General features: G+C 40.1%; 3 protein-coding genes and 2 long non-coding RNA genes across 5 annotated transcripts; 2 read left to right on the top strand and 3 right to left on the bottom strand.

Annotated features, from left to right (window-relative positions):
• Positions 1 to 66,134: 66,134 nt before the first annotated feature.
• Positions 66,135 to 82,197, bottom strand: LOC134211459 (zinc finger protein 267-like). The gene is made up of 4 exons (XM_062688327.1): positions 81,884 to 82,197; positions 81,649 to 81,827; positions 79,740 to 80,684; positions 66,135 to 67,307 (listed from the first exon to the last, which is right to left on the bottom strand). Exons 1-4 carry the CDS (start codon positions 82,058 to 82,060, stop codon positions 66,260 to 66,262), a joined length of 2,349 nt encoding a protein of 782 aa, XP_062544311.1. The 5' UTR covers positions 82,061 to 82,197; the 3' UTR covers positions 66,135 to 66,259.
• A 6,103-nt stretch (positions 82,198 to 88,300) lies between these two features.
• Positions 88,301 to 91,816, bottom strand: LOC134211453 (zinc finger protein ZFP2-like). Its single transcript, XM_062688322.1, has 4 exons — positions 91,500 to 91,816; positions 91,263 to 91,441; positions 90,405 to 91,037; positions 88,301 to 89,469 (listed from the first exon to the last, which is right to left on the bottom strand). Exons 1-4 carry the CDS (start codon positions 91,674 to 91,676, stop codon positions 88,425 to 88,427), a joined length of 2,034 nt encoding a protein of 677 aa, XP_062544306.1. The 5' UTR covers positions 91,677 to 91,816; the 3' UTR covers positions 88,301 to 88,424.
• Positions 91,817 to 91,980: 164 nt separating this feature from the next.
• LOC134211454 (uncharacterized) lies at positions 91,981 to 104,610 on the top strand. Its single transcript, XR_009979024.1, has 6 exons — positions 91,981 to 92,134; positions 92,208 to 92,445; positions 92,503 to 92,700; positions 92,780 to 93,283; positions 93,370 to 93,664; positions 104,359 to 104,610. It is a non-coding gene; the product is annotated as an uncharacterized LOC134211454 (long non-coding RNA).
• A 3,460-nt stretch (positions 104,611 to 108,070) lies between these two features.
• Positions 108,071 to 119,932, bottom strand: LOC134215700 (uncharacterized). The gene is made up of 5 exons (XR_009980277.1): positions 119,489 to 119,932; positions 119,238 to 119,416; positions 109,849 to 110,038; positions 109,173 to 109,572; positions 108,071 to 108,757 (listed from the first exon to the last, which is right to left on the bottom strand). It is a non-coding gene; the product is annotated as an uncharacterized LOC134215700 (long non-coding RNA).
• Positions 119,933 to 121,229: 1,297 nt separating this feature from the next.
• LOC134211456 (zinc finger protein 626-like) lies at positions 121,230 to 137,410 on the top strand. The gene is made up of 4 exons (XM_062688325.1): positions 121,230 to 121,475; positions 128,963 to 129,696; positions 129,978 to 130,819; positions 137,253 to 137,410. The coding sequence occupies exons 1-4, from the start codon at positions 121,326 to 121,328 to the stop codon at positions 137,381 to 137,383; spliced, it is 1,857 nt and encodes a 618-aa protein (XP_062544309.1). The 5' UTR covers positions 121,230 to 121,325; the 3' UTR covers positions 137,384 to 137,410.
• Positions 137,411 to 144,179: the final 6,769 nt, after the last annotated feature.

Here is a 144,179-nt window from a genome sequence, read left to right as displayed (position 1 = left end):
GGGTGTGAGAGAGGGGTATTGTTTAGTTATCGGTCAATTCAGCATAACTTTTGAACCCATTTACCGATGTCCACCACATTTGCAACCCATATTCTCAGTTTAAGGAAGACTATGTCAGACTGGGTGGGAGTGTCATAGCAAAATGAGAGAGAGGGTATATTTAGTAAACGAACAGTTTAGTATACCTTTTTACTGAATGGGGCAATTCACACAAAATTTGTAAACACGTAATCTCTGCCCAAAACTATTATAGAGAGGCTGGGAGACACTTTTGGAATGCGGGAGGTTATTGGGGTTGGGTATTGTTTAGAAAACGACTAAATTTAAAATCCCTCTCCGGTGTTGAACTTAGTCTGTAGATTAAAAAAACACCTTAACAAAGATTAAAAAATAAAATAAAATAAAATCCCTCTTATTTAGTTCATTCGAGGGTTTTTGACATTGTACAATGCTCCGAAAACAAATTTCCTGAATTCCTCAAAAATAGCAAATCTTCGACAATAACATTTTCCCGGTAATAACATTTCCCGAAAATGACTTCAACGAAAATGATATTTCCCAAAATGATTCTTACCGATACACATATCCCAGAATATGACATTTCCCTGAAAATGACATATCCCTGAATGAAACAGGCCATTAACATAACACTATTTGGTCTAAGGTCATTCGACATGAAGGGCATTGGGATATTTATGAACAGCATCAGAAAAACCTTTCATAGAAAGCATTCTGGGTATAGAACAATGGTAAATGTTACCCTTCATCGGAATCATGGTTTGCCCAGTGAAAAGCAATGATTCATTTGTTTCCATCTGGATGGTGGATGTGATTGCTTCTTTAAAAGTTGGCATTTGCCCGGAATAAGGCAATGGTGAGTGTGATCCCTTCTTTAAAAATGGGGATTTGCGCGGAATAAAGCATCGGTGGATGTTTTTCCTTCTTTAGCAATTGACGTTTGCCCGGAATAAGGCTATTCAAACCAACGATCTCTTTTTCAAGATCAGTCAATGCTTCCAAAAGCCTTCTTTAAATCAAATGATGAAGTATCAATAAGTTAACACAATTACTCTGTTGACCAATTGGTTTTATCTTTTTTTGATTGTGAAAAAAAAACTGAAAACCAAACTGGCAATTCCGAGCAAGGCCGGGTACATAAAGCTAGTTTTTTCTATAAAAAGCACGTTTTGACAGCGCCTGTGGGGGGATAGATGCATCAAACATAAATGAATCATTTGTTTGAGAATCTATATATTATTTACAGAATACATGAAAAATTCACATAGGGCACTGCTCCTGGAATTCATCTCATGGCTCCGATGCACTTTGTAGATAATTTTCTCATTTGAAACTACGGATGAATTTTCGAAAATTGAGAAATACTAAAATTACGGCAACGGTCGAGATTATTATGCCTTTCGAAGTGATTAGTTAGGCGTACAAAGTTTTGGATGGCTACACAACAATAACATATGTATTTTTATTAAATCATCGCACCCGCTTTGTTAGGATAAGTTGAGCAGAAGTTTTCATGATTCTTAATACATACATGATGAATCCATTATCCACCCATAAAGCATGAGGCGAACAACGAACCGCTTCGAGCTGTAACTTTACTGGAAAACAGGAAGAACTCGTCCTAGGCGGCCACGCTGGGAGCATCAGAACCGCAGTGCATGTGCAATTGCAGCCAACCGCGACCTGCAAGTGCACTGCATTGATGTGAACATGAGCACACACTTCTGGGCGGCGGATGTGACGTGGCTACTGTCGTCCGCCCGTGTGCTTGCATATACAACACGCACTTGCTTGCTCGCTGCGGTTGCGGTGATCTTCAACTCAGAGCGGTTCCACGGATGGTTGCCGATGCACTTGGCCCCGGTGTGTTGCCACCATTGCATTGATGCTGCTCGTGGCAGAGGTTCTAATTTTAATTTTCTCCATTTATGAGTATTTTTCCCTGGTCGAAGGGATGCGCTACCGGCAAGGTTTTGTAAAGGGAATAAAACAACAGCATCCAAGCAAGAGACGGTGGCCATGCCGTATGTATGGATGGGCATATGCATTTTGCCCATCCGCCACCAGACGGGGGAGACTTAAATTTCAAAGGGAAACCTGGCTATGGTGTAAACATTTATAGGCTGAGGTTCGTTCGCTTCTTCAGATTATGAGAGCCAAGTTTATGTATGAAATCGACTAGAACTTTCTGTACGATTTGATGGTGAGTGGTAGCGGCGGCAACTTGATTTTCGGTTCTACCTTTGTATACTAGAAGCATAGTAGCAGGTCTTATTCTCAAGAAAATGACGGGAAGTCGAACCATATTTCAAATCGTAATTAAAACAAAGTTCTTTAAATAGAGTAAGAAGAGATTTAAAATCACTGTGAGCGGATGCGGATTATAGATCTATAAAAGATATTCAACAGGAAAAAGCGTGACTACACAATCTTTCTAACAAATTTATTGAACTTTTTTCCAGTTTTGCCGCACTGTCGTTCTGTGTTTACTTGAATTTCTTAAATCAAATTTAAAAAATTCAAATAAGGAATTCGCGGTTGATTTTTTTTTTTTTGCATCAAATGAGGTGAACAGATTATACATTTTTATCGATATCTTTACAACTTTACTTTTACTAATTTGAATGGCGATGGTTGAATACGAAAATGGTTAATGTTACATAGTTATATAGAAAAATATATGTTTAATTAAATATAGATAAAAAAAATTGAACCGCATCGTTATTTTGACTCTATTCGATGCCACACTATATTATAAATTATCTCGAGGTTAAATATGCGTTATGAATTACCTGTAATAACCAGTTTTTTTTCATTAAGGCTGTTTGCAATGAGAATAAATTAATTTCCTAATAAACACACATCATTCTTGCTTTACCATTACGCACTTTACCTTCACCAAAATAGTAGTTTTGTTAACATAGCTCCCATGCAAAGAACATACTTTCCATAGGAACAACGACCATCTCCAAACCAAGGCACTCTTGAAAAATGATCAACCAGTCTCATTAGAGTCGGTTAATTAAAATCCAACACATCACTTCTTAACACCGCATTAAAATCGTCATCTGGCTGGCACGCGACACATATCCCCATCTAGACTGAAATAAAAAAAATGCCGACTTTGGCCGAAAACAGACAACATAGACTGATCCAGAATTCAGCATGTCAATCTTTTAAAATGATGTATTTGTTATTCACAGCCTATTCAAGATATATACAATGAGAAGTTCCGACAAAGTTTGTTGGCCTAATTCAAGCGCAGTACGGAGCTTTTAAGTTCGAGAAAGAAAGACACTTTGTCTAGAAAGCAAAGGTGTTTCTCGAAAAGCAACATCAAGGAACTTTTCGTGATTTTAACTTCTCTTTTGAGTTTCCTTGATAAAATAGAGAAACTAAAGCTAAAAGAATGGAAAATCAAAATATTTGGTTTCGGAAATTCGAAAAATATCCTTGGGAACTATAGAAAAATATTCCAGAGGAATTTAGAAGATTTTACCTGAAGAAATTTAGAAGAGTTTTCCATGACACTCAGAAGAATTTCTCGGGAAAACTTAGAATAAATTCTTCACGAAAAAAAAATAAACATAAAAACTGCTGCAAAATTTAAAGAATTTTTCGTATCTGCGGGGAAATTTAAAATAAAATCAGAATAATTTTCTATATAAATTCTGAAGAGTTTTATTACAAAACCAAGAAGAATAATTATTGTTTGAGGTAATTTAGAAAAAGTTCTCTAGGAAATTCAAGAAACAGTTTTCTTGAGAATTCAGATTGGGCAAATTCAGAATTGTCTTCGGAAATCAGGAAATTTTCCTGAAGAAATCAAGAAAACATTCCAGGAAAATTAGGTAAGTACATTCAAAGTTAATTGCCTATATGCCGGGTATTAAGCCACCCGGAGTGGAAATTAATTACTATGTCTGAAACTTGATTATGCATATGTACAACATGTGATAGATTTAGTTCGGAAAAGGTATTGGAGTGTAACCGCCCCTTCGGTGGGGTTTGATCCCCACGACCCTCGTGGGATCAAACCCCACCGAAGAGGCGGTTATCCTCCAATACCTTTTCCGAACTAAATCTATCACATGTTGTACATATGCATAATCAAGTTTCAGACAAATTAGGTAAGGTTTTTCTGGAGAAACTGAGTACGGTGATACATTAGATTTTCCCGGAGATATCCAGTAAATGTCCTTAAAAAATCCAGGAAAAATTCCCGGACTAAATGATTTTCAGTTTTCGTTCAACCATGTATTGAGAATTGTGATGTCGATTATTTTTCGGGTTTCATCGTGATCGTCCTTCGGTGGATGCACCGCAAAAAACGTTGACTATCATACATATACAAAACAAAATCAGTCTAATGTACAACCTATTTCGGAAAGCATCCGCGTTTCCAACTAAAAAAATCGTCTCGGAAGTTTTTGTGAGTCTGCCGCGCCGAAAGTCTTACCATTCTTACGGATCTGGTAGCTATCAGCCGACAGACACATTTCTGCATGAATAACACCCATGTGAGATTTCCCTTTTTGCCTGCTAAGCAATGCGTCTATAAATTTCCTTCCCCCCATATGCAGAATGATTCGTATCAGTTCGGTGGTAAAATAGAAAGATGACCAAATCAGCATCCACGCCTGTTTTATTGTTCCGCACGATCGACAAAGCTGTTGGCGGTGCAGTTGCTCAAAAATGCGCCATCTGTCCTGAAATCTTAATTCGGGGGCCTCCTCTATCCAAGTGATCTCAGTTGAGGTGGAAATTAAGCGAAGACTACGGTGCACATGGACGGATCAGTATTTTAATGATTATTGTGGAGTATTTAAAACTAAAAAGAAGTATCAAATGTATAAACTGATGGAATTCCAGTTCGAGACAGCAACACGTACGGACGTGTTTTTTGCTCGCGCATTTTTTCAAAGTGTTTTTTTTTCTCGTTCTTTCGCTGTTTACGTTTTCGCTTGTCGCGTTGGCGTTATTTTCTCCCGGACCCGTCATGGGAGACTCGGTGGCCGATTCGGTCGCTGGAAAAGTGCCTAAGCGCACTGCTCTTGGAGGCGCGGGTAACCCCTCCAAGCAGCTTTTGCAGAGCAACGTGTACTCGCCGTTGCCGCTTGATGACGCCGGCAATCCGCCGAAAAAGAGGAAGAAGCAGCAATCGCAGCTGCCGCAGGTGCCACCGGAGCGGAAGGAGAAGTGCCCGCCCGTGTTTGTGAAGGGCGATCCGCCGGATTTACGCCCAAAAATTCGCCAGCTGATCGCTAAGGGGCTGAAATGTACTTTTCGGCTCTGCAGCGAGGGCGTGAAAGTGTCAAAAAAAGAACCACCATCAATCCGTCGTGGAATTTCTCGAAGTCCACAAGTATGAGTGCTACACTCATGACGACCCCGGCACGAAGCCGCTCAAGGCTTTGCTGCGAGGACTTCACGACATGAAGGAGGAAGAGCTCCAAGCAGAGCTTGAAAGTTGCGGACTGAAGCCAGTAGCCGTCCACAAGATCGCTCGTCACGACAAGGCGAGGAAATATCGCGACCAGCTTTACCTGATCCATCTGGAGCACGGCTCCACTACCTGGAAGGACCTGAAGCTGGTTGGCGTTATAAATTACACCGTCGTTGACTGGGAGCGATATCGGCCAGTGCACCGCGATGTCACGCAATGCACCAACTGCTTCAATTTCGGGCACGGCACCAGGAACTGCCGCATGAAGCCGCGCTGCAACAAGTGTGGCGAACCCCATCCGACTGACGAGTGCGACAAAATGGAGGTGGCCGATCCCAAGTGCGCCAACTGTGGCGACAAACACCGGGCCACCACAAAGGGCTGCCCAAAGCGAGCCGAGTTCCTGGAAATCCGGAAGAAGGCTTCCACCAGGACCATTCCGAAGAAGAACCGTGTTCCTGTAATCAACGAGGTGAACTTTCCAGCTATCCCGGCTCCCCGTCGTGTGATTCCAATACTCCCACCGCTACAGCCGCACAAGCGACTGGCAGCGGTAGCTGCATCGGTCCAAGCTCCAGCATCGTCGGCACCATCCACCAGCGAATGGCCCCCGCTTCCTCCTCCTGGGTTCCGTCGGCAGTCGGAGAACGAAGCCGTCCCACCGGAAGAATCTGCCCCGCTGTACACTCCGGAGCAACTGATGCCGATCTTCGCGCAGCTCGCCACTCGACTGCGCGGCTGCAAAACCCGATTCGACCAGGTCTTCACACTTGGCATGTTCATCATTGAAAATGGCTGCTAGGGTGGGCCTGGTCAACTGGAACGCTTGCTCGCTAAAGAGCAAAACAATCGAGCTGAAGGATTTCCTTGAGGAGAAGGAAATAGACGTGGCGTTCATCACCGAAACGCACCTAAAACCGGAGGTGAACATCAACATCCCGGACTTCCGCATCGTGCGACTCGACCGGCCGACCAGGGAGGTGGTGTGGCCATCGCTCTTCGCTACAACATCAACTGTCGTCTGCTTCCAAGCTTCCAGCTCCAGTGTCATCGAGGCCATCGGTGTCGGAATCACCACTTCGGTCGGCACAATCGCGCTCATCGCGGCGTACTGTCCAACGCAAGCCAAAGCCGGCGATGGATCATCGGCTGCCCTTCGGAGGGACATCGTCAAGCTGACGCGGAGGCAAGGCCAGTATATCATTGCCGGCGACTTGAATGCCAAACATCAAGCCTGGGGCAACAGTCGCGGCAATCGAAACGGCACCATCTGGAGCAACGACATGGAGGAAGGCCACTACACGATCCTGAGCCCGGATTCCCCACTCGGCTGAGTCGGTCCGGTGCCCACGCAACGCTCGACCTCTACGTAACAAACCTGAGTGACCACGTCTCGCAGCCGGTTGTATACCAGGAGCTCAGTTCGGATCACTATCCGGTGGTGGCGGAACTGGGCTCCTCGGTCAATCGGCACCAGCAGTTACGGCGGAACTACCACCGAGTGAACTGGCAGCGGTTCCAGCAGTGCGTCGATAACACCGTCGACTACGAGGTGCGTCCGGAGACGCCGGAAAGTATCGACCGCCAGCTGTGCGCTATCGAGGAGGCGATCACGGCGGCCCGAGAGCAACACGTACCGACGGCTCGGCAGGTGAGCAACTCCTTAAACATCGATACACTCACCAAAGATTTGATTCGATTGCGGAATGTCACTCGCAGGCAGTTTCAGCGTACTGGACTGCCTGAGCTTAAGGCACGCTGCAATCGAATCACAAAAATTATCAAGGTCAGAATGGTGGACCTCAAAAATAACGACTTCTCGAATAAGATCCGCACTCTCCCAGATTATGCTAAGCCGTTCTGGAAAATGACCAAAATTCTAAAATCCAAGCCTCGGCCCATTTCACCTTTGATCCCACTAGACAATAATGGCTCTAAGGATCGCTTGATAACTCCTGCAGAGAAGGTCGCTGAAATAGGTCGTCACTTCGTCAGCACACACAATCTTGGGCGGAACATCGTCAGTCCACACGAAGCAGCCGTCAACGAGCATGCTAACAACATCCTTTTGATTCCCAACGACTTCTCGGAGGAGTTGGACATCTCACTTGGCGAATGGACGGCCTATATCAAATCATCGAAGAACATGAAGGCCCCAGGCTTCGACAGCATCCTGAATCTCGAGCTCCATCACATGAGTACTCCGTTCTTCGAGCACCTCTCGCTGATCTTTAATCAGTGTTTCCGGCTCAGCTACTTCCCATCGTCCTGGAAGTCAGCGAAAGTCATCCCCATCCGAAAGCCTGGGAAGGATCCTTCCTCCCCCAAAAGTTATCGACCCATCAGCCTTCTCTCAGGGTTATCCAAGCTATTCGAAAAAGCTATTCATCATCGGTTACTTGAGTCTGCCGAAAATCTCAACATCTTGCTCGAGGAACAGTTTGGTTTCCGACGCGGTCGGTCAACTGTACACCAACTGACCCGAGTTACCAACGTCCCACAGTGGTTCCATTCCCCTAGAAGGGCGGTCATAAATATAAATTACGGAAGTTATAAGGTAAAATGGTGTACTTTTAGTATTTTTCGGTTCAAACAGCCTATTTTTGAATTATTTGGTAGGCTCAGTCATCATCAAACTTAACAGAGCCGAATACAGTATTATATGCAAAAATCCAACAAACAACGTTCAATTTACATTCTTGAGGAAGATGCTTGGGTGTGAAGATGCTTGTTATTGTGAAAGTAGTAAACGAAAATAAACTTGATTAATCCACCTAGCGGTGTTAATGCCTTTCTAGTGCATATGAAAAAATAGTATTTTTACCATAACTTTTAGACCCATTGTGCGATCTGGCCAATTATTATTAGAAAACAAAAGGATATGATTCCACGTGGAACGCAACTTGTTCCGAACAAATTGGTTAAGTCTAGATCAACATTTGAAAAGGGCGTAACAGCCAAAATTTATTCTTTCTGATTCTTTGTCCACATATATAAATATGTTTCCAAATGTTGGTCTGGACGTATACACACGCACAGACATATATCATCTGGTATCTAATACTATGGGTCTCCGGGCATCCTATAACAGTTCGATTTGGAACAAACGTATAGACTTTACGTATACTTAGTATATGAGAAAGGCAAAAAGGTTTAATATATCAATTTAAAGTTAAATATAATACTATTATACCACGATATACTATTTAATAATCTGCACACAGATAGCTCTTGAATGACAGCTAAAAATTTAAATATCTTCTTAGAGATGTCAGATGCTTTTCGGTCTCATAAAGTTGACCATGATAAAGAAAACAAAATACTCGTGTTCATCAATTTTGGTATTTTTTTACTATCGATTATATATTTCCAAGCTCAGTCGCAGACTGTGGTAACTGAAATGCCATTTAGGCAGCAGCCAGAAATATGAATACACTTGAAGGATATTCAAAAAGAAATTGAAGTGCACGATTAAATTGAGCAGAAAATATGATATCTGTTGAACAAACATAATTTTGTTATTTGTTTACCCTTAGGGTCTGTCTCATTTGGAGAATTAAACTTAAAAGTGACAGTTCGAAAATTAAGAAATCACCCCGTTATAAGAATGGCTGGTGCTACCCAGCAATTCCAACAGGACATCGATGGAAAATGATTCGATATCTGTCAAAAGTAATCATGCTCTGCGAGCAGGGTTATTTGGTAATTATTGAAATGTCACTTTTAAGTTTAATTTCAGTTTAATTATCCAATTGAGACAGACCCTTAGCTTCTTCGTGGACGGTTGGAGCTGAAATAGCCTTTAGATGAAAGATAGGAGTGTAAATATTAACTCAGAGGATGTTTCTGGAGGGGATTTGAAGGGGAAACATAATTTCTTAGTGGATGAAGAAGATAAAAAATTAAGTAGAAAATTGTGTTTTCGCCAAAAAAACATTATAAAGATATTTGTCTACCATTTGCTTGGTCGCAGATGGTCGCAGCTGAAATAGCCTTTAGACGACAGATTAGAATGTAAATATTTACTCACAGGATGTTTCTGGAGGGGATTTCAAGGGGAAACATACTTTCTTGGAGGATGAAGATAACAAAATTTAAAAGAAAATTGTGTTTCCGTCGAAGAAACATAGTCAAGTTATTTGTTTACCATTTGCTTGGTCGCAAACGGTCGCAGCTGAAATAGCCTTTAGATGACAGATTAAAGTGTTAATATTTACTTAGAGGATATTTCTGGAGGGGATTTGAAGGGGAAACATACTTTATTGGAGGATGAGGTTAACAAAATTTAGAAGTTGTTTTTCCGTCGAAGAAACATAGAAACGTTATTCGTTTACCATTTGCTTGGTCTCAAACGGTCGCAGCTGAAATAGCCTTTAGATGACAGATTAGAGTGTAAATATTTACTCACAGGATGTTTCTGGAGGGGATTTGAAGGGGAAACATACTTTCTTGGAGGATGAAGATAACAAAATTTAGAAGAAAATTGTTTTTCCGTCGAAGAAACATAGAAAAGTTATTTGTTTACCATTTGCTTGGTCGCAGATGGTCGCAGCTGAAATAGCCATTAGATTATAGAGAATAGTGTAAATATTTACTCAGGAAATGTTTCTGGAGGGGATCTGAAGGGGAAACATATTTTATTGGTGGATGATAATAATGAAATTATGAAGAAAAATGGGAATCCGTTCATCAAACACAGTAGAGTTTTTCGTTGACCATTTGCTTGGTTGCGGACGGTCCCAGCGGAAATAGCATGTAGATGACAGATTAGAGTGTAAATATTTACTCAGAGGATATTTCAAGAGGGAATTCAAAGGTAAAATATAAGTTTCATGAGGTATGCCAACATTTTCACGTATAGTTTATTTAACTGGATTATCTTAAATTCGAAGCCTTATACAGATCATATTAGCTCAAATTCTACAAAAATGACGATTGCATCTTATATAGTATACCATAAAGTAGCAGTTTAGGGATAACTTGATGAATTTCGATAAAGTCATGTTTTTGGATTTATGACCTATGGGGGAACCACTGTGTCCTCAGACGGAACAAGTTTGTCTCGAAAACATCCGCCATGGCCTTACTCGATGTCGAGAAGGCATTTGACAATGTATGGCATGATGGCCTGGTGTACAAACTACAACGCTACAATCTTCCCAGCTACCTGGTGAAAATCATCCGCAACTATCTGTCGGCAAGGACATTCCGGGTCTCAATCAGCGGAGCGAGTTCCAATGCGCACAACATCGTCGCAGGCGTTCCCCAGGGCAGTATCCTCGGGCCCCTGCTTTTCAATCTGTTCACCTCCGACATGCCAGAACCTCCAGAAGGCGGCATTCTGTCTCTGTTCGCAGATGACACATCCATCGTCTACAACGGTAGAGTGATCAGAGCGCTAGTGGCAAAACTCCAACGAGGCCTGGATGCCCTGACAGAGTACCTCACCAGCTGGAAGATCTGTATCAACGCGGCGAAGACCCAGGTCATCATTTTCCCCACTCCAAATCCCTAAACTTGTTCCGCCTGGGGACTGTAAAATCATCCTCAATGGCACGACTGTGGAATGGGCCAATGAGGCCGACTACCTTGGCTTGACCCTCGACAGCAAGCTTATTTTCAGGCAGCAGGTTGACAAAACGGTGACAAAGTGTAACGTCTTGTTGAAACTACTGTACCCTTTGATCAACCGCCGGTCGTCATTGTCCCTGAAAAATAAGCTTGCTGTCTACAAGCAAATCATCCTCCCTGTGATCGAATATGGCATGCCGGTCTGGGAGAGCTGCGCTAAAACCCACCACCTCAAACTTCAACGGGTCCAAAACAAATTTCTGAGGATGATCCTTAACACCCCTCCCAGGACAAGAACATCCGAGGTCCACCGTCTGGCCGGAATAAAACCTTACATGAACGCTTTGGTGAGTGTAAAGAAAAGTTTAGGGTCCGTTGCTTGCACTCGGACCAAGAAGCGCTTAGGGCGCTAGTTCCAATCTAGGTTATCAAATTTTTATTGTAAATATTAGTGTACATAGTAGTTAGGTTATCAAATTTTAAAAACACACTAGCGCCTCCTGAAGGCCGTCATGATACATTATATTTTAAAAATTAAGTAGAAACATAAAAATAATAATAATAATAATAATTAAAATTGAAGTTGGAGGGCCAAGCCGGCCGATCACTGTACATGTCAAAAATAATTGTAGAACAAAAAATGTGTAAATAAAGAAGAATTTTACTACTACTATAAACTGATGGGTTTTCTAGCCATAATAATAATATAATATTATCGTTATTTGCACAAGCAAAATTGTTTTTTTTTTCTATGAACAGGCTGTGCGCTATGTGTCCAATTAGGGGACAATGAATGTCCGATGTTCCTTAATTGGCCATGGGTTATGATATATAAACATTTCGGTGGATATCTTCCACGATTAAATTGTGGGATAAGTGTTTATCTTCCTGTTCAGTGCTTGTTAGCGATGTTCATTCATCATAAATTTATTTAAGAAAGTAGCAAGAGGTTTGGTCTGTTTTCTGTGTATAAGTGTGCTATAAACACGAACACGAGTGTATTATCAATGCTGATTTATATTGTAATATGTATAAACAAAATTAATCAAAATCTGCACGATCAGTAAATGTGACGGATTGACAGAGAATTTCTCTTTACCTAATATTCCATAACTCAATTGCAATAGACAGGCGATTCTAATGTCGAATTCTTTTTTAAACACGCAGAAGAATCTTGCAAGATTGAAACAAATATTTCGATTGTTGCACCAAACTACGTGCATATTGTTGTTTCAATCTTCAACATTGTTGTTTCAACGATGATTCATTGCTTCTTTCAATTGAACATTATTGTTGTTTTAATCCTGCATCGCATGATTGAAACAATACTAATATCGTTGTTCTGACAACTATTTCGTAATATGAAAAACCTGTAGAAACTGATCAACATTAATCATTCTATTTACAAGAAGTAAGTATGGAGCAGAGGTAAGGTGGATGACTCTTACTCCCCTTGTAACTAGTTCGATTCTGCTTCTGTCACATTTTCCTATTTTGTTGATGTCATCGTAGTGCCGATAAAGTAGTTACGTAGCATTTTCGAAAGTTAATACAACCATAAAAATAGTTGTTTTCTGATGTAACATTTGACAGTGACAGCTGAAAAGCATGGTTGAAACAAATATATCCGATAGTTGAATCAACTATCGCGTATAGTTGATTCAACCCTATTTGTGGTTGTATCAACCAAAAATATTGTTATTCATAAATCAATGCAAAAATATTGTTGATTTGAAGCAGAATCAGGTTGATTCTACTACATATTTTTCTCCGTGTATGGTAATTATTTTGACACATGCTGTGTACGGATTTTATGGTATTTTTCATCCTAGTAACCTTCGTAAAACTGTAGAACAACCTAAACGTCAAAAAGAGCTTTGTTTTGTCTTTATGTTGAAACACAATTGTAGCTCATTCTATCTGTTTTTTATTCTTTTAGATGGGTGTCCATTCGAATCCTAATTCGAAGCAAGATCAGCGAGAGCATGGGAAATTGATGAAGCTCAAGTTAGACTATTTTAAACGTGGATTTACTGTAAGGACAGGTGTGGTCATAGCACCTGCATTCAGAGAAAAAGGACAAATACGAAGTAAATGCTGGATGTTAGAAGTTCTGGATTGAGTGCCAAAACAGTTCGCAGGCAGATAATGATAACTATCTATTTGTGTACGTAAACCTGAATTCCTGTGTGTAAAAACACGTGGGGATAATTTTCTGCATATTTTGATGAGAATATATTTTGAATGGGGGACAAAATTCGAGAATCAAATTCTCGAGGTGGAAGGCTATCTTAACAACCATTCGACAGATACGGAATGCACGTTATTGGTTTGTGTAACTTTGTACGAATTGTCTTAGCCTTAATTTGATTCTGCACATCCGATAGTTCCTTTTTAACTGGATTTATGCATTCAATACGCGCATCTTTTGACTGATTTCCTCCCTCTGCGGATTTTCAATGATCTCTAATCTCTGATGCCTTATGGCATTCCGACTCCAGATAAAGTTATTGATATAGAGAGCTTATCGTTTTTCAGCTCCACGAAGGGCCAATTTCTTTACCTCTGCTTAATATTAAACCAGGTGTATGAGTAAGCCCCATAAAAAGTAAAGTAAAAGAAACTCAATTAACACGGAGCGTAGTATACTGCCTGTAATCGCATATTTGTCCCATCTTTGCTGGGTATTCTATTCATATGGGACAAATATGCGATTACAGGCAGTATAACATATATTAGGAGTATCCTCTTTTCTTAGACTAGAACGAAAACTATTGAATACTAGCAAAAAATACCCAGCTTCGCCCGGGTTTGGTAAATGTCACAATGAACTATTTGCATCACCGCACTCTACATCAATTTCCGTGCGTTTGTTTTGTTTTCCTCGACAGCTGAGCCAAAATAGTATTCTAATGATTGTTTTACATTTCCCCGTTAGATCCATCAACCTTTTGCATATACAAACCTTGCGGATCCCAAAACGAATCGATTAGGGAAAAAATCTTGCAAATCGGTCACCCCGTTCACGAGTTAAATCGTCAGGAAGGAAATCTCAACTCATTTTTATTATATAGATTAATAAACACCTGTTGAGAACATACTAATCTTAGAAATGTACGAACAAGGTTTATCCTCCATGTTCTGGCATTTGATATCGGATAGGCTCTAACAACCTCCGAAGCCATACATTTCCTTCCGCTCTGCTACCAACATCAATAAATCGCATGTAACCCCCGGAAGGCACTAAGGCAAAGTTTTTCCACGAAAATATCAGCGGATCACTAATGGCTAACTAAGCGTACTGTAAAACATATCCTCAGCTTGAGATGTGAGAGAAGTTAGTTTGAAATAACCGCGAAATTTCAATTTCTTGATCTTGCCAGTAATATGAGAAATCAGCGAGATTCCTGAAGTAGTCTATCTGAAATAATGAAAAAATGAGATGCATGCAAAAATTAATTTATTTAGAACGGTTCTTTAGGTTGGGATACGCTTCCAAATAAACAAGAAGAAAAATTTTCATCTCGTAAATAGTTCAGAATGAAACCTAGGCAACAACAATTGTGCTATAAGAATTGTACACAGCTAGTGTCAAAATTTAATTACCATAGTTGATTTATGGCTAGCGTAAAAACCTGGATTATCGAATAATAATGCCAACATTGTGTTATAATATACAGATCATCAAGATTTGAAATACTCATACAAATGTACGAAAAACCATTGCATCGAAGAGATTTGTTTTTGATTTTCAAGTTTTTCCAAATTCAATGTAAATTGAAGAAGAAAATGAATACCTATAAATTAGCAAAAATTGGGCTGTTTTATTCTTGACTGATGTTCGGTCGAATTTATGCCAACTATGTTTTATATATACAGATGGTCAAAATTTTAAAATTGTATGCAAATTGTACGAAAAATATATTTCATCTAAAAGATTCAGTTTTGATATTCAAAGCATTCCAATTTCATCATAACATTTTTCCTCGTAAAAAGAAGAAGACATATTTATCGAAAATTGAGCTGTCTATTCTTGAGTGATGCGCGGTTGTACAAATGCCAACTTTGTTTTATATATACAGATTTACAAAAAAAATGCATACTTAAGTTAATTAGAAAAAGTTTTTATAGGTAGGAGCAAATAAAACACATAAACAATTAAAATACAGAAAAAAATAGAAGAGAACGAACTCCACAACTTCGTAGTAGGAATGTTTTATAAATCTATTAAATCTATTTGACTCTAGGCAACTAACCAAACATTCGCCAAGACGCCTAGTAGTTCATCCAAGATTTTTCGTTAAACACACAGTTCAAAGCATGTGAATGTACCTAAATGACTGAAGCCACGACTACGAAGCTCTTTACTGTTGTCTGTAGAAATTACAAAATGTTCCCAGTGTTAATAGATTTAAAAAAAAACTGCGATCAAACGTGAAAAATAAATTCCTTTCATTTGGCGTAACTAAGGAAAAATTCTAGGGGGGGCTAATTTTTGACGTAAGATTACGTCTTTGGCGAAGATAGGGAGGTAATTCTGCATATTCAAATTTGAGAACTTCACGAAAAGTACTGATTTTCGACATTTTGGTATCAATCGATACCAGTGCAGTACCCGTGAATTTTAACGCAAGTTTCGGATTAACGTTTGATTGCTGTGAGTGATTCGAAAGACGCATTGTGGGTTGAAAATCGACTCTTTTCAGGACCAGCATTGTATGAAAGAAAAGGGTTGATAGCAAACAATGGCGTCGGTTGCATTTCCGCGGTACTGAAATTTCCGTCAGTATCAGAATCACAAACGCTCGTCGGAGAGCAACGCTGCCGAGTGATAGTGATATTTTCTTTCAAAATTCAGATTTCATTTCTGTTTGTAATAGGAATGGAAAAATATTGAAAACAAATCGGTTTTTCTCTGATACACTAGAGGAGGTAGACCCGGAGTTCGATCGAAGCAATCGACGCGTGAAGATGTGTCTCTGACATGTCACTGATAAAAGTTTTGTGAATTCCGGTTTTTTTCCCCAATTATACCTAAATAGAATCTATTTACATAGTTTGTAAAGTGTGTTTAAAAATGTTATAAAATAATATTGGCATTGAGAGAAAGTGATCTGGTGTCAAAATCTTGCGTCATCATTGGCGGAAAGAATAAATGGATGGATGGCCGCATTTGACCTAAACAAAAGCTCTGACGCCATTTTTTCTTTATTTATATTTTGCTTTTCAAAATACAATACTAGTGTTTTGCGGTGTTTTATGATGACCTTTATTTATGAAGCTGTTTCGATTCCAAGAAATTTCAGTTGTTGACAGTACTGCATACAATCAATTCCTTACTTCCCAAAGAATTAGCTAACATTTACTTATACAACTTCGCAATATTGGGAAACACACTTTCACACCACTTCATACTTTCTTTGTCATTACAGATCATGTTGCACGGAGAAACTCGTTTAGTCATGGTTTCTCTTTGCTGTCTTTTCCGCGTTGCTGCAAATTTCGCTCGTTTTGGGATCTTTTGAGTGGATATTCTCATTGGATCCAGATGGTCTACTTGTTTTCCCGGAATGGGTGGGTTCTTTTTGAAGTGGGGGATTCAGCGGAGGGGAAGTGTTCGTGGCTGGAAGAACGAGTTTCCCCGTGTGAAGTTTAAATAACAGTTGCATCTATTCTAATTATAAGTTTATGAATATGAACATAATATCCTAGGCTTAGAATTTATGTCCGGAACGGAGACATTTATTTTGGTGAGACAAATCTGATTTTGATATGAAATTTATCATATCGTCTTTGTTTGCATCACATTCCACAACTGGAATACTGCCGCCTTGTCAAATTACAGGTCACTACGAGTTATAGTTTTTGAGATATTAGTAATCAAAGTTGAGAATAGGTAAAAAACGCGGTTTTTTTTCTCTTCAAAATCTTGCTTCACTTCATACCAGCTTTTAAAGAGTTTTTTTTCTGATACGATACCGACGTTTATATATAGCATTGTAAAGATAATTAAAAGAGTTTTCATATCGTACTAACGAAAATCGTGATATCATGAAGGAAAAAAAATTAAAAATCAAAATACGAAAAAAAAAAATGAAAACTAGAGGTATTTTCAATTTGAAAAGTCAGCCACTTTTTTTACCCGCATTGAATTGCGGAGATATTTAGTTGAGGATCATATTTGGGATGTGTACTTTCAGACTCCCAAGGAAAATCTTGCGCGAATTTTGAGAAAACGCGATTTGAAAAAAAAACTCGTTTGCTCCAAAACTTGTCTTTTTTTTTCCTTAGTGTGCATCATAGCAACTCATATTTCAATATTTTACTATAATAAGCGTTCTTGCATATTTGTTCTTGGTATTTTGCGAATAAAAATTTGATGTCGTTTGGAAATTTATATATAGTTTTAATTAAAGAGCCAAAATATTAAGCCCTTTTCAAAAGTTAGTCGCGAAATGACTGGAATTGTTATTTAACAATATTTCATTGTTATGAAAACATAAAAAACATCTCATAAGCTCGAAAACAGGAAGAAAATATTTTTGTCCGCCAGTTTGCATGGGAAGTCCCCATAGTGCAGTGGTAGCTTGGCTTTAACTAGAGTCTTCGCATTTATTGATTGGTGGTTTGCTAAGGGGATATGGGATTGCGGGGCGGTAGTATCCCGATGGCTATGTGGTGTCAACGACGAAGGAAAATCAGATCACTTCATATTTAATATACAAAAATTGCACTCATTTTCACACTCATTTTCCGGGGTCTATTATCAGTTCAAATGAAGACCTAAATGCGAATGCAATAGGAACTGAAATCATTGAAATCAGCCATCAGATTCATGGAACAGTGAACGAAATGACTGAGCTAGAAAGATCCAGGAACGATGCACGTATTCTGGCCACACAAATTTTTACTGAAAGAAAGGTTGAATGGGCAATAGATTCCTTTGAACCTTTCAAATCACCGGGTAGTGATGGAATTTTTCCTGTACTACTGCAAAAGGTAAGGCAATTTTAATACCTATCCTCACAAAGCTGTTTCAAGCAAGTTTATCGTTGAGCTACATTCCATCAGTTTGGCGACAAGTACGGGTGACATTTATCCCCAAGGCAAATAAAAAGGATAAAACCTCACCAAAATCCTTTAGGCCTATAAGCTTGTCCTCCGTTCTACTGAAAACAATGGAAAAATAATAGATGAACATATCAAGTCATCATATTTAACCCAACTACCGTTAAGCAAACACCAATTCGCTTATCAGGAAGGTAAGTCATCAGTAACCGCATTACATGCAGTTGTTACAAAATTAGAAAAATCTTTTGAAGCAAAAGAAATTTCTCTTGCTGCTTTCTTAGATATAGAGGGAGCTTTTGACAACACTTCTCATAATTCCATAAAAAGGCAATGTCAAATCGTGGCTTCGATAAATGCATTGTAGATTGGATTAAAGAAATGTTAACAAAAGAGAAATATCAGCTAACCTTGGAAACTGTCACATTAGTGTTAGAGCAATCAAAGGGTGCCCACAAGGAGGCGTATAATCACCTTTACTATGGTCTTGAATATTAGATGATCTTTTCTAATATTTGATAACCCAGGGCTTCGAAGTAATTGGATTCGCTGACAATATTGTCATAATAGTACGAGGCAAATACAATGATATTATCGACAATAGAATGCAAAATGATTTAAATTATGTCTCCACATGGTGTGGCAGAGAAGGATTGAGTGTAAATTCTACCAAAACCACTACTGTCCCTTTTACGCGTAGGAGGAAATTCTCACTAAACAACATGACATTGAAAGGTACACGATTGGAACTTTCAAATACAGTCAAATTCCTTGGCGTAGTTCTTGATAGCAAACTTAACTGGAACATGCATTTAGAACACGCCATTAATAAAGCGACAAATGCTCTATGGATTAGTAAACGAACTTTTGGTAGGAAATGGGGACTTAAGCCGAAAATGATCCATTGGATATATTCAGCTATAGTAAAACCAAGAATTACCTATGGTTCGTTGGTCTGGTGGCCAAAGACGAAAGAGAAGAGTGCTCAGATGAAGCTCGAAAAACTTCAACGATTAGCGACTATCTCAATTACAGGTGCAATGAGCAGTACACCATCGAGTGCACTAAATGCTTTACTGTACATGCTTCCTCTGCATCAAATTGTACAATTAGAAACTTTGAGGATCAGAAGATCCGAAAACCTCTTAGGAGGTGACCTTAAGGGTCATCTTAGCATTCTAAAAAACTTCAGTATAAACTCCCTAGTAATAAACATGCTTCCTCTGCATCAAATTGTACAATTAGAAACTGAAAAGATTGCCTTGAGGATCAGAAGATCCGAAAACCTCTTAGGAGGTGACCTTAAGGGTCATCTTAGTATTCTAAAAACTTCAGTATAAACTCCTAGTAATAAACAATGAGGACTGGATGGAGAAAAATACAATTTCAATAGACTATTCAAAGTAATTGATCCTGGGCGCAATACATGGTTGAATGGAGGACCAACACTTCGTTCAGGATCAATTACGTTTTATACTGACGGTTCAAAATTGAACAACCATGTGGGAGCAGGAGTTACTGGCCCTGGGATAGACATATCGATTCCCATGGGAAGTTGGCCATCCGTATTCCAAGCGGAAGTTCACGCAATTCTAGAGTGTTCTGTAATATGTTTGCGTAGGAACTACAGACACTCAAATATATGCATAATGTCCGACAGCCAAGCAGCTTTGAATGCTCTGAAGTCGGCAACATGCACTTCAAAACAAGTTTGGGAACCAACATGCACTGGGTTCCAGGACACTGTGGAATAAATGGTAACGAAAAAGCCGATATGCTGGCGAGATTCGGATCATAAAGTCGGTTCACAAGACTGGAACCTTTTTGCAGCTCACCAGCTTCTTCTCTTCGTATGGAGCTGAAGGTATGGGAATTTATGAGAATAGAAACCAATTTTAGGAACGCAACTAATGTCACTCCAAATGTTTCCATGACTCGTAACATCTTAGAATTATCTAAAAGAGACGCGTCTTATTACAGGACATTGTCCGAGTCGATATCATTTGAAGCTTATGTGGAAACTTCAAAATGATCTATGTCGCTTCTGTGACATAGAAAAGAAGATTCGGAGCATCTGTTATGCCGTTGTCCGGCAATTTTTCAAACAAGACAAAGGTTCTTCACCAAGGGGCTTATAGAACCACTTGAGCTTGGTAGAACAAATCCCAATTCGGTGGTGCATTTTATTCGAAAAGCTGAGCCGTGCTGGGGAGAAGCTGTTAGTCAAACAAAGGCGATCACTCCCAATAGCGATACGCCATAATGACATAGCTAGAAAAAAATGAATATATTACAATAAATCAAAAAAATGGTCGCAATGATAAAAATACCAGATAAGGAAAAAAAATACAAAAATTGCATGGTTCGTCACAACATGTGTCGACGTACATTATCACGGAGAAAAACCAGCTTAGTTTGAAACAACCAAAATGTTGGTTGATTTTCAAACTATAAAAACAATTTGTTTTTAAACAAAAGTTGTTTGTATTTATAAAAGCATGAAGGTTGAATCTAACTGTTTTTATAAGTTGTTTCAAACCAAAATTTCAGTTTGTTTCAACATGTATTATTGTAGTTCCAAACCAATATTTTTGTTGTTGTTACCAAAAGATCAGACTGTTTCTACCAGATATTAGGTTGCTCGTTTATGTTTGTGATAACACACAGATCAGGATATTTTTTTTCATCTTGCTTTTCCGGGCATTTGCAGATGCCGTTTGTCTGAAAACATCTCATTTTCTACAATTGTGCGTATCTTATGTTGCCAAAAAAGCTTATTTCTTTATCGTAATCAACGAGGCAATCATTAATTATGCTAATCACAGGTAAGCATATATTATAAAATAGAAAAATATGCTATCTCCAATGTGTTTTTATTAAAATTAGGAAAAACGGCCATCGAAAAGAAGAATTGGATCCATCGAGATCTATAGCTGAGAACATGTGTGAAAAAATGCAAATGAAGGCGGCTAGTATGATGACCCCAAAGGCCAGAAGCGGAAAAATACTACGAAATATATAATGTTACGAATACGTGGAAATAATCCGACGGAAAATCTCTATGCATATTTGTCATACCAGATAGCTGGTATGACAAATATGCATAGAGAATTTCTCTCGGATTATCTCGGTATCTCTTAGCTCTGTTGCTCAAAAGCAATGTCAAATATACATTATAAAATAATACGAATAAGTTTTTCATTCTTCCCGATTATTTTTAGATTAAATGATTTTTTGGTGACCATACATTGTAATAACAACCATTTATAGATTGAATCAACCAATAATTTCGTTTGTTACAATCTACATTTTGTTTATTTTTAACTACTTTTCTTAGTTTAAAACAACCATAATTCTAGGTTGTTTCATAAACGTCAAACAAACAAACCAACAATATGGTTGATTCAAACATATGTTTAGTTGAATTCGTCTAAGAATTGGCGAAATGTATAACGCAATAATTTAGTTTGTTTCAACTTAACGACTAGGTTATTTCAAACTAAAGCATAGCTTGTGCCAAATTCAACCTAAGATTTTGGTTAAATTAACCTCAGTTTTGGTTGTTTCTACCATTTATTTTTCTCCGTGTAGGAACACATATTTCTATCAGATTCACATAAGAACTTTCAGTAAGAATAATAATATTTTGATATATACATATGTATTACATTTAACATTTACAATATTTTTGTACAGTTCGTCATCGAAGATGACGACATGTGTAAGTAATTTACTAAAATAGTTTAATTAATTTATTGGTTGTTCTAATTTTTACTAATAATGGTTGCATGGATCGCATCACTTACCAAGGTGAATCCTGATCCATGGAATAACGTACCCTGTCCCAACTAACCAAAATCCTTCCTGTGACAACTGTGGAGATGCAGAGGTGTTCTCGGTGTCTAGTAGCAACGGATGTCACACCAACATTCCTTCCCTTCCTAGATGACCGTAAGGACAGGGCCGGCGCCGTTATTGATCCTTTAATATCTTGAACGCTCAATCTATGCACATTGAGGTTGGACAGCTAATCCCAAGCCCCAACTATAGGTTACCTGTGCAATTTCGATTGTTCTGATCAATCACGGAGTAGCAACTACGAATTGTGCGGTCATCAAGCTCAAAGCTCAAAGATACACTAGAGGAGGTAGACCCGAGACGAACATACTTCAAAGTGCAAATCATAATCGCTTGGCGACGCTGCAGAAGTTTTATCTCCATGGATGGCAAATCATCTGACGTTGATGTCAGAGTAGACAAAAGAAATTTTCTTTCAAAATTCTGATTATGCCTGTGATTGGAAAGACGCATTGTCGGTTCGTCTGAGAACCATCATTTCACAGGAGGTTGAGTGTGAGTGACGAATTTTCTGTCGTCAGATTCCATAAAAACTTTATGCGATTAGAAAGACATATGAGCTTACCCAATAAGCATTGGAGGCTGATAAGGAGCTTATTTCGCCACAATTTGGCTTGTTCAGCTAAAAAAACTAGCTTATTAATCTTAAATTGTTTGTTGGGTAGTAGGGTAAGGGAGGTATTTTGGACCACTTTAGGACATGGCTGATCAATTTTTCGAATAAAAGATAGATTTTGAAATAATGCTTGATCAATTCCCTATGCAACTGAAAAGTGGTGAATGCTAAGTAGGTAAAAATGTTGTAAATCCCACCGGAACAACCAAACTATCATAAATTCTGAATATATGTTAGATTTAATTTTAGACCGCCTATTGAACATATTTTGCACCACTCGAATAATTTTGTAAGGTACACTGGGGGAAGTAGAAAAAGGGGGAAAGTGTAAAAATCTACTCGAAAAATTGGAATTGTACACACTTTACAGTTTTTAACACATCATAACATTATGCAAGAATATACTTTGATGCTCACACTAATACTATGTTGAAATTTGTATAATACATACACTAACACGATTAACGCTTGAACTATAATTTTAGGTTTCACGAAAAGTTGATTTTTGCATTCATAAAATCAATTCTTATTTGCACCAATTGTTCTTTTTTCTAGTGAATTTATATCACAGGTGACAATTATAAAACAATTAAACTAATCCCATTCAATTTGTAGTGGTTTGTATCAAGAAAGCAAATAATTCAAAGATTTTACACTTACCCCAGGTATCAAACACAGCGGGGGAAGTGGATAATGTTCTAATTACGCAATTTTTTTTCTTCCCTCCAGGGTTTATTTCGATTGCTGTGAATCCTAATATGTTCCTTCTTTGTTATCATTGAGATTCCAGTGGTGATTGGACTCATATAAATGAGAAAATGCCTGATTAATCCACTTATCTGTATTGATGCCTTTCACATGATTTACATATGAAAAAAATGTATAAGAAAGTTAAAAATAGCACTGATAGGTAAGTGTATTGTATAATTCACATTAGTTTTTATTCATAACAAGTTTCGCCATTGAATGCATTTTTTTGCGTACAAATTGGTTAAGAACAAGTGCTTAGAATAGCTGATAATTTTGTACGTGATTTGTGCACACATACACATACATACAAATACGCACATACAGACATCATCTCAATTCATCAAACTAAGTTGATTAGTTTATAACCCTGTAAGTCCCATTTTCCTTTAAAAAGTTCATCCTTGGGGCGAACATATAGACTTTACGTACACTTATTGTTCGAGAAGGCAAAACCAGCCCTCCCCTAGCTATTACGAGAATTCCTTGAAGATCTATTCCGTTAAGGTAATGAAATTATTCCTCAAAAGATGCTCAGAGCAATTGAACCGTTTGTTTGAGAAACTGCATATGTAACATTTTTGGCCAAAATGAGATTTTTATATATTCTGAATCCTCGTCCAAAAATACATATTCTGGCAAAAAATACGAAAAAAAAAAATTTTGTTCAGGAATGTATGAAAAAAATTTCGTTTGTTTGAGAAACTACATATGTCCACGTACTTTGAAGAGCAATTGTGGAGTACTGTTTACATTTTTTGCACTGAAAGTGCCCCAGGGTGTTGAGTTTTGCCAAAAACTATTGATCTGTATCGAAGAAATCGAAAGATTCGGTGCCAATTTGTTTAAAGACAGTTTTGACGTAGGACTTACGTCTCTCTTTACTATACCGGGTGTCATTTCAAAATATTCAAATCGACCGCGTTACGCTGTGTTGAAAGATTTTAAACGTTAATAGCGTTCGTCTCAGTGAACGAATTTCTGCGGTAAACCCCTCAATCGACAGATTTCAAGTATGCCTTCTATGTCCATGCTTGATAAGACCCGAAAAACTTGTTTCAATAGGCATGAAACTGTTTTCAATGAAAAACATTGAGATCAAGGGAACCTATAAATATGGGTACCGCATAATTCTTGCATCATTCCATTACCACGTTCTGATTGGTGCAGACACCAGCGAATGAGCAGCCGCTGGGTCTGCCGAGAAGCCATAAAATAGCGCAACGCGATTTTTTCCTTTCATTCTGACCGAGACAAGCGAAGCAACCACATCATCGATTGAACAGCTTTTAGCAGGGAATGAAATCTGCACCGACCGCTTTTTCGGCTCGACACCATCGAAGCGACCATCATCAGCCGAAACCTAGCCAGTACATCAGCAGTCCACCCTACAGACCCGACAAAGCAGCAATGCTGAGCAGATACCGGCAGCAGCAGCAGAGTCGAGCCGAGACCGGCCGGCATCGGTGCTGAGCCGAGACAGGCTGAAGAAAAGCCACATGATGCAGCATGTATGTCCAAAAAACAAACGGTTCTTCAGAGAGCCAATAATAGAGATCCAATATCAATGCTTTCAATACCCTTCGATAGAATTTTATGCGTGATGATCATAAATAGCATCAAAACTAACAGTGGATAATTTTTCTGATTAACCGCGAAGTAGACGAAGGACTTCGCTTGACCATGCCTTTAAAGATTCATAAGATGTCCAAATCTCTCACATAATCTTATTTGGATAAAAAAAACACAGATAACAGCTCGAAAATTAATAAACAATCAATCGATTTTTCATCAAATGTTGGATTTTTTGGCATTGATAAAAAAATATGTAGATAAACATTGTTTGATACTGACCGCACACAAAGCGAACGTGACTGAATGATCGTCCCATGTTACCAATTCTAAATCTTATCACCAGAAATCCCATGTCCGGGTGTTTCCTTCCTTCTACTACTAACAATGTTGTCTCAGAAAAGAACACCCTACTTCCCACCTGAACTGCAATTCTAAGCTCGCTTGCCCGGCTTATTGGCCTGTATCTAGCGAAAAGTCCCGTTAGGAAATAGACGCCAGCAGCGAGCAACAAGCGTAAAAAGAAGAAGCCTTCTCGAACGCGTTGATGACGATGACGCTTTGGCTGACAAAGAAGCGGGATACAAGACACTAGCTGATTGGCCCATCAATTGGGAAGCCGAGAAGATTCAAAATAAGGTATAAAGGATTCCCCAAACCTAAGCGATTTCATCGCCGCGACGGCGACAACTAGTCGCCGCGGTTTTATCGTTGGGTCGCTGCAAGCAATGTTCTATTAACGCTTCCATACCAACGGCGACAGAATCGCTGTCGCCTAGCTATAGAATCGCGTCACGACTGTCGCGTCGCGTGTGTTTGGGGGAACCTTAAAAGAAAAGTGCATTCGCTTGCAGAGCATTCAGTCTTTTTTATACCATCACTAGAAATTCGAGGTTATTTGAAAAGATCGTTTTCTTACTTTTTCACTCAGCCGAAGCAAACAGCCTTTTTCAAGGCTCTAAGAGTTAAAAATCAAGACAAAATTTTCAAAACGACTTATCTGCTTTTGTAAACAAAGAATCAAACGACGATTTGACGAATCTGATAGCTCTCCCACGCAAACCAACATCATCAACATGTATCGGAATTCTTCATCTACCTATTGATGGTGTTGATTTGCGTGGGAGAGCTATCAGATTCGTCAAATCGCCGTTTGAATCTTTGTTTACAAAAGCAGATAAGTCGTTTCGAAAATTTTATCTTGAAATAATGTTCTCCTTCAGTCGCTATCGCACGGATTAGAAGGCTCTTCAGTGGAAGGGCTGAGATACAGTCTACATCCCCTGCTGAGCCAACTTGTGGTTTATTTCAGGCAGTCCTTCAGTGGGAAGGTGCCACTGTCGAGGCTAATATTTCGTGACCGGATAGATGATACTTCCTGAATTTTTTTTGATGATTCTTGTTCCAGGTAGATTTGATTTATGTGTCGGTTTGATGAGAAGATTTTGCCAAGGAATGGTATGCAACGCCGATTATTTATCCAAAATAGTTGATGTGAGAAATTTGGACATATTATGTATCTTAAAGGCATGGTCAAGTCAAGTCCTACGTCCACTTAGCGGTTATGTCACAGACATTACCCACTGCTCGTTTTTTGTTGTTTTCTCGAAATAGTGTAAAATGGACTTATGCAGTTTCTCAAACAAATGATTCAATTATCGTATTGATTTTAGTTATATGTAACTACTCATCACTATTGAAGGTCAAGGTAACATGGGTTTTCCACTTACCCCATCCCACTAGGGTAAGTGGAAAAACAACTCCTCATTTTAAAATCTATTTCCATAAACTTCAAGCGACCAAAATGGTATGAATTACCGCACAGTTGATGCAAAATTGACTGTTTTTGATAGCCCATTTTGATTGAACGCATTTAAATCATTTAATCTGGTTTTACACTAATTCAAACATGCAATATCGATTTTTCCTTTTCCACTTCCCCCAGTGTACCTAATTGCTTGCAAAGTTATGTTACTATTAGATTAAATTAGTGAACTCCGCATTTTCGACGCTTACATCCTTAAAGTCCTTGTTAAGCAATATATTTGTATAAGCACTCAAAAGCTTAGAACAAAGTCTATTAGCTAAGAGTATTTAAACTAATATCAATTTTAGTACCAATCGGTACAGCACCATCGAAGCGAAACAAACGTGTGGGCCATGACCATGATGTATGCAACTGGTCACTCCTACCCTGCCATATTTTTTATGTAGTTTGCCAGATCTGATCCATTTGCATCATTGATAGTAATAGGTTGCCCGGTTCTTACTTAATCCTTGCACATTCTTTTTTACAAACGAAACATATTCGTAGAACGTGGAACTCTGTTGCATTGGCAAGCAGCACGGGCGGAGAGCTCTAGCAATGATTGGTTCTTGTCATGGAGCTTTCTTAACTATTTTCGTATGGAAATAATAAAAAAACCCAGATTAATCCACCTAGCGGCGATGATGCCTTTCTCGTGCATCGTAAAATGTACTGAAAAAATCACATAGGAAAGGTCAAAAAAGCACTTTAGGGGGATAGATCGCATATTTTCTATCATTTTGCATGTTTTTGCATTAATTACTATGCATTCCCACCATTCTTGAAAAAAATTTTTTTTCGATTTTGAAATTAGTTTTCCAAGGGGGGACCCTTGGGAAAAAACAATGATTTTTCAATAATTCCGAAATGTCAGATCGGGCCAGTTTTTGAAAGCAAACAATAGAACCGCATTCCCCTTCGAATGCAATTTGTTGCGAGTAAATCGGGTAATGTTAAGTTCCAAAAAGTGTGCCTACAAATTGTGTACACATACACATATACACACACACATCACACAGATATCACCTCAGTTCGTCGAGCTGAGTCGATTGGTATATAACACTATGGGTCTTCGAGCCTTCTATCAAAAATTTGGTTTTGAGTGAAATTATAGCCTTTACGTATACTTAGTATACGAGAAAGGCAAAAAGTTACATGTTGGTTTAATAGACATTTTTCTAGGGCTTACATCAATGAACGGTAATTTATAAATGCTGTATGAACAGTAATTTATGAATGGGTTGATACTAGAGAAACAAACGGTTGGTAAAACAAGGGTTATTATTATTTTTATTATAACCTTTATTTAAGAGGCTTTCAGCCCTTGGCTGGCTCACCTCTGGTAGCAAAAAGGCAAAAGTTTAAGAGATCTGGAACTTAAAAAAAGATACAGGGGTTAGACAAAAAGGTTAAGATAGGTAAAATTATGTCAAAATTCAAGTCAACATAACTTCGCGTAGAATAAGCCGATTTTGATAAAACCAAGACCATCAGAAGCAGACACTCTTCTAGTATACTGCCCCTTTACAAAACCTGAGACTGGTCCTTGGCCACCAGAGATGTTCCGGGTTTTCCGAGGGTATGTTCAAAACGCATTTTTTCCACTGCTTGTTATTTTATGTGTCGTTTACTTTTTTGCTCTCTCCAAAAACTAGAACTAATATGCCGACCAATGGTGGCTGTAGATCGAGAATCCATCAAAACTACGCGGAGATATGGCCATTTCCGTAAAAACGGTTCCGGGAACATGATGAAAAGATAAAAGATTGGAATAATGCAAATATGAGTATCTAACTTCATGGCTTCGCGAGACAATGATTACACACTAAGTTTTTGTTTTTCGAGCTCGGCAAAATCGGGCATCGCTGTAGCTCAGTACATTTAAAAACTGGTCAGCATATTAGTTCTAGTTTCTAGGGAAAGCATAAAACATGATGCGAGTAAACGTCACATAAAATGACAAGCAGAAGAAACCCTCGGAAAACCCGGAACATCTCCTGTGGCCAATGGCCAATCTGAAGTTTTGCATAAGGACAGTATACTAGAAGAGTTTCCGCGTCCGATGGTCCCGGTTTTATCAAAATCGGACTATTCTACGCAAAGTTATGCTGGTTTGAACTTCGACAAAATTTTGCCTATTTTAACCTTTTTGTATAACTCCTGTATGTCGAAAATATGTTCGGTTCAATGAAAAATGAACCTATTTGTGACATGCCTCAGAATACTGTTTTCAAAGTCACAATGTTTTGCTCGAGATATGAAACTGCTACAATTAGATTTTAATAAGTCAACAACATCATTCACATGTTTTAAATTTTTGTACAAATAATCTTACAGCTCTTGTAAGATGACTTCAACTTTACAACGTCGTCTTGGTTTTGGTCTAATCCAGCTGGAATGGGTAAATGCGTGAAAATATTCTCAATAATTGCTATATTTTAAAAGAAACAAATGTAGTAGCCTTATTGATATTATCTATTGATGATGATACTACCATCTATTGTAGCAAAGCACCTGCCGATAGCACTGGCCATATCTGACAAACGATTTGATCATGATTATATTATTGTTTGTATTTCATCAAACTCCTATATGAAGGGCCAAAAATGGGTGGGGTGGTTCCATAAGCAGAGACACTTATGCGAATCCACGGGATGAATAGAGATTCTCCTTCCAGAAGAAAGTTCGTACTTACAATAATATAATCTAGCCCTCGATTCCCAGATTGACCCAATAGATGGAAAGAAGAGCCCGCCCTTTATCCACGAGATGTTAACAATATGAATTTGACGATTCCACTCTTCCTATCCAAATCGCTTCAATCGGGTGTCCTGATGGTTTTTTTATGTTATATATGTAAACCTTATTGATAGTATCTATTTGCAATAAAATTCCAATTTTGCATGTTTTATTACTTTTTTGTGATATAAATGCAAAATTCAGCTAGATGGTCTCAAATATGAGCCCGGTCCAAAATACAACCGTTACCCTAAGACGCCTGTGGAGTCTTATCCATCCAAAAGAATTCCAGTTTCTTTCTCATTTAAGGACATAGTTGGAGGAGTACCACGATGGCAGTCAATATGGCACCGAACCTCCCACGGGTCAACCCCACACCTCCCGCACTCCTCTCCCACCAACATTCGAATGCATCGAACAGCATCGAACAAAAGTTTAATATTCAAATTACTAACCTGTTCACAGCATATTTTTTCACATCCCGTGATAATGAACATGTCTATCCAAAGAGTTTTATGTATTTCAGCTCGAATAATATCATAAATCAGCAGTTTCGTGCCGATTTATTAGCCGTTTGCGATTTGGTGGGTTCATCACTGCACTTCACTTCTTCTCAAAGGGCACTGAAAAAAACAATTTTTCACTCACTTCTCCGCACATGAGCTTTTCGAAATCAGTCACTTGTTTAAACCGAAAACTTAATATAAACTGCTATTTTTGCCCGAAAAAAACGATTAAAAACTGATCGCGGAGCGAATGTAAACAACGGCACCGGCAGCAGCAAACTAATAACTAGGGTGGTTTGCTCCGCCACGCTCAGTCGATTATGATTTTTAATTTGGGTGTCATCCAATGGTTTGGGCTGGTTTGAATAGAAGCTTACCGTGCACAGGTCGTTTCAGGTTTGTATGACAGTTGATATGGCGAGGTTGAATTTTACATTATTCTGATTGTGGCGCTCCGTCATTGGGCGCTGGCGAGGGGGGAGACCATATGAATGGATGAAATATTCAAGAGCTTTAACTCTGTAGACAATGCATATTGAATGGTCGTTCCAATAGTTAGAAGTCGATTTCAATCAAGGTTGCGTGTCTTTAGCATGATAATTAGGCTTCTCAGAAGGCATCAGTGTGGCATCATAAAAGTGTGCTTCAATAAAATAGCCAAAATTTGTCTGTGATATCTATTGCACCAGAGGCAGATACTTCATACAAAAAGTGTGACATGGGGGTGAGCGGGGTATAAAATGCTATTTTTTGCGTTACGTAATCAATGGACTGCAAAATGGTGGGTTATCATCAAGGAAGGAGCGCCCAACAGAGCTCTGGTCCCCACAAGTCCCTATCTCACGCTTCCACGGGTCGTCCGATGACAAAAGACCGCCAGCTAAGGGTTATGTACTTAGCTGGTAGTGCAGCCTGGGCACTGTTGTCCTTCTGACATCAGCTAGAGTGAGAAGGTACGCCTCGAGCGTCTGTTCACCAGGAAGTGCGGCTCAAACAGCGTCTGCCTGGTACCCAGCGACTGATTAACGAAATGCTGTATCGCGTCAGCTATACCTAAGATGGCAGCCCCATCATCGCGATGTAGGTAACGCGACCCCGGTAAGGTAGCTTACTGAAGCCTCTCAAATACCACGAAAAATGGAGATAGAAGAAAAAGAGAACGTTATTTTTGGCAACCGACCCGGCAACGAAATAAGGACTATGATTGGAAACTCGGTACCTGGAATGTCAGGACCCTAAATGAACCTGGACGAGTGAGGTTGGAGTGAACGTGGCTACTATTCAAGAAGTCCGATGGCCTAGATCCGGAGAACGTGAATTCCGAGCCGTGGACCCCACGACCAATACTGCATTCAAGTATAACATCTATCACAGCGGCGGTGAAAAAGCAGAGCATGGAGTTGGTTTCGTAGTGATGGGCAAGCAGATGAAGCGAGTGATGCGGTGGAAACCCATTAGCGAACGAATCTGTGTGTTGAGGATACGGGGCAAATTCTTCAATTACAGCCTAATCAACGTTTACGCACCGACAAACGATAAATCCGACGACGTGAAGGACACGTTTTATGAATGTCTTGATAAAGCCTATGGAGAGTGCCCAAAGCATGACGTGAAAATTGTTATCGGAGACGCTAACGCTCAGGTCGGTAGAGAGGACTTTTTCCGTCCCATAATCGGTAGGGAGAGCCTTCACTCCGCTACCAATGACAACGGCCTGCGGCTAGTAAATTTTGCTGCTGCCAGAGGGATGGCCATCAGTAGCACCTACTTTGCACGAAAGAACATCCGAAAGCACACCTGGAGACACCCAAATGGTGAAACTTGCAACCAGATAGACCATGTTCTGGTGGATGGGCGCCATTTCTCGGATGTTATCGATGTGCGGACATTCAGAGGTCCGAACATTGACTCAGATCACTACCTCGTTGTCAGTAAAATTCGATCACGGTTGTCAACTGTATCGAACGAAAGATCACAGCGAACGATGCGTTACAATATCCAGCGATTGTCGGCGGAAGGAGTATCGGCTGAGTACCGCCAGAAGCTCGACGAACGGATAAGTGCAATCAACGTTAGCGACAACATCAACGATCTATGGGAGTCGATCCATGGAGCGGTGAGCACAACAGCTCGAGAAGTGGTAGGTACTGCACAGAGGCGATCCAGGACGGGTTGGTTCGATGTGGAGTGTCAGAGAGTGACAAACGAGAAGAACGTTGCCAGAAGCCGGATGTTGGTGTCAGGTACCCGATCGAATAGAGATCGGTACAAGGAAGCAAGAGCAGCCGAAAACGAACCCACCGCACGAAGAAAAAGAGTACGAAGAACAAGTTATTAGTGAGGCGCAGGAAAAATGGAGCAGAACGATATGCGGAGGTTTTATGAGTCTGTCAATGGCGTGCGGAGAAAGACAGCGCCATCTCCCGTCATGTGCAACGACCAACAAGGGAATTTGCTGACAGATAAAACTGAAGTGGCTGCTAGGTGGAAGCAACACTTCGAGACTTTGTTGAATGGAGGAAGTGACGGTGCATCGGTGAACAGAATAAATATTAGCGACGATGGACAAGCTGTGAAGTCACCTACACTAGATGAGGTTAAAAAAGCTGTCAAAGAGCTGAAAAACAATAAGGCTGCGGGGAAGGACCAGCTCCCGGCTGAACTTCTCAAACATGGCAGTGAGCAGCTTTATGAAGTTCTGCACCATATTATGTCAAAAATATGGGAAGACGAGGAAATGCCTGCTAGCTGGTTGGACGGCCTCATTTGCCCTCTCTTTAAGAAAGGGCACAGACTGGAATGGGCCAATTACCGAGGAATAACCCTCCTTAATTCGGCGTACAAAATTATGTCCCGTATTCTGTTCAACAGATTGAGACCGCTTGAAGAGTCCTTCGTCGGCGAATACCAAGCAGGTTTTCGTGAGGGCCGATCAACGACGGATCAAATGTTTACCCTGAGACAAATCCTTGATAAATTCCGGGAGTACAACTTGCAGACACATCATCTGTTTATTGATTTCAAGGCGGCGTACGATTCAGTGAAACGGAATGAATTATGGCAAATTATGCTTGAACATGGTTTTCCGGCGAAACTGATACGGCTGATTCGTATAACGTTGGACGGATCGAAATCAAGTGTAAGGGTTGCGGATGAAATATCGACGTCATTTGTTACCTTAGATGGATTAAAGCAGGGTGATGCACTCTCGAATCTACTGTTCAATATTGCGCTCGAGGGAGCGATTAGGAGAGCTGGTGTGCAAAGAAGCGGTACCATTATCACAAAATCGCATATGCTCCTGGGATTTGCGGACGATATCGATATTATCGGAATTGATCGCCGTGCCGTGGAAGAGGCTTTTGCGCCTTTTAAGAGGGAGACAGCGAGGATTGGACTCACGATCAATACCAGCAAAACGAAGTACATGGTCGCTGGCAATCAACGTGGGTTCATTAGTGGTGGTGGTAGCGAAATAGTGCTGGATGGTGAAAAATTTGAAGTGGTAGAAGAATTTGTGTATCTTGGAACATTAGTTACGTGCGATAATGATGTTACCCGCGAGGTGAAAAGGCGTATTGCAGCTGCAAATAGGGCTTATTACGGACTTCGTAACCAGCTTAAGTCCCGTAGTCTGCAAACGAAAACAAAACTCGCGCTGTATACTACTCTGATTCTTCCGGTGGCTTTATACGGCCATGAAACATGGACGTTAAAGGAGGCTGATCGGAGAGCTCTCGGAGTGTTTGAGCGTAAGGTGCTGCGGACAATACTCGGCGGTAAACAGGAGAACGGTATCTGGCGGCGTCGCATGAATCACGAATTGTACCAGGTGTATAAAGGGCTGGATATTATACTTATACAACACGGCAGACTACGGTGGGCTGGTCACGTTGTTCGTATGCCGGAAGAACGTCAAGCGAAGATAATATTTAGTAGAGAACCCGGAAGAGGCCGCAGGCTTCGTGGAAGGCCGCGTACACGATGGCTTTTTGCAGTTGAAGAGGACCTGAGGGCGCTCAATGTCCAGGGCGACTGGAAGCGATTGGCCCAGGATCGAGTCCAGTGGAGAAGGATACTCCATTCGGCGTAGGTTCATCCAAGAGCTGTAGCCCATCAAGTATCAAGTATCAATCAATGGATCTTTCCTGCGGTGCGATTTTCAAAAGTCAGTGAAGTCTTTGGAATGTTGCTTTCAGCTATATGGGTTCTCTTTTCGAAAGCGTTTGGAGGGGAGGCGCTGTAGCCAGTGTAATGAAAGGTTTAGTTTCCCAAACTATTTTTCATACAAACTTGAAACGGCTTGTGCTCAACCAGTTTTTGATCAATTCGGTTTTTGGAGGACATTCGAAGCATGGGACGGACGGTCGTGTTTTGAACCACCCTACTAATATTTTATGTTTTTTATAAATACGATACCAATACTACTACAGTATATGACAGTTTTTATTGTACCAATACTTTCAAAGCTTTGTTTTGGTACTCAACCCACCTTCACCTTAAATTGTTGTTACCTCTTCTTGAAAACCCAAGATTTTGTCTTTCTGGAATCTCTTAATTGATTTTCTGGAAATAGCAGAAAAATCCCCCAAATTACCATTCAAAGCTACAAAAAGAAATGCTTTCAAAATATCTGGATCGATATAGGCATATGATACGTAGTATTTGGCTCTCACTTTTCCGGAAGGTTTCTTTTGGTAATTCTTTCAAAAAGGCCATGCATCTTTAAGAACTATGAACACGATAGATTTAATTTAATATACTCGCAAAACTCTGTAAAAACTTTAAAATATTAAATACTTCAGGATCAGGATTTTTTAGAAATATGCCGATAAGCTAAGCATCCTGTGTTTCTTAACCAGTTTGTCCAAAATTTTATGCTGTGGCAATATTAAGACCCTACAGACAGTTCTGTATGCCAATAGAACTTTCTTTATCCGATCAAAATTTTAGAAATTGTGTTTGTTTTCTAAGTCTGTTGCTTCTATTATTTATTCAATCAGCATTGAATCAGCATAGAACCACTGTTCCTACTTCAATTTCCTAAAGTAATGATATCTGGCGCTGGAGAATCAAGGGAGCGTACTATTTTTCGTGTTTAACATTCCTATCGTAAGATACAACAATTGTTCGGAGCTCGAAAATTTGTTAAAATAGATTCAATGTTTCGTAGAGAGAGATGTGAATGAAGAGAACTCATTCCTGGCAGTTACGCCTATATATGATCTGAAAGCTAGATAAGTACAATGTTCATGCAAAGTGGCGAAAATTCTAGGGGGGCTAATTTAGTTCTAGGTGGGGCTATAGCCCCCCCTAGCCCCCTGTAGTTACGCCAATGCTTTAAATCAATATGTGTAATTGTTGGAATCAATTGGAGGTCAACGTTTTTTTTCGATTTGTAATTTGGAAAAACTCACCAGTCTTCTTCACATAAGGTTGTCTTTGCATAGATTCAAGACTCAGAGTTTTTTATCTAACGCTTTTTTGAAATAGCAACAGCATGGTGAGGGTTTTTTTTTCGACAGCCACCACTGACTGCTTCGCTGGAAATGCTTCGACGCTTGGATTTATCTCCAAGTTGGCCTTCACAGCTTGGAAGGAGTCGGAAAATGCGACGTTTTTTTCTGGTTTGTTTTACCATTTAGAAGTCATCGCCGCGGCGACCATGGTGTGGTGCATTCCATCTCCGAATGCTGTAGGGGACTCCAAATTCAAGGTGATCTATTATTATAGGCCCAAATCACTTGCTTGTCGTTTTTCTCCTGAAGGGGAACTTGAAAATTCGGGGAATCAGGGGATTTGATCCGGCACGTTCTATTCTATCTAACCAGGCTCGACGAACAAAGTAAATCTAATTTTAGTCCGGTGACACTCCGTGGCGGAACACATAAATAACGCTTTAATTGCACTACCGGGCGCATGATTCAGTGAGCGCTTCCAGAAATCCAGATTTGGGAAGCGTGCGAGGTCCTTCTTTGTAATGCTTAGTTGGAGTTGCGTCGACAGACACCCAAAGCAATAACGGCCCAACGAGAGTGAATGATCCCAACCAAGGAGAAAGAGTTACAATGTGCGGCATGGATTTGATCAAGGCACAAGCACGACAGGCTAGGATTGACAACAACGACCTGGCGAAGAGTGCAGGGAAATGCAACCAGCCAGAGATTATGATTGATGACAACTGGCCTTTTTCCGCGTTATGACGGGATTGCTGACAAATTACTTCTTGCCTTCCGTTCAGTTGATGTAATTATTGAAGGCTTCTATCATCAGGAACATGAATGTAAGAAAACCACTACTGAGTGAATCAATTGGAAAGTAATTGGATTTCATGTCAATCACTTTCGATGGTAATGAATTCTACATTGTAGGCCATTCATCATTCATGAAACCGTTACCATTGGTACTGTTTTTACAATAATTAATTTTAAAAGAATTACTATTAAACACTTTTCTTATACTTTTATTTCTGACAATGTTTTAAAATAATTTGAAATGCGTTAGAAGACTAGGTTTATTTTAAAGCAAACATTTCTTCAATGTATTTATATGTACCGATATTTCGAATATTTCTGGAAGCTAAAAACCCCTTAAACCTGTCAGCGCGTTCTAGTTCCAACCAATCAGTTGTCAACGCAATTTGTTTACTCCATTAATGGCTCTAAATCGAATTTGTCCCATCTTTTTGTTGTAGTAAAGACTGCCATTTCATATCACTTTACACCAGTGTTGATTACTAATCGATCCTAAATGGGGTCCACTACATTACGAATTTAGGCGTGTTTATTTTGCTTGGCAGTCCCTACAAGCCAGCTACTGTTTGATGGAGGGCCTGGCTACATCTCTTAGCGCCATTAGGCCAGGTTTAAATCTATGGAGCAAGGAAAAACACTCCGGCTTGGAAGCTTTATTTTCGCTGGGTGCGGTGTTTGTTCACTTGTGCAACTCTGCTAGAAGCGAATGGGCTTCGCTCTTGGAAGAGAGGGGTTCTTGCGAAGTGTGGCATTCTTTCTCTTGCACTGCGTGATTTGTTTGCTTATTTTCGAAATCTGGATGCAATCGGCTCCCCGGACGTTGCATTTTCCAATAGCTACTACCAATTGGCTCACTCTTGGTATGGCTCCTACTTTGTGTGGCGAAGAGGCGAAGTGGTTCGGTCGTAAAATTACCCGCGGCACGCACGCACGCACGCTTGCAGTACTATTCTAGGTTCTTAGAGGAGTTTTGCAGCTAGCTCCAATTTCTACCGTTACTTGAAGGGACTTCTATCTATCGACGATGTTGTATAATAATTCTCTATATCTATTTAGATTACGGTACCTTGACCAGATACCTTGGAGCTATCAAAACCCCTACATCCGAAGATTTTTTAGTTAAAAAATAATTCATATAACCAAAATAGTGTAATTATATTTAAATATTTATTATTTAATATTTATTAATATTTAATATTTATATCAGGGTTGTTAATCGTTAATTTATCGTTATCGCCGATAAAGTTGATTGTGATCAACGTTATCGGTTGCTACGATAACGATGAATCAACTGAATTATTATCAGAGTTCGATAATTTAACGTAAGTTAACTCGATAATTTTGCGATAATGGGGTTACTAGATTACGCGAATAAGGTTGGTGTAAAATTTTGACAGAAGCCGAGAATGAAACAAATTGTTTGCAGCTGGTTGATGAGAGTTAATTTTGATTGAAGCGGGGCACTCTGAAATGATTGCTTATTGCCTGCTACTCTACGAAACAATGAGAAGTGAGGTGCTCTGTTGGTGGTTTAGTGCTCACTTTATCGTCAACGAAGCATTATCGTAAAAGCGTTATCGTTATCGAAGTTGGCGTTAAATTAACGATGATAATTTATCGATTAACAACCCTGATTTATATATATATAAATATTTGTAATTATATTATTACACGGAAAAATTACGACTACTCAACTGCACTAATTGAGTAAGACGTAATCATATTCATAGAGTTCCGCTATTGCTTCTTCATTGTAATACCCAAATGAGTACTATAATGAACATTATACAACTCCTTTTAGTGCTATAATGGTCATTAGAATACGTGGAAAAGTAGGGCGTTTTATAGAACCAGGTACATATTATTACCCGAAATATATAAATTTCGCTTTCTGGTATCTACAACTTGCACATAAGATGAATTTCTAATCTGTGATTACTTCAAACTTTGATTGAGATAATTTTAGCTTTCGAAAGCGATTGCATACTTGGTTACAACGTTTTATAAAGTCACACCAATTTATGGTATCTACATGGATACAGTGCATCGACTTTTGGAGTCTGCACTAAAAATAGTGCACGATATGGTGCGTATGCGTGAATTAGTTCTAGTATAGTGGAAGCAAATACCGTACGGGAATCACGGTGAATAGTGGTGCCGATGAACCGTGGTGATGGTGGAAAATGCTGTTGAACCCATCGGATGATGATGACGATTGGCCGTATCCGAGGGCTGGTATGCAGCGGTGAGCTTTACCCGCACCCGTAAGGTAAACGACCTCGACTAGGTTCTCTGGTTCAGTGGCAGTTGAACCGCGGACTCAGTGGAAATCTCTGTTTTGATGGAAATAGAAACAAATTATGTTGTGCCACCGTATGAATCATCATCAATGGCCGTCATGATGTCGAATCTGCCACGCTACAACTGTGGCGAAGGGAGAAAATCTTTGTGCAAAATTCTGCGGCACCTGTCTTTACTGCAGAAGATTACACACCATGAAAAGGGTATGGGCAAAATGTAAACTAAAATTGTTTATTGAAAATTAACACATTATTACCACGCAACTTGGAACCTCAGGGAAGTTAATTGCCTCTGGGTAGTGCTGCAGCTGCCTTCCAGTCAGCTGTGGCAGTTTTATTATTTGCATGCCAACTTGAATGCTGTTTCGCAAAAGAAATTTGTTATACAAGTCCTTGGATTATCGATCGCTGTTAAAGATGATTTCTAGACCAACTTTTGAAAAGGGCATAGCAACCAAAATTTATTCTATCCGGTTCCTTGTCTGTGTACATATATTACTGTATACATAAACGAAAAACTGGAAAGAACAAATTTTGGCTATTACGTCCTTAGCCTAGCGGTAAGATGCGCGGCTATAAAGCATAGGCTGACCATTTCTTTTTTTTTGTTGGGATTTTAACCACTGCGACCATTAAGTTGATCTATTGTGGTATACCCCTTGTTAGTATTGCATCTACTCAGATCAGCGAGTTACCATTTGGGGTTACCGCTATTGTCTCCTGATGCGAAGTACCCCAATCTGGTATTACCGTTTCAATAAACTTCACTACCATATTCGGGTTTGCTGTCCAGATATCGGTAGGACATGCCCTTCTCGAAGTACTTCTTTCTTCGCAGGAATAGTGCTGAACAATCGCACAGCAGATGTTGAGAGGTCTCATACGTACCGGCTGACCATCTTCTTCTTCTTATTGGCATTACATCCCCACACTGGGACAGAGCCGCCTCGCAGCTTAGTGTTCATTAAGCACTTCCACAGTTATTAACTGCGAGGTTTCTAAGCCAGGTTACCATTTTTGCATTCGTGTATCATGAGGCTAACACGATGATACTTTCATGCCCAGGGAAGTCGAGACAATTTCCAATCCGAAAATTACCTAGACCGGTACCGGGAATCGAACCCAGCCACCCTCAGTAATCTCAGTAATCAGTAAGCAGTAATCTAAAAAATCCTTAATTTGTCCCGTTTTTTCCATTGATTCTTCCAAAGAGCTCCAAAAATTATTATTCATACAAATTCATTATTTTTCACAGCAATCTAAAATCAAATACATAGAAAGTTAGAAAGTGATTCTTTGTTGTGTCATTATTATATAGAGAGATTTGCAGCCCTCGGTTGGCTCATCTCTCAACAAAAAAGTGAACGAAACCCATAACCCATGTTATGTTATTAGTGTTGCTTTTGCTTTACCACATATTTTTCAATTATTTGATTCTTTCGAAACATTAAAAATCATTCAAAATCTTTGTGAATAATTCTGAATATTTCGAAATCATCCACTGTAAAAACGGCATGAAAAAATAATATAAAAATCAACTGAACAAAATAGATTAAGGCAGTTTCAAGCCGAGGGAAAATTTGGTCGGATTAAAGGCTAGGTTTAAGGTCCTCATGTACTTTAAGGCTAGTTTACACATCGAGAGCTTGTCTACCAGTTTTGCTCCCATTTGTGTGGAATCCAAGGGCGTAGCCAGAGGGGGTCAGGGGGAGGGGGCGTCGCCCCCCCCTAAATTGTGGAAAGATTGATGGGGTACTGAATTGAATTCCCTCAAACATGTGGACTTTACGATCCAATCATATACAGAAATAGGGGGTTGAAATTCAAAAGATTCCCAAAACTTATTAGGGCATCCAGGATCCATAATATATGAAAGTGCAAAATAACTCGAAACATTTCGGGCTCAAAAATTCTCCTTGAAATCCTTCTAGAAGCTCACCTGGGAACTTCTGAATTCCTCCGGAAAGTTATCCACAAATTCCTCTGAAAACCGTTCGAAAATCCTTCTCATGTAATTGTTATTCCTCCTTATCTAGAAACCCCCCACTAAATTTTTTTTAGGAAATTCACGAGGAAATTCCTTGAAGATTTCTTTTCTTCTCTCCAAGATTTACTTCTAGATATTTCTTCAGCTATTCTCTCTTCAGGAAGAATCCGGCATTTCCTTCAGGAATGCATTCGAGAGTTCCGTCAAGAATACATACGGAATTTCTTCCCAAAATTCTACCAGAAGTTTCTTCAAAAATTTATGACGGAAATCCTCCGATTTAGCTTCATAATTTCACTTGTAAATCTATAGGAAATTCCTTCGGAAATTCTTCTAGAAACTTCTCCGGGCATTCCTCTCGGAACTCTTCCTTTAATTCCTCCGGGATTACTTCCAGGAAATTTTCCGGGAATACCTCCAAACATTCAATAGCGAAATCATCTAGCATTCCAATCTGGAATTCTTTTCGCAATTACATCAAAATATCCTTCAAGAAATCCTCTAGAAATATCTTCATGAATTTCTCCTGGAATTCGTCCAAGTATTTCCCCAGAAATTCTTAAAGCTATTTTTGCGGGAGTTTCTTCAGGTTCTTCAGGCAGGCTTCTCCAGGAATTCCTTCAGGAATTGCTCCGGGAGATTTTCCGCGGAATTGTACTAGAATTCCTTCCGGACTTCACTCGGAATTTACTCGGATATCTGCCAAGAGTTCTTCCAGAAATTTCTTCGGAACAATCCGCAGGGATTTTCTTCAACAATTCATATGGGAATACTTTCAGGATTTCATCTGGGAATTTCTGGATTAATTCCTCCTGGTATTTTTCTGGGAATTCCTTCAGATATTTTTTTCGAAAATTCCTTTAGGAACTTCTCTAAGAATTATTTCAGGACTTCCATGTAGGTGTTCTTTCCAAGAAATTCTCCGGTAATACCTCCAGGAACTTCACAGGGAATTCCTGAACGATATTTGGCAGGAATTTCACGGGAAATGGGATTACGGAAGTTCCTTCAGCAATATTGTTTTTCTTCCTCTAGGGTATTCCACTGGATGTACCTCTGAAGTTCCACTACTAGTTCCTTCGGGAATTCAATCAGGCTTTCTTCCAGGAATTCATTTAGCATTTCTTTAGGCATTTATCTACAAATTCCTTCAGAAGTTCCTCGGAGAATTTCTCTGGGAGTTGTTAAGGGAATTCCTCCGGGAGGTTCTTTTAATAATTCTTCCAGGAGTTCCTCCTGGAATTCTTACGGAAGTTCCTTTGGGAGTTCATCCTAGAATTCTTACGAGAGTTCCTCCAGGATTTCCTCCGAAAATTCTTCCTGTAGTTCTTCAATAAATTCCTCCAGAAGTTCCACCGGCAGTTCCTCCGAGAATTCCTCTGATAATTTCTCCGGAAATTCCTATAGTTGATCTCCCGGGAGTTCCTCCGGAAATTACTCTTGGAGTTCCTCCGGGAGTTCCTTTTCAGAAAAACACCCGGAGAAACTGCCGTTGAAACTCCCGGGGGGATTCTCGTAGAAACTGCTGGTGGATCTCCCGGAGGAATTCCCGAAGGAACTGCCGGAGGAGCTCCCGTAAGATCTCCCGTAAGAACTCCCGGAGGAACTTCACGAGGAACTGCTAAAAGAATTCCTAGTGTTCCTCCTGGATGACCTTCCAGAGAAACTATCGGAAGAACTTCGGGAGGAGTTTCCACAAGAGTTTCCAGCTTAATTTCTGAAGAAAGCCTAAATGATTTCCTGAAAAAAGCCTGAATAATTTCCTGGAATAGCTTCTGGTGGAACTCCCGGAGGAATTTCCGGAGAAACTCCCGGAGGAATTTTCTGGAAGAATTTCTGAAGAAACTCCCGGGAGAATTTTCAAAGGAACCCCGGGGAAACTACCAGAAGCATTCTCGGAAACAAGAGAATTCATCTTATAGACAAATCTCGTCTAGCTGAAACTTTTGTTGGGGTTTGTAGCTGGACCATCATCATCATCAGAGGACCTCCCGGAGAATTCCCTGACGTTCCCCATGGTGGAAAATCTATATAAATTCCTGATGAAGCCTAAATAAATTCCAATTCTGCTGAAATTCCCAGAAGAATTTTCAGAGGAACTGCCGATAGAACTACCGGAATAATTCTCCGAGGAAGTCCTAGAGAAATTCTTGAAGGAACTGCCGGAGGAACTACTGGAAGAATTCCCAGAGGAATTTTCGGAGAAACTCCTGGAGGATCTCCCAGTGGAAATCTTGAAGTTTCCACCGGAATTCTTTCAGGATTTCTTTGGGAATTAATCTAGGAATTCCTCCGAAAATTACATTGTTGATTTCATTTTCGGTATAATTTCTGTATAAATTTTCGGTGGAATTCCTGGAGAAATTCTTTGAAATTTTCACAAGAAATTATTCGAAACAATTCACGGAAAATTTTATGGAATTTACACAAGAAATTACGAAGATTTTTCGCGAAATTCTCAGGAATGTTTACTGGCAATTCTGCGGTATTTCTACGGAATATTCTTATTGTTAAAAATTATGAGAAACAATATGAAATTATTTGAATTATTGCAGGGAATTCTGCAGAACTTATAAAGAAGTTCGTGAATTTTCGGATCAATTCCCGGCAAAATTTATGGTGGAATTCCTGAAGACACTGCCGAATAAGTTGCTGGAGGCATTCTTAAAGAATCCCTGATAGAATTTCGGATAGAATGCCAGGAGCAATTGTCGAAGGAATTCCTGGAGAAAGCTTGCATATTGATTTTTCTGTCTATTTTATAATAAATATTATTTCAGAAAGGATTTGTTTAGATATTCAGATGTATGGTTCTAGTTTTCTTAAACTTATGGAAGAATGCAGGATTTTTATAATAATTGTTATAGCCGATTTTATATTCTTTCTGAATACTAAGTTCGTTATTATTTTTCTCACTTTATTTAAAAATATGTGATGAGCAATAAATCACGCATTTTTAAATCCATTATTGTTTTAATCATTATTGTTTCGATTTCGTTTGGATTTGGTTTCATGTGTTAATATTCATGTGTTTTTACAAAACTACTATAAAACTACGATTTAGAAGACCATAAAAGTTGACCCCCCACCCCTTCTCGAAATCCTGGTTACGCCCATGGTGGAATCCCGTCCACAATATTCCGTTGAGTGCGTGATTTCTCTTGTTTCGGACAGCAGAACGATCGCGGGATCGGCCGAAATATTGTGTTCTGCATTGCGCGGCCGGTAATAAAATTCAGTTCAGTGCGAGATTTCTCTTGTTTCGGACAGCAGAACGATCGCGCGATCGGCCGAAATATTGTGTTCTGCATTGCGCGGCCGGTAATAAAGTTAATCATGGTTAGGTAAAATCACTGTGTATAAAGAATGGCACGGTCGTATCGCTTATCAGAGTGAATCCAGATCCAACGATGCCTACCAACTAACTGACAATCCTTCCTGTGGTTTTTGTGGAGACGCAGAGGTAAACACGGTCTTCAAATAGCAAAAACCACCTACTAATATTCCTTCATTCTTCCTAACTGACTACAAGGACGTGGCCGGCGCCGTTATTGATCATTTGAATTTTAGAGTCACTGAAACTTGCACACTGAGAATGCTTGAACAATCCCAGTCAAACATTCAGTTGATTCTTTGTGCAATTTCACTGATTCTGGTCAATCACGGAGTAGCAACCATAGATATGTGTAGTCAGTCAAAGCTAAGCTAAGCTAAGCTAATCCCGTCCACAATATTCCGTTATCATAATATTCCGTTCAAGGCCGGATTTAGCCGGAAGGGGGCCCCGGGGCCGACAGCCTGTGGGGGCCGCAAAATGTACAAAAAAACGTTGGTTTTGGTACAAAATTTTTGGGGGTGGGCCGGGGCCACGCCCCCCTAAATCCGGCCCTGTCCGTTATGAAAAAATATAAATCCGGCCCGATTTAAAATACAATCCGGCGGAAATCTCTCAGAGTCCGAGCTGTAAAGCAGGCTTTAAATTGGTCAGGATTTTTTTTTACTTTTCACGACGAAATTGCATAAGTCTCGCTTTGTTGGGTTGGGAGCATTGGGATTCCCAAGATGTGATGCTACTTATAGCGTCATTTAAATCAATTTCAATAAAAAAAAACCCTGATTAATCCACCTAGCGGTGATGGTGCCTTTCTCGTGCATTATAAAAATAGTATCTTAAGGATAAGGATAAGTGCCTAAAAAATGAGTGACATTTTTTACTCATTTTTTCTTTTAAAAAAGTGGTATTTTGGCCATAACTTTTGAGCCCATAGTCCGATCTGACCAATTTTCAATAGGAAACAATGGTAGAGTATCCTGTGTCGAATGCAACTTGTTGCGAGTAAATCGGTTAAGGATACGTACCTGAAAAATGAGTAACATTTGCGGTAGGTGCGCACAGACACACACACATACACACAGACATCATCTCAATTCGTTGAACTGAGTCGATTGGTATATAACACTATGGGTCTCCGGGCCTCCTATAAAAAGTTAATTTTTGGAGCGAACATATAGCCTTTACGTATACTTTGTATACGAGTAAGGCAAAACTATGAATTGATTAGATTTGACATTAATAACCATATTCATGGAAATAATTAAAATAACATTTTATTAATGTTCTTTCGTTGAGGAGATAATTGTTATTCTTATCCGCAGGTTTTTCCCACTTATATTCATGAAAAAGAAATTTGCCCAAAACCAGCATTAGGCAGGGTACTTTGACTCAGTGCTGCAAAGTGTCACCGTCCAAGTCACGCAAAGCCTGACAATAACAAAATCCAGGTCATGTGTCAAGTACTCAATTGTGATGCTCAATGTGGATCTCACATGCTTGGTGTAACGATTACCATGAAAGTGACATTTTAGCAACTAGCGCTGGGTCACTCACCATGCCTTCACTTCTTCTGCCTGCGATCACCCGCATTAATGATGCTCCTCATGTTGTGGTTGTCATATCCGTGTCATCTTGACTATCGTGATGTCTTGGGCTGCCACCCAATCAAGCGTTGGCGCATCTTTCCCAGCACTATGAAGCCGGTTCCCAGCTCGTTGGTGGTGCCACAGCTTTGGTAGAAGGTAGCCGCTCGATGACCGCTTTTCCACACTTTCTGTCCTGTCCAGCAGATTTCCTGCAACGCTACGACGTCGAAGTTGCGGGGATGTAATTCATCGTAGATTATCCTGTCGCAACCTGCGAAGCCTAGCGACTTGCAGTTCCATGTTCCAAGCTTCCAATCGTGATCCTTTATTCGTCGCCTAGGTCGTTGCCGATTGTATCGAGTCGTATTATTTTCTATGTCGTTCGTAATGGTTGTTTTTAAAGGTGGCTTATAGGGCCTGCGCAAACCTCCTGTCTCGTCGGAGGGCCGTCGTGTCAGGGCTATTTAGCGTCCCACCTAACACCAGGACTTGGGCTTGTGCGCTTTGAGCGGCACACGGTCGCTTTGGTGGAGTCTACTTGCGGATACATGCAGCTTTTTATAGAGGTTTAACAGGGCCCACTGTCAAACCCCACCACATCCTAGGCAGGCGCCACAACTCGCAGATGGCCTGGGGAGGGATCGTCAAGCCCTTGGACATAGTCCCTGCTGCCCCCAGTCCAATCAAACGACCACAAAATCAATCAATAACGGTGCTCACCTGCTTTTGTGACAGCTGACCGACCTGATGCTCTTTACGGCTCGCAGCTTGTGGTTGTCAATCTGGGTGTCCCGCTTACCTATAGGTACTTATAAGGTACTCACGTGTCAGCTTCTACATGTCACAATGCGCTTGCAGTGATTGTCAGTAAAGAACATCGTTTATTGGCGTGTTGGTTTTTGTTTTCATATCTGATCATCTGGTGATGGTCACGACATTTTGCAAAACTGACTTTGACTATTGTTTGTTATTTTCAATTATTAAGAATTGGTTTTGTAAATTGTTTGTAAGTTTTTCATATTGGTCAATAATAAAATCACCCAATCAGTTTGCTTTCTTCAATAAGCACACTGGGTCGTATGAATAAAAAGTAGTAAGTTCAACTTTACTACATTTTCAGTAGTAAACGTCACTTGTGGAACATGTTCGTATGAATAAAAGAGACTTTACTACACTACACATTTCGAACATACTACAAACAACTGATTCGGTATGAATAAAACAAGAGTTTACTACTGATTTCTTGTAGTCTGCTCAAGACGTTGCTACTCATGCTCCAAATACATTTTATTCATCAGAATCGAAGCGAATCGGCTTTGTTCTTGAAAATAGAAGTCCAATTTAGGGAAAACAACAAAACAGACATGTCTTTTGTTGATTAGCCGCAAAAAAATGATGAAATCATCATCGTCATCATGGGGTCTATTTTGTTTTGACGTTTCTCCGTGTAGTAAATGGTAGTAAACTGTAGTAAAAGCTAAGTTCGAATGTAGCATTTGCCATAAGTTCAAAAATGTTTTTATTCATATCAAACATGTAGTTTTCTCTGTGGACTTTATTTTTGAGTAGATACTACAAGCGCTGAGTTTTGCTACTTTTTATTCATACGACCCACTGTTTGAAAATATTATTTTAAATAGAATCCCGACTAGTTAGTCATAACAAAATTTTATCACAATTATATTAATATGTGTTACAAATAACAAAACTTGCAATAATTTTGTTATAAATTCTCTGCCAAAGATGGAGGAAATAAAATTTTATGATCGTCATAACATGATTATAACATAATGTGTTATGTTTATTCCTACCGAAAAAAATTGCCTACATTTTTGGTAGATAGGAATTGGAAAAAAGTGAAGTACCAACTACAGTATAACTTGAATCTACATCCAAAGTTGAACCAGCTGGACAAACTCAATTGCCTACATTATGGTGGGCCGGATTTATGGGGGCCAGGGGGGCCCTGGGCCCCCACAAATATTACATACCAAAACTTTTTTGTACATTTTGGGGCCCCACATACCGTTGGCCCTGGGGCCCCTTCCGGCTAAATCCGGTCCTGTATGGATAATCATAATCTTTTCAGGAACATAATTTTCTATAGCACAAGCTATTTTTACCACTTTTTATGTAGCACAACGAGTTATATTTTTGTTCAATTAATAACATATTAAGTAATAATTTTGTTAAAACTAGAAGAGATTTTGTTACAATTTTGTTATTTTGTTTAAAATTGATGAATTTTAATTTTCCTTTGAACATTATTAAACTGATCCGAAATTATTTATCAGATCTGGGCCCATATTGTATAACATTTTTACTTCTGACTTAAAGCTATGTCCATTTAGAAAAACGGAATAATAAAACCTCTATATCTAGGTAACGGATTGACATACAAATAAATTTAATACATCAAAACAAAGGTAATTTACTGTACTTTAAGGAGAAAACATAAATGCAAATAATTTCTGGTTTTCTAGTTTCCTTCTTCTTTATTCCTACAACTGGATGACTTCCCTGCTGTAGTGGCAACTCGCCAAATCTGGCCAATACTTCACGGGACCAATACTTCATCGGCTTTCACGAAACTTAGTACACAGTTTTTGAGACATTCTTCCTTGTACACGTTAGAGTCCATCGTCTTATTCGTCACGAACACTTTGGTCTTTTATCGAAATTGATTGGCTTTTTTCGGTGACGATGAAATGAGCATGAACACTTTGGTCTTTGCTCTGCAGCTGCATATACCTCGCCAAATCATAATTTTTTTGGCAAATTAGTCCATAAAAGCAAACTTAATCTCGCAGGAACAACTCCTCGTGCCGTCGCCATGCAGAATTTTTGGCCAGGAAGCTGTCCTAAATCCATTTTATGGAGCAGGATTTTCAACGGGGGTGTGCAGAATTTTTCTCTGCTCTCGGCTTCCATCTGGAATAATTTTTGACTCCCGGTCACTTTCCGTGCCGCTGCAATACAATAAATGATTCCGGATTCTAACCGGACAGAGCTTTGCCTTATACATTGTATCCAAGGAGTCGAGAGTCTTTCCCACCCAAAAACATTCTTGACCGGGTCGAGAATCGTACTCGGTGGCTACATCTTACGCCTTTGCTCATAAAGCAAACTGATGATCCTTAGTGGCTGCACGTAGTAAGACAACATAATTCAAAGTTTACCTGAAATCACATGTTTCACATGGGACATTGTTTTAAGTCTATCATGATTTTTTTTATGTAAAAAATCTAACGAAATCTGGTTGGTTGCACGAAGTAAGCAAATGCGTACCGATTGTTTGACATAAATACAGCTTAAATGAAATAAGGTACTTCGTTGTACTGGCATCAAGTTGAGAGGTAGACATACCCTTCCTGTGGAAGACGTTCCTACGGTTAGGCGAAGTACAGGCCATTAGTCAACGTAAACCATGATCTCTGATCGTAGAACGACATGCAAACCTAACGCATGTCAACCCCGCGGAGTCGATTTGTCTGTTTGTAATTCTTGTGACAAGTACAAAGCTCATATTTCCCGTCCGTACTGGTTGTTATTCCATACTCACATTCACTGCAGATGCGCTATATTTAGTCATTTCCTGAATGAATTTACCAGTAAATGTAACTACTTAGCGAAATGATAACCATCCTGTCGTCTGTTTGGTTAACGATGACCTGCTGCGCTGAACGACAGCACGCACGGCTGCCGGTTCTTTCTGCGGAGTTATTTCAAGATTCCAAACGCTCTGTCGGGATACTGTTTTCCGTTGGCCATTTTTCTCCACAAGCACCATAATTGAATGGCCCACCATCCGAATGCAGTACAGAGCTAATGCCAGGTAATGAACTCATAAAATGTCCATTTCCCTTCATTTCCCTAACGATTGGTGACATTCATCTTGCATTTTAATCAGTGGTATCCAAATTGTTTTAACATTAAAAGCAATATAGTGCATATAGCCTATTCAATAATCTCGAACTTAATCCAAACTTAATTAAGTGAATGCATATATTACCAAATACTGCAATGGAGCATCAATGAACGACGTCGAACAGGAAAAGGTCAATTTATTTTATTCTGTCGGCCTATTTTGTCAACCATCGACGCCAGGAACACGACATCGACACCTGGACGCTATACATATCGTACTCATCAACACTTGGGCCGGAACGACCCTTATAGAGCACATTTTAATACATTTTCCAGAACATTATTGTGTAGCTGTGGAAAATTAGGAGGAAAAGTCTACGCTTTCGACATTCTTAAAAATGGTGGTCTCGGTTAAAAGAAAACAACAAAAGCATATCAATTTTATCATTCTGAATAGCAAAGTCTGATATAAGTTTGATAGATATAGTTGCTAAAATAACAAAAAAATTCTAGCAAATAACTCATAAAAAACTAATTTATAAAAACAAAACAATAGCAAAACATTTGAGAAAAAGAAAATATCAAAATCAGTTATATAATGCTGAAGTTTCAAATGATAAATGAATAACAAATTTTGTTATGATTGCAAAATTTGTTCGTTACACACTCAAATTCAATTTCGCTGTTCGGTAAAGAAATTGACGAAATAGTTCGGTAAACCTAAGAAATTACAGATTTTTCGGTAAACATGATTTATTTTACCGTAGTTCTGTAAAGTTTTTTGAACGATCTGTCATTTTTTACAATATTCGGTAGAATCAATACAAATCGTACGGTAAAAACAAATTATCACCGTATACGGTAAAAAGACTACCGAACAAACTGTGAAATTCATTTGAATGTACCGATCTTCGGTAAACTAAAATCTGTCATATTGGTAGCCATTTTCAAAATGAAAAATCATTTGTTCCCGGCTTGTGGTGAAAATGTGCGCGCTTTTAGTGACCGAAAAGTTGCAGGAACCTGAAGTTTGGCGACGGAACAGGTAAATTGCTGAAGAAATATTTTCAATCCCATAAGTTTTCGCAAGACAACATTTCTGCCTATAAGCAAAATAAAAATCAGCAATTTTAAGAAGGCATATATGGTAGGGGCTTGACGAAACCACACCAATGAATTTTTGATAGACGTTGTTTGCAAAATGGTAATTAATAGTTGATTGGTGCACACTTAAAATAAATCGCAGATTTCAGTGAAATTTCGCCGAAATCTCAACAACAGAACTGTTCGGTAAATAATTTTACTGATTTTCGGTGGTTTTGACAGCTGAACAAAAGAAAAATTACCAAAAAATCGGCGAAATAATTACCGAACAAATCTGCTGTTGAGATTTCGGTGAAATGAAGCAAAATTCACGGAAATCTGTGAAATGATTTAAGTGTGTGGTTGGTGTGATTTTGCAGAGCCCTGACTGAATAACAAATCCAAATATTTCATGTTTTGTTATTATATCTATCTGTAGGTACAAGACGACTTCACTGCGCCACGTCCGATGCTGCCTTTTGCGCTGTATTAAGCGTTGGGAATGAACATCGTAAACTCGTTACTTCCAAAATTGAATTTATTATTTTTTAGTGTTTGCAAAGTTGAATTTAAATAAAATGATTTGAAAAAAAAGTTTGTAATAGGATGATGAAAAACTTCGAAATTTTCCAAATCAATATGACCAAGCAAAACAAATTACCGAACAGGTTCGGTACCTACGCTACTCGAATTACCGAACAGTACGGTAATTCGTACGTCAGAGCAAAAATTCCATTACCGAACTGTACGGTAATTTTTGACAGGTAATCAAAAAACATCAAGTACCGAACGTTCGGTAGTTGTTTAAATTACCGTACAGATTACCGAACGTTCAGCTGTTGAAAGTTCGGTAAAAATTTACCGTATACTGTAAAAATTTCTAAGTGTGTACTCTTTACAACAACATATTAATAACAAATTTTCCTATCATATGAAAACGTGTTGCTGGGATGTTATTTTATGTTATTCGTAAATATCATAAAAATAGCAAAACTTGATATCATAGCAAAATTTGTTATTATGTTAGTTTCATCTCTAACTGCTGTCTCTATATCGAAGTAAATGCATATCTATCAGGCGCTTGCGTTGAACAAGTAGAGCGTCAAAAAATTGGTGTCGTTTTTGGACCAGCCCAATTTCTTTCGCAACAACAAAGATTGATCGAAGTGTGCCGCGCACAGATTTAGACGGATTTTTTTCGCGCTCGCCAAATTTTGATATTTTTTAATAATTCCTTAGGATTTATTTGAATTCTGATTTTGTGTCGCGAATGCTCGTGTTTTTAACTTGTGTTTGGTTGATATTAATTTTAGTGGCTGTTTGGTGTTCTCTCGGCTGGTTGTGGAATGAATATTACAGCAGCGTACTCATTCAATGGAGTACCAAATCAGCAACAGTCGGGTCATAGAGCGATTTTCAAAATTTATTGTGGCTTTGGACAAAAAGATTCCATCTAAAGTAGTGTCGAAATGTGAAAAACCGCGCTTATATCGGTTTGAAATTATATTTGAGGTTAATATATTCGCCGTGAAGACACAGTCCTCCGGATATACAGTAATTTAATGAGATTGTTTCCATTTGTTTGTAGTCTAGATTCATTTAAAAAGAAAACTAAATACATGCCGGATTGATAAATCCGGAAGATTGTTCATGGATCCATTATCCAATTGTAATTATTGTAAGCAAAAGTGACCTCGGACTGGTCATGAAATACCAGGCAGTCTGAAATAGGTCACTCGCGCTGCAGTAGAGCTAGCACCTTCTAACTCCCGGACTAAATCTCAGGCCTGGTAGCGGGTCACTTTTTTCGGGCAAGTCACTAAAAAGTCTCTTTTTTCGACCTCAAGTCACTAAAATCACTTTTTCTCGCAAAAAGTCACTATTTTCAACTATTTTGAAACTATTGACTATTTTTTAATGAAGCTCTATGTATAAGTTGGATGATGCTTTGTTCATGGCGGAAATGAAATTACGGATCTTGGAAATATGATCGCTCTGAAACTTCGCCAGCTATTCTACTCGCTGCTTTTATTGGTATTTCCCCACTGCTTTTATTGGTAGCTAATTGACCTTTCCCGTCAAAATTTTTGACTTGCTCAATCGATTCTTTATTTTATTTAATGTCAAGTTTCCCAAAGAACCCATATTTTTGACGCCTCTAAGTATTTTTTAAATTTAAAACAAAATATTTAAAAAGTGTTGTTTTTCAAGATTGGGCTAACAATGGATAAACAATAAAATGAGATGCAATTTTTGACGGGATAGAATATAGATATTATATAAAGGGGATAAAGTCTCTCCAATTTTGAATATTGCATGCGCTGAGATACATCGAAAATAAGAAAAGTGGATCAAGTCTGCCCAGTCTCCCCTACACTGGCGGAAAAAACATTTTGATTTCCATAAGTTTTGCCTTATGAAATCATATAAATTCATTAATTTTCATTTCATAAGGTACTGACGAAAACCATAAGTCTGCCTTATGAAATTCATTGACATTTCTTGTGAAAATCAATCATAAGGTAGTCTTATGAATGGGGGATGTTCATTTCAACGTTCATCCTGGTGAAAAAAGTAAAAACAGTTGTCAAACAAAAATGGATTGCTTTTGCCAACTTTTTTAGAAACTTTTAGCGAACTCTGCCAATTATTTGCCACCGCTAGATAATAAGTAAGTATAGGTTCAAGTATAGTCGTTGGAATATCTACGGAATATAATATAAATTTATTTGAAGATTTTATTGCAGAACAATTTGTATACATTGTTTGGGATCAATCGCCGGAAACATCTTAAGCGGAAAAGCATCCTGGTTAGATTCGTATATTTCTACAGACATGTACAAATATACATCCGTTTACAAGTGGGCTATTAAATCCGAGATTGGACCAGCATTCTCTATAAAAATGTCGTGGCGGCTCTCTTCAAGCCAAGCGAACCATACGTTGGAATTTGTAGTGACCACGGAAGTCCTACAGAGACATAACCTCAAAACTGCAAACAGCCACTGGCATCAGGCAACGGTATGTTGATCGATCAAATCCCTCCGTTCATTCATTCATTTATTTAGTCTACATCTAAACAGATAACACTGAATCAACAATTTGACGCCACAATACACGACTCAGTCGCTCTAGGTCGTACCCCGGCGGTCGTCGGTACCGAACATTGTTGATGACGGATAGTTTTGGGCGCAGTTTAACCATCACCAGATAGTGGTCAGAGCCGATGTTAGCGCCACGATATGTCCTGACGTCGATAATGTCGAAGAAGTGCCCTCCATCAATCAGAACGTGGTCGATTTGTGATTCTGTCTGCAGTGGTGATCTCCAGGTGTACCGATACGGGAGGCTGTGTTGGAAGTAGGTGCTGCGAATGCCCATATTCTTGGAGGCGGCGATGATCAGCCGCCCCTAACAAGGAGAACAAACGCTGTTGTGAGCCGATCCTGACATGGGGAAAAGACGCTCAGTAAGATTTGCACCTCCGGAGAGGGGCAAACCCCCCTTCCCTGTCAGCATACGACCAAAGTTCCCACCGGGGTTGGTTACCCGATCTTCCCTAAGGTTGCTCGTATCCCGGCCAGCACCGCGGGGAGGTAGGGATAGAAGTTGCTGGGTAAGAGGCTAAGGACCACGAGATGGGGTCTATTTTATTCCTTCAGGTACGCGAAGTACCAATGGTACGCTTTACCCAGCATTTGCCGTGCCTCCGTTATTATCATCGGATTGAGGCATTGGGACTGTTTACGTTGTTTACGTAAGTATTATGTAATAAAAATGATTATAAAGTGCTGCAATTAGAATTTGATATGCGCGCAATCCTCAAACTGAATCCACGTTTACAGACATTTTAATTTTGAAAATTTTTCTTTCTACAGATACTTTCGTTGTCTACGAATGGATTCCTGGCCACTAATTTCTACAGGACCCTCCTCGTCGTTTCGTGATGACCATCAATAGTTATTATCCGTTATTATCATAGATCGTAGTTCAACTGAATAGATCTGAATCTCAATTGAATTTTATGCTTTATATGCTACGATTATATGCTACGTACATCCGAAAATTATTCTTATTCCATGTGTTTAACAAAAATATTTTCTTGCTGTGATCATAAGAATTCCATTACACAGACTTATGAAATTTCATAAGGTGGCTCTATGAATTTCTATGGAGATCTTATGAAAAACAAATGTATTCATTTAGTTCAAATTCATCCAAAGTTCATCCCATTTCATAAAGCTACCTTATGATTTTCATTCCTTTTCCTTGTGGCTAAATTTCATAAGGCAAGTTAATGAACTTCGGAAGGTTTTTTACGGCAGTGTATAAATTGCACTATTTGCGGTTCAGATTAATCTTTTCAATTTTAGATATTCTTTCTGGTGCTTCAGGAAACCCAATAGCTGATGAAAGGCTTGTTATTTAGTGCATACCTAAAACAAACATGCTCATCAGTTTTTTTTTAAAACAGAAAATTGTTTTATCACAAACCTTGTGCTTAGAATCATAGGGGTGTAACTGCATTAATCCATTGCTGTTTGTCGATGTTTTCTTTTTATCATTGTAGTGAATTGCGGTAGTTTGCCGAAGATTTAATGGTTTGGTGTGATAAAGGATGATTGTATCTTGCACCAGACGCAACAATCACGGTTGTAACTGTTGAGTTATTAACGAAGTTATGATTCTCAGCGCGTAATATTTTGGTAAAAAAAAATATTTTCAAATCGAAATAATGATAGTTGCATCTAAGATTGTACTGCATTCGAATTGAAAGGCGATACTTTAAATACCTAAGGGATCCGCAAAGTAATTTTGCTGTAAGAACATGAGAAAATAAAAGTAGTTTTTCCCTCCCAACATCCACTTCGATAAATATTTTGGAGTTTTTAAAAATATATTGTGATGATAATTTATACATTTGAAATAGCATAAATGTGAAAGATTCTTCAATTTGTTCAATCCCAGGTTCGTTGTAACTGAATTTTCCTAATATTTGTATCGTTTTCTACCAAAACGATCCGTACTGATGTTCCTTTAGCACTAAAAAATCCAAAAACTTCTTAAACCTATAGCAAATCTGCATCTTTCTTAAGTAGGTGTTCAGCATGTTTCGCTCACTTCCAGTGGCGCAAACGTTTTATTTGCTCGCAGGACTACTCATAGTTTTTAGTAGTTCGTCTTTTGATTGATATTTAGTTAAATATGCTTGGGATAAAAAGAGAGAAGTTAGCGTGCACGATTTTCATTTCTTTTCTGAGTTTGTTATGAGAGAGCGGTGAATGGAAGATGGTTTCCGCCACAAATTACGAAAAAAAAATTCACCCTGGATCCAGAAACGCTTAATTTCGTCTCATCGAAATTGCAACTGATACTGAAAGTCACTATTTGGTCACTTTTTCTGCAACTAAAAGTCGTACCCGTAATGCTGGATAGACACCTTTACGTGGTGTGTTACGGGGTAAGATCTACCACGGTTACATTGCCAGCTACAGGCAAATCCTGACCCAACGAATACCTTCCTCATTATCCAACTTCGTGGTACTTATGAGGGTGTCGCTAAGTCGGTGGCCTCTCGTTAAGTAAGTACTACATCAACACTTCCTTCCTCTCCCTAGTTACGGTGAAGATGGAGGACGACGGTGGTCCTTCGTAGCTTAGGGGTCGTACACTAATTAGGTAAGCAATTTTTCGGGGTTTTTTAAATCCCTCTCCCCCTGGTAAGATTTTTCCCATACAAATCATTTTTTATTTATATGGAACGTAAGAAAATGTCGCACCCCCACCTCCCCCCATAAGTGCTCACGTAATTAGTGTACGACCCCTTAGTAGGGAAAGCATCCGTCTAGCGTACTGGTTTCGTGGGATCAAACCCCACCGAAGGAAATGGTTACCCTCTAACACATTTTTCGAACTGAACCTATCACATGTTGTGCATATGCGTAAATCGAGTTTCAAACATAGTAATTAGTAACCATTCCGAGTGGTTCAATACCCGGATTATAGGCATTTAACTTTGAATGAACCCGCAGACTTATTTCACGACAGCACCATCTGTGAGAAAGACCGGGGGTCGGTATGGAACCACCGCTCGGTTTGGGAACCATCTCCCCTGTATAATATTTTTATTGTTATTATATTTAACATTTGAGGCTTTCAATAACTTAATCAATAAAGGCATTACCAAGCCTGAGGTGACGGGTTCGCTTTTTTGCGGAGCATGGGTGAGCGGCTCCAGTTAATTTTGCGAATAAAGCGGTAGGATTGCCAATCCGAAGATGGGGCGGCTTCGATCCTCGGTCCATTCTAGAATGTTTTCGGGTGGGAAACCGACACCCTGGGCATAATGTATACATTGTGCATGCCACACAAGATACATACTCATACGGTCATGCGTAGAAAAGCTTTTAATTAATAACTGAGGAAATGCTCATAGAATACTAAGCTGAAAAGCTGGCCAAGCTCCAGTTGAAATGCAAAGCCATTGAAAAAGAAGTTGTAGAAGCCTTAAATGGCCTTCGAATAACAACTAATAACTATGAAAGTGTCTCTAAACACTAAGTTGGAAGTCGGCTATAGGTATCTGTAAGCTGATTGCCTTAAGCTTTTCGCACCTAAAACATTATGTTTAGGATTTTTTACATTTTGTTCACCCACATAATAACATAATTTTGGCCATAACTTTGGAATGTTTGGAGAAAATACGTTTTTCTATTTGTGGAATAGTCTGCCACTTTATGATGTTTGGGAACTCCTGCTAGTCGAACCAATCAAAAACTCATGCTCCTGTTGCAACGAGACCGTTTTCAACCAAAAGAGCACGACTGACACTAAAAATATTTCCAATTACAAGCAACTAATCCTTCTTAGTTCACGAGACGTATCTTACATGGTACAGTTCCATGCCCGCAAGAAACGCACAGGTTTTTGACCTTGCCGCGAAAACATGCTGTTTTCCAATTCAAGCGCACGCGGCTGCATTCATGGTATGTTCATTGAATGTGCCGTACTTAGGCCAATAGGGCACTGCATGGACTGCTTTGTCTCTTTCTCGCTGCAAAGAAATTAGAAAACAACAAGGCCAGTAAACGTCAAAATTTATGAGGAACGAAAGAGAAAGACATGTTTCCGTGCAGTGCCCTATAACATATAGATTGCTATGTATTTAGAATTCGGCCGGTGGTGCCGTTTGTATGCTACAGAAGATCGAAGAGGACCAGAAACAAACCTCTACGACTAGAAGAAGTGGCTGATAGTTGGTAGAACATTGAACTATTTTTGGGGAAACTTCAAATTGTTCAAGGAATGAAGAGAACATTTGATAGACTGGATGGCTGATCCACCTCCTATGGTGCTGTTTTCCCACCTGATGTGTTTGGGGAACTTGCATAATGCAAACATGTTTCGGATTTTAGTTATTGTGCAGGCGTGAGGCAACAATTAATATATTATATTATTAGACATAGACTATCCTCGATTGATTAATTGAATTCTGAGCGTCCTGAGCTTAATTTGCACAATGTTGAGATTTTACAACTCTTTTTAAACATATTTACATATTTTACAACTCTTACAAATGAACAATTGCATCACATGATTGATGCAATGTTCAAAGCAAATACCAAAACTGAAGCTGTTCAGGTTGGTATCAAATTTATTGGACTTCGTTTTAATGGATCCAAATAATTCTTTGAAAATATTAAATTGGAATGCCCGCTCTTTAAAGGGTAAGGAAGATGAACTATTCAATTTCCTATCAGTTCATAATGTGCACACTTCTATTATAACTCAAACATATTTAAAACCTGGTCTTTTCATCAAAAGAGATCCAAAATATTGTATTTACCGAAATGATCGCCTTGACAGCGCCTGTGGTGGGGTCGCCATTGTCATTAATAGACGTATCAAACATAAATTATTTTCTTCGTTAAGTTTTTGAAACCTTGAAACCTGTTGAAACAAATTTTGGACATTTTTTTTATTGCTGCCTAGGGAGCGGGACCATTTGGGCAGCACCCCCTATTCCCGTCTGCAACGTTAATAACTCGACCGCGTTCCAACCAAATGGCTTGATTTTTTGTACATCTCTAGATATCGACAGAAACTAACCATGTACTAAACAACAAGCAATTCGATTGTAATGCGCTCGAGTAATGAACGTTGCTGACGGGAATAGGGGGTGCTGCCCAAATGGTTCTCTACCCTACTTGCCTTTCCAGTGCAATGGGCAGCAAAGGAATTTGTTGAGAACTGATCTTCAAATTCTAACTCGTAACAAATCCAAATTTTTCATAATTGGTGACTTCAATGCCAAACATCGTTCATGGAATAATGCTCAAAGTAATTCCAATGGTAAAATTTTATTTGAAGATTGTTCTGCGGGTTATTATACTATTCAATATCCCAATGGACCACCTTGTTTTTCTTCCAGTCGAAATCCTTCCACAATTGATTTAGTTTTAACGGATTCAAGTCAGCTGTGTGGCCAATTTGTAACTCATGCTGACCTTGACTCTGATCACCTTCCTGTGACGTTTGAAATCTCACAAGAAGCCATTTATATATAATCCAATCAGTTCTACTTTTAATTATCATAGAGCTGATTGGGATTTATATAAAACGTATATCGATAGGAGTTTTGATGTTGATTTTCCTCTCGATACCAAAAGTGATATTGATAATGCTCTCGTATCTTTGACAAATTTAATTGTCGAAGCTAGAGGCATTGCAATTCCTAAATGTGAAATTAAATTCAATTCCATTATTATTGACGAGGCGAAGGCAATACCAAAGAACTCGCGATCCCGCGTTGAAAGTTATTTGGCGAGATTTGCAAAATGAAATTAAAAAACGTTTCGCTATTCTGAGAAATACCAACTTTGAGAATAATGTCTCAAAGTTGGATCCCGGTTCGAAACCCTTTTGGGAATTAACGAAAATTCTTTTAAAAAAACCTCAAAAGCCAATTCCAGCGCTTAAAGAAGGAAATAAAATTTTATTAACAAATTGCGAAAAGGCTCAAAAACTTGCTCAGCAATTCGAGAGTGCCCATAATTTTACTCTAGGTCTCACTAGTCCAATTGAGGATCAGGTTACACGGAGCTTCGAAGACATCCTCAATCAAGAGAATGTTTTTGACCCTTCGTTGGGAACTAATTTGGATGAAGTGAGATCTATTACTAGAAAATTTAAAAATATGAAAACCCCGGGTGATGATGGTATTTTCTACATACTTATCAAAAAACTTCCTGATAGCTCTTCATCCTTTTTGGCTAATTTATTTAACAAATGTTTTCAATTGGCATGATTTTTTTTTTTTTATTTATTCAGACTAAGGCCGAAGTGGCCTGTGCGGTATATAAGAGTCTTCTCCATTCGGCTCGGTCCATGGCTACACGTCGCCAAGTCATCTTCCACCTGATCGATCCACCTTGCCCGCTGCGCACCTCGCCTTCTTGTGCCCGTCGGATCGTTGTTGAGAACCATTTTCACCGGGTTATTGTCCGACATTCTGGCTACGTGCCCGGCCCACCGCAGTCGTCCGATTTTTGCGGTGTGAACGATAGATGGTTCTCCTAACAGCTGATGCAACTCGTGGTTCATTCGTCTCCTCCACGTACCGTCCGCCATCTGCACCCCACCATAGATGGTACGCAGCACTTTCCTTTCAAAAACTCCAAGTGCGCGTTGGTCCTCCTTGAGCATCGTCCAGGTCTCGTGTCCGTGGAGGACTACCGATCTAATGAGCGTTTTGTAGATTGTCAGTTTGGTACGGCGGCGAACTCCATTCGATCGGAGCGTCTTGCGGAGTCAAAAGTATGTACGATTTCCACCCACTATGCGGAATTTCTTTGCTGGTATCATTTTCGGCAGTCATTAGTGAGCCCAAGTACACAAATTCTTCTACCACCTCGGTTTCGTCACCACCGATGCCAACTCGCGGTGGGTGGCTCACATTGTCTTCTCTTGAACCTCTTCCTATCATGTACATCGTCTTCGACGTGTTGATGACTAGTCCGATCCTCCACTCTTTAAGTGATGAACTTTGTACTATCTTAAAAATCACTTTAATAAAGATTAAAAAAAAAAAAAACTAGTCCGATCCGCTTGGCTTCCCTCTTCAGTCTGATGTAGGCTTCCTCCATCTTCTCAAAGTTACGTGCCATAATATCTATGTCGTCGGCGAAGCCAAATAGCTGGACGGTCTTATTGAAAATTGTACCACTCATGTTAATCCTTGCTTTTCGTATTACTCCCTCCAAAGCGATGTTGAATAGCAGACACGAAAGACCATCACCTGGCCGTAACCCTCTACGCGTTTCGAAGGGTCTCGAGAATGCCCCTGAAACTCGAACTACGCACATCACCCGATCCATCGTCGCTTTGATCAACCGTGTCAGTTTATCCGGCAATCCGTTTTGGGCATTAGCTGCCATAGCTGGTCTCGATCGATTGTATCATATGCGGCTTTGAAGTCGATGAATAGATGATGTGTGGGCACGTTGTATTCGCGGCATTTCTGCAGTACTTGGCGAATGGCGAACACCTGGTCTGTGGTGGAGCGTTCGCCCATAAAACCCGCCTGGTACTGCCCCACGAACTCCCTTGCAATTGATGCTAGTCGACGGCATAAAATTTGGGAGAGTACAGCATTCTTCTCTTCTACTAACTGCTCACATTCGCCGTCATACCAGTCGTTTCTCTGATCCGGGGGCACCGTGCCAAGTGCAGCGGTTGCGGTGCTACCAATGGCAGATCGAACATCTCTCCAGCCATCTTCAAGAGACGCTGCGCCTAGCTGCTCTTCCGTTGGGAGTGCCACTTCCAGCTGCTGCGCGTATTCTTGGGCTAGTCTACCGCCTTGTAGCCGCCCAATGTTAAGCCGCGGCGTCCGACTTCGACGCGTGTTGTTCACCGTCGAGAGTTTTGAGCGCAGGCATACTGCAACGAGGTAGTGGTCGGATTCAATATTCGCACTGCGGTAAGTGCGGACGTTCGTGATGTCGGAGAAGAATTTACCGTCGATTAGAACGTGGTCGATTTGGTTTTCCGTTTCTTGGTTAGGTGATTTCCATGTGGCCTTGTGGATATTTTTGCGGGGAAAGAAGGTGCTTCGGACTACCATTCCGCGGGAGGCTGCGAAGTTTATGCATCGTTGGCCGTTGTCATTCGATACGGTGTGCAGACTATCCGGTCCGATGACCGGTCTATACATTTCCTCCTTCCTACCTGTGCGTTCATGTCACCGATGACGATTTTAACGTCCCGCAGTGGGCATCCATCGTATGTCTGCTCCAGCTGTGCGTAGAACGCTTCTTTCTCGTCGTCGGGTCTCCCTTCGTGTGGGCAGTGCACGTTGATGATGCTATAGTTGAAGAAACGGCCTTTAATCCTCAGCTTGCACATCCTTGCGTTGATTGGCTGCCACCCAATCACGCGTTGGCGCATCTTACCCAGCACTATGAAGCCGGTTCCCAGCTCGTTGGTGGTGCCACAGCTTTGGTAGAAGGTAGCCGCTCGATGCCCGCTTTTCCACACTTTCTGTCCTGTCCAGCAAATCTCCTGCAGTGCCACGACGTCGAAGTTGCGGGGATGTAATTCATCGTAGATCATCCTGTCGCAACCTGCGAAACCTAGCGACTTGCAATTCCATGTTCCAAGCTTCCAATCGTGATCCTGTATTCGTCGCCTAGGTCTTTGCCGATTATATCGAGTCGCATTATCTCTTATATTGTTCGTAATGATTGGTTTTCTAGGCGGCTTATTGGGCCTGTGCAAACCTCCTGTCTCGTCGGAGGGCCGTCGTGTCAGGGCTGTTTAGCGTCCCACCTAACACCAGGACTTGGGCTTGTGCGCTTTGAGCGGCACACGGTCGCTTTGGTGGGGCCTACTTGCGGATACATGCAGCTTTTTATAGAGGTTTAACAGGGCCCACTGTCAAACCCCACCACATCCTAGGCAAGCCCCACAACTCGCAGATGGCCTGGGGAGGGATCGTCAAGCCCTTGGACATAGTCCCTGCTGCCCCCGCTTAATGATAATGTTAATATCAAAATTGTTACCCAAATTTGCCTTTCCTAATCCAGTTTTCCGTTACCGGTAATGGCCGGCTGTGGGCTAGTATCTGATTTGACTTCCACAAACGTTAAATCAGAGACTAGCCCACATGCAAACAGACGGCCATTAGAGTAGAGTGGGGCAAGAGTGCGCGTGGGGTAAGAGTACGTTTTCGATTTTTTGAAGTAATTAAAAAAGATTAACTAGCAGCACTGCATCAGTTTGACAGGTATTCTGGCCAACTATTATCATGTGTAATTGTAAACGATTTGAATAAACAACAAGGGCGATATGGAGTTAGTTAACTTTTTGGTCAATTTGCTAAAAAATAATTGGTATAGTATAGTATTCCATTACCATATATACGTTCAATCAGGTGAACATTATACCATTTCGATAACCTATTGTATAGAATACTTTATGGCAAGGATGTTAACGATCATTCAGTAATTTGCGTTCGATCATTTAGTAGTTTGTCAATAACACATTCCAGAAGCTGATTTTCAAAATATGTTGTATGGTGGACTTCTAGTGCAAAGGTTTTTCTACCGTTCTGCCTAATGGTTCGTTGTTTGAATTCCACTAGTAACGGAGTTATAGCTATAGTTTCAGTAACTTAGACTAAATGATAACAAAATTCCAATCATTTAGTTTAAGTTACTGCAACTAGCGCTCTAACTCCGTTATTAGTTGAATTCTAATAACGAACAATTAGGCAAAGTTGTAGAAAAACCTTCGCACTAGAAGTCCACCATACAACATATTTTGAAATTCAGCTTCTGGAATGTGTTATTGACAAACTACTAAACGATCGAACGCAAATTACTGAATGATCATTAACATCCTTGCTTTATGGTACAGAACACCAATCCGGTTGGTTTTCCAAGAAGTCAAAACCATTACTTGAATAATTTTTGGGACTGTGGGGTAAAAGTACGCAGGAACGGGTGGGGCAAGAGTACGCATATGAATCTTCAAGTTATGATGTCAAACCCGTATCTCCGGTCGAAATAAGACTTCTTCCAAAGCGTAAAGATCCACAACTAAGAAAAAAGGGAAAGAATTCGAAATTATCACAAGTTTTTAGAAAAAGTTGAAGTAATTCGGTGTTAGAAAGGACTTAGCGAACAAAGCACTGAAGCGAAATAATGAAATTGTATTAGGACTTGTTGTACACCTAAACATAGTACGAAAACACAATTTCATCTAAATGATAATTTCATTTAATCAAAAGAAACATTCATAAACTACGCAACGTTTGGCTGGGAGGGGTTGCGAGATGTGTGGAGGTCCATATAATTTTTAGAGGATTCATACAAACAGTGTAAGATAGGGGGGAGGGGTTATGAAATAGCCAAATTTTACGTTACGTGATTGGTGGACTTTCTTTAAGGAAAATGCCTTTGTATACGCCACACGAAACCTGATATATATTTTTACCTCTGTAGTTTTTTCTATATATAAAAAACAATGGTTTTTCGTATGAAAGTGCACATTTTTAGGATCCCCTCCCCCTTTAAGAGTTACGTAATCTTTAAACATTCCCTAATATATGCTCATTAAACATCAATTAAATGTTATTAACTCTTATTTGTGTTAATATATACTTAAAGCACATGATTGGATAAATGCGTACTCTTACCCCACCCGATGCGCACTTTTATCCCACCGGTGGGGTAAGAGTGCGTTTTTTACTTGTCTTGTAATAAGGGTTCTACTAAAACGAATCTCAATAATTTCAATATGTTTTCCACTGGGCAACATAAAGGAAGAGTATATGAATCATCGACACTGATTTGATATGCAGAAGCTTGCTTCATAAGGGCCACATGATCGCTTGAAAACTAAGTGCGTACTCTTGCCCCACTCTATCTACTGCTCGGGGAAAACTGGATTGTCCTACCCAGGACTCGGAACGTGGATGCGCCTCTGCATGCATGTATTAGATAATTAGCAAATAAAATTAGTTAGAAAAAAGTCTATTTGCAGGGTAAATCAATTTGAAGGGATTATCTAATAAATCTTCAACCCTTTCACTGTCAACACATTCACGGGTACTCTCTTCAAAAAATAACAAAGGTAAGTGTCTTGAGCTGTAGTGAATACCTACCAAAGGTTTGAGTTCCTATGTCAATTGAAAATGGTTGCAAACCAAGCTTGATATCGACGAGTTCATCTAAGAAGAAAAAAAATGTTGCTACATGTCACACAGACTACAGACTACAGACTACAGACTCTCATGGAGCACACAGCCCAAAGAATTATTAAAGTTATCGAAAAAGATGTAGTAGATTATCTAGACTCAAATGCTTTTGAATTTGCAGATTTGATTTTATTAAATCTCTGGGGCATGGACGGTTCTACTGGATACTCCCAATATAATCAACCACTACCGGAAGGTTGTGTGGATGATTCAGACGTGTTCTCATCCACATTAACTCCAATTCAATTATTTTCGTTAGCAGATAGATCAAACATATTTTGGCTCAATCAGATGCCGCAAAGTATAAGATTCTGCAGACCTATAATGCTACAGTTCATTAAACCCGAGTAGCACACTTGTCGCATATCAGCCACTGTGACTCATATGCGACCAAATTCAGTCACATTGGAGTTGCTGCAACCAAATCGATCTGAACTGTGCTACTAGGGAAGAAAGTAAAGAAATAATTGGGCATGCTGGCCTTAAATTGCTTACTTAGTTAGTGGACAACCCCCTTTCTTCTCCTTATAAGAAAATTAAATTATACTTCCCAATTTGGTTTGCTTTGTCACATTAATCGAATTATTATTTAAAAAATATAACGTAATTGATGGATGCTCCTTAAAAAAGAGAGGGGTACTAGAAATGATATTTTTTAGCTATTTTGACCAAATTCAGCTAAAACTATGTTAAAATTTGCTTTAAAAGCCATATTGTATTTTTGACCGCTCGCTTATATGGAGAACCCCCCTAGTAACTGCGGGAGATCGGCATCAGTTGTTCCGGCTGTAGAGCGGAGCAGATTCTTCCGGTGGGACAGTCGGCTGCCGACGGAACCCAGGAGGAGGAAGGTGGAAGGTTTGGAATCGCTCGTCGGGGAACCACCATGGCCGGTTAATTTACCTTCTTGAGCGCAGGAACACGGTTTTTCTTCGGGTCATGGTGGAAGCCTTGTTACGGATTTCCAGGAACTCCGCCCGTTTTAGACAGTTCTTGGTTGTGGCCTGATGTTTGCCGCCACAGTTGGCGCACGATCTCACGATGTCAAGCCACCTTGGTGCTGTATTGATCACATGGGACCGAAACTCTTTTCAGCAACTCATTAATCGGTGTCAGCTTGTTAGTCAGTATCGGCATATGGTCTTTCCCTTCTTGTTGATGATTGCTCGTATGGTCCTCTCCGTTTTTCATACTTCGCTCACTAAGATCGACTGCATCCTGTGGACCGAGTGATGAAACGCTGTCGATACGATTAGTTCGATGTATATGGGATGACTCTCATGGTGTTAGTTGGCTTTCTGTAGATTTCGAACCTTGCCGGATTGGGTTAACAGATTCAGACCATCTTTCACTGGAACGCTTGGAAAAAATACCGCTACGTCGAATGATACCATTATGTCTAGATACGACGATGTTTACTATTTACAAGAAAGACGTAAGATCAACTAAGCATGCCCTCCCCAAAGTATTTCATGGTGACATTTTCGAAAAACAAAAAGCTTCAACACTATTGAGTACAAGGTTAAGTAGATGACTTTATTCAGTGTCACAATAAAAACAAACAATAACTGTACACAAGCTTCAACACATTGTTATCCCGCACCTGTGTCGAAATACACATTGTCTTCTATTCGTGATCATTACGCCTTAATTTCAGCTTTAACTGTTGTAACATTTTGCTTAGCAGTATTCGAGTTCTCAGTACCGGTCGACTCTACATCCTCGCTCCTTTTCGGATGCTTGTTCAGCTTCCCCCACTCTCTTCCAGAGGGTAATCCAACGTGGCGTCTGCTACAATGTATGCTGCGATGGCTGGCTGAATGAAAATGCAACTCACAATAATAACATTTAAACGGCTTCTCAAGCGTGTGCTTCCGAACGTGGACCTTCAGTAATTGACTGCAAGCGTACGATTTGTCGCAACCACCATAGGAACATTTGTACAGTTTCTCACCTGAATGTTGGTTACGGTAATGTATGGTTACGCCCGGCCTTGTTTTGTAAGCTTTGTCACAACCCTCGTGGCAGCACTTGTATGGCTTCTCGTTGGTGTGGCTTCTGCGATGGTTCGCAAGATCGTACTTCCTGTGGAAGCGCTTCTCACATAAATCGCAAGCAAACGGTCTTTCTGTGCTGTGCAAATATAATTCGTGAATCAGCATATCGTGTTTGGATTTGAAACTAATGCCGCAGTGCTCGCAAATGAACTTCAATCCGCTATGATTTTTCTTCCAATGACTGCTAAGCGACGACTTTAAACGGAATAAAGCAGAGCAATCGCTGCACTTGAACTTGTATTCCAACAGATCTAACGCTTCTTTAGAACGTTTTGAGTAAATCTTCCGTCTGATCGGTTCCTTAGCTAACCCTTGCTTGTGATTGTTCTCCATGTGACGTTGCAAGTATTCAACACTGAAAAAAACTCTCTCACACGATTGGCAATGGGCTGCGGTCCAGCTCTTCAACGGGAACTGAACACAATTCTCCACTCGTCCATCTGCATGCATCGTTTCATGCGCAGATAACTCTGTGGTACTAAGAAATCTGGTCTGGCACGAATTGCACGGAATTAATTCGCTTCGATGATGCTTTCTCGCGTGTTTCATCATTCCCCGATACGAAATGCACTGCGTGCTGCAGAATTTGCACCCGGTATGGATGTCGCGATGTTTTAACATATCGGCTTTCCTGAAATATACAAACATTTGATCAATTTGTTACCGGAATTTATTTTAAGCATTATCTAGGGGAACGGTTCGCCACTTCATCTCATAGCTCCTATTTCCATCCCATCAAAAACAAAGCAATGAAAAGGAATTTGGTTTGTTTATTATTTTTGTGATTTTTTTCAGCAGTGAGCACGCATGTTGACAAAAAGAAGCGACACAGATAACAGATATTTAAGCTAGAACAAATTTTATTGAAAATCCTGTGTAAACTTTTGAATTGATATACGTTGGCCCACTACTGCCATCTACTCAACAGATTGCGGCAGTACATACGGACGCAGCTGATTAACAACCGTCGAACGCAGCCAATAGATTTGACAGCCGCATTCGGGCTGCGTTTTCAATAACAATGATCCTTGCGCTATCTCTAATCGATTGCCAAACGCGGTTCCAATTTAATATACATTTGAATTAACGGTTGCCGATATTTACACACGTTTCGGATGCCAGCCTCAATATCTGTTATCTGTGGCCATAGCAAACGAACATAACAAGACGATACAGATTTATTTTTAGTATTCTATTCTGTAGTGTGCTCATAACATGTAAGGGAAGGTAATCATATGATAATTACTTCTGCCTCATACGCAACTGGTCGTGGGATCAATCCCAAGTTCAATTCTCCTACTTTTTTTCTCTCCATATATTTCTCATGTTTTAGCAATCGCTAAGATTAGAAATAGACTGAATACCGGTTCCATCTTCTATTCTTTATCTACAACTCGATTAATTCTAGCCGTAATTGTTAGAAATCGAAAAGAGCGAAAGAAAGCTCGTTTTGGCATCCATTGCAACTTGTTAATCAACATGAGCCTCTTCCATAGAACCTATCCCCTAGATTCCAATAATATTCTCGTGGCGAGTGCAGAAGTGTTCTTGGTTTACAATGTGGCGAGTGACTGCATCTTTTATCAATTCCTTTACATCTACGGTAGCCCGAAAGGACGTGGCCAGCGCCGTTTGTTAACCCCCCTAGAGCTTTTGAACTGAGCACATTGAGGTGCTCAGTGCAAATCCCATGCCCTAGCCATTGGCTCTCTATGCAATTGCGATTGTTCTGGTAAAACACGGAGTAGCAACTACGACATGTAAGGTTATCATGCTCAGGCTCTACTTTGTTAATGCAGTGTTCTTCTCATAAGACAAGAACCTCGACTAATTCTATTCGCTTTTGGAGCGAAACATCGTGATTTCGCATGAATTAAAACTCAAGCATGATCCATTTCTTCAAATTTGCGAGCAAGTTTTCCAAAACATTAGGACTCCAATATTAAGATCTGGGCAGGGATCTGGGTATTATTTAACCACCATGGTTGGAGATACATTCAATATTATTGCTGACATTCGATATTAGCTGCACCAAGTTGGGGTCTCCAGTTAGCCTTGTGAGCAAAAACGTAGGATTGCCACGGCTTATAGAATACGAAGTTAAAATGCAGAGCCATCGATGGGATATCACAATTGCTAAACATTACTTTATTTTGCAATTTGAAATCAAGGCTCTTCAAAAGCGTCATTGCGGCATCCACAACTTCAATATTACTTTCTTACAACGTGCCTTTGCAGTTTTTTAATTCGCCTTTTTTTTCGGTGGTTCAGTAGAACCATGCAACAATAAGCTGAATTTGGCAGATTATTATGCATTATGTTGTAGTGTGTGTTTTGTTTTATCACCAACATCGATTTGGCACTTATGGTACTGGTACTTTGGCTGCTAGGCTGAGGTAAACTAGATATTTGATAGTGATCAGGTGAGTCATTGGTAATCTTGAACTAAGCTTAGATTACGCCCAGTGTTGTCATTCTCCCCTGTGTAGTAAAGAGCGAGTGCCAGATTACTCTCAACACTCTTCTACAATTGAGAGCATCGCACTCGTCATTGATTATCACTACACGCTTTTCCTGCGCGCAGCGATGAACTAAGCTGCGCTCACAATTTAAAGCACTCCACACTGTCCCAAACTGTAGCGTGAACAAAGAGCACTGGGATGCGCTGTAGTGATTGAGTGTCAACTAATTCAGTGAACTATACCAGTGCGCACTGAAGATTCCGCACTGCAGTGCGAACTGAAGTGAGCGAAACAGTTGGTCTGGGTTCAGCCAAATCGCACCAAGCGCCAATGATAAATTACCGATTTTCTACTCAACCTTTCATTTACTAGATTTAATTGATCACAAATCGTATCGGATATCCCTCAACGCCATAACTGAGGATAACCTTCTGCAAATGGTGCGGTTTGGCTGAACCCCGACCAGTTGATTGCTGAGATCGTTGGGATGGACGGCGCAGCGGCATGACTGCCGATGTTGTTTTTTCTTCTTGCTTCGTATTTCTTCGCACAAGGCAATTATTTGCATGCTGCATTGATATTAGACACATTCCACGCACTTCTACGCCAAAGGATCAACATTTCAAACTGAAAATTAAGGTCCAGTATCAAGAGGGCACGAAAACATATATATTGAATTATAAGAAAAATAATTTTTCCACTGAAAATTGGTTTGGGAACATAGTTTAACAGCCAATCAAAGTATTGGACTTTTAGCATGAGAAAAAGACGTAATCATTTTTTTACAAATCTGCTCCATCGCACCTATTTGGCTTCAAATGTATGAATGAATACATGATAAAGTAGAGTTGATAATGACATTTTTTTGTCCCAATTGTATTGTTTCGAACATTTTTGTTTTCATGAAATAGGGGTAACGGCTCAAACCTTGGCCCATTATGCTACGGTTGAACACAATTATCGTTATAAATCTTTATATATTGCATTTCCAACCAGAATTATTCCACCAGCCGGCTTGCTTACATTTGGTTTTGACGCCAAATAGCAAAAAACGACGATGAATGTCCGCAATATCTCATTAAAACCAGCGAAAGTCTCGAGAGAAATGGGCAAAATGTCGGCATCCTTGTCCCTATCAGGTGGATAATTTTTCAGCCCACTTGTGACGAGTGATTGTTGATTTCGAACAGAGAGATAAAGATGGGTTGCTGGTACCAGCTGGTTGATGGTACCAGTCATTTTGCTTGCGTTGAATAAAGGCAGCATGCAAACAAATAGAGAAAATCAAATCATCTTATTGAGCGTGAATTCTAATTGGTTGCATGTAAAATACTACCACACTGATTGTGAGAGTGCGTTTCAGATTCTCCCAATAGCACGCTTACCAAGGACATGCTAACGAAAATACTATTATATGAATCTTTTATTTCCCAAATATTTACCATATTTGCAAGTGAAGACGTTTAGAAAAATGAAAAAGGTATTAGAAACTGCAATTGCAAAAATGCTACATGTTCTAGCCCTCATGTTGTGCCTTCAAACAAATTGCATACGTTGATTATAGGCTGCCGCATAATTTTGAGATTTATTGCTAGTTGAAACCATTGCAGTTGTGTTGCTCTCGCTCTCGCGATACTCTCAAAGAAACTTTTTTCCAAAACGTAAACAATGCTTTAGGTGGGGATGATGCATAACGCACTATTGAAGAAAGCCAATTGTAAAACTTATTCTAGGCAATTCCTTGCTTTGTACTGTGCATAAACAGTTATAACTGTGCCAACTACCTGATATTATTACACAATTATTCATAAATACAATTATTGGATGCTTGTTTTAACTCTGCCTGCATTGAATTTTCATGATTGGTACGTGCGTTTGATTCCACTCCTCTCTATATCGATCAGCTGTTGTGAATCCTCTCAAAACTCTCACGTGTTTCAACTTCCCGAGTTGAAGGAATACTTTTTCGGTATCATTTTACAGATCAAAATACTTTTTGCAAGCAATAATAAATCTAAATTATGATGAAGGTATTTGTCAAGTAATTTGACTTGAAATTATTCCCATGAAATGACGTTGAAAGTTTATCTAATGAAACATACGATCCATTGTATCTTTCCATTATCAAATGAGAAAATGTTTGTAGGATTCGTGCAAAAGACGATAAAACTAAATATTCTTACACTAATTGAATCATTTATTTGCGAAATTATGAAGAAAATGGTGTATCGAACCACGAAAGGTTGATGCTTGAATCGCTTTTGCTTGAATCGTGTTTGGAAGCCGTAAGGTAGGCAATTATTTTTGGTATGTTCTGCGAATGAAAGCGATTATATCGTGATTCGAGAAAAGCATCATTCATGAGGGCCCATTTACTACATGACGTTTAAGGTTGTGGGAAGGTTCTTGTCTGAGCGTTAAGGACTTTATAAATTTTAGAACCCTACCATACATGAAGCATTACTAGAGGCTTGGTGTGGGTTGAGTTTAGCGTTATGTAATTTGCGAATGAAACTTAACCTGTTTTTACAAAAATTCTTAGCAACCTAATCGCAAGCATCGGATATTCTATCTGCAGCTTTCGGTTATTTTCTCCAGTACGGGTTATTGGTGAGAATGTTTTGATTTCAGAGTTTCACCTATACTAACGTAGTGCTACAAATCGAAAGCGCATGCCACCATTTGGCTACGGGTGTCCCCAGTATTGTCCAAAAAAGTTTTGGTTAATTATGTATATATACTAATGGAAATTGTGAAATAAAAATGATAGCTGACATAGTGTGGTTGTTATCCATTCATCTGATGTGCGAAAGCAGTTATGTTCATTCAGAAAACTCTTTTATTGGCAAAAGAAAAACTCTAGTACAGCCAGCCTGCATAAGTCAACGAAACATGGCTGCTAAAAAACTGAGTCAAAGTGATTTTTCACGCAAGATGATTGCTTTTAATAGTTTAAGAAGTGTATAAATCTACAGTTATGAAGCAGATATATGTTTGATACACTTTTCTAAAGAAGCAGTGGTTAATATCTCCCTACAAATCGACGTATTATCGCTGAAATATTGATTAATTTGCGTGATGAGCCAATGTTACATCCAGGGCCAACATTACCGCCGGTTACCTTATTTATACTTTTAAAACAGTGACATTGGAATGGTGTCGCGTTACGAAAATGGTCGTATTATTGATACTATACAAAAAGTACACACTTTGGAAAAGTAATATTTTGGATTCTCTTAGTACTCGTCAAAAGCTTTCTTTTCATATATTAAGGTCCAAAATCGGATCATTATTTATGTAGTTACACTAGGTACAAAAATTTGGTGTCGCGTTACGCGAATTCAGTGTGCTTCTGGAATGAGGGATATACGGCTTTCGGTTTATGTGTACAGTATCACAATGGATCATAAAATGAAAAAAAAGTTTCTATTTTGTATGTTAGGGTTTGTACATGAATAGCGTAACAAAATAGGGGGTGGAACGGGGTGTGTCATTTGGTAACTGTTCATACTAAAAAAATGAGTTCCCATATAAGAAATGTTACGAAAAATTGAAATTGCTAATTTGGTTGTTTCATAGAACTCATAGGGGTCGTCCATAAATAACCCTCGTGAAACTAGGGCTCAACTATTTTTTTTTTGTTTGAATATATTGTGAGGCTTTTTTAAACATCTCGCACATCTTCGCACTCAACATCATCAGGTACTCATAAGAGTATACGTAACGAACAATTTGCTCCTGAACACGGTTTCCTTCTACCATTTCACGGACATGGCAGTTGTGAGTTGTTTTATTGTTGAGTGGGATGCCCTTGTAAACGCGAGTGCATTTAATTTTGGATTCCTTGAGGAATGTCCTTAATAAAGACATATTATACATATTAGACATTCGAATGAATTTCACTTTGAACTTGAATATACAACAATTGTGCCAATTATGCGTCTTGAATGACTCGAGAATTGTCGAATCCGACATGTCTCACGTGACAGACCGTGTAATTTAAATGGGAGGTATCGGCAATTCTCATTTTACTTAAAGTAGGGTATGATGGGGCAAGATGGGTCGCCTAAGGCAAACCCTGAATATCTCAAAACAGAAACATTTTATTTCAACTTTTCAACGTGGATCTATAAAAATAACTCTTAATATGTAAGCCAGGGTATGAAATAACAAAACTCCACTTTTATTCCATTTCGAGTCATTAAAGTAGAAGTCTATTTTCTGTCAATCAAAAATGGCGGGGTAAGATGGGTCAATCAGCGGGGCAAGATGGGTCACCTTTAAATGCTGCAATTAATATTGTTTTATTCCCAATGTTGAATTACACACAGATAGATAGCTTTATTGCCAATGCTTATATTGAATAAAAGATTATTAATAGAAGAGTATTGCTTTCTTAAAGACAAAAAATAGACATTTTCAAAAAACAAATTAACATTATTATGTCAAAAATAATCTTAAGATGCTTAAATCAGCAATGGAAACTATGTTTTGAATATGAACTATGCCCTTCAGTATGTGCTGACCCATCTTGCCCCATTTGTATGTTCATGTTAGAATGTCTAATTTTCGATCAAATTTATTTATTTCAACGCAGTTAGTATAACATCACCTACATTACTTATAATACGTTCACTATGTTACTAAAAATGTTTAAATTTTACATTGCTCGACGAGATTACATGTTTTATAGAAAGTGTGTTTCGCATAAGAAACAATGCTGAAAAATATTTTACCTTGCCATACTCTACCAAAATAAAATTTTATCATCAAATCGAGTAATAATAAAGTAGAATCAAATTATTCCTCCTACAAAGTCATAATCTTTACATTAAAATGTACACGATGCTCAAAAACGGCCCTGACCCATCTTACCCCGTGACCCATCTTGCCCCGCCTAACCCTATTGACTCTAGAGCATAAAGATTTAAAATGCACGCAAGTAGTGCACTCTCTTGTAATGAATATTTGTTGAGGCATGAAACATACACCAATGTCTTTGAAAGGGAACACATAAAAAGTTGAAAACAGACCACGTTCCAGTAGAAACGTAGAGTAAAAAACGACAGAAAGGTGCATCTTCAACATTTCTGATTTGCTTGGGTCATCATTTCAAAATGGTTAACGCAGAAAAAAAGCAACATAGAACTTTTCAATGTAAAAACACAACTCACTTCTAGGGGGATCGATCATCTGACCGCGTATTGTAAAGCCGATCCTGATTATACCTGGGTGTGACTTATATAAAAAGCAGTGAACCCATTAGCATTGATTTTGTTTTGAAAACTGGATATGTGACGTGAATGGTTTTGGTTCAGTACCGAATTCGGGCCGGTTAGTCCCTAAAACCTTAATAGCCGAAACTCCAGATCGCGACCACTAACTCGAACTAAATTCAACGATAGATAATGTGATAATATTCCACGTCAAATGCAACATGCCGCATCGAGATCGACTGAAATTATGTACTCCATCAACGATAAACACGTTCGCGTAACGCGACACCATTTGCAGAACACTGTTTGTTGATCAGCGTAACGCGGCGGGTTTTAAATCAATCCAGCATTTTTTCATATAATATCCGTTTTTATCCGTAATTTGAATTCACAGCCTCATTTCTATTAATGTATACGAGAAATGCTTGGAATAAACCGAGATTCCAAACCTTATACCAGAGCTGAAAAACGCACTTGCATTGCCAATTGCAAAAAAGTGCATTTCAGCGATGGTGTCGCGTTACGAAATGCAGCGCGTTATATTAATCATATTCAAAGCGAAAAATCTTAAAATTAATATTCCATCAGAAAGGAAATTTAGTGAGGATAATTTTAAACCTGTTTAATCATATGTCCCCGAAGCTATTTTTCGAATGCGGACCTAATTTCTCACTGAAAGTCGACTCCTCATGGTGTCGCGTTACGCTGGAATGTGTCATTAGGTCTAGCGCAGTTGTCCCCAGCATTTTTACTACCAAGGGCCGCACAGCAATTTTGAACTAGCGTGTTTTACATAGAAATTTTAAGTTTAATCTAAATGAATTTTATACCTATTACACAATGAATCAAATTCGTTGCCCTGGGTTTTCTTCAAATAATAGGGGTATACACTTAACAGCGTAGGTTGCTGCGTATCTGTTTATAGAAATGTTTCACATTCAATCACAAGAAACATATTTCAAATCGCAAATGAAACATTTCCATAAACAGATACACAGTAACCTACGCCGTTAAGTGAATCCCCACTCAGGAATAAATGTATACTAAATAGGTTAGAAGTCATACTAACTGGCTATTCACCTGGTTGACCCCAAGTTAGTTTAAACTTGAACAATACGAAGATAGTATAACTTCAACTTATTAGCGAATAGTATAACTTGCCAGTATATGAAAACAGAATAAAAAGGTTTTAATGGTTTTGGTTTTGTTTTGTTGTCAAAAACAATAAATAAAAAAAATCTGTTTCTATTTTTTTTGAAAAATTTTTATATATTTTATTGATCCAACTATGCACCGAGCCAACAACATAAAAGGTAACTGAGTTACACGAGTTACAAGATAATACGGAAGTACTTTAAATATGTTTTGGCAAAATTGATTATGGTGCCGACGTCAAATGCTCCTGCTTTGAGCAATAAATCGATGATGGCCATCGCATGCTGAATCCATATCGCAAGAACGGCAACCAGCTCAATCGTATTCCCGCAATCCAGCAGCGAACAATCCTACGGACTCAAAAGTGGCATCGTAATGCGGCTCCTCGAACTATTCCACTTCCCTTTGTCCTTATAAGAGTCTCCTCCTGCTCTGGTGCACATGTTTGGTCAGGAAGTGTTCCTTCGTCGCCATTCCTGGTGCAATTGTACGGTACCGAATGCACTACTCCAAACCCTGGGAAAATCGCACCAGATACTGTGTCCCACAGACACCGACGCTCAGCACCATTGAAATTGAACATCAGCACGCACACTCTCCATCCAATGTAGCGGATTACCGTAGATGTTTTTAAGTTGAACCTGTCCTGGTTCAGCATCAAAACCGTCTTTTTGGAAAAACACTTTTAGTTTGCCTTTTTTTTTTTTCTTTGAGTTTGTCTGTCGACTGGCTAAGACCAAACGTATAGGTCCATCTCGCCTTAGTTTGCCTTTATTATAGCCTTTTGCCCGATCAGCTTGAGTTCTGCCTTCGTCCGACGAATATGTTCCGCCGATTGATGGCTTTCTGGGTGGCTTTCATTACTTGTTAGATCCAGACTCTTGCTTTTGCTCCCCGCATTAGGACTCATCGTTTGAAACTGCAAAAGATATAATTACGATGTTGAATTTTCTCAATTAGCATGCGTTCGCAAGAGAATTGTATTCGTAAACTTACGTTTGGAAAATAATTCCTTTCATGATCCGCCATACGCCGCGCTGCAGAACTTATATCTATACTTGAATGGTGAATAAGGATTTTCAGTAATACAATTTAATATATTCAACCACAAATCTACCTTAGTTTTAATTTTAATTTCTGATAGTATATTTTTTATTCTATGCAATGTTTAAATGTACTAAAATGATTAAAATAAAACCTATCCACGTTTATTCTCAATTCTGAGTGCCCCTAATATGTTTCTAACCAGTGTTGTAAAATGTCATTTGCATTCGTTTGTATAATTTGCCCAGAGCTTTTTTCAGAAGTTAGCTATCAATTCATGAGGTATGACGAACTTATAGCGCTTAAATGTGCCTACAACTTTGTCTAACAAGACATTGCTGTAAATATGTAATCTGAGGCGTGGGAGGCGTTATGAGTACATCTAAAATTTTGGAATAAATTTGGCTTCTAAAGAAAGTTATGAACAAATTAGTCAAATGACATGCAGATGACATTTTACAAGCCTGTTTCTAACAACATTCTCACAGTTGGTTTCATAGCCAACTGATTTTAAGTTCATACTAACAGATACTTTTGCGGCAGCGGACATGAGACGAAAAATATTTTTTCGCAACAACACCTCTTCAGCATACTTTGCAGAACATATTTTAGCTATTTTCCAAATGAGCATATGTCGTCTGATCTTAGGATTTTGAACTTTTGTTGAAAGATTATTGTTCATTACAAAGCAGTAACGATTCTTCAACTTTAATTTATCGTTTCAATGAATTCAAATATGCGAAATTCATGCGCGAAAATGCAAAAAAAAAGTAAAGAGATTTTGATTAGATAATTGAATCTGAAAATTTTATTTCTTATTTGAGCGGTCAAAATTGAAATTGTCCAATTCCTACCCGAGGTAAGCCGGACTATGACCCAAAAACTCGTTAGTAGAGACAACAATAATGGATCTTCCAATTCTGTGTCATTTAACATTGAGATGAGTGATTGAGTGAGATTACGAGACCTCATTGATTATAACTTGTCGCGCGAAACAACGAGAAACATGATTTTGAAGCCAGGTGAACTTGCCAGTGGTGTTGAATAGAAATCGAGTAAATCTGCATTCTGCACTATTTATCGTGTTTCCAGATTTCCGAACAATTGAAGTTTACTGAACCCTTTTGTTCATCAACTAATACATCTTGACTTTGTAAAATATTTTTCGTTGCGTAAAGTACGTTAATAGTCAATAATTTCTTGGGATAGAAATCAAGCTACTTTTCAATTGAATGTTGCTAAGGCCTAACTTATATTGAATGCATTCTTATTTCAGGGCGATGTAATGGTAATGTTTTCATTATTTTGATCTTAAGTTCAATATTTGAATCTGCGAACAAAAAAGGACGAATTAGCTATTTTCATAGCCCGAAGTTGTTTGCTGTTGGCTTACGTAATAATTCCAGAAGGAAAGGAAAAACTTCCTCTTCGTCGGCAATCGCCACTATTTGGAAAATAAAGAAGAACACTAATTAATCAACCTGATAATTGGTTTCAAAAACCTTTTCACTCTTCCTTTGTTGTTCCAACCCTTTGTTAAAAACGTAAAACAATAGGCGTAGTTTTAATTTAGCATACAATTATCACCGGCTAAACATAAAGAAAAGAAAAATTGATTATTTAATTATATGAAAAAATCTTTTTCACAACTTTTTTTTCCGTGTTTTGTTGTTTGTTTTATTGTTTCAATGAAAGAAAACACTATCGTACACCACAAAATGGTGTTTACGAGCACTAAAACGTGCTACCACTAGTTTTCACCGTCTTCACAATCCCGTTTTACTTTACCTATACCTTTTTACCGGAACGTTCCCGTCTGATTTATTCCATATCTCTGCCACCTGCTCTGCAACCAATACTTTGTTGCTGCTGAAGATTTTCTCGCCGCCGCCGAATGGCAACGACACTATCTTCACTGTTAAAGTCCGTCCGGCAATGTCGCACCGGGAACAGCACAGCTTTTAACACACGCACTGCACTTGAACCGTTTTCCTCGTCGCCAATGAAATGTACGGGAAACAAAGCAGAAGGCAACGGCAATTATCGATCAGAGGCGGACACTCGCGGAAAGGCAATATTACTTGATTAGTTTTAGGTAGTTTCGGAGCTTGCTAGAGAGAGAGACGTTTAACTAGCTTGATGTCTGGATAACGAAAGAGAGACCGACAGATATCGGTCTGTTTATTTATAAGTATTCCTGCATATCGAATGCTATAAATTTATATAGCATACACGCTCAGATTAGTGTACACAAATTTAGGATATACATCAGAACATCGAGATGTAGAGAGTCGACTGTATTACCTTATTCAACCAGATACAAAACGCTATTCAGGTAGTTGAAAGTTGGTGTCGCCAATATGGCCTTTCGGTTAATCCAAATAAAACATCTAGTGTTCTTTTTACGGAAAAACGTAACCGTAATGGTATTCGTCCATTACATCTTTTTGGTTCTGAAATCAATGTTACTGATCTGGTAAAGTATGTGGGTCTAATTTTGAATTCAAAGCTTTCCTGTACTCCTAACATTGAGTTCATAATCAAAAAGGCGGGAATGGCTTTCGACTTATGGATGTCTTGTGTGGTGGCAAAAGGTGAAGTGAGGACAATTCAGTCTAAATTATGCTATCTTCAAAGGATGTGTCTAATGGCACCGTTCTCTTCCCACGGCTGCTCTCGAAGTTCTCTTCGACGTGGCCCCATTACACATACATCTCAAACAAGAAGCATTTTCTTGTACTTACCGATTATGGGTACTCGGTTTTATGGCAGAGAATCCTGTAAACCGCAGTTCTACGCACACTTCGTTGTTACCGCTTATGGTTAATTGGGATAAAATTTTCCTTGCTCCATGCAGAGCAGATGTTCGTAAGTTCCACGTCCCATGTTACAGAAACGACAGATATCATTCTGAACCTAGCCAATATTTTTCAAATGATCTTTACTCGAGCAGTGTCCGATCATAAGCCAGTAAATATGCGAAGAGCTCTTTTATTGAGCTCCAAGAGCTTTTCGATTACTATAAGAGAATTATAAAGAAGAAAGGGGCGCCCAATGCCTAGCCAATCTATCACCAAATACTTTGTATCTACACTATCAAAAACTGAACCTTTATTAAAAAAAAAACTTTCGATACTATGAGATGAATTTCCGTGCAAAACGATAGCTTGTTGTATGACAACATACCTTTTAAACCTTTCCCCACAGCAAGGACACTCGTGATTGGCAACGTCTATCCCGTGGAAATCCCGTCTATGCAACTTCAGATCCAACTCTCGCCAAAATGGTTTCTCACACACCTCACACAGGATGCGGTCCTCGTCGCTCTTGTGGGTTGCCAAATGGCGAACGGCTTGTATGTAGGCTTGGTACACCTTTCCGCAAAGCTTGCAATAGACTCGGTGTTTCTCGCGAGCATGTTGCTCTGCTCGGCCTAACGGTATCGGCTCGCAGTTAGCAAGATAACATGGTCGCGTTCGAACACTGTCGATCGATCGATCGATATTTCTTTTTCGTCTTTTCGGGTGTTCGGTATCCCCAATCTTTGCATTATGGGTGGAGCCTGTGGCCGATCCGTCATGCTCATCGTCACTCGATTGCAGTTGTTGTTTATTTTCATTGTCATTGTTATCGTCGTTCCTAACATATAGAGAATCGGCAAATGGGTCTATTGTTTCTTCCGATTCAGTCTTCACTTCCATCTTTATAAGTAGATCGGTGCTTTCAAACTTCTGTGTGCTGTGTTCATCTGCTCGGCCTAACGATATCGGTTCGCAGTTAGCAGGATAACATGGTCGCGTGCGAACACCGTCGATTGATCGTCCGATATTACTTTCTTGTCTTTTCGGATGTTCGATATCCCCAATCTTTGCATTATGAGTGGAGCCTGTGGCCGATCCGTCACTCGTTTGCAGTTGTTTATTTTCATGATCATTGTTATCGTCGTTCCTAACATATAGAGAATCGGGTAATATGTCGATTATTTCCACCGATTCAGTCTCCACTTCCAACTTAATTAGTAGATCGCTGCTATCAACCTTCTTTGAATCGTTAATCAAGCTAGTGAGGGCTGTGTCATCATTCTCAAGCACACCAAGGCGACGAAGAGTTTTGCGAATTGAATTATGATATCTGTTGCGATGGATAGAGAAAAATAGACATTTAAGATTAATGAAACAGAAAATGCAGCATTTCTATTAAATACACAGGATTTTGTTTTTACACGATTTTTTTTCGCTAGTATTTTTGATCGTGTGACTTCAATTTGCCACCAAACTCTTCGCAACATGTTTCAAAAAATCCAGAATAAATCAAAGAAAAATCACATAATAATCAATATACGTTAAACATTTAGGATGAGTGGAAAATTGAGAAAATGTAAATCGCGTAAAAACAAAATCCAGTGTAGTTACATTATACGCAAGCAGGCCCTACCAAAGCGACCATATGCCGCTTAAAGCACACTATCCTAGTCCTGGAATTGGAACACTTTAATCAAACCTACATTTTTTCGAAAATGCCGGCAATGCATTTTAATCAATGCAAAAACATGCGAAATGATCGAAAAAATGTGATCTATTTCCCTAAAGAGCTTTTTTTTACTTTTCCAATGTGATTTTTTCAATATAAGGTACAGTGGGTAAATGGGGTAAGTGAGAAAATCGTAAATATTTCAATAACGAAGCATATAATTAATTCATTTGACTTCACCATCATTTTTATGTTGGTTTTCAAAACACGTTGAAATTAGTGCATTGATAAGTTGATTGTCTCTATAGTTTTGAATTCCAGCAACAAAAATATTGATATAAACAACAAAAATCTCGAAACTTTTTTTTTTTATTTTGTCTGATTTTTACCACGGGTGGGGCCCTGTGCTGTATGAACACTTAGCTGCGAGGCGGCTCGGGCGGCTCTGTCCCAGAGTGGGGATGTAATGCCAATAAGAAGAAGAAGAGGCAATGAAAATTTCCCATCAGTGAATGCATTTCTCTTTTTTTTTCAAACTTTCTTAGAGGAAATAAATAAATGCAAAAGGATAACGGGATGAACAAGGCAACAACTCGGATATGTACATAAAAGTTTAACAAAATACCTCGTTTGATTGTGGAACAGATCCATCAATGGATCAGCATTCGCTCGACTTTCATAAGCGATCCAGGCCTTCAAAAACAGCTGATTCGAAATAGTTTCCAACCTAAAGGCTTGTAAGACATCAATTTGCTGTGTACAGTTACTGCAAATGTTATGAGCTTGGCAATCGCTACTGGCATTCTAGAAAATATTAATATGATCAGTTCCTCCATGGTACAGCGAATCAACAAACTTACCTCGCCAAATTCCTCGTCGCAGTTCAAAGAACCACAAAGGTCCGAAAGAGCTTTCCAATAACTAGAGCCTCCCTGTAATTTGTTGTTCAACGAGGTGAATGATTCAGCTTCACTTCTTTCAACAAGACATATTCGACAGATGTCCGGATACCCTCGAATGATAATTTTGTTGTCCATATTTCAATAATCTTTTAACGTAAAACCGAAAAACTCAAAGAACTACAGAAAAACAGCAGAAAACCCTCAAAACATTCGCGACTACGAAGGTAAATGCTTCACGCACAGTCTGACAGTTCTTATGGGATTTTACTGTGGAGGAACAAGAATGGGTGATTGGCGGCCACGCACAGTCTGACAGATAGCCCAAGATTTTCCCAAGAGTGAGTACACTGTAAACTCGGCATTACTCATTAATGTGCAAAAAATACACATTTTTTGATGACATATGAAGCTGTCAAAATAATGGGTATTTTGAAATTTTGTATAATGCGTGAATTGTGCCCATTTTCATACTCCAAGCATTTACCCATTAATGGGTGAAAAACGAATTAAGCTGTTTGTGATTTCATTATGCTTATGTTTCGGAAGCAGAAGTGGCAGGCGTTATTTCGACAAATTCTTGGTTAAACAAAACGTAAGTCAGTTAGTTATATTAATAAGAGTAAAATCAGCAGTGATTCAAATCGTATGGGGCTGTCAGTTTGAATATGAATCTGAAACATTAATTTTCCCAGCAGCTGTTATAGATTCATTTTTTATACCAGTCAACTGTCAAAAAAGTAGAACTGGTATAACGCTCCGTTCTATTTTCTGCAGATTTGAACCACGAGTGAATCACGAGATTCAAATATTTTTCAATTGTTTTGGTGTATGAATGCGTCATTTTATCTACGGATCAATCCACTTTGCAATAACGGCGCCTTTTTTGGCAACAACATAATGATATCATTTAATTGAAAATTTGAAAATCATGAATGGAACACTGCTGTGGAAATCAGCCAGTCTGTTCTATTTTGCTCCAGATTCAAACTAGAATAGTGGTCGAAAATTTAGAATGAAACTGAATCACTCCTGATTTCACCCTAAGAATGCTTATAATCTATTTGCTTTTTTGTTTCGTTATTATAGTGTTAGCTAATTATCGCTCAATCGCCTACATAAAATCTTGGCGAAAATGTACCCCCGCGGGAATTTACCTCGACGGACACAGCGGATTACAACACGACGACATTTAGACGTATTTCCTGGAAGCAGAGGCCTTGGTGGACGGCCACTTACGAATCTGGGACTGGGCGCTTGCTTCAAATCAAACTTCAGCTGCTCCTCGTATTTGCAGGATGGAGAAATCTTCCCGGAAAGGCCCGGCTGGAGGCCACTCATGGATGTGGCTCTGCACAGATCGCCTCAAACCAAACTTCAGTTGCTTCGTGCTCCGCGTATATGCAGCTTAGCAGAAACCTTGGCGGACGGCCACTTACGGGTCTGATCTCACCCATGGGTCTGATCGGTTTACTTCAAATCAACATGAATGCATCTGACATCTTGAGTTTGTTGTACCTATATTTTTAATAATCTAAATATATTGAAATAAAAATTTGAACATTCCAGGAAAAAATCCTAAAGTCTCCATCCTATTTATTACATGCAAATTCAAAGAAAACAAAAATCCAAATAGTCCCTCGTCGTAATGCCAAAATGGGTATTATTTACTCCTTTTTCCGAATTAGAAATTTCCGATAAAGAGTAAAATTTACCCTTGATTTTGACGTACAAGCCGTTTACCCATTAATGAGTAAACACTGTTTACTCTTTTAATGAGTTGAACTATTTAACTTCATAATGGGTACTTTTTCACCCATTAAAGAGTACTTTGCCGGCACAGTGTAGAGGGATTACTTTCGTATGGTCCAATGCACCGAATGAACACAATGACGTATGAGACGGGCGCTGTTTACTAAAAATGAACACTTGCATGAACTCGATGAATGAAAAAGTATTCATTCTTAGTAAACAGCGCCCGTCTCAAACGTCAATGATGAACTCGGTGCATTGGACCATTCGCGAATTCCACTGTTGTTTCCTGATTTCTCGCGTAATATTTGAAAACGTCTAATAGCCTAATCAGATTATAAATGGCGTTGATAAAAATGCATCAGAGTTTTGTCAGTTCCTATTTCGTAGGGTTTTTTTTAATATTATAGGTAGCAGTACTGTCTTTTTATGTGAAACATGATTTGCAACGATATCTATATAGAGAGAATCAGAGTGTATGTAATTAAGAGTGGCGACACTGTCAGAATTGGAACAAAATTCATCTGTCATTCCCATACAAAATCGTGTTCTAAACGAGCAGGAGACCTGTCAAATGCGGCACATGTCGCCACTCTTAATAGACGAATCCAAGTAAAAATAAGAAGAAGACACACGACGGTGTTAACTTTGACAGATCCTACAGCACAGCATAGGAAGATCATTTTAAAATTCTTATAATAAATTCTAGACAAAATGTAATTAAAATCTGATTGAAGTATGATACGGAAAAAGTTTCGAACTGTATGATAGATACATTTTTGGAAAATATTCAAAAAATTGAGATAAGCTTCCGAATATGTAATTCAGAACTTTTTCCGTACCCTACATTAATCAGTTTTAAATTACAATTTGTCTAGAATTTATTATAAGCATTTTAAAATGATCTTCCTATGCTGTGCTGTACTGCCGCTAACCGCAAGTCGAGCACATCTATATATGGGCCTCCATATACAGATGTGCTCGACTTGCGGTTAGCGGCAGTGTAGGATCTGTCAAAGTTAACACCGTCGTGTGTCTTCTTCTTATTTTTACTTTGGATTCGTCTATTACATACACTCTGGAGAGAATATATTTTTTTTATATATTTATATTTTTTTCCACATATTATGAGTCTTTTTGATAAGTCATTCAGTGTCCATTTGTCAATCATTAATGATTTCGATGATATCAGGTTCAGTAACGCTGATGATGGGTAACGCTTGGTTTGTTTTGTAAACAAATTGAAACAAAAAATATTGTGCTATTCAATATGCAACATTTCAAAAAACTAATAAATTAATTAAAAAATAGTTTCGGTTGTAAAGCAGACATGAGTGCATCAGCGGTGTTTTTAAATATTTGCCGTGTTTGTCTAAATAGTGTAGAAAAGCATAAATCATTTCCCATTGATGCTATTGAAGAAATAAGTGGAATAAGTTATCGCCAATTTCTGAACAGATTGATCCGTGATGGAAGACAGGTAAGAAACAACAGAAAAGTTAGCTGAGTATGCATGGTAGCGGAAAAAGTTCTGAATTACATATCTGAAAGCTTATCTCAATTTTTTGAATATTTTCCAAAAATGTATCTATCATACAGTTCGGAACTTTTTCCGTATCATACATCAATCAGATTTTAATTACATTTTGTCTAGAATTTATTATAAGCATTTTAAAATGATCTCCCTATGCTGAGCTGTAGGATCTGTCAAAGTTAACACCGTCGTGTGTCTTCTTATTTTTACTTGGATTCATCTATGAAAACCGACAATAAATATGCCCAAAATCGTACTATTTATAGGTTTTGCATATATTTCTAATATAGGAGTATGTTATTAAAAATAATTGAACAGAATTTAATACACGTTTTTAGGCGTAATACACGTTTTCATTCAAAACAACGGTTCTCAACCTTTTTATTGAGAGGTACCCCTTCAGACAAGCCTCTTGGAGCTTTTTGAAAGAAGGCTTCCGAGCCTTTTGAAAGTAGACTTCCGAGCCCCTTGAAAGGAGGCCCTCGAGTTGCTTGAAGGAAGGCTCCCGAGAAGCGTAGAAGAATGCTTATAATTCTATTGCAGGCCTGGCAGCGGGTCACTTTTTTCGGGTAGGTCACTAAAAAGTTTCTTTTTTCGAGCTCAAGACGCTAAAGTCACTATTTCTCGTAAAGTCACTATTTCAACTATTTTGATCAAAATTAAAAAATTTGGGTTCTAAATCCAAGTTACGTGAGGTAAATCATCCTAGCGTGGGAATGAAATTTCAAATAATGTAACGCTTTGTGTACTTGTCGATAAAGTTGCTTTATAGTTAACTGATGGATATCTAAAAATGAACTCCTAAGGCTTGTTAGCCTGAAGGTCGCTCTTAACTTCTTCTTGCCTTCTAATTCTCATTAATATTTGGCCAGCCTTTTAATTCGGCGATTAGCTTTTGCGGGCAGCAGGGACTATGTCCAAGGGCTTGACGATCCCTCCCCAGGCCATCTGCGAGTTGTGGGGCTTGCCTAGGATGTGGTGGGGCTTGACAGTGGGCCCTGTTAAATTCCTATAAAAAGCTGCATGTATCCGCAATTAAGCCCCACCAAAACGACCGTGTGCCGCTCAAAGCGCACAAGCCCAAGTCCTGGTGTTAGGTGGGACGCCAAACAGCCCTGATACGACGGCTCTCCGACGAGACAGGAGGTTTGCGCAGGCCCAATAAGCCGCCTGGAAAACCAATAATTACGAACAATATAAGAGATAATGCGACTCGATATAATCGGCAAAGACCTAGGCGACGAATAAAGGATCACGATTGGAACATGGAACTGCAAGTCGCTAGGTTTCGCAGGTTGCGACAGGATGATCTACGATGAATTACATCCCCGCAACTTCGACGTCGTGGCGCTGCAGGAGATTTGCTGGACAGGACAGAAAGTGTGGAAAAGCGGGCATCGAGCGGCTACCTTCTACCAAAGCTGTGGCACCACCAACGAGCTGGGAACCGGCTTCATAGCTTCATAGCCAATCAACGCAAGGATGTGCAAGCTGAGGAAAAAAGCCGTTTCTTCAAATAGCATCATCCACGTGCACTGTCCACACGAAGGGAGACCCGACGACGAGAAAGAAGCGTTCTACGCACAGCTGGAGCAGACATACGATGGATGCCCACTGCGGGACTTTAAAATCTGCATCGGCGACATGAACGCACAGGTAGGAAGGGAGGAAATGTATAGACCGGTCATCGGACCGGATAATCTGCACACCGTATCGAATGACAAGGGCCAACGATGCATAAACTTCGCAGCCTCCCGCGGAATGGTAGTCCGAAGCACCTTCTACCTTCGAAGCAAAAATATCCACAAAGCCACATGGAAATCACCTAACCAAGAAACGGAAAACCAAATCGACCACGTTCGACGGTAAATTCTTCTCCGATATCACGAACGTCCGCACTTACCGCAGTGCGAATATTGAATCCGACCACTACCTCATTGCAGTATGCCTGCGCTCAAAACTCTCGACGGTGTACAACCTGTACAACACGCGGTAAACTAGCCCAAGAATACACGCAGCAGCTGGATGTGGCACCAATTGCAAGGGAGTTCGTGGAGCAGTACCAGGCGGGTTTTATGGGCGAACGCTCCACCACGGACCATTCCCCAAGTACTGCAGAAATGCCGCGAATACAACCTGCCCACACATCATCTATTCATCGACTTCAAAGCCGCATATGATACAATCGATCGGGACAAGCTATGACAGCTAATGCACGAACACGGATTTCCGGATAAACTGACACGGTTGATCAAAGCGACGTTGGATCGGGTGATGTGCGTAGTTCGAGTTTCAGGGGCATTCTCGAGTCTCTTCGAAACCCGCAGAGGGTTACGGCAAGGTGATGGTCTTTCGTGTCTGCTATTCAACATCGCTTTGGAAGGGGTAATACGAAGAGCATGGATTAACACGAGTGATACAATTTTCAATAAGTTCGTCCAGCTATTTGGCTTCGCCGACGACATAGATATTATGGTACGTAACTTTGAGAAGATGGAGTAAGTCTACACCAGACTGAAGAGGGAAGCTAAGCGGATCGGACTAGTCATCAACACGTCGAAGACGAAGTACATGAAAGGAAGAGGTTCAAGAGAAGACAATGCGAGCCACCCATGGCGGGTTTGCATCGGTAATGACAAAATTGAAGTGGTAGAAGAATTTGTGTACTTGGGCTCACTGGTGCATAGTGGCTGGAAATCGTACGTCCTTTGGACTCCGCAAGACGCTCCGTAGATTTCGCCGCCGTACCAAACTGACAATCTACAAAACGCTCATTAGACCGGTAGTCCTCTACGGACACGAGACCGCGGTGGTTCGATCAGGTGGAAGATGACTTGCGGACCCTCCGTAGACTGCGTGGTTGGCGACGTGTAGCCATGGACCGAGCCGAATGGAGAAGGCGCGTGATTGGTGCAGGTTGAGGATCAAAGGCCGGTTGTTCAACTTCAGCATAATCAACGTCCAGTTTGACCAGTTGATCTAAGAAAAGTAATTTACTTCCCATTTCCTTCTCGTGGAGCAAAATACCGTAGTAGTTTACTATTTCAAAAGTATTTCATGGTGACATTTTCGAAAAACAAAATGCTATGAAGTACAAGGTTAAGTAGTTGACTTTATTCAGTGCTACAATAAAAACAAACAGTAACTGTACACAACCTTCAACACATTGTGATCCCGCATCTGTGTCGAAATACACTTTTTTTCTATTCGTGGTCATTACGCCTTTATTTCAGCTTTAACTGTTGTAACATTTTGCTTAGCAGTATTCGAGTTCTTAGTAACGGCCGACTCTACATCCTCGCTCCTTTTAGGATGCTTGTTCAGCTTCTCCCACTCTCTTCCAATGGGTAATCCAACGTGGTGTCTGTGACAATGCTTGCTGCGATTATTGGTGGAATTAAAATACAACTCACAATAATAACATTTAAACGGCTTCTCCAGCGTGTGCTTCCGAACGTGCACCTTTAGTAATTGACTGCAAGCGTACGATTTGTCGCAACCACCATAGGAACATTTGTACGGTTTCTCACCTGAATGGATTCGGTAATGTTTGGTTACAGCCGACCTTGTTTTGTAAGCTTTGTCACAACCCTCGTGCCAGCACTTGTATGGCTTCTCGTTGGTGTGGCTTCTGCGATGGATCGCAAGATCGTTCTTCGTGTGACAGCGCTTCTCACAAAAATCGCAAGCAAACGGCCTTTTTGTGCTGTGCAAATATAATTCGTGAGTCAGCATTTCGTGTTTGGATTTGAAACTAATGCCGCAGTGCTCGCAAATGAACTTCAATCCGCTATGATTTTTCCTCCAATGACTCCTGAGCGACGACCTCAAACGGAATCGAGCAGAGCAATCACTGCACTTGAACTTGTATTCCAACAGATCTAACTCTTCTTTAGAACGCCTTTTGAAATTCTTCTGCCTGATCGGTTTCTTAGCTGACCCCTGCTTGTGATCGTTCTCCATGTGACGTTGCAAGTATTCAACACTGAACAAATCTCTCTCGCAAGTTTGGCAATGTGCTGCGGTCCAGTTCTTCAACGGGAACTGAATACAATTCTCCACTCGTCCATCTGCATGCATCGTTTCATGCGCAGTTAACTCTTTGGTACTGAGAAACGTGGCCTGGCACGAATTGCACGGAAGTAACTCGTTTCGATGATGCTGTCTCGCGTGTTTCAACATTGCCCGATACGAACTGCACTGCTTGATGCAGAATTTGCATCCGGTATGGATTTCGCGATGTTTTAACATATCGACTTTCCTGAAATATAGAAACATTTGATACAAATTGATCCGGAATTTATTTTAAGCATTATTCATTTGTTAATCCTTCTATCATTTTAGCGTGGTTTCCTATCTTTTCTAGACCAACATTTGAAAAGGGCGTAACAGCCAAAATTTATTCCTTCTGATTCTTCGTCTACAATATAGCTATATATGTGGAAAAAGAATCAAAAGGAATAAATTTTGGCTGTTACGCCCTTTTCGAATGTTAGTCTAGTTTTAATCTATTTTACAGCAATTTCATACACCAATTAATACACATTTACCTTCGTCGGGGGTGACAATGGGTCACTGTTTCAACCACTAAGAATGCTTGTAGAATAGATTCAATGCATCTGAGGACAAGAAGACTAAAACATAAGAGACCTTTTTTGGACAATTTTGTTCTACTACCTCCAGACTGCCGGTGAGAGCGATAACCCATTCTCAACCCCCAGACCCATTGTCACCCCCAATGGAGGTACACCTATTTACACAACACAAGTATATGGAAGCTCATGGTTATTCGCCATAATGTTTGGAAATTGTATGACAGTCATTGAGACTTTTTTTTTATTAAAAAAAAAAAACAAATTAATTCACCTAGTAGTGATAATGCCTGTCCCGGATTTAGCCAAGTTACTAACCTTTTTAGTTAAAATCTCCCTTTTCTTCATAAGTTTTGAATGCAATGATCAATTTGAAATTCAATAGCGATCAAAGGCATCGCCCCTGTCTACGAGATAGCATGTGTGGAGATACCTAGTATATCGGTTACATGCGAAAAAGTACTGCTTATCAATGCCTAACCAATCTATCATTAAATATAAAGCTATGTACACTATCAAAAATTGAACATACATTGAAAAAAAAACTTTCGATGCTATGGGATAAAATTCCGTGTAAAACGATAGCTTCTGTATGAAAATATACCTTTTAAACTTTTCCCCGCAGTAAGGACACTCGTGATTGGCAACGTCTATCCCGTGGAACTCCCGTCTATGCAACTTCAGGTCCAACTCTCGCCAAAATGGTTTCTCACACACCTCACACAGGATGCGGTCCTCGTCGTTCTTGTGGATTGCCCAATGGTGAACGGTTTGTGTGTGGGATTGGAACACCATACCGCAAAGCTTGCAATAGGCTCGGTGCTTCTCGCGAGTATGTTCCTCTGCTCGGCCTAACGGTATCGGCTCGCAGTTAGCAAGATAACATGGTCGCGTTCGAACACCGTCGATCAATCGATCGATATTTCTTTTTCGATTTTTCGGATTTTCGGTATCCCCAATCTTTGCATTATGAGTTGAACCTGTGACCGATCCGTCTTGCTCATCGTCACTCGTTTGGAGTTGTTTATTTTCATGGTCATTGTTATCATCGTTCATAACATATAGAGAATCCGCAAATGGGTCGATTGTTTCCTCCGATTCAGTCTTCACTTCCACCTTAATTAGTAGATCGCTGCCATCAACCTTCTCTGAGTCGGTAATCAAGCTAGTGAGGACTGTGTCATCTTTCTCAAGCACACCAAGGCGACGAAGGGTTTTGCGAATTGAATTATGATACCTGTTGCGATGGATAGATGAAAATAGAGATTAAAGATTAATGAAACAGAAAAAGCAGCATTTCTATAAAAAGCTACATTATACGCGAGCAGGCGCTACCAATGATGATGTGAAGGACGAGTTCTATGAGCTTCTAGATAAGGAAAAGGAAATAAATAAATGCAAGAGAATTACGGGATGGACGAGGCAACAAAACGAGTAGGTACATAAAAGTTTACCAAAATACCTCGTTTGATTGTGAAACAGATCTTTCAACGGGTCAGCATTCGCTCGGCATTGATAAGCGATCCAGGCCTTCAAAAACAGCTGATTCGAAATAGTTTCCAACCTGAAGGCTTGTAAGACATCAATTTGCTGTGTACAGTTACTGCAAATGCTATGAGCTTGGCATTCGCTCTTGGCATTCTAGAAGAAATATTAATCTGATCAGTTCCTCCATGGGACAGCGAATCAACAAACTTACCTCGCAAAATTCCTCGTCGCAGTTCAAAGAACCACAAAGGTCCGAAAGAGCTTTCCAATAACTAGAGCCTCCCTGTAATTTGTTGTTCAACGAGGTGAATGATTCAGCTTCACTTCTTTCAACAAGACATATTCGACAAACGTCCGGATATCCTCGAATAATAATTTTGTTGTTCATATTTTATAATCTTTTTACGCAAAACCGGAAAACTCGAAAAACTACAGAAACCCCGGAAAACATTCCACTGTTATTGTTTATGTTTACTGATTTCTCGCGTAATATTTGAAAAAGTCTACACTGTAAATCGACAATACTCATTAAAGAGTAAAAAGGACCCATTATTTACTGATATACACGCTTAGATCAATTTACCTATTTATAGGTACTCGTTTCACCCATATTTGAGTAATGCGTAATTTACCTAAATTATGGGTAAAATGTACCGCGAAAATCAGTGAATTTCACTCATATTACAAGAAAAGTTGCTTTACCAATATATGGGTAAAATAGGTTACCCATATATGGGTGAAAAAATGTAAGCGTTATTGTTCGACTCAGCCTCTATTTGACTGAAAGTTGAAAGCCATTTGTGGTTCCAAAGAAACGAGTATCGGTCGACTGGCCCAACAATAAAAGTGAGTAAATAAAAATTTATATAAATAATAATAAATATAATGTCGGTATTCTTTGCATCTAATTTATTAATAGATAATCAAAACCACGAACACAGCCGCATCTTCCGGAGCCCCGGGGCACCAAATCAACGATGGAGTGCATAAGCCAATCGCCTAGTCAGAAACCGCTGTATGCCTCTAGCATGGGACACGATAAGGCAAAAGCTCGTTTAACTGGTCCTGGAACATTGAAGAATTTAAATAGTTGCCGGGATACAGATCGACCCGAACGGTATGGACAGCCATCGAAGTCCGCTCCGTTACAGCAAATGGTGAGTTGAATTATGATCCTTGTATGTACACATAATGACTTTTCATTTTTCTACCAGCCTCAAGTGGGAGAGAGATCACAGGATCGGCTTCTGCGACTACCACAAAGTATGAAATCCAATTATTATCCTAAACAAAAAACAATCTAATCTCTTGTGAGCTGAAACTTCCGGACTTCCTGTGAGCTAAAATAATAAGAAGTGCAGAAGGAAACCACCGTGTCGGTGTGCAACGTACCCTACCCTTCACATCAACAGGTATGTTAAATTATAATCTATAGATATACGCAAACTCGCAATGACATATTTTTTCTCTTCCAATCATCCGTATAAACAGATACCTACAACCTACACAGCAAAAATTATTGTAAAATACATCGACGTAATTTACGCGATGTAACGGAAAACCAATGTAAATGCTAAAAATAGATACATTATAGCATCTTTTTGTATGCACTATTACATCGTCCATCAATTACACAAACCCGAAACCTGTCTGTTGGCTGCACATAGTATTTGTGTAATAATCAAATATTTAGAAACGTAATATTACATAGAAACAGCTGCAACCATATGATTCTAATATATTTGTGTATTATTACACAAGTTCTGTGTGATATCACATTTGAAGATAATGCAAATTTAAATCTAGCAGCACTGCCTCAGATGTCGTTTCACTTCGATGTCGATGCCGATCGTTCGGTTGTTTCGGTTCGGAAAGGAAACAAATTTCACAAATTTCATTGTTTGTTTTGCGTTTTTCGTGACAAAATGCGGAAAAATCGTGAAATTGGCCATCTACTACACCTTCAAGAGAACCAGGTTGGTGCCGCCACCAAAGGTAAGTTAAATTGAATATGTAAAATTTGATGTTTCTAAACGACATCACACCAACAATTTTCTAACCTCTTTTCGTATTCCTTTTAGGCCTTCATATCGACATTGCGGTGCTGAACTAGCCTTGGAACCAGTAGGCAACTCCGACGGTGATCCACAAGCATCATCAGAACGATGGTCCACAGACACCAGGATCCGTGCGTTAAACGCGCACTCCCAGCAGAATTTCTACGACTTTCCCAAGCTCGATGGTGTGTATCCGTTCTATACGGATCTGAGGAATGTGCAGTTCAATGGTCCTTGTAGGTCGGCATCTTCACAGCGGAATACATCCTGGCAAAGGACTGCACGGTTGCTTAAATTTGCCGATTCGCGACAGCGTAACGTGAGTATTATACAGACAAACGATTTTTTACACATATTCAGATAGTGCCAGACTTGTTTCTTGATAATTCCGCAAACTTTAAACGCAAATCAGCGGAGATTCCCAATAGATTTGTTTGGGGATTCAAACAGAATCCTTTGGGGATTCCCAACAGAATCCTTTGGGGATTTTCAACGACATCTTTTGAAGATTCGAAATAGAATCCTTGGGGGATTCTCAATTTCCATGCAATTGTTCTAAAAATCTCAACGCAATCCTTTGGGGATTTCCAACGGAGTTCTTTGAGGATTCCCAACGGAATCCTTTGGCAATCTACAACGGATTTATGATGTTTTGCAACTGTATCTTTCGGGGATTCCCAACGAAATCTTTAAGATTTCAATACAATTATTCTAAGAATCCTAACGCAATCCTTTGAGGATTCCCAACGAAATCTTTTGAGGATTCCAAACGGAATCCTTGGACAATTCACAACGGATTTATTTGATGATTTCTAACGGAATCTTTTGGGGATTCCTAGCGAAATATTTTGAAGATTCTCGGTGAAATCCTTTGAAGTTTCTCAGTTTAAATACAATTTTTATAAGAATCCCAACGCAATCCTTTGGGGATTCGACACGGACACGGACTATTTTCAACGGAATCCTTTGCCGATTCCCAAAGGAATCTTTTGGTAATTCCCATTTAAGGATTTGCAACGGAATCTTTTGAGGATTCCCAATGGAATCCCTTGGGAATTCCAAACGGAATCTGTGGTTAATTAGGGATGGAACATAGTAGGCTTCGTATTTGGAAAATCAGTTTGAGAAAATACTTTGTGGATTCCCAACGCTAAAGGTCTTAATCGTCTAAAACCCACCCGTTTAAAAAAAGAACTGGGTGTACTAGGTTCACCGAAGAGTAGGGCGAGCTCATGGTTCATTATTCGCCGCGAGTGTGAATTTTTGGCCGCAGTTTATTCTGGAGCCCGCACTAACTTGATACTTGATGGCTCTTCGATACTACAGCTCTTCGATGAAACTACGCCGAACTGGACTCGATCCTTGGCCAATCATTTCCAGTCGCCCGGAACGTTGAGCGCCCTCAGGTGCTTTTCAACTGCAAAAAGCCATCGTGTACGCGGCCTTCCACGAAGCCAATGGCTTCTTCCGGGTTCTCTACTAAATGTTATCTTTGCTTGACGTTCATCCGGCATACAAACAACGTGTCAAGCCCACCGTAGTCTGCCGTGTTGTATAAGCTTAACAATATCTAGCCCTTTATACACCTGGTACAATTCGTGATTCATGCGACGCCGCCAGATACCATTCTACTGTTTACCATCAAGTATTGTCCGCAGCACCTTACGCTCAAACACTCCGAAAACACTTCTATCACCCTCTTTTAACGTCTATGACTTCGTTAGTAGAATACGGGACTTAAACTGGTTACGAAGTCCGTAATAAACCCTATCTGCAGCTGCAATACATCTTTTCACCTCGCGAGTAATATCATTTTCGCACGTCACTAATGTTCCAAGATACAAATTCTTCTACCACTTTTCACAACCATCATCACTAATGAATCCACGTTGATTGCCATTGACCATGTACTTCGTTTTGCTGGCATTGATCGTGAGTCCAATCCACTCTGTCTCCTTATTAAAAGGCACAAAACCCGATTCCTCGGCACGGCTATCAATCCCGATAATATCGATATCGTCCGCAAAGCCCAGGAGCATATGCGATCTTGTGACAATGGTACCACTTTTTTGCACACCAGCGCTCCTAATCGCTCCCTCGATCGCAGCATTGAACAGTAGATTCGAGAGTGCATCACCCTGCTTCAATCCATTCAAGGTATCAAATGATGTCGATATTTTATCCGCAAACCTTACACTTGAATTCGATCCGTCCAACGTTACACGAATCAGCCTTATCAGTTTCGCCGGGTAACCATATTTTAGGATAATTAGCCATAATACATTCCGTTTCACTGAATCGTACGCCGCCTTGAAATCAATAAACAGATGATGTGTCTGTAAGTTGTACTCCCGGAATTTATCAAGGATTACTCAGGGTAAATATTGGATCGTCGTTGATAGGCCCTCACGAAAACTTGGCTGCTATTCGCCTACGAAGGACTCTTCAAGCGGTCTCAATCTCTGTTGAACAGAATCTTCTTTTTCTTCTTCTTCATTGACAATACATCCCCCACTGGGACATTGCCGACTCGCAGCTTATTATTCATCAAGCACTTCCACAGTTATTAACTGTGAGGTTTCTAAACCAAGTTACCATTTCTTTTTTTGTTTGCTTATGAATTCTGTATACCTCCGATGGTGCAAAGGGCCGACTTGAAAGATCTCCATCCTGAGCGTTGTCCAGCTATCGCTTTAACCCTTATGCGGCCGACGGGGTACCCGTGTTCCTTTTTCAACTTCAAGTGGTGATATTTCAATGAATTTTTATACAGTGCCCGTTCGATTATTGCAACGCTTTTTAATTGCAAGTTCGATTATTGCAACGTGTTGCAATTAAAAAGCAGATAACCGTCACTTTCAGATGTCAAAAAATCGGTCTGTCATTTTAAGCGGGGGGCTTTCCAATGGTAATGCATAAAAGAATTTAAAAGTTGCTGGGGTTGCCGGGGTTGAGCTGCGAGACAAATCATTGATTTCACATGCTGGGGCCGAATCTGCGCCGGACACATGATTCGAGGCTGTTCCGAATGAAGCAGTGCCGGATGCTTTGTTGTTTGCATCCTTTTTCGATTGAGCTGGAAGAGAACCACATCTTATTGTTGTTGATCATTTACCATTTTTGGTATCTAAGCCTAAGAAATCGTAAATCATTAAGGAATTATGCAATCTATTATTTACATACCTGCAATCCGTCGACTCGTTGAAACCACTTCGATGGGCACTGATAAAAATAAACATTGATATGCCCCTTCGCTTTAATGACATTCGATTTGGCATCTGTCAGTTGTTGCAATTATCGAATGCCATTCGTTAAATGCAATGTAAATATTTTGCAATAATCGAACGGGCACTGTAGCTGAAAGCTGAAACTCGGTGACATCTAAGAACTCCAGATACAATGAGGAGGGACGTGGGGAGGGGCATCTGGTATTTTTTATCACGTGGATGGCCGACAGGGTACCCGTGTTTCCATAAATTGATATCTTCATAACTTTAACAATTTTCAACCGATTTGGATAATTTTGACAGTTTTGGAAACAGAAACTCATATACTTTTTGCCCATTGTCAAGGTCTACAGCTTTTGTTCATGGTTATGCAAGGAATCTTTGAAGTAAGGCTTAAGAGTCTACACAAGTAACCGAAGGACTATCAACCAGTTTCAAATATATTACATGCTCATTGCGCTTCTTAGAATAGTCGGTGTTCACAGTATATATTCTGGGTCTCCAAAAACCCCTGGAGTAAGGCCTCAGTCATCCAAAAAATCCCTGGAATAAGATCTTATGGTCTGCTAACGTAACCAAAGGTCTATCGTGCAAATTCAAAAACAGTACATGCTCTTTATGGTGCTAAGCATATACTGCTTTCACAGTATATGTTCCGGGTCATCCAATGACCTTTTCTTAAAACATGTTTGCATTCCAAGTAGTTCTTGTTGCTGTCATTGATTCCAGGTAGTCTACGAACTCCATACAGTCAAGGTCTTCGGATCAATCTCTGTAATGGAGGCAGTTAACGAAGAATAAACAAGTTGCGTGACCTCTTCTTGGTGTATGTTTGTATTCTAAGTAGTTCTTGTTGTTGTCATTGGTTCTAGGTAGTCTACGAACTCCATAGAGTCAAGTTCTGTGCATCTATCTTCGTAATGGAGGCAGTTGTCGAAGAATAAACAAGTTTTGTAACCCCTTCTTGGTATATGTTTGTATTCCATGTAGTTCTCTCTTTGGATCAATCTCCGTAATGGAGGCAGTTATCGAAGAATAAACAAGCAGCGTGACCCTCACTTGGTATATGTTTGTATTCCAAGTAGTTCTTGTTGTTGTCGTGGGCTCCAGGTAGTCTACGAACTCCATAGAGTCAAGGTCCGTGGATCAACCTCCGTAACGGATGCAGTTATTGAAGAACAACTGGGAGGGACGAAAGGTAGCGGTTTTTCTCCAATACCTTTTCCGAACATAATCTATCACATGTTGTGCATATGCATAATCGAGTTTCAGACATAGTACTTAATTTCCACTCCGGGTGGCTCAATACCCGGAACATAGGCAATTGACTTTGAATGTACTGAACTCGAAAGGCGATCTCTCTTCGCTAATGTAGTTGGGTTGGGATCTGACGACCAACTGGCACAATCTCACACAACCCTAATTCATCAAGCGCCGTTGGTGATGAAGCAAGTGTGTAGGAGCCAGATAATACTAAATACTCATCCTACTTGGTTGACATTGTACAAAAACATATATGAGTGAGTTAGTTCTGAGAATGTATTGCGAGAGTTCGAACAGTTCGAAATTATATTGAAATTCACGTCTAGGAAATCACAAAACAAATTCCAAGAACTAATTGTGCTCGTACTAACTCGTATTAATATAGTGTCAGTAATGCCCCACAAATCTATTACATAACTAGTTTTTAGATCGATGGATGTCTGGTTATCATGTTACGATAATCTGTTGTTGTTTTATCGAATTTTATTAATATTTATATAACGGTTCTGGTTTTGGTCGACCGGGAAAGTTGCGGTGTCCCAGATATCACGAAATAAACGATGCAGTAGTTGAGCGGGGCAGCAGGCAGCAAGGACTATGTCCAAGGACTTGACGATCCCTCCCCAGGCCATCTGCGAGTTGTGGCGCCTGCCTAGGATGTGGTGGGGTTTGACAGTGGGCCCTGTTAAACCTCTATAAAAAGCTGCATGAATCCGCAAGTAGGCTCCGCCAAAGCGACCGTGTGCCGCTCAAAGCGCACAAGCCCAAGTCCTGGTGTTTGGTGGGACGCTGAACAACCCTGACACGACGGCCCTCCGACATCACGAACGTACGCACTTACCGCAGTGCGAATATTGAATCCGACCACTACCTCGTTGCAGTATGTCTGCGCTCAAAACTCTCGACGGTGATCAACATGCGTCGAAGGCGTCCGCCGCGGCTAAACATTGGGTGGCTACAAGACGGTAGACTAGCCCAAGACTACACGCAGCAGCTGGAAGTGGCATTCCCAACGGAAGAGCAGCTAGAGGCACAGCATCTCTTAAAGATGGCTGGAGAGATATTCGATCCCCCATTGGAAGCACCGCAACCGCTGCACTAGGCACAGTGGCTCCGGATCAGAGAAACGACTGGTATGCCGGCGAATGTGAGCAGTTAGTTGAGGAGAAGAATGCAGCATGGGCGAGATTGCTGCAACACGAGGGCGAACAAGGCACGATACAAACGGGCGCGGAACAGACAAAACTCGATTTTCCGGAGGAAAAAGCGCCAGCAGGAAGATCGAGACCGTGAAGAGACGGAGGAACTGTACCGCGCTAATAACGCACGAAAGTTCTATTAGAAGTTGAACCGTTCACGTAAGGGCCACGTGTCACAGCCCGATATGTGTAAGGACATAAACGGGAACCTTCTTACAAACGAGCGTGAGGTGATCCAAAGGTGGCCACAGCACTACGAAGAGCACCTGAATGGCGATATGGCAGACAACGATGGCGGTATGGTAATGCACCTAGGAGCACGCGCGCAGGACATGCGACTTCCGGCTCCGAATCTCCAGGAAATCCAGGAGGAGATCGGCCAGCTGAAAAACAACAAAGCCCCTGGAGTTGACCAACTACCAGGAGAGCTATTTAAATACGATGGTGAGGCACTGGCTGGAGCGCTGCACTGGGTGATTACCAAGGTTTGGGAGGATGAGATTCTGCCGCAGGAGTGGATGGAAGGCGTCGTGTGTCCCATCTACAAAAAGGGCGATAAGCTGGATTGTAGCAACTACCGCGCAATCACATTGCTGAACGCCGCCTACAAGGTAGTCTCCCAAATTTTATGCCGCCGACTAACACCAATTGCAAGAGAGTTCGTGGGGCAGTACCAGGCGGGATTTATGGGTGAACGCTCTACCACAGACCAGGTGTTCGCCATACGTCAGGTATTACAGAAATGCCGCGAATACAACGTGCCCACACATCATCTATTTATCGACTTCAAAGCCGCATATGATACAATCGATCGGGACCAGCTATGGCAGCTAATGCACGAAAACGGATTTCCGGATAAACTGATACGGTTGATCAAGGCGACGATGGATCGGGTGATGTGCGTAGTTCGAGTTTCAGGGGCATTCTCGAGTCTCTTCGAAACGCGTAGAGGGTTACGGCAAGGTGATGGTCTCTCGTGTCTGCTATTCAACATCGCTTTGGAGGGAGTAATACGAAGGGCAGGGATTGACACGAGAGGTACGATTTTCACGAAGTCCGTCCAGTTATTTGGTTTCGCCGACGACATTGATATCATGGCACGTAACTTTGAGAGGATGGAGGAAGCCTACATCAGACTGAAAAGCGGAGCTAAACGGATTGGACTAGTCATCCACACGACGAAGACGAAGTACATGATAGGAAGAGGCTCAAGAGAGGTCAATGTAAGCCACCCACCACGAGTTTCTATCGGTGGTGACGAAATCGAGGTGGTTGAAGAATTCGTGTACTTGGGCTCACTGGTGACCGCCGATAACGATACCAGCAGAGAAATTCGGAGGCGCATAGTGGCTGGAAATCGTACGTACTTTGGACTCCGTAAGACGCTCCGATCGAATAAAGTTCTCCGCCGTACCAAACTGACTATCTACAAAACGCTTATAAGACCGGTATTTCTCTACGGACACGAGACCTGGACGATGCTCTTGGAGGACCAACGCGCACTGGGAGTTTTCGAAAGGAAAGTGTTGCGTACCATCTATGGTGGGGTGCAGATGGCGGACGGTACGTGGAGGAGGCGAATGAACCACGAGTTGCATCAGCTGTTGGGAGAACCATCCATCGTTCACACCGCGAAAATCGGAAGACTGCGGTGGGCCGGGCACGTAGCCAGAATGTCGGACAGTAATCCGGTGAAAATGGTTCTCGACAACGATCCGACGGGAACAAGAAGGCGAGGTGCACAGCGGGCAAGGTGGATCGATCAGGTGGAGGACGATTTGCAGACCCTCCGCAGACTGCGTGGTTGGCGAAGTGCAGCCATGGACCGAGCTGAATGGAGAAGACTTTTATGTGCAGCACAGGCTACTCCGACCTTAGTCTGATAATAAAATAAAGTAGTTGAGCGGATGTCATGGCTTTGATCATCTCGGCTGATATGCGATCGACCCCTGGGACTTTATTCGATTTCATGCTTAGGATTGACGCGTGTTATACGTCGAATCCTAGGTAGATCATGCGGAGGTGGTGGTGGCCTGGCTGGCACTTGAAAAAGTTGTTTGAAGTTCCTGAATGAATTCCTGGTGGAGAAATTTCTGGAGAAATTTCTGTAGAAATCTTCGAAGGAATTCATGGAGGAATCTCCGGAGTAATTTACTGGAAGGTGTGGTGAATTTTCTCGCCTTCCATTTTTAAGGTGATTATAGAATGAAGCCCGTGGTGAATTTCAAATTCACCACACGCTTATCTACATACATTTCCAAAACCCCAAATCTGGCTTAATAGTTTTTGTACAGTGCCGAAACTCAAATTATGATTGTTCAGCATAACGAAGCAAACGATCTACCATTATTTCAGCCCCATACGCGTTATGGTTCTTTCATCTCGTGCTCTTGAAAAAAATATTGGAAAAGCACGTGGTTTACAAAATGGCCGATTTCTGGCTTCATTCTATAATCACCTTAATTACGGCAGAATAAAGAGCGGCCGAACGTGCGGAAAAATTGAACGCGTCTTTTCGCTCCAAAGATAGTTTTCAGAAAACTATCTTTGGAGCGAAAAGACGCGTTCAATTTTTCCGCACGTTCGGCCGCACTTTATTCTGCCGTAATTAAAAATAGAAGGCGAGAAAATTCACCACAATGAAGGGATATCCGGAGGAATAAATGTTGGAATCTCCGGAAGAATTCCTGGAGGAATTCATGGAGCGATCTATGGGCGATTTCCTGGAGGAATCTCCGGAGAAATTTTTCGATGAATTTTCGGAGAAATTGGTAGAGGAATTTCCAGAGTTGCTGGAGGAATCTCCGGAGGAATTGCCATGGAACCTCCGGAGGAATTCTTGGAGGAATCTTCGAAGGAATTCCTGGAGCAATCTCCGGAGTAATTCCTGGAGGAATTGTTGGAGGAATCTTCGGAAGGTTTGCTAGAGGAATCTCCGGAAGAATTCTTGGAGAAATCTCCGAAGGAATTCCTGAAGGAATCTCCGGAGTAATTCCTGGAGCGACCTCCGTACGAATTCCTGCACGAATCTCCTGAGAAAATCCTGGAGTACCGAAGGAATTTGTGAAGGAATCTCCGGAGTAATTTCATGAGAGGGATCTCTGGAGAAATTCCTGCAGGAACTTCCGGAGGTAATCCTGAAGGAATCTCCTAATGAATTACTGGTAGTATCTGCGGAAGAATTTCTGGAGGAATCTCCGGAGAAATTCGTGGAGGCATCTCCAGAGGAATTCCTGGAAAAATCTCCCGAGAAATGCCTGGAGGAATCTTTGTAGGAATACCTTGATCTCCGAAGCAATTTACTGGGAGGAATCTCCGGAGAAATTATTGGAGGAACTTCTGCCGGAATTCCTGGAGGGATTACTGGTGAAGCTTCTGGAGGAAATCATGGATCGATCTCCGGAGAAGTTCCTGGAGGAATCTCCCGAGGAATTTTTAGAAGAATCACGGGAATAATTTACTGGATTTACTCCGGAGGAATTCCTGGACAAATTATTGGAGGAGTTTGCGGGGTAATTCTTGGAGGAATTTTTCAAGGAATCTACGGAGAAATTCCTGGAGGAATCTCCGGAGGACTTTCTGGAGTGATCTCTGGACGAATTTCTGGGGGAAATTCTCGAGGAATTCCTGTAGGAATCTTGGAAGGAATTCCTGGAGGAATCTCCGCAGTAAATTGCTGAAAAGGATATCCTTGGGAACTCTATTTGGAATATTCGGAGGAATCTCCGGAAAAAAATCCTGGAGGAATCTCCGGAGGAACTCATGGACACGTTTTCGGAGGAATGTTGAATTTCCGCAGGAATTTTCGAGGAATCTCCGGAGCAATTATTGGAGGAATTTCAAGAGTGATCTCTGGATGAATTCCTGGAGGAATCTCCTGAGCAATTCCTGCAGCAATCTCCAGACGAATTCCTGGAGAAATCTTCAAAGGAATTCTTGGATGAATCTCCAGATTAATACTAAAAGGGAGGATTCATGGAGGAATCTTCGGAGGAATTCATGGAGCGATCTCTGGACGAATTCCTGGAGGAATCTCCGGAGGAATTTTTCGAGGAATCTACAGAGAAATTCCTGGAGAAATTATTTCTGGATGAATCTCCGGAGTAATTCCTGGAGCGATCTCCAGACGAATTCCTGGACGAATATCCCGAGAAATTCCTGGAGGAATCCCCAAAGGAATCTCCGAAGTAATTTCCTGGGAGGGATCTCCGGGGGAATTTTTCGAGGAATCTCCGATTGAATTCCTGGAGGAATCTCCGGAAAAAATCATAGAGGAATTTCCGAAGGAATCCCTGGAGGGATTCTTGGGGGTATCTCCGAAGAAATTCCTGGAGGTATGTCCGGAGGAATACCTGAAGTAATCTCTGGAGGAATTCATGGAGCGATCTCTGGTCGAGTTCCTGCACGAATCTGCGGAGGAAATTTTCGAGGAATCTCTGGAGGAATTCCTGAAGTAATCTCTTCCTAAAGGAATCTCCGGAGTAATTTCCTGGGAGGGACCTTCGGAGGAATTTTTCTAGGAATGCTCCTGGATTGCGAAGAGATCATTCTGCAACTACAAAGATTGTCATCTGAATTGCAGAAAGATTCCCCGTAAAATCCCATCCATCTTTCTGAGATAGATTCCCATCTGAATACCAAAAGGCTTATCATCGGAACTCCTTAAGTATTCCCGTCGAAATCCCATAAAGTTTCCCATCGGAATCCACCTTAGAAAATTGGAGAATCCGTCAAGGATTCTTACTAGAATGTCAGGAGGATGTCCTTCGAAATCCCTACAAGGCTCCGTTCCAAATTCCAGAAGGAATCCGTTTATGATACCATGAGGATTTGTTCGGAATACCAGAAGGATTCTTTGGAATCCTAGGATTCGCTTCGGAAACACAGAAGGATTCTCAGAGTCGTGTTGAAATTTTAAAAGAAGCCCGTAGAGATCCCAGAAGTGTTCTGGAGTTACAAAAAGATATCGTTTGGAATCCTAGAAGGATCCTGTTCGGCATTCCAGTCGAATTCCGTTTCCAGAGTTCCAGAGATTTTCCGTTCGATATTCCAGAAGAATATCATTCACAATACTGAAAGTTTTCTGTTTGTTTTCCCAGATGGATTCGGTATTCCAAGAGATTTTCGTTTAAAATTCCAGAAGGATTCTGTAAGGAATCCCAGCGGTATCCCGGAAGGATTCCCTTAGAAATTAATGAATAGAGAGGATACATTCCCTTTAAATGGCTTTCATACACAGAAATTGCTAAAATGTTGTTATATTAGAAATAGTAGATTGGATTCATACTTTAACCAGAAATTAATCAACTTTTTTTCTCGTATAGGATACCGGACGGTTAATCTACAAAGCAAATAGTGGGGTCCTGCATGAAGAACATTGAAGTCAACTATATCATGAGGAATATACGGAAATCAACTTGTTGCTGTAACTCAATGGAACCTTCCTCTTACGAAAATCGTCCGATGGTGTGGCAAAACCGTCACTTTCTACGCGATCCAGAGAAGCAGAGTTATTTTTTGCAAATTCATTTATTTAAATTATTGTTACAAAAATATATTATTGTAATTAAATGGTACAAAATTATTTTATTTCATAAAAGAAAATTTCCGTAAAAATTAAATTCAGAAAATTTCCGGGTACAATTTTACATCACATTGTTTTACATTGTTCGGATTACATCGTTGAATTGATTACATCGAAAAAAATACATCGCGCATGTTTATTACACAGTAGGCTCTCGTGTACATCGCACAGTGTAATATTCAACAGCAGATGGATTCAACTGGTTGCAGCGATTTCGATGTAATATTCAACAACTTTTTTTGCTGTGTACGCCCACATCACCCAAAGATATTTTTACCTCAGCAAACGGATTCGTCGTATCAAGCAGGAATTTCTGAATCGGACACGACGATTTTCTACAGGTGTCCCCGTCAGCTCCTTCTCTATCAAATATGGTACCACAAATCCGAACCAGATGGGTGGAAGCATTACCGCTGCACCATTACAGCATATTATTTTAGATAAAAGAATTTAATATGTATTTCAATAAATTCCAATGATTTGCGTATTGTTGTTTAAATTACTTTTGTTTTTATCATATAATAATCAACAAACAGCAATTAATCGACAAACCAAAACAATGATAATTCACTCAAATATGGGTGAAAATTACCTATAATAGGCTATCGCTCAGCTACCTAAATATGGGTAAAGTTGGTTTACTCATATATAGGTAAATGCCACTTCACCCATATCTAGGTATGTGCACTTTTTGGCGATTATAGGTACTCTTCACCCATATTTGGGTGAACTGAAGTAAGCGTGTATGGAACTGTCAAAATAATGGGTACATTTATTTTTTTGATAATGTGTATTTTTCCTCCATTCCAAAGTTCAAAGCTACTACCCATTAATGGGTGAAAATGAACTTGGTCACATTGTTGGCAGAACAAAACACAATGGGAGCGGATGAATCCCGAAAGATTTAGTTGTGAGTATTATTTTCGTTTTAATTAAACTTTTGAAATAAAACTAATTACAAACTGTTTGCAAACAGCTCATGGAGACATTGGACAATTTGCCGCCATCGGAAAACAAAGACGAAGTAGATCGCCATCAATTCAGAATGCTGCCGTATAAATGGGATCGTCGGTTGAAACGACGCTGTTCGGATTTTCCGGGAAGAATGGAACTTCCTAAAAACCTACAAAACCATCAAAGGAACCGATCTGTTTGTTTGTATCCGTAGTTTCCACTAGAAGAGTGCGACGGGATGGCAAAAGTTTTGATCCTACGGTGAAAATACTATTCTTAGTACGTGATGGCCACGAATGCAAATGACATTTTACAACACTGGTGATGGCGTATTTTGTTTATATTTATAGTTTGTATATCCTGGTGCATATATGTTTTCATTGGAATAAAAGCTATGCGAATTACATGCGAATTATATTTACATTTTTTTATGTCAGCGAATGTTATTTTTCAAATAATAAAGAGTGATTTTTACACATTTTCCTGCCAAGCTTTTCACAAATAATGGGTAAAAATTACTCGTTGGTTTGACGTATGAGTGGTTTACTCATTAATGAGTAAACGCTGTTTACTCTTTTAATGAGTTGAACTATTTAACTTCATAATGGGTACTATTTTACCCATTAAAGAGTACTTTGCTGGCACAGTGTAATAGCCTAATCAGATTACGCTGTTCATGTAATAATGTAATATTGTAGATCCAGTTGAAAACCGAACTGAGCTCTCGCGACAATCGCATTTTCTTCCATTTCTGGATGTCGCAACTGCATCGCGAGTAGTGCGCATCTATGCCATAGCCGTGCGCCATCCTGCGCATCACCCACGATGCAGTTGCGACATCCAGAAATGGAAGAAAATGCGATTGTCGCGAGAGCTCGGTTCGGTTTTCAACTGATCTACAATATATTATTTAATATTGCTTTTCTCGCCGCAGAATAGACTACCGTGCAAATTTGCCGAAGTACCGAAACTAACGCTCACACGTCAAATTGTATAGAAATTAGCGAAAGCACAATCCAAAACATCATTCTTGCACATTTTCTCACACTCCAAACAGCTCTTTCTTGCAGTGGAGACGTCATCCATATATGGAGAAACTGGTGGGAACATATTTTGGTGGGACAATATATTTTGCATGGGAGTCGAACACGGCGCAAAATTTGCAATATGAATGGAAAAAAATATAGGATAATGATAGAGAGTAACTTGATACCAATTTTCTTACATTCAATTTTCTTTCTCATATTTTACACGATAACTAATACGATAAATGGCTATAAGCCAAAAAGTAAACATTGGAAAAATGCCGTTGATAAAAATGCATCAGAATTCAGAGTTTTCGTCAGTTCCTATTTCGTAGGTTTTTTTTTTTAATTGTAAGCAGTCCTACTGTCTTTTCATGTAAAACATTAATGAATCGACTGCTTTGAGCGTGCTTACAGCGGCACACTAGGAGTTAACTTTCTGAAATCAGTATGGCAAAAGGCATCTAAGGTTCGATTTCTGAAAATTAAGTACTTTAATCGAAAAAATATTTGGTAGGCGTAGTAGCGGATACCATCCCTCATAACCGGTACCAAATAGTTTTTTATGAAAAGTTCCTAATTTTGAGAAAACCCGTTAGATGTGTTTCGCCATACAAATTTGTTGCGGTTTACTCTTGCTGGCTATTTTGTACATTTACTATAGATGAATCCAAGTAAAAATAAGAAGAAGACACACGACGGTGTTAACTTTGACAGATCCTACAGCTCAGCATAGGGAGATCATTTTAAAATGCTTATAATAAATTCTAGACGAAATGTAATTAAAATCTGATTGATGTATGATACGGAAAAAGTTCCGAACTGTATGATAGATACGTTTTTGGAAAAAAATAAAAAAATTGAGATAAGCTTCTAGATATGTAATTCGGAACTTTTTCCGTACCGTACATCAATCAGATTTTAATTACAATTTGTCTAGAATTTATTATAAGCATTTTAAAATGATCTCCCTATGCTGAGCTGTAGGATCTGTCAAAGTTAACACCGTCGTGTGTCTTCTTCTTATTTTTACTTGGATTCGTCTATAGCGCCTGGATGTGGCTGCGGCGAGTAGAAAATCAGCCACTGCCAATAATTCATTGCAACGATACCTAAATATTGTAGGGTGCTGTCAATGCGATACACCGCGCGGCTGTTGTAATCAGCAAAAAAAGTTGTTGAATATTACATCGAAATCGCTGCAACCCACTGAATCCATCGATTATTGAATATTACACAGCACGATGTACTCGAGAGCTTGCTGTGTAATAAACAGGAGCGATGTAATTTCTTTCGATGTAATAAATAAAACGACGTAATCAAAGCGATGTAGATGAATGTGATGTAAAGCAGCCCGCGATGAGCATGGTAGTAAATGTGAATTCAGTTATTTTGATGATGTAATGTTCATGAGATGCTGTTTTCAGTTTTTAAATATTGATTTTTTTATTATTCAAATTTTAATATACACATTCCAATTTTTTTTCACAGGACTCGAAAATTTTTGTTATTTCATGGTACTTTTCAGCAGATTAGTACTTTTAGCAGCTTTACTTTATTGTGAGTGTCCATCATGCACATAGCTGAATAAAGTTCCACCGCAGGTTTCATTTAGGGTAAACTAGGTTAAAATGCATCCCCGGGGCAAAACGACCTTTTGGCATATATTCAAAAATGTTTACTTCTAGATTCGTAGTTCAAGGTTCAAGATTCAAACTACTTACGCTGTAGTAAATACTCTCAAAAAAATACCGAAAATGTCCTCAAAAACGTCAAACGGTCGTTTTGCCCCGGGGGTGCATATTACCCCAGTTTTCGCTAACAGTTCCACATACAATCCTCCACAGACAAGTTCCTATACACCGGCAGTATTGTTCGCCGACCGACTGGAAGTCTAGTCTAGACAGGGTTTCTTCTGAGTAGCCGCTATCGATTAGTTCAATTAGTTGTCCATACACACCCATACTGACAAAATCTGCCAGGGGCAGCGAGTCATCGTGAATACGAACATCTGATCCAGTGAACTGGTGTGGCGACAGATGCGTAGCCCCTCACTTGAAACTCGCAGGTCAGTTTCAGACGTATTATATACCATGTTGCACTTTTGATAGTAAACAACCGAGCGAGACAGAAATCGGTGATCTAGGAAGACATCAGATGCTGAAAAGAGATAGAAAAAACGTTCAGCTGGGCTGGTGAGGAGCGATGATATTTACCACTTTGCTTCTATACGAATATATTTCTGGGATTCCCTCCTGAATCAAAGGCGGTCTTTTCAGGTAGCCTCACACGAGTCACACCTCGGGAATTTGGTCCGCGGATTTTTCCCCCATGCATTTTTACATATGCGATGTTTTCGGGATTTGGGCGCGAAAAATCAAAATCCCGGCCCCATTTAAAATGCACGGGTACCAAAATTCGGCGGAAAATTTTCCCCGAGGTGTAAGGTGGTCTTTACTGTTTTAAATGTTGGTCTAGAAATACAAGGGGTCCAAAATCCGCCGGACGATTTTCCCGATGTGTGAGGCTACCTTTACCCCTAAATTTAATAATAAATGATTGCCATTATGCTTACCCACGTTGACAGCTAAACTAGTATAAACTGTTGATCCACAATGATTTTGATCATCACAAAATTAACCTGCTTCTTAGGCTATCTCTTCCGTATCTTCGATCTCGCTATCTTTTTCCTTGTCCTCGCCATCGTCACCGAAATCTTCACCGCCGTCCGGCTTCCGATTCCATTTCGATGTCCGGCAGCAGATAGTACTGGAGCAGATTTGGCCACGAATCGTCCTTGATCAATTCGACAATGTCATCCTTGATCGAATCATTATTGTTGGTGAACCTATCGAAGTATGTTCGATACTCTAGGCCGCGTTTCCACCGGTTAGCCATCGCCTTCTTTGGCAACATCTTGGGCAAGACGCGATCCCGTTTCTACTTGACGGTCGTGCTGGTCGAAGCAGGTAATTCTGAAAGCGTACATAAATGTTAGATTACTAAATTCCACGTATTTTAATTGAAATTAAAAATTATTAGACTCTGTTAAAAACTAGCACTACAATAACGTTGTTATATGTACATGTTTAGATTTGCTATTATAGTTTGAATTTAGAACTACAAATCTTAGTCCTAATTAATGTCTATGTAGCTGTTAGGTACCACAAAAGTTCAACTCAATGGACGCAGTGGTTCTACGCCCCAACAAAAAAAAAACAAAAAGGTAGCATTTGATTCCCATAACTTACTACAACTTGTGAGAAGACACTTTGTTTCGAAATACGGATTTTTGTTAAAGTAAAAGTGAATATTATAGCCGCTCTTGATGTCCTCAAACTCTTCCACCTCAAGTTTCTCCATGAACTGCAAACATGTTACACATTTGAAACTACACAACCGAGCAATACGGAAATCGGTGATCTGCAAAGACTTCAGATGCTGAAAAGAGAAAACAGATTAATCCACCTATTGGTGATGGTGCCTTTCTCGTGTGTTATTAAAATAGTATTTTGGTCATAACTTCTGAGCCCATAGTTTGATCCGACAAATTTTCAATAGGAAACAATGGGGCAGAATCTGCGTCGAATGCAACTTGCGAGTATATCGGTTGTGGGTAAGCACCAAAAAGTAAGCTAGATTTTTTGCCACTTGGTGCACACACACACATATATAGACAGACACACATTGGGCTGCTGCATGGTGAGTTGACATCTGGGAAGGAGCGACCTACACAGCTCTGCTCCTCACAAGTTCCAATCTCACGCTTCCACGGCTCTTCCGATGACACTCGACCGCCAGCTAAGGGTTTTGTACTTAGATGGTAGTGCATCCTGGACACTGTTGTCCTTCTGACATCAGATAGAGTGAGTGGGTGCTACCAAGGGGACCATCATCCTTAACCCCTAATCCCAAGGAGTTAAGCGACCCGTGCCGAGGGTATGCATGGCCAGGGCGGGTGGGGTGGTTAAATAATGAGCTAGGCCTTTAACGGAGCCTGTGGGGTACCTGGGCACCCTCCACAGTAATTATCCCTTACCGCGTTATGCTGGGCTCTGGCGTGATGGACCTCTTTTTCCGAGCAACTCGTGGGATCAAAATGGAAAACCAAGTCAATTCTTCAATTAGTGGTTGTAGCACAGAGAACAGACGTTCATGTTCATTCGTGTGCTTGTGTTAAAGTTTGTAAATACTACTACGATTTTTTTTGTTCGAGCATCCATGTCTGTTCTCTGTGGTTGTAGTGTAGGCGACAACCCTTTAGCAAGAGGTGGGTTGTCCTGGTCTCCGACTAGGAGGCCAGAGGCAATAGTCGGTAGCTCGGTGCGTCACTTAACATTCTCCTCGGCTACGCCGGTAGAGGTTATGGACGGCCTATGGCTTGTGAGGGCGATGAACCGCAAACGCGATGGGCTTTCGGCCTTCGAGGTGGCGACGGAACAGCTGGACGCCATCATCGACTTTGTGTCATCGAAGCATAATATCAGTAAGGACCTCAAGGGGAGCTTGCTGAAACTTCGAAAGTCGACGTTGGACACCGATGTTGGGTGGCGTTCGTGGCTGCTAGAGCCGCTCTGAAGACTGAGATTATATCAAGCGAAAAGGCCTACTTCGAGGGCCTGTGTCAAGTGCCAACGCGAATCCATGGGTGACGCCTATAGGATCGTAATGGCTAAAAACGTGGGGCGGTGGCCCCTACAGAGCGGTCTTCAGAGATGCTGAAGAGGATCATCACGGGGCTTTTCCCACGTCATGACCCAAGTCCCTGGCCTCACTTTGTGGAGCTGCCAAGGGCAGGGTGGCCAACGAAGGAAGAGTAACCGTGGCGGAACTTGCGGGGATTGCACAGTCCTTTAGTGTAGGTAAGGCGCCAGGACCGGATGGTATTCAGAACCTGGCCATCTAAGCGGCCATTGCTGAGGCTCCCGAGATTTTCAGATCTGTCATGCAGATATGCCTGGACCTCCTATTGTCAAATGCGAAAAAAACCACGGAGATAGCTGTCCAGCATAAGAGCACTATTGTACAGTAGTGACTCTCGACATGAGCAATGCATTCAATAGTGCCAGTTGGGCAGCTATTGCAGATGCGCTCCTGCGTCTTGGAATTCCCAAGTACCTGTACAAGATTCTCGGAAGCTACTTCCAGAATCGGAGGCGGGGCGGAAGTGCGTTGACATAATCCAGGGATTCCGCCAGGTTCCATACTGGGTCCGGTGTTATCGAACGTCATGTACGACGGTGTCTTGAGGTTGAAGTTACCAGTGGGCGTGGTAATCGTCGGCTTCGCTGATGATATTACGCTGGAGGTCTACGGCGAATCGATCGAAGAGGTGGAGTTGACTGCAGTCCACTCGATCGCAATTGTGGAGGAGTGGATGAGTTCCAGGAAGTTAGAAAAACTTACATATCCGACCACTAGGAACGGCGCAATCTCTAAAATGAAGTGTCCCATTTCTAAATGATCTAGGCTTTACAAATGCAAAAATGGTAACCTGGTTTAGACACCTCGCGGTTAATAACTGTGCTTAATGAACACTAAGCTGCGAGGCGGCTCTGTCCCAGTGTGGGGATGCAATGTCAATAAGAAGAAAACGAAGAAGGAACTCCTTAGGAGATTGCGAAGGAATTCCTCCGGGAATTCCAAAGGAATGATGTGATAATTCCAAAAGGAATCCTCCGAGGATTCCGTAGGGATTCACTGAGGATTCCCTCTAAAGTACTCTAAGGACTCCCTCCGCCATCCTCCGTAGATTTCGATGAAACTTTTTCGGAGATTCCGAAGCAACTCCGAAACTCTTGCAGGAGTTCCTTTGAAATCGTTATACGATTTCCTTAAGTAACCCCGGTAGATTCCCTCTGGAATCTCCAGAAAAATTTCCACGGCGACTTTTTTTTTCTGAAACAAAGAAAGAAGCATTTCCTTCTGAATTAAAGACGCCTGCCTCCCTTCTAAATCAAAGAAGCATTCCTCTCTGAATAAAAAGAAACATTCCATCTGGAAAATTCTCTTGGAATCCCCGGAAAATTGCCTTCGGAATTTTCGGAGCAATTCGTCGGGGACTCGTGTGGAAATTCCTCGGGAATCCGGAGATAATCATTCGGAAATTCCATAAGAAATTGTTTGGGGATTCCTGAAGAATCCTTCGGGAATCTCTTGGGGATTCCGGAGGGAATCTATCGGATCTACCGGGTCTTCCGGAGAGAATCCAAAAGGAGTACTCTGGAAAATCAAAAGTAAATCCCTCCAGAATACTACTCGAGGATTCCAAAGGAGCTTCTTCGGGGAGCTGTGTTAATCTTAATCTAAAATTATAAAAACCCAGATCAATCCACCTAGCGGTGATGGTGCCTTTCTGCGGACCGGATAGTCTGCATACCGTATCGAACGACAACGGCCAACGATGCATAAACTTTGCAGCCTCCTGCGGAATGGTAGTCCGAAGCACTTTCTTCCCCCGCAAGAATATCCACAAGGCCACATGGAAATCACCTAATCAAGTAACGGAAAACCAAATCGACCACGTTCTAATCGACGGTAAATTCTTCTCCGACATCACGAACGTACGCACTTACCGCAGTGCGAATATTGAATCCGACCACTATAGTATATACTAAGAGCAACGGAAGAGCAGCTAGGCGCAGCATCTCTTGAAGATGGCTGGAGAGATATTCGATCCACCATTGGAAGCACCGCAACCGCTGCACTAGGCACGGTGGCTCCAGATCAGAGAAACGACTGGTATGACGGCGAATGTGAGCAGTTAGTTGAGGAGAAGAATGCAGCATTGGCGAGATTGCTGCAACATCGCACGAGGGCGAACGAGGCACGATACAAACGGGCGCGAAACAGACAAAACTCAATTTTTCGGAGGAAAAACTCCAGCAGGCTCGATCTTCCTGAAGAGACGGAGGAACTGTACCGCGCTAATAACGCACGAAAGTTCTATGAGAAGTTGAACCGTTCACGTAAGGGCCACGTGCCACAGCCCGATAAGTGTAAGGACATAAACGGGAACCTTCTTACAAACGAGCGTGAGGTGATCCAAAGGTGGCGGCAGCACTACAAAGAGCACCTGAATGGCGATATGGCAGACAACGGTGGCGGTATGGTAATGAACCTAGGAGCACGCGCGCAGGACATGCGACTTTCGGCTCCGAATCTCCAGGAAATCCAGGAGGAGATCGGCCGGCTGAAAAACAACAAAGCCCCTGGAGTTGACCAACTACCAGGAGAGCTGTTTAAACACGATGGTGAAGCACTAGCTAGAGCGCTGCACTGGGTGATTACCAAGGTTTGAGAGGATGAGGTTCTGCCGCAGGAGTGGATGGAAGGTGTCGTGTGCCCATCTACAAAAAGGGGGATAAGCTGGATTGTAGCAACTACCGCGCAATCACATTGCTGAACGTCGCCTACAAGCTACTCTCCCAATTTTTTTATGCCGCCGACTAACACCAATTGCAAGAGAGTTCGTGGGGCAGTACCAGGCGGGATTTATGGGTGAACGCTCTACCACAGACCAGGTGTTCATCTATTTATCGACTTCAAAGCCGCATATGATACAATCGATCGGGACCAGATATGGCAGCTAATGCACGAAAACGGATTTCCGGATAAACTGATACGGTTAATCAAGGCGACGATGGATCGGGTGATGTGTGTAGTTCGAGTTTCAGGGGCATTCTCGAGTCCCTTCGAAACGCGTAGAGGGTTACGGCAAGGCGATGGTCTTTCGTGTCTGCTATTCAACATCGCATTGGAGGGAGTAATACGAAGGGCAGGGATTGACACGAGTGGTACGATTTTCACGAAGTCCGTCCAGTTATTTGGTTTCGCCGACGACATTGATATCATGGCACGTAACTTTGAGAGGATGGAGGAAGCCTACTACTACTTGATGGGCTACAGCTCTTCGATGAACCTACGCCGAATGGAGTATCCTTCTCCACTGGACTCGATCCTGGGTCAATCGCTTCCAGTCGCCCTGAACATTGAGCGCCCTCAGGTCCTCTTCAACTGCAAAAAGCCATCGTGTACGCGGCCTTCCACGAAGCCTGCGGCCTCTTCCGGGTTCTCTACTAAATATTATCTTCGCTTGACGTTCTTCCGGCATACGAACAACGTGACCAGCCCACCGTAGTCTGCCGTGTTGTATGAGCTTAATAATATCCAGCCCTTTATACACCTGGTACAATTCGTGATTCATGCGACGCCGCCAGATACCGTTCTTCTGTTTACCGCCGAGTATTGTCCGCAGCACCTTACGCTCAAACACTCCGAGAGCTCTCCGATCAGCCTCCTTTAACGTCCATGTCTCATGGCCGTATAAAGCCACCGGAAGAATCAGAGTAGTATACAGCGCGAGTTTTGTTTTCGTTTGCAGACTACAGGACTTAAGCTGGTTACGAAGTCCGTAATAAGCCCTATTTGCAGCTGCAATACGCCTTTTCACCTCGCGGGTAACATCATTATCGCACGTCACTAATGTTCCAAGATACACAAATTCTTCCACCACTTCAAATTTTTCACCATCCAACACCATTTCACTACCACCACCACTAATGAACCCACGTTGATTGCCAGCGACCATGTACTTCGTTTTGCTGGTATTGATCGTGAGTCCAATCCTCGCTGTCTCTCTCTTAAAAGGCACAAAAGCCTCTTCCACGGCACGGCGATCAATTCCGATAATATCGATATCGTCCGCAAATCCCAGGAGCATATGCGATTTTGTGATAATGGTACCGCTTCTTTGCACACCAGCTCTCCTAATCGCTCCCTCGAGCGCTATATTGAACAGTAGGTTCGAGAGTGCATCACCCTGCTTTAATCCATCTAAGGTAACAAATGACGTCGATATTTCATCCGCAACCCTTAGGGGCAAGCCAGAGTAAACGCGACGTGCGATGCGACGCGACGCGACTCACGTAAAAGAATAACAATCATTATCAACAGGCTGTCAAATTGCACTGTCGCGTCGCATCGCACGTCGCGTTTACTCTGGCTTGCCCTTATACTTGATTTCGATCCGTGCAACGTTATACGAAATAGCCGTATCAGTTTCGTCGGAAAACCATGTTCAAGCATAATTTGCCATAATTCATTCCGTTTCACTGAATCGTACGCCGCCTTGAAATCAATAAACAGATGATGTGTCTGCAAGTTGTACTCCCGGAATTTATCAAGGATTTGTCTCAGGGTAAACATTTGTTCCGTCGTTGATCGGCCCTCACGAAAACCTGCTTGGTATTCGCCGACGAAGGACTCTTCAAGCGGTCTCAATCTGTTGAACAGAATACGGGACATAATTTTGTACGCCGAATTAAGGAGGGTTATTCCTCGGTAATTGGCGCACTCCAGTCTGTGCCCTTTCTTAAAGAGAGAGCAAATGAGGCCGTCCAACCAGCTAGCAGGCATTGTAGGAGGAAGCCTACATCAGACTGAAAAGCGAAGCTAAACGGATTGGATTAGTCATCAACACGTCGAAGACGAAGTACATGATAGCACAGAGAACAGACATGGAGGCTCGAACAAAATTTCTTGCAAAACATGTGTAAACATACACACCGAACCTCAACGCCATCGACGTCGACATTGCAACTCTTAATCTCATTTTGACAACACGATGGCGCTGGCATGCATAACAACACTAGCGCACAGTTGCATTTTTTTATGACGCTAGCGCTGATTATGCACGAGATAACGGCGACATTCCAAAGTAATTTCAAAATGAACAGTAAAAAGTTATCACAACATGGCGAGTGGAGCTTCAACGTCTGTTCTCTGTGATGATAGGAAGAGGCTCAAGAGAGGTCAATGTAAGCCACCCACCACGAGTTTCTATCGGTGGTGACGAAATCGAGGTGGTTGAAGAATTCGTGTACTTGGGCTCACTGGTGACCGCCGATAACGATACCAGCAGAGAAATTCGGAGGCGCATAGTGGCTGGAAATCGAACGTACTTTGGACTCCGTAAGACGCTCCGATCGAATAGCTTATAAGACCGGTAGTTCTCTACGGACACGAGACCTGGACGATGCTCGTGGAGGACCAACGCGCACTGGGAGTTTTTGAAAGGAAAGTGTTGCGTACCATCTATGGTGGAGTGCAGATGGCGGACGGTACGTGGAGGAGGCGAATGAACCACGAGTTGCATCAGCTGTTGGGAGAACCATCCATCGTTCACACCGCGAAAATCGGAGGACTGCGGTGGGCCGGGCACGTGGCCAGAATGTCGGACAGTAATCCGGTGAAAATGGTTCTCGACAACGATCCGACGGGAACAAGAAGGCGAAGTGCACAGCGGGCAAGGTGGATCGATCAGGTGGAGGACGATTTGCGGACTCTCCGCAGACTGCGTGGTTGGCGAAGTGCAGCCATGGACCGAGCTGAATGGAGAAGTCTTTTATGTGCAGCACAGGCCACTCCGGCCTTAGTCTGATAATAAATATGAACAATCGGCAACGACCTAGGTGACGAATATAGGATCATAATTTGGAAGCTTGAAACATGGAACTGCAAGTCGCTAGGCTTTGCTGGTTGCGACAGGATGATCTACGACGAATTACATCCCCGCAACTTCCACGTCGTGGCGCTGCAGGTGATTTGCTGGACAGGACAGAAAGTGTGGAAAAGCGGGCGGCTACCTTCTACCAAAGCTTCTACGAGCTGGGAACCGGCTGGGTAAGATTCACCAACGCGTTATTGAGTGGCAGCCAATCAACGCAAGGATGTGCAAGCTGAGAATAAAAAGCCGTTTCTTCAACTATAGCATCATCAAAGTGCACTGCCCACACCAAGGGAGACCCGACGACGAGAAAGAAGCGTTCTACACACAGCTGGAGCAGACATACGATGGATGCCCACTGCGGGACGGGAAGAAAGGGAAGAATGTATAGACCGGTCATCGGACCGAATAGTCTGCACACCATATCGAATGATAACGGCCAACGATACATAAACTTCGCAGCCTCCCGCGGAATGGTAGTCCTAAGCACCTTCTTTACCCGCAAAAATATCCACAAGGCCACATGGAGATCACCTAACCAAGAAACGAAAAACCAAATCGACCACCTTCTAATCGACAGTAAATTTTTCTTCGCCATCACGAACGTCCGCACTTACCGCAGTGCGAATATTGAATCCGACCACTACCTCGTTGCAGTATCCCTGCGCTCAAAACGGTGTACAACACGCGTCGAAGTTGAACGCCGCGGCTCAACATTGGGCGGCTACAAGACGATAGACTAGCCCAAGGGTACACGCAGCAACTGGAAGTGGCACTCCCTACGGAAGAGCAGCTAGGCGCGGCGTCTTTTGAAGATGGAGAGATATTCAATCCGCCATTGGTAGCACCGCAACCGCTGCACTTGACACGGTGTCCCCGGATCAGAGAAACGACTGGTATGACGGCGAATGTGAGCAGTTAGTGGAAGAAAAGCATGCAGCATGGGCGAGACACCGCATGAGAACTAACGAGGCACGATATAAACGGGCGCGGAACAGACAAAACTCGATTTTCAGGAGGAAAAAGCGCCAGCAGGAAGATCGAGACCGTGAAGAGACATAGCAACTGTACTGCGTTAATAACACTCGAAAGTTCTAGGAGAAGTTGAACCGTTCACGCAAGGACCACGTGCCACAGCTTGATATGTGTAAGGACATAAACGGGAACCTTCTTACAAACGACCGTAGGGTGAACCAAAGGTGGTGGCAGCAGGATATCGGTCGGCTGGAAAACAGCAAAGCCCCTAGATCTTTAATAAAGAAGAAAAAACCCGTGTGGTAACATGCGCGGCTACAAAGCAAGACCTGAGGGTGGCTGGGTTCAATTCCCGGTGCCGGTCTAGACAATTTTCGGATTGGAAATTGTCTCAACTTCCCTTTGCATAAAAGTATCATCGTGTTAGCCTCATGATATACGAATGCAGAAATGGTAACTTGGCTTGGAAACCTCGCAGTTAATAACTGTGGAAGTGCTTAATGAACACTAAGCTGCGAGGCGGCATTATTCCAGTGGGGGATGTAATGCCAATGAAGAAGAAGATACTAAAGTTTATTTCAGATTTCTTGGTGGATATTCAAAGACAATAGTCCTGTCCAATGAGCAGCTTGAAGTAGCTCGAAAAAAGAACGGACAGGTAAGGATGGGAGAAACTTCGAGCTACTCCAAGCTGCTCATTAGACAGGACTAATAGCTTTGACTAGCGTGCTGTAGTGGCAAAGTAGCAAAAAATTCAAAGCCTATCGATTAGCAAAAGAAAGCGAGAAAAAAAGCCTACCTTTTTCACATACGACCTATTCAAAAAATAATCTAAAATTTCGAATATGAGCGAATTTAGTTTCACGCGAAATTAGGAATCATCATATTTTCATGAGCGAAATATCAACATACAATGATCTCAATTCTAAAATTCATTCAGCAAATTTTCGTATATAGCCGCAACATTTGCAATGAACATTACAAATCTTAATTGCACGATAATAGTGTACCGTGAAGTGCCCTGGTTCCAATCAGCAAATGACAGTGCCTAATTCCGTTCATGCCATTTAAAATGAACGGCGTGAACGGAATTCGGCATTGGCACTTCCTGATTGGAATAAGGGCACTTCACGGTATAATGTATAATATAGAACTTACATGACATGAGATTCTTCATTTACAGCCCGAATCAGTTCCAATTTGGATGGGAACGTTTTCCAACGGACGGCTTCAGCCGGATTATTTATACTTCCAAAACTATTTCTTCCAATCGAAACATTCGTTCTCAGTTGTTCGACGGACGTTCCAAAGTTACCGGTCACAAGTCTTGATCGAATCTGTAAGTATACATTAAATACAAAATAAAGTTAAGAATAAGAAGAACAGTCTAAAATTAAATAAAAATTTACCGGAAAAAAACATTTACAGAAGTTTTCTTCCAAATCAACGCAAAGTCCTATAGAATCCCTTTAGCTTCAGAGCATGCGGTCGTCGCTGAGCTGTACTATTCTGCAATCTGCATTTCAAGCCCGAATATAATGGACCCGGGCCAGCATTACCAATGACAATCGTTCGGAAGTAGCCAAAAACAATCTTCTTTAGCAGCGCACCAGTACATCGTTTTAATCGGTTCGGCGGAGCACAAGAGGGCCAATAAGTAACTGCGATCGTCGATAGGGATTGGTTTTCTCAAGTATAAGCTACAGTTTTCTTCACAAATATCACAATTTACACTAATTATAATCACATTTTTCACTATAATAAAAGAAAATAGAAGCCGAAATCTACAATTTCAAAATAAACATGGCGCACCGCACCACCGGTACCGGTACCACCACCAGAAATTCATCCAGTGTTGCTAGATTTAAAATTACGTTTTCAATTAATGTGATAATACATCTATTTTGTGTAATATTAACACAAAACAAATAGAATCGATGGGTTGCATTTATTTTTATGTAATTTTAAATGCTATCAGTAGTTAGTATTGCACAGGTTTTATGTAATGCGAAACGATGATATATGTTCTGTGTGATTTGAAGAGAGATGTGATATTACATTGAATCAACGTTATTTTGCATATTAATTTTTTGATTACATCTGGAATTTTAGTAAGTCGCTGCTATTACGTCGACACACATTACACATTTTTTTGCTGTGATGTTTCCAAAAGCGCATTTGCACAAGATTCCACGCGGCGTTTCCCATTCGAAAGAAACAACCGCACCCTAGGAAACGCCGCAATGTTATCTCCCCATAAGAATCGAGTATACGGGCAGCAAAAAGCGCGGTGCGTCGTTTCCTTTGGGGAGCGCCGCGTGTACTTTTGGGCAAATGCGTTAATATAAAGAATATAATTTTTTTTCCATACTGCATATAAGCCATTTTATGAGACAGATTCGAACAGCTGATCGAAATTTTGAGTGGACGGCTCGGTCTTTGTTTTGGTAAATTTGCATGTAAACCTGGGTGCTGCGGATAGAGCCGCATTTCTGCGCTCAAGCGAGCAGAGGGCTATTTTGAAATCACTCCCATAAACAAAATTATTTTGCAGTTACTTGGCTGTCAAACATTTCCCGCTCTTTGAATTTCTCTTTCCACGCTGCATGAGGGCGCACAAATGCGCTAGACTTTACATGACTTTACGATTGTTTACATACATTCATGCTCCAATCAGCTGCTGAATCTCGTGAAGTTTCGTAACGAGTGCTTTTTAGTTGCATTCCCACTAATTTTCCACTAGAAATATAATGTGAGAATATTTGTTACAAAGAATACAAAACTCAAACAAAGTTTATTTTCATTTTTTCCCAAAATAATAACAATACTTCTCAATATTAGATCAGAAACGAACATAACCACAATCTTCAATGTTTGGCTCCGGCACAATAGAAAAATTTGGCTTCAGTTTGACAACCAAATCGATTCTATCCGCACCACCCAGATGTAAACCATCATCATTTCGTCATCATCATCATCATTTCATTTCATTTTCGCAAATGTTCCTTGTAAAATGTAAATATTAGTATTTGGTCTCCTGTCATTTGAGCTTTCTATAAAATGGCTTATAGGTCTTTGTGATAAGTCATTCAGTGTCATTTGTCAATCATTCAGGTTCAGTAACGCTGGGTAACGCTTGGTTTGTTTTGTAAACAAATTCAAACAAAAAATATTGTGCTATTCAATATGCAACATTCCAAAAAACTATTAAATTAATTAAAAAATAGATTCGGTTGTAAAGCAGACATGAGTGCATCAGCGGTGTTTTTGAATATTTGCCGTGTTTGTCTAAATAGTGTAGAAAAGCATAAATCATTTCCCATTGATGCTATTGAAGAAATAAGTGGAACAAGTTATCGCCAATTTCTGAACAGATTGATCCTAGATGGAAGACAGGTAAGAAACAATAATTATTAACAGAAAAGTGGTAACAATAAAAAACGACAACAAATTTGGCCAAAATCGTATGATTTATAGCCTTTGCATATATTATTAATATAAGAGCATGTTATTAATAATGGAACAAAATACACATTATTTTTAGGCGGGTTGATATTGGTCAATAATTGACCATCATTCAGACCAGCGGTTTTCAACCTTTTTATTAAAAGGTACCGCTTCAAACAAGCCTTCCGAGGCTCTTCATTGTTTATCACAAGAGCGAATGCGTCGTGCTCTGGGTGCACTACTTATATGCAAAGGAAGCCCTCGAGCTGCTTGGAAGAAGAAACAACCGAGATTTAGTTTTTGATGAAACTAAAAAAATAATTAAAATTTGTTTATTCGACGTTTTGTCCGTTTGATCTTTTGTTCCATAGCCCTTCATACACTGTGTTAGGTGTGGAGGGCAGGTGGCTTTGATTTACTGATCGCCCTGATTGGCCCTGACAATAGCTTTTGTATTTCACCCGGCACATTTTTCGTATTAGAAATTAAATTTACTTTTATATTAGCAACACGAACATTGTATTATTTTGATCATAAAAGCATGTGTAGATAAGTACCCTAAATAGTAGTTTTTTTCAAATTCCAACCCAAAAAGCTATCAGAATCCGAGTACCAACCTCCACCGCGGTTAGCTCTTTTTTGCAAATTGAATATCTTTCAGAATTCGGATGCTTGATTTGTCTAATCTTCACATGTGCTTTACTGTTGTATATCCACAGTCAACCGCGGTGGTGGAAGTTGGTACATTCTCGGATTCTTAGGTGCCCGCCAGAGTAAACGCGACGAGCGATGCGACGCGACGCGACGCGACTCACGTAAAAGAATAACAATCATTATCAACAGGCTGTCAAATTGCACTGTCGCATCGCACGTCGCGTTTACTCTGGCTTTGCCCTTATGGTTTTTCCGCAATCGTAACCTTTAAGTGGCCTTGTTATGTAGGGGTTATCACACCTATCTAGAGAGTAGGAGGTTGAGGGTTCGAGTCCCTCCAAGACACGTGGATTCTTTTTCGCAAATTTCATATTATTTTGTCCATTTCGAAACATGTGCTGTGCATGTGCACAGCCAAGATATTTAACAAAAAAAAATTAATAAGTTTTGATTGGAATTGAAATACGTCCACCATCGCATTTTTGTCCGAGGTACCCTAGGACCACCGAAGGTATCTTCAGAAGTGCATGTACCTCAGGTTGAGAACCGCTGATTATGATGAAACATTTTATTTTACATTTTGCTTCCTCCTTTTGCGGAAGTCAAAACACGATTTTCTTATTCTCTAAGAATACTCTAAGAATAGAGAATCGGATCTAATTAAATGACAATTGTATAAAACCTTAAACTTTCCAGTAATCTATTCTAAAACCTTTATAAAACTAGCATAAGTCTTCGAAACATTGCAATTGTTACAAAGTTGTACCGAAAAGCTATGTGATCACTTCAAAAACGAATTTTTGATAGGACGCCCGCAGACCCATAGTGTATAACATTCGACTCAGCTTGACAAACTGAGGTGAGTGTTTATTGTTTATTGGTAATTTCATCAACAGGCTGTGTTCAGCCCCAATTTAAAAAAAAAATTACTGCGTTTGCAATCAAAACCAATTTCATCTCATCAGAAACCAAAGAAACGATTCATTCGAGAAGTACACGAAGTTATTCCGTGTATAGTAGAAAATCGAAAATTTGTTTTCAATAAAATGAAATATCTGCAGTTATCAGACGTCGCAACTCATTTCTGAATAGTGCGCATGATAGTACATCCATGCGTGCATGATGCGCACTACTAATGAAATATTTCAAATTGTCGCGACTCGCGTCGCAGCGCGAGTGCTCAATCGCGCGGTCCGGTTTGGTGGCGGCCCGATAATACTACAGAAACCAAAGACAACAAGAATAATGATGATGTTTTCGACTTGTTTCATCTTGGAAGCGTACGGTAAAAATCGAGGTCGGTGGAGTTCCTTTGATATTCGTTATCGATACTGGTGCTGATGAAGATATCTTAAGCGAAGAAGACTGGCGTATCCTTAAACAGATCGTTTTTGAGGCTTACTCAGTCAAGAAAGAAAGTAACAAAGTTTTCAACAGCTACGGATCCAGCAATCCGTTGACAGTATTAGGAGAAGTCGAGACCGAGATAAAATTCAACAACAAATTCTTCAATTCGAAATTTTACGTAATCCTTGGAGGTAAATGCTCGCTACTGCCGGGAAATACGGTCGTCAAGCTTGGACTGGTGAAATTTCTCTACGAAATTAACAACGAAGCGTTCCCGTGCATCACCGGTAAAAATAAAATTAAAATAATAAACAATTTGTTTAATTGAATTATTGATTATATTGAGTATGGTCAATTAAAATTGCATCAAAATTGATAGAACTATTCCACTCGTCCAGCAAAGCTTACGTTAAATTCCTTTTCCCCTAGAAAAGCTTACTCTGAAAAAAGTTAGTAGAGCTTGACAAAACAAGACATCATTGAACGGGTGAAAGAAGCTTCAAAGTGGGTTTCACCAATGCTTGTAAAAAGAAAGAGCTCTGTTCGCATTATTGTCGATTTACGTGAAGCAAACAAAGCTGTAATTCGAGAAATTCATCCTCCACCTACACTTGAGCAAATGACGAAAAAGATAGGTGTAAACAACATATTCACAAAACTAGATATCAAACAAGCATTTCATCAAATTGTTTTGAAACCAGAATGCAGATACATAATTACTTTCATTTCTCCAGTAGAACTAATGACCCAAGAAACATTTTAAGTTTTATAACGCTCTTGAAGACCATAATTTACTCTTCAAAAGTGTTATAAAACCAGCATAAAACCAAAATGTTACTAGGGGAGATATAAACGATTTATGTTTGGTCTCTCAGCAGCGCCGGAGTTATTTCAAAAAGCATTGGACATGATATTTGCTGAATTTTCTTTGGCTTATTGTGTTCATCGAAGATATTTTAATCCCTGCAAAAGATATCGAAGAACTTCTTGCTAGACCAAGTTAGTATATGAGCATCCTCGCCAATTTAATGATTTTTTTTAATGAGACTTGCGACTTGCGTCTTGCGTCAAAGAAACTGAATTTTTGGGATATCACATTTCTGGACATGGTATCTCAGTTTCCCGTGGGAAATTGGAAGCTATAAGAATAATGGAAAATTAAAAAACCGTTGAGCTACGGAGTTTTTTAGGCCTATTAAATTTTGTTCATCAGTATATACCAGATTTGGCAACTTTGACCTATTCCTTGAATCTATTAACACGGAAAGGGACTCCATTTATTTGAAAATCAGAACACCAAGAAAATTTTGAACAAATCAAGAACATTTTATTGAAAGACGAAATATTAGGGTTTTATGATCCAAACGATAAAACATTCGTCATCGCAGATGGAAGTTCAGTTGGATTGGGTGCCGTGTTGGTACAACGCAGGACGTCTGGAGAAAATCGCATAATCTGTTATGCATCAAAAACTTTGACTTCAAATGAACAAAAATATGCTCAGACAGAACGCGAAGCATTAGCGCATGTGAAAAATTCTACTATTATTTATATGGAAAATCTTTTTGGCTGATAACCGATCACAAACCACTAGTTGCGATTTTCGGAGATAGAATAAAACCTTCGCCGCGGATTGAACGCTGGAAACTACGCTTAACGGCATATAACTATAAAGTTATGTATCGGCCAGGCAAAAATAATATTGCTGATCCGTTATCACGGATGTGGCAGTCCACTCCTAATCTAGGGAAATGCTTCGATGAAGAGTCAGAAAGGATCATCAGAGTTGTAGCTACCGATGCTTGCCCTATGGCTATTTCTCTGGATGAAATTGTAAATGCAACCAAGGATGACACGGAATTACAGGATGTTATTAAATGGTTACCTTTCAATCCGCGACGGTGGGCCAAACCTCTGCAGAGATTCAAGAAATTATCTCAAAATCTGTCCACTGATGGAGACCTGCCCATGAAAGATCAAAAGATTGTAATTTCAAGATGTTTGCAAAAAAAAAATACTTCAGCTCGCACATAATCCCTATCTGGGTATATCATCAATAAAACGTAGGTTGAGAGCAATCAATGACGTTAGCACAATAAACCATAACCAGACGTGTTTTACTATACTACAGTTTAGTAGGGTAAGACGGGGCAAGATGACCAGTACAACAGATCTATTTTGTTGCATCTTATCTAACATCTAGCAGGGTGGCCACTCACCCGAGAATCCGGGAAAACCGGGAAAAACCCGGGAATTTGAAATCACCGGGAAAAGCCCGGGAATTTGATGAAGCCACCCCGATTTTTTTTTTCAAATTTGTATAAAGTTTATTATCCAAAAGTATATGTTAATTTCATAACATAGCAGATCTGATTATAACTTAAAAACACTTGAATTCGAGGCTGCATATTTGAAATGAATTATGAGAATTACTCGAAAAAAGCATCTACAAACCAGGACGGATTTGCGATTTGGGCATAACATATTTTGTAAACAAACATTGGAAACAATGTTGTGCTACATTTGTGCAAAAAGTTCTGCTCTTTGATATTGCACCATCTAAACGATTATATATTCTTAATTAATTTAGTGCAACTAATAGAGGGATATTTGAATATTTAAAATGTCATATCAATCTGTCTAAAAAAATGCTGCCGCAGTAGCATGCGCACTGAAAATACACTGCAGTATTTTCATTCTGAGGCGAGCATTTTCGGAGAAAATAACGATATGTATCCAACAGAATAAGCTTTCCTCTACCAGAAAAAGGAATTAGTTTAAGGGGAAACTACAAAACTACAAAAAAAACTACATAATCGAATCGCAAATCAGTCCCGAAGCAATGCTTTGATTAAGTAAATATTAATTTATTTGATTAATTTTTTAGTGTGTAGTTTAATTTCATCAGAATTCCTTCAATTTGGTACTTTCTTAAAAGTTTTCACCAATATTTAGCCTCTTTGGATTTTGATAATGATTTATAGTAATGCTAGGTCTTCAATTGATATTTAATAAAGTTTTATCGCTTTTTTTCAAATTCCTGCTTATTTTTAAGTGTTTGTTCAAAAAAGTCTTACGAGCTTTAAATAATTTTCTTAAATTTTATCAGCAATCCTTACTGTTTTTACAATAAACATTCTGATAAAATTGCGAAGATTCCTGACTGCTTCCATATTTTCAGGAACTTTTAAAATATATTTATAATTATGAAGTCCATTCGAATTTTTGGAATTCCTTGGGTACTTCCTGCAACTTACGCAGATTTCCAGGTACCAGTTTATGGTTGCTTGTCGTTTAATACTGCAATTTGATGCATTTTAGACACACACAACTGTTCAACCTTCCTACCTCTATTTTATAATCTTTTTGAAATTAAATAATGGACAGTTCAGTTAAGAAGGTACGCCTTCGAAAGATTTATCAAAGGTACTGCAAAAATATTTATTATTATCGTCTTTATTTAAGAGGTTTTCAGCCCTTGGCTGGCTCACCTCTGGTGCAAAAATATAAGATCTACCAAATACAGAACAGTAGAGGACCCTTTTTTGCCTTTCTCGTATACAAAGTATATTAGAAGATAGGTTTACTGAAAATAAAGTCTTGGCTTGCCTTTTACAGCAATAGACTGTTAGATCGTTAGTTTAAATGCGAGAAATTAGAGAAAACATTAGACATATGAACATTCTTTAGGTAAATTTTTTTCAATGGCTCATTAATGAACCGTTTTGAAATTTTTAAATATTTTTTTCCTATATCAACGGTTTCGTGCAATATGTACAGGCACAACTCGAATCTGAAAATGTTCAAAAACAACTTTAAAAAATTTCAATATAAAAAACTTTAATGTTTTTTAAATATTTCGAATTCCATGGATATTTTATGCATGTATTGATACGTCAGGATTACTTTTATGTGTTTCAATATAAAAAAAATGAAAAAATCTATAAATTCGAGGTAGGTATACAAATTTTTCGAAAAATCGTCAAATTTTAAAATAAGCATAGCTTTTGATGTCTTTGTCAAGTGTTACTTCATACTGTTTTCTGTGCTTTGCAATCAATATGTCAAAAATGAAGTATTTTGAGTTGTGCCAGTATTGCACGAAACCGTCGATATGTGCGCTTTTCATTATTTTCCTGCCACATAGCTTCTAGAGTGCAATCAATATCTCAAAAGCTTTTCGGACAAAACAGCAGTTAGAACTTGAAGTCTTTTACAGCGAGTCATGAGTCTGTTAGAATGTTAGAATTCAATGCTTATTATCAAATAACTGAATTAATAATTAAATATAATGTTGTACATTTTATATATGTACCAAGAAACTATTCTCTTTGTTCAAATAAAATACATTGTTTTACATAATCAAAACCCTCTCAGGCACTTTTAAAAATTTCCGCTAAAATTTGGAAAAGCCTTCCGGGAAAACCGGTAAAAACCCGGGAATTTATTTTATCGACTAGAGTGGTCACCCTGATCTAGACTAGAATACGAATTTCAAAAAGAACAGTAATTTCGATAAATGTGACTTAACTAAAACTGTATTTTATTAAGCCACCAATATTACCAAAACAATGGATCTCCAATTTGTCTTGCGTGCAAAGGCATAGGTTTGCCAATCCGTAGATGGCGAGTTCGATTCTCGGTCCGGTCTAGCAGTTGATTCAAAAGTATAAGATTGCTAATGTCGTTACTGTTCGCGTGGCTAACATGTAGGTTACTTCGTCCTGGCAGCCAAAGTACCGGTACTACAAGTGTCAAACCGATGTTGGTGATGAAACAAAACATGCAATACAACATGATGCAAAGTTGAAAAGCAGTCCAAGTTCCAGTTGACATGTAGAGCCATAGAAGAAGAAAATTAACAAAAAAAAACATAGCTTTATAATGTGAAATTATCACATTTAAAAAATCGATCCAAACGATAAGTAATTATTATTATTTATTAAGACCATTAAAATCACATTGAATAATAAAAATCAGTTAAAAATTTCAGCAAATTTGATAATGTACGTCACATCAGATTCAGCGCATAGTAAATCACAATTTTAGGTTGTGCAAAAGAGTTTAGATTTTTTTATCTTATGTAATTTGATTTTTCAAAAATGTTTATCTTGCCCATTCTAGATAAATTATTCAAATTTCAGTAAGCATGGTCAAACAGTTCACTGTAAATATTTTAAATGCTCCTGAAATATTATTTGAAGACTTATACCGTGACATGCCCTATTACCGTGGGGTTAAGAACGTGTCCACAATACCTAGTGGTTAAATTATCATCTTGCCCCGTCCTCCCGTGAATAGAAAGCGCACTCACCGACGAGGAGCGTTCATCACATTTACTATACTACATAATGCGCCACATTTGTCTATTATAATCTGTTCATACAATATTTGCTTTAAATTACTAACATCAATTCACATCTTTTTCTATTCAGGACACAGAGGAACAGCTCCCCCAAAGAATATGTCGAACATGTCAGCGCAAGGTAGATGACATGCTCCAATTTCAGTCAGATGTCATAAGCAATATGCAACTGATGATTGCTATCGCTGAGGTCACTTATCACGGAAATTTAACAGCACTTGAAGGTCAGCTTGGGTCGCAAAACTGTCGAGAAGGTTTACTTCGTTTGAATTTGATCAAACTTGCAAATTCGTCGGAGGCAGACATCATGGAAGACCTGCGAAGAAGTCTTCTTTCAACGCCTCATGTAAAGGTAAAAATCGAACCAAGTGATGACATTGAATGTGAAACTTCTGAGCAAACCAAAGTACTCGAAGGAGAAGAATACGAAACCAGTGCGGATTTAGAGCTGAAGTTTGAAGTGGGTGAAGATACCGATGAGCCACCGACGAAGAAAGCCAAGTTAAACGCTAAAAAGCGACCTTGTGTAATACAAGGCTGCGAAGCGGTAACCATCGGTCAGAGCAGGCAGCATGCGAGAGAAAGACATCGAGCTTATTGCAAAATATGTGGACAGGTTTTCGCATTCTACAGTCAGGCAACGCACCATGTGGCTGTGCACACGCCCAAGGAGCTCCGCTTGCGGTGCAACTTATGTAGCAAGACGTTTTGCCGAGACTACGATCTGAAGGTCCACATGTTAGAGTTTCATAAACAAGCCACAGCGAACTTCGAGTGTGCACTTTGCGAGCAATCTTTTGAAACGTGAGTTTTTCAAAATCATAATGTTCTTAACCCTTAAATGCGCAATGTTGTTTTAAAACAACAAACCGAAAATACGTTTAATGTTAATAATTTTAATGGTAGTTTACGCTAAAAATACTTTCGACGATTTCTAAAAAAATCGCCTTGCGCCTTTAAGGGTTAAATATCTACTTTTTGCGTATTTCATAATAGCTACTAGACTGCAATGTCTAAAATATTAAATATTTTTGATAATATGTACCTATACACAATTTTTTTACTCATAAAACTTTAAACTCCAGGAAATCCGACCTTGCCAAGCATCGAGAAATACATTTGAACTCGCCGTGTCAATTTTGCGATCGAAAAAACCCATTCGGAAGTTACAAGAAACTACTGGAACATTTCCGGTTGATTCACGAAAAGCAAATTTACAAATGTGAACAATGTGCGAGATGCTTCCTCGGTCGACGAGAGTATGAGAATCATATGGAGAAACACCAAGACGGAACCTTCGAAAACTGTGTTGAATTTGCGCTACGGTTTTGGGAAAATGGGTCAACGTGTACCGGTTGCGAAAGGTCTTACTACAATGAAGAGTATTTGATCGCTCACCGGGAGAAGGAGCATAAGGTTTACAAGTTGCCGCCCCCGGATATCAATTTAAGCGACGTCCAATTGGAATACAAATTCAAATGCAACGAATGCGATGCTCGATTTCGTGTGAAAGCTACGTTGAAAAGCCACACCTTTATACATCATCGCAACCAACCCACAATTTGCGATCACTGTGGAGCATCTTTTAAATCAAAATACGAGGCCGATAGTCATGTTCGATTCGTTCACACGAAAGATTATCGTTTCAGATGTGAATACTGTGGCAAAGGATGCGCCACCAGTAGTGATCTAACGGTTCATCGGCGAACGCATACTAACGAGCGCCCGTACAAATGCTCCTATGAGGGCTGCGAGAAGAACTACAAAACAAACGGGGCAATGATAAAGCATGTCCGGTCGGTGCACACATTGGAACGTCCCTACAAGTGCACGTTCGAAGCCTGTGATAGAGGATTTGTGTGTAGCCAACAGCTGAAAAACCACGTGCTGACACATACGCAGGAGAAAAGCTTCCAGTGTTGGCATTGTGAGATGCGCTTTGTGGTGACCGGAGCACGCCAAGGTGTATCTTAGAATGAGAGTGACCATTCATTCAGAGTACCGCCAAACCGCAATTGACCAAACTCTTACTAATACTAATACAAGTATCTAAATTGCCATACTTACGTAGTGCGACAGGTACCACATCCCCTTTTCTATAATTAAATTGAATGATTAATAATGCGGGTAATTTACTTTTGTTTTTATTAAACACATTTTTCGTTAGTACTGTAATGAGTTAGTTGATCTCTTTGAGACACCGAACAGAACACTTAAGGATCAACAAGTTTACGGATACGCTCAGAACGACGAAGTAATACTGATTCGTTTTATCATTTGATAAGCTGCTATTACAGGGATCAGTTGTTGTACCTGGAATCTTTTCAAATGAGAAACATTCCTGTCATATTCTTTGCCTGAGGGAAATAATTAATAAAAGTGATAGGGTTATTATGCTTGCTGAAATAATCGAAAGTAATTCAATTGATTTACCTGTATCCATTGAACGAACACGGACGTTTGTTCCACGTCGATCTACAACCAAAAACTTGTCCCTTAGAAAGCTGGTCGAGAGCTTATTTGTTGGATTCAGGTTGCGTAGAAGTACTATGTCATCTGGACCTATATCACTGGATCTCGAATTACGCTTAGCATCCTCTCTTTCCTTTCCCACGAATTTATTAAACGTGTCTCTGTCTCTATATTCTGTTGACGAAACGGCCGTAGATAAATCTTCTACATCCGGAAATTTGAATCGTAGTCGTCGGTTTTGTAGAAGCTCATTCGGAGACTTTCCAGTTGTAGAATGAGGAGTGTTGTTGTACATCTCTAAATACTGTGTCATTTCCGACCTCCAGTCGCCGTAAAGGGCATTTGCAATTTTTAAACGTTTCAGAAGCGATCGATTTTGGCGCTCCACCTCGCCATTGGCTTGTGGCCAGTACGGTGTGGTATAGTTCAAATATATTCCTTTAACTTTGCAGAAATCCTCAAATTCTGTAGCAACAAACTGTCTTCCGTTATCCAGCGTGATTGTGCGAGGCACGCCATACAATCCAAAAATCTTTGACAAACGCTTAATAGTTTCCTTGGCAGTTATTGACATCATTATTTCCAAGTCAACATGTCTGCTAAAGTAATCAACCACCACCAATATGTGTTCTCCCGTTGGCAAAGGGCCAAGAAAATCGATCGCGATATCAATCCACGGTTTTTCCGGAAGAGTTCTACGCACCATTGGTTCTGGTGGGTCCGGTATTTGCACAAGACGACATCCTTCGCATTTTTCGCAAACTTTGACTGCTTCCTGATCCATATTTGGCCACCAACAGCGATCTCGCAATCGTCGTTTCATACACGTTTGGCCCGGATGACCTTCATGGGCAAGCATTAGCATTCTTTCTCTGAGACTCAATGGAACTACTATTTTAGATCCACGCATAATCAAGCCATTAGCGAACGAAAGTTCACTGCGGAACGGGGAATATTGTTTAACCATACTTGAAGTCCAGTCTTCTTCCATGATGGAGGATGATACAGCTTGCATTGCTTCATCATTCTTCGTTGCTTCAACTACTTCCGATATATCAATAGCAGCCGTTTCCTGAATAGCACGAATCGTGATCTCGGTATCTGTGTCATAATCAGTTTTCGATTGGTCATTATGCAGTATTGCTAAGGCATTAGCGGCAGTTCTTCGTATATACACCTCAGATTCTTCTTGCCAGCTTGGATCATTCACATGTGATCCAAGGCGTGAGAGAGTATCAGCAATGTTAGATGACCCCTTTTTGTAGACGACCTTAAATCTAAACGCTTGTAATCTCAGCATCCATCGTTCAATACGTGCTGTGGGGCGTGACTTTGTCGTAAACAAAACTTCCAAAGGACGATGGTTGGTTTTAGGGTGAACGATATCCCCAAAAGATATATTCGAAATCGTTCTACACCCCACACGATCGCGAGCGCTTCTTTTTCTATGGGTGGGTATCTTTGTTCAGTCTCCGATAAGCTTCGGGAAGCGTAACTGATTATACGAGCTTTGTTTTGATGTATCTGTACCAATACAGCACCGAGGCCAACACCTGAAGCATCTGTTACCAAAATGGTCTGATCGTTAGAATCGTAGTATCCCAAGTGATCAATACGTCCTATCTGTCGTTTAAGAGATTCAAACGAATGTTGATGCTTAGCAAGCCAATAGAAATTGTTTGAATCTTTCAACAGTTCTCTCAACGGATGACTTAGGGTTGCAAGATCGGGAAGGAATCTGGAAACGTACGTAACCAGACCCAAAAAACTGCGTAGTTCCTCCTTGTTGCAAGGGGCACGGCACTGTAACAGTGAGTTAACTTTAGAATCCGATGGCAAAACTCCGTCCGCTGAGAGCTTATGACCAAGAAATTCAGTTTCTGTCCTTTTAAATTTGCACTTCCGAATATTGAGCAATAAGCCGTGTGAAGCTATCACGGATAACGTTTTCTTAACCGCTTCATCGTGCTCTGCCTCTGACGAACCCCACATGAAAATATCATCGATAAATACTACTGTATTTTTGCATCCAGCAAGTATACTTTCCATTAGATTTTGAAAGAATTCTGGTGCATAGTTTACACCAAACAGCAGCCGCGTGTACCGAAACAATCCCCAGTTCGTTACGAATGTGGTAATATCTCTGCTGTCTTCATCGAGCTCCACTTGATGAAACGCTTGCTGTATGTCCAATGTCGTAAAAACTTCGCTCCTTTGAACCTTGCTAATAGATCTTCAAAACTGGTAGGGGTGATTCAACCTCTGAATCGCCTGGTTTGCGCGCCGCATGTCTACACATAACCTCAGCTCACCGTTATCCTTCATGATAGGTACCAGGGGAGATACCCAGGAAGACGGCTTTGTTACTCGTTCGATGATGCCCATTGACAATAATTCATCTAATTTCGTTTTCACCTGATCGAGCATGGGAATTGGACACCGGCGAAGTGGTTGGATAACAGGCGGCACCGTTCTATCAATGGGCAGAACTAACTTGAAGTCTTTTATTTTAGGGAAGGCCTTCGGTTCCTCTACCCGGTTGACGCCTTCCTTGACAGTGCTAGGTAATCCAACTCGAAGCAATCCCAATTCTCGCGCTGTGATCTTCCCAGCAGTAATTGTTGTCCTCCTTGGATCACATAGAAAGTTGTATTGGAGGAAATTGTTTCAAAACCATCTTTGATTTCGAGTTCCGCATCGAACACCGTGATGAGCTTTAGCGGTACTTTTCCATATGCAAGGAATTGCTTTGTGGAATCGTATCTTTGCGAATGACATTCCACCCCTTTAAGCTTCAATAGCTCCCAGGTAGTGTCATCTATGAGATTGTATGTCGACCCAGAATCAATTAGCATTTCTATGCCAATACCCCCTACACAGCAAGTGATATACTCATCTTGTTCGTCTAATATTTTATACACCGGAAGATCTTCTTTCTTAATATCACCACTCTCATCGCGTGACTCAATGTGTCGTACAAATTTGAATCGTTTGTTGGAACCACCTCTCGGTGGCGAGTACCTTCGCTTTTGCACTCTCGCAGGCTAAATGAAAAGAAAACATATTGGAAATCTTACGATAACGAAACAGTTTTACAATTTACTTCTCTCTCCAATTTTGCTTTACACATTGTTTGGAAATGACCAACTCGCCGACAACGATGACACGATTTGTCCACTGCTGGACATTTTCTATATTCTGATGTTGTACCCTTCCGCAACGTGAACATCTCGCTTTATAGGCAGGAATACCAGTGTCCTTGTAAAACGGTATTCCTGATCCCTTGACAATCAAACTATTCACATCAACAGAATTGGGTCCAGTGGTCATCTGGGACGCTTGGTGTTTGATAGATTGATAAGCATTGATAATTTTCGATACGTCGTCAAGTTTCAGTTGGTCCCTTTCGAGCAACTTTCGACGAAGATCCTCTGGAGCGTTTTGTATAACCTTATCAATTACAGCAATTTGACGGCATTCGTGTTCATTTCTACCAAAAGCACATTTTTCCGCCTTTTGTTGCACTCCGCAATAGAAATTTTTCAATAGATTCGTCCTTATCCATACGCATCGCCCAGAACTGAAACCTCTCAAAGCTTTCGTGTTGTTTAGGGAGAAATGTTCTGTTAGCATCTCCTTAGCTACTAGGTATGGATCCCTTCCATCAATACCATCAATGTCCGCTCCAGGTAATCCATAGAACACACCTTGCAACTCAATACCGCCCATTGCCAGTAATTGCGCTTTTCGATATCTGCCTTCAGTAATATTGGTAGCAACCATGACATTCTCGAACCATCGAATCCACCCGATCCAAGCATTTCTGATCTCCGATGATGGCAGATGCAAGAATTTAAACTGCGGCAAGTTATACGACGCAGGACTGAAAAACGATGTCGGCTGAACGATTTCTTCCACGGAATCTACCATTTTGCCTAAAGATGAATTTTATTTAGATACAATCCTTACAACATAGAAAACTCTCAATCGGCAGAGTAGGCAGGCATTTATCATAGTGAATTGAATCACACCCATTTTGGTAACATTTTCCTAATCAGTGAATTTAACCACGTCATCAATTTCTTTACTTCATACGGAGGTTCTGGCTTAATTTCAACATGCCCTATCTTTTCTCCCGTATTTGAGTGAATTAAATCACATGCATTCCATTTTCAAATTCATTCATAACGCACATCACAGTGAATTGAATCACACACCCAAATAATTTGCTTTGCTCTCAGTTCTCCCTCCAAGTGAATTTAATCACATACATCAAGCTTTTACTTTTCTGCGCCGCTCTTGCTATTTATAATGAGGCTCTCCATTCATAGTGAATTGAATCACATACAGCTTTTACTTTTCTACTCAGCTCCCGCTATCTATAGTGAATTGAATCACTCACACACATATATATGAATTCTCCCTTATTATCAATGCGTTGGCGTTGGAACGACACTCATGCTAAGCCGGAGAGAAAAAAAAAACACCTAATTGCTAAAGAGAGCGCATCCAATCTAACTGGCTCGCGCACTGCAGCGACTGTTCGAAGCGAAAAGAAACTAACACATACCTACATATATTTCCCCTCCACAACGAGCCCTTGTAAAGGCTAACTCGATGCTGAACAGTCGCATTGACGTGCCACCCTGCCACCGTTACACTCGTTCATTTTGTGTTATACCATTCTCAACATATGCACAACACAACTAAACAGATCAAATTATGAACTACCCCATTTTATATTTCCAAGCATATGTATGCCAACCATTCATATAGCACAGCGTGAATGTCTTCATTCATAAATCGATTCTTCTTTCATTCTCTCTAGCACACTAGAACCAGATGGAGTATATTGGTTCCTGAATAATGGATACATCTATTTGTATGTTTCAACTAGATTGAGATGAATGAATTTAAATAGAATAATCTAACAAGCAGATCTAAAGCAATAATTGAATATTATATTGGTACTCTTGTTTAAAATCGTCATTATTAATAAAGTATCTGATTAGAATCTCCGAATCATCCAAAAGTTTGTCAAAATGTTCCATTTCAAACCACAACCACATGTACGTACCTGAATCATGGTAAAGTAACATCTTACACAAAGAAACAGCATGGTCTGGACAGTCTGGTCAGATCACTAGTCAGGGCTACTCAATGAGCCTACCCATACATACGTGTTTTGTACTCCTCATTGCTCATGTGCACGTAGTTATGCACCTCGATCACTCTTTTTTTTTTCTTTCAGCCACTGACTCACATTTTCATCTTCTCACAAGTATTCTTCAATTTTTGGCCGAATAGATGTATTAGAATTTTCTCAAATCACATTTGCTGGTCGTTATTCATTGAGCTTTCAGATTTTATTTTTTCATAGCTAGTCACACTTTTTCCACTAAAAACTTCTGCATAAAATCTTCCGGTTTTTTTTTTTTTAAATCATTTTTATTCCTGAATTCGAGCACATTTTTTTCCATTATAAAATTATTTTTCTACTCAACCGTTTAATCCGTTCACCTTTTCTTCACTGCCCACGCTACCCACGCTGCCAATATGGCCGCCGCAACACTGACCAATTGAGAGTTTCCATTTTATTCAAATTAACGTTAAACATCACACCTTTTACCTTTTTCCTTTTTATGAATAGAAAACTTATTCACAAACCACACCAAATAAAACCAAATTTTCTGAAATTTGAACTTCACTTTGTAAATTTTTCCGAGAAACTTTCACCTCGTCGCCAATATGTGGTGACCGGAGCACGCCAAGGTGTATCTTAGAATGAGAGTGACCATTCATTCAGAGTACCGCCAAACCGCAATTGACCAAACTCTTACTAATACTAATACAAGTATCTAAATTGCCATACTTACGTAGTGCGACAGGTACCACACGCTTCAATCTGAGTTACTACCGTCGTGCACACTGCCGGAAACATCACCCTGGGCTACCGGACGGAGCAGAAGGTAAGACCAAATGTGAAACTGTGGTGGCGGTAGATGACACTTGTCAATAAATGTTCAATTTCCTTTTGTTGTACGTAGATCAATGCTTTTTTTTCGAAACTCCCATTTCGACCATATCCAAATGACTGGTTGATTACAGCGTCGTTAAGTTTGTCGCGCGCATTACCGAAATTCATAATAGTCGTTTTTGAGTGTTGTGCCTCCGGTTTTCCCAAATGGTTTGGGCGGTCAAGCCCTTCTCTCTCTCTTTAGTGGGACAAAACCCTCCACTACTGCCATGCGCTCGAGTTCAATGAGATCGATATCTATAAAATATACCATATGCCCAATCTATAATAAAGGGAATCTGTGCCCAATCCTATAGATTGGGCACAGACTCCCTTTCTTATAGATTGGGCATATGAGGCCATTCAACCAGCCGTCTTTCCCAACAGCTTTACTGTTTTTCAGTTCATTCAGAGCCTTCATAACTTCATACAGCGTTGTTGGTTCCACATCTTGATTGTCGTCGTCTGTGTCCATCCTGCTTCTTAACACACCTTCGTTTTCACCGTTCATCAATTTCTGGAAGTGTTCCTTCCATCTGGCTACCATTATAGTCTTGTCTGTCAGCGTTGGGTTGCGTAATGCTCGAGGTGCGACATTAATGTTAATTTGGTCCAGGATTTTTGGGCAGTCTACGCGACTTTGTAGAACATCAGCAACAAACAAAGCCTTTGTCAAGTACCTTCGTACGTGGAGCGGTTCGAGATTAATTAAAAGACAACGGCTTTCATAACTTGGAAGTTGGAAAGGATTCCTCCATGGGAATCTACGAAGCGCAAAACGTAGAAAACGTCTTTCTATTTTTTTTTATCCTTTCCTCAAGCGGGCGCAAAACCTATCTTCTTTTATATCAACAGAAATTACAATTTCCAACAGATACAATATTTCTTAAGACTATTACAATTTTACAATTAAAGAATACTTAATTTCTATCCTGACTAACTATCTATCAAAGGGTGTTTGTGTTAGAAGCGGCAAGTAGGTATACGGTAATTTTTTTTCCGAAGATTGGGACGAGAGAAGTGAAAGTCAAATTCAGTAGCACATCGCTTGAAGATACGGCTCATATCCCAACTAACAATTTTGGTGCTAAAAGCTTCAACTTCTAGCCTTTGGCTGTATAATATTTGAATAAAAGCAGCCAATGCTGAATAAAAGAAAATCCTCCGCAAATAATCCCTTAAACTTCAACTCGACTATTACCCAAACATCTATCAGCTAGTCAGTGTGGCGAATATATTTCATCTTTTATCGTTTATGTAGCTTTCATATAGTCATAAAACAGCTCTGTCTGAATTAGCAACAAAGCTTATCGGTTAAGAGCTCATGTATGTAACTGAGTTGCTTGTTAGCAACTTCCCATATTACGGTGAGCAGCATTCACAATGAAAACGTTTTCGCTGGTGTTATAGCACTAGCAATATAGCGTAATGGCGCTATAAATGAACTAACGAAGCTTTTAGGTAACTTCTGTATCTTTGAAGATTACACAACGTTTATGTAAACCTTATACTGCTTCTTTTAATAGCTTATCAGTATGGAACGTCAAAACCGCAATGTTTACATTTGATATTTGTTGCTGGAGCTGTGTATGAGCTATTGATTTGTGTAATGCAGCTACAAAGGTATTCACCTGCTCTTACAGCAACTGACAAAGCGCTGTCATTAATGCTAGCAGATAGCGTAAGAAAACAAGCTATTTAGAAGCGATATTTCTGTTGACGGCTACTGTTAAACGATTAGCAGCAGAGTAGCATCTATACAGATCGAGAAAATGTTGCCTAAAAACAATTTCAGCGATTGATGATGCATAAAAATTAGCCAACAGAACATGCTGATAGATGTTTGAATAATGGTTGAAATAATGCTGAAAGAATAATTTTTAAGCTTATGTGCTAAAAGCAGCATGTAGGCCTTTTTCTAACGTTTATACAGCATGAATCTGAAAATAGCGTTAGTAAAACAACCTATAGGGTATGCGAAGAAGAACATCCATTTTTTTTTTTGTTATTTACATATGTCAAAGTGACGGTGATGACATAGCAGCGGCCATTGAATCAGGAGATCAGGAGTTCGAATCTAGGTAGCAACAAAATTGATATTTGAGTTTTCACAAAAAAAAACATTGAATAAACTCCGAAATTTACTCTCTTCTCAAATAATATTTAATCAAATTGAATTCAGTGGCTGTATAAAACTTATTTAACAGATTCAAAAAATCTGAATAAGCGCCATTGAAGCGAATTAGGGGAACTGTTCCATTTTCCATCTCACTGAACATATATTCATCTCAACTCAAAACAGAAAAATACAGCACCAATCTTGTCGCTTCTTTTTGCTAACATGCGTGCTCACTGCTGAAAAAAATCACAAAAATAAATAACAAATCAAATACCTTTTCATTGCTTTGTTTTTGATGGGATGGAAATGGGAGCTATGAGATGAAGTGCCGAACCGTTCCCCTATATTACTAAATGGTTTAGTAAAGATTGAGAAAAAATTGTGTAACATGCTGTAAAGTAGTTGTGCAGACACGTCAAAAACAGCTGAATAGATTCGCCAGATTTGCTGGTAAAAGCATTGAATAGAAGTTCTTGATCATTTGTATAGCACACATATTCAGCTTGAAGCCGCATAGACGAGTTGAAATAACATTTACATTGACATTAAATGTTAGTTGGGATTTGTGAATGGCTCGTTATGTCCATAATTTGTACGATCACCCTGGAGGAACAAAAAGAACTGAACCTAAGCTGACGACGGGGCGCATTTAGGTTCAAAAGAGAGAGCAAATAGGAAGAATCAATTCTTGATTGTAGAAGGTCGGAAATAAATAAAGCCCTGGATATATCCCGACGCTCGCTCAACAACTCTAACCCAATGAGCTTGCAGCGGTCATGGTAACTTGGTAAAACGGTGCCCAAACAACAGAGGAGAATTCTAGAATAGATCTTACCAAGGAACAATACAGTGCTTTCAAACAATGGATATTCTTGAAGTCTTCAGATATGCGAAAAATGAAACCAAGCATCTTAGAAGCTTTGGAGGACACGAAAGCGACATGATCGTTGAAAGATAGTTTTAAATCTAATAGTACGTCTATAGATCCTTAACGACGCATTCTTTTTTAAGATTCGTTGTTCTTATTTTGTAGCAGTAGTCAATCGAGGAGCGTTTGCGCGAGAATGAGATCACTGGACATTTGTCAGCATTAAGTACCTACCATACGGTTTATCCCTAGCCAAGGTCACGGGGGTTGACGGTACTGAAGATAATATTCATCTGTGTATCATATCACATTTGGAGCACTTCAGTGCGCCTCTAACGATTCACAGTGGATCGGCTGCTTTGCAGACTGAGCCCCTGATTATATGTCCCGGCATACTGATCAGGTATAGCTCTTTACATGGAGGATCCGCTAGGGCTCATTAGCACTCTCCAAGGGGTCGGGAAATTAACCAATTTCTCGTCAACTGGAAGTAGCGAAGCCAACGCGTGGCCATAGGTAGGATAGGATAGGTTGTAATATAGATTGAAATTGAGAAGTCATGAATCACAATAGATCATTCTTATATTTTAGAGACATTCAAATTTCAGAATGTTCTCAATTGGGTGTGGAGAACTATTTAGACTTATCAGGATTTACATCAGGTTGGAAAATTTAAAATAGTAATGTCGATGCAATTAAATGAATAGAAAATAGCTTAATGATAGGAATCTGAATGTTTCTCCATAACAATGAATATTTCCTACATAAACTTTGTATTGGTTCTGATGATAAGTCTTAACATCATAGCATACCAGAAATCAGCAAGGAAAAACGTAGGATTAAAAAAAATAGATTGATCATAAAATGAAATAATAATATTGGACATTTTAGATTCAGATATTTAAATAGTTTTTTTTTAATTTGTGTTTGAGAAATTGTTAAGAGAAGCCAAGGAAAAAAATTGCTATACTATTGGATGGAAAAATATTTTTCTGAGATAAAGAGATATACAGAAGAAAAAAGTAGAGATTTAGCTAGAAAAGAGAAAAAGAGATTGATAAAAGGAGAAAGCAGATATTGATAGTTAGAGGAAGGATATAGGATTTGTAAGGCGTATTGCCGTATTAACAATTCTTTTGTAGTTATACATACTGTATCTAACAATGACTAAAACACTAATAAGACAAAGTTATATAAGACCTTTATGTTGAAACTTAACAGACAACCGACAACAACACAATGACAATAACAGATCTAAAATATAGAAGACAAGTAGTGTTTTACATTAATTATACAACTCACAATAATAGAAATGGCACAATAAATAATCAACGCCTAACGTACATACAAACAATACTGACATACTCAAATTTACATTTTGACTATACTTTGTCCTATGTGACTGACTTGACTGACGAAACCACATTCCTGAAAGTTTTCGAGAGGATTATGTTAGCTGATTCCCACAGTCCGGTGTTCATTTGGTCAAAGTAGACTAGTTCTTCCGGCATAATCACTTGTCAACTTTCAAAAACCCACCCCGATCATAGCAATCCTAAATTCCTAAGGGGCAAAAAAAAAAAATTAGCTAGGAAATAGACGCAATGAAGCATTACCATACCATTGATAACTGAATCTTGGACCAGACTTTAAAGACTTGAATTTTGAAGAGCGGAATAGAACATGACCATTTGACTACTGAAATTTATGATATCAGACAGTACTGTAAAGGATATGACGCCATAATCTTGATCAACCGCCAAAATAATGGAAGCTCTCAGATTAATATGTCGATTTATTGCAATAGTACTTAAATTAATTTATTGTATATTTACGATACCATTTAAATTATTCCATGTTGAAACAAAGTTCACTAGTATGATCCAATCACATTACATCAAAGTGTTATGGCTCGGCTGCGGTGGTGGGCGCGGTGACGCGTTTTGACAGAGAATACAGAATTACTGTCAAGATGCGCCGTTGCGTTAATCGCTGTAGAACGGCCTTTACTTGGAGATGGCATCAGTACCACCCGTTGTCAACATAGACTACTATTCGGTATTGAATGTCGGCTCCAAGAAAACATTAAATCAACTTTACATGTTAATTATTCGGAAAACATTCATGCGCGTGATGAGCTTTCATTATTATTATTATTTGTTTTAAACTGACAGACTGCGGGAAGGGAAATGTATCGGTATGATCACAATACGAACCCAGACCGCAGTGACCTAGTGAGCAACATAGCTTGAGTCGTCTGCTAGTATTGTGTATCACATGGAGAGCCCAGCCGAGATACCAGTCTATTAAGACTACAACTGGTCAACTCTCGAAAAAAAAAAAATAAAATAAAATTAAGTACCATACGGTTTATCTCACACCAATCGATGAATACGTCAAGCTGAGTTTGCAAGAAATAGGCATCAGAAGCGTTATTAACAATCCAGTAAACTTTGAAATCGTCGGCAAAGGACAACTTAAATGATCTTATAAGCTGGTGAACGTCGTTGAGATAAACTAGGAAAATTAACGGCCCTAGGTGGCTACCCTGTGGTACACCTGAAGTAGCGGGAAAGTGTGATGAGATGGTATCGCTAATCTTAATAGCCATTTCACGACCGGATAGATAAGATTCAAGCCAGCAGAGGAAAGGTCCAGAGAAACCGAGACGTCCGAACTTAGCAATAGCAATCTTGTGGTTAATTTTATCGAATGCTGCGGAGAAATCAGTATAAATTGAATCCACTTGTTGTCTTTTCTGCAGAGCTCGAATGATGAACGATTGGCACTTGGGGGAGAGGTACCATTGATGAAAGAGTTGAAAACTTCGGTGAATTCAAACTGCATTCGGTCGACTTGTTCGTGAAAATTTCTGAAATTGCTGTCTACTGGTCGAGGCAGTGGGTGTTTCTTCTCTTATGCGTAAGATTAAAGTATTCTGTAGTCGGTTTCTGAATTGGACATAATAATACAATCTTCGATTGATCCGATTTGTAGATAAATCTTGAGCTCACCCCTATGCTGATGTCGTGGAGTTTTAAGAAGGTGGTGTTGTGAAACGACCTATGTCGGGAACTGAATGGACATCGGTCGGCCGGCTAAGCAACAATAAACGCAACAAAATTGATTACGTGTACAATAGGGTGGCTCAAAAAAAACTTTTTCAAATTTTTCTGCTGCTACTCTTCTAATTCTTCTTCACGTCCAACGTGCGCTGACCAGAAGACAGCCTACCTGCCTCACGACGATACTCGAGCGATGCAATCAGCACCCTTGGATGTTGTGTCAACAGCCGTACCCGTTACTCGTCTGATCCGCGTGTCTCCAAAACAACAGCCCCCACTGGGCATCAATGCACGCACCTCTTGTAGTCTGCGAAGCACTCCCTTGGGGCAGTCCCGATGTTGTCGTCCCAGTCGCGTATCGAGATCGTGGTAGGGAAACCGCTCCCCTCGATTGCACCGGGAACTGTAAATCAAAACCAAATAGAAAAGAAAAGCCCTGAGGTATTCCTCAGGTTAGGCTCTGATAGTCCATCGTGTGGTCAGCAACAACTCACTTCTTTCCTTCTGCCTGTTGGTGTGGTGCCAGACGTGAGCTTATTAACCTGCAGCGAAATGCTGTGGTGAAATTTTCACATTCATTATTAATTAGTTCTGCTGTAGCTCACCTGTCAACGTTTTACGGAATCACGGTACCGACTCGTGCGTGCCGGCTAGAGAATCACCGGAAAATCGTCCGTACACCTCTGAACGCAACCTCTATGTTGTGGCGAGACAACGAGTGTGGTCACCGAATGATAAGCGAGCAAA

Source organism: Armigeres subalbatus, chromosome 2 (assembly GCF_024139115.2).
Source record: "Armigeres subalbatus isolate Guangzhou_Male chromosome 2, GZ_Asu_2, whole genome shotgun sequence".
NCBI classification, from domain to species: Eukaryota; Metazoa; Arthropoda; class Insecta; order Diptera; family Culicidae; genus Armigeres; species Armigeres subalbatus.
Note: the sequence above shows the minus strand (reverse complement) of the source record. Positions and strands in the feature narration are given on the sequence as shown.

Excerpts from the sequence above, each read along its gene's own strand:
- LOC134211459 (XM_062688327.1), bottom strand. The coding sequence starts at position 82,060 with ATGGACAACAAAATTATCATTCGAGGGTATCCGGACATCTGTCGAATA. Across the intron at positions 80,685-81,648 it reads CTGTTCCACAATCAAACGAG|ATATCATAATTCAATTCGCA; the intron begins GTATTTTGTTAA and ends CCATCGCAACAG. Across the intron at positions 67,308-79,739 it reads TGTGGGGAAAGGTTTAAAAG|GAAAGCCGATATGTTAAAAC; the intron begins GTATGTTGTCAT and ends TGTATATTTCAG.
- LOC134211453 (XM_062688322.1), bottom strand. The coding sequence starts at position 91,676 with ATGAACAACAAAATTATTATTCGAGGATATCCGGACGTTTGTCGAATA. Across the intron at positions 91,038-91,262 it reads CTGTTTCACAATCAAACGAG|GTATCATAATTCAATTCGCA; the intron begins GTATTTTGGTAA and ends CCATCGCAACAG. Across the intron at positions 89,470-90,404 it reads TGCGGGGAAAAGTTTAAAAG|GAAAGTCGATATGTTAAAAC; the intron begins GTATATTTTCAT and ends TCTATATTTCAG.
- LOC134211456 (XM_062688325.1), top strand. The coding sequence starts at position 121,326 with ATGAGTGCATCAGCGGTGTTTTTGAATATTTGCCGTGTTTGTCTAAAT. Across the intron at positions 121,476-128,962 it reads TGATCCTAGATGGAAGACAG|GACACAGAGGAACAGCTCCC; the intron begins GTAAGAAACAAT and ends TTTTCTATTCAG. Across the intron at positions 129,697-129,977 it reads TGCGAGCAATCTTTTGAAAC|GAAATCCGACCTTGCCAAGC; the intron begins GTGAGTTTTTCA and ends TTTAAACTCCAG.